Source organism: Haliotis asinina, chromosome 10 (assembly GCF_037392515.1).
Source record: "Haliotis asinina isolate JCU_RB_2024 chromosome 10, JCU_Hal_asi_v2, whole genome shotgun sequence".
NCBI classification, from domain to species: domain Eukaryota; kingdom Metazoa; phylum Mollusca; class Gastropoda; order Lepetellida; family Haliotidae; genus Haliotis; species Haliotis asinina.
In genome coordinates this window covers 15,304,214-15,448,392 of record NC_090289.1, presented here as the reverse complement: position 1 = coordinate 15,448,392, position 144,179 = coordinate 15,304,214, and the positions used below count along the sequence as shown (strand labels likewise).

General features: G+C 40.1%; 2 protein-coding genes across 2 annotated transcripts in view; one reads left to right on the top strand and one right to left on the bottom strand.

The window, feature by feature from the left end:
* Positions 1-904, bottom strand: part of LOC137298818 (N-acetylglutamate synthase, mitochondrial-like) — a 25,551-nt gene extending 24,647 nt beyond the window's left edge. The window contains exon 1 of the mRNA XM_067831089.1: positions 843-904. Coding sequence (XP_067687190.1) covers positions 843-899 — 57 coding nt within the window. The 5' untranslated portion in view covers positions 900-904. The remainder of the gene's footprint in view (positions 1-842) is intronic.
* Positions 905-29,694: 28,790 nt separating this feature from the next.
* Positions 29,695-112,283, top strand: LOC137298024 (neurobeachin-like protein 1). The gene is made up of 58 exons (XM_067830058.1): positions 29,695-29,869; positions 35,451-35,542; positions 45,712-45,873; positions 46,852-46,933; positions 48,219-48,343; positions 50,651-50,724; positions 51,764-51,846; positions 52,175-52,354; positions 53,136-53,250; positions 53,737-53,843; positions 70,578-70,661; positions 70,834-70,932; positions 71,436-71,679; positions 72,704-72,807; positions 73,481-73,582; positions 80,274-80,410; positions 80,522-80,654; positions 81,070-81,189; positions 82,215-82,509; positions 83,011-83,093; positions 83,265-83,354; positions 83,651-83,816; positions 84,373-84,506; positions 85,024-85,180; positions 85,451-85,553; positions 86,149-86,302; positions 86,953-87,111; positions 87,923-88,082; positions 88,649-88,737; positions 89,392-90,117; positions 90,608-90,740; positions 91,365-91,471; positions 92,948-93,079; positions 93,677-93,797; positions 94,283-94,467; positions 94,680-94,829; positions 95,714-95,871; positions 96,143-96,267; positions 96,472-96,598; positions 97,219-97,367; positions 97,637-97,767; positions 98,159-98,269; positions 98,805-98,900; positions 99,025-99,149; positions 100,107-100,247; positions 101,709-101,839; positions 102,049-102,158; positions 103,045-103,162; positions 103,675-103,772; positions 104,168-104,281; positions 104,813-104,902; positions 105,387-105,496; positions 105,665-105,837; positions 106,465-106,559; positions 108,618-108,734; positions 109,461-109,619; positions 110,052-110,200; positions 110,836-112,283. Exons 1-58 carry the CDS (start codon positions 29,810-29,812, stop codon positions 110,975-110,977), a joined length of 8,016 nt encoding a protein of 2,671 aa, XP_067686159.1. The 5' UTR covers positions 29,695-29,809; the 3' UTR covers positions 110,978-112,283.
* The last annotated feature ends 31,896 nt before the right edge of the window (positions 112,284-144,179 follow it).

Below are 144,179 nucleotides of genomic sequence, written 5' to 3'. Positions count from 1 at the left end.
CGCACACCTGGATGTTAGTTTCTCTGCACTCCTCCCTCGTAACAAATAGTGACCTTTGTCAATACTGTAATGAGCCCTGAAGTGTGCGGGAGTCCTACTTGAGAAGGATAACTGTGCTTTACTGAATGTATTGAATGCTGTGAAAAGACAGAAGGCTATTCAAGGGCAGAAACTTCACATCAACGGAAGATGCAGTCTGCATCTCCTCCATTGCTCGTATCACCTACTGGTACAGAGGCAAGCAGTTATACCATGACAAATAATCCCTGCACCCCAATGACCATTGACTTGAACAGCCCAGTGAGATGAGTCAGAGCTGTTATATGACCTATGTGTCAACCAAACAGATATGGGCCAGTCTCTTCCTGCTTTGTCCTTGGTAGACAAAGACGCATTGTCCTTAGCTTATTAACCTCCTATACTTCCTGCACATAGTACATTTAATCTTGACCAATAAATGATGTAGACAATATGCAACAGGTATGCCCATCTAAATCGTAGACAAAAGGATCTAAAAGTGGCTAGAAGGTAAGAGTGGAAAAAAAACGTGGTTCGTTAATGTGTGGATTGCGTATTTAATGTGTATTTATCTATTTTCAAAACATGTTGTTAAAAATGTATCAAACAATTGATAATTCTCAGTATGAAATAGATCTTTGCCTCTTTTGTCATTGAAATAATGATGCATTATGATGGGAAATTCTATACAATTAAGCAGGACATGGTTGACATTCTTTCATCACAAGGGATGCAAGATGGACGATTATATGTATGAGTTATGTAGTGATAATCAAGTGACGATCAAGTGATAATCAAGAAAATGTATAAAGTCACTAACTTACCTGTTTGTGTAACATCAGTTTGTACTCCAAGTCAATCCACTTAGCTCGGAATGACATTACGCCAGAACAGATCGACTGTTATGAATGTCAGAATATTACGTAGCGCAATTAATATTCTGTCTCAGTAGAAAATGATACAGCATAGAGTTCAGGTCATCCTCTACTGGTTTCAAAATTGCTTAGTTGACAATGCTTAAATTTGGACCAGAGAATCGCATATGGTTGTGAAATCTTAAAATAGAAAGTAATCTGTTACCTTTATGGGTCACCGACCACTGAACCCTCTCTTTGTGCGGTATATTTCGACATGTTTATGAGTGAATTGTACTTACATCGTACATATTTTTTAAAACGCCATCCTTTCTCGCCGTTCTCATTGCATCAAAAGTGGTTGGCTTTCTATCTGTACAGGATGAAAGCCTGTATTGTACCCGTTGTTTAAAGCTCGAGTAAGTATAACATAGCCTGGTCTATACAAACTGACAAATGTTTTAAAACATTCGTATTTGACATATTCAGAAGCATTGCTGGATATTAAGAAAATTGTGCAGGGATGTACAGACGTCACAATGTGTGATGTTTAGAACAAATAAACAAGAAGTGATATTCAGCTTTTATATATGGCTGTTTACATGTATTGCATGTTTACATACTCTCTCCTATCCTCTCCGATATGCCTGCCGCTTTCTATTCATAGCTTATGAAACCTCGATCTAAGCTGAACAAGAACGCCTGTGTTTATAACAGCCGACTGTGAAGATGCAAGAATCAACACAGAACAAAGGTTCAAATAACGAGTATCTAAATGTTTTGTGCCCTGTACCATAGCAATTTTATATCCCTATAAAATGATGGGAAAATGATGAACTCAGTCTAACATTAGTCTTTCGAGCTTCATGCACGAACATTGTACATATCTGTGGCATGCTCGATTTTACTCACTTACCAGAAGGTGCCTCAGGAGGTTTTTTTTCAGATTGAATAGATATATTCTTTGTGTGAAAGGTATGAGTTTTAATTTTAAACTGTCATAGCCAGTTTATATTGAAATCATATTGTGAGGCATGTTAGAATACACAAGTATTACTTTCCTTCAGTAAGTGTCACATTTATGCTCAATGACAAAATATTTTCTAACAATTTCGTTTTCTCAGCATTTCAGAATATTATAGTACTGTTGTATAGGGGCGGAAATAGCCCAAAATGGCGTCATCAGCACCTGTGGGACCTCACTAGCACAGAAGGCGATGACCTTGGAGAACACTTTATTGGTGACTGGCTGACACCTCCGTGGGAAACGGATTCGGGGCGACTCAGGCTGACCAGTAGTTTAATGACCGCGTACCCTGTGGGAAACGCATCTGGTGTGATTCACGCTGACTGAGGGGCTAATGACTGCGTACCCCATGGGATATGGCATGACATCATACCATCGCACCATAACATTACTCCATGTTTGTGGACCAATGGTTGTAGAGCAACTGTCCCCCTTTAAACTGAATGCATTAGAACAAAGTTGCAGAGGGGGTGGGGGTGGGGCTGGGTGTTAGATCAACCAACAAGTAACCATAAGGGTTCTGAGTAGTCCTTTGAAATTGGTCCATGAAATATGTATAACTTTCTGGATACATCTTTCTCGCCAAAGTCATGATGTGTTGTTGATCAATAGGGTCATTGAACAGAAGCAGATAATGACAGTTCATGCGTTGTGTGGGATCCTTACTGTAATAAAAGTTTTATTTCAAGGCAATCACTGAGAGATTACGATGAAGACTTCCTTCCGTAAACAAATCTGTAATGTGTGGGTCTTTGTTGGCCGTTGACATTAAATCGTCGAGGATAACCACATTCACCACAAGGGGTCCCAAAATCGCACCCTTTTCCAGGTTGGAAGGAATGCCTTGAGGAAATTCAAAGTAGGGATAAACATGGGTTTGAAAGATGGTGAAGAAGGGCTGCCATCAGTTGTAGAGCCGTACATATAATACTTCCAGGATAAGGTTTAATGTTCATTCTTTCTAGGAGCTGTTTCACTAGGTCGGTTATCCCACAGGAGTTCGGCCCTGAGACAATCATGGTAAATTGGTGTAAGAGTCTAAATTCTGCTGAAGCACCCACATGTTGTTGCCCCGGCTGCTGCAGCTGCTGCTTGAGATCTTTTCCTGAATGTTTTGTTCGAACATGACAGGACAAGTCATGAGCCAAAACATATTGTTTGGAGCATACAAAGCAGGCAGGCATGTTCACACGTCGACAGTCCTACTACAAATGACACATTTAGCCTAAAATCTGTTTTCATTTCCTTTGTTGACACTGATTCCATGGTGTTTTCCATATGGACGACACTTTCTCACTTCAACGTGGCTTTAGCCTGTTGAACGACTTGTTGGGTGGGAGATGTGAGAGCAAACGTGTCTGCAGATGGGGGTGGGTCCATCTTGACTCCTTGTTTCTCGTAATAGATAACACAATCATCCACGTTAGTAAAGAGATTGGGATAGCCTTTGGCCTGTAAATAGTAATATTTTGTCCATTTCTTAGGGTCATCCACATAGGGTCTCCAGTATCTCCTGTTCATTTTTCTTCACTGAAATGTCACTGTCACTAGCACTCTGTTTTATATGCACAGTCCAAGCCTGAAAAGAATTCAGTCGTTCTTGGAACCGTATTTGAGGCCTGAGAGGGATACTGTCCAACATCACAGGGATATCCTGCCTTGTCTGTCTCTAGTCCCAGCAATGTCATGGCATCTGCTTCTGTGCATTCCTCCAGTGCTTTACAGAAGAGGGTGTAAGCTTTGGGTCCTCGCCGGTGTCTAATAACATCTTGATGCAATCAAAGGAGTTTTTTTCAATAATCTCATGAAGATGTACGGAGTGCAAACTGCACGAGGTTGGCGACCACCGCTTGTAAACGCTGTATAGCTTCGCTAGACCTGAGTAATTCTTCCTCAGAATATCATGGTGAATGGCTTCCGTCTTCAAGATACAACGGGGAGAGAGACCTGGATGTCGTCGATGTATTCAGGGATGAAAGTGATGCATGATAAAAAAAATGAAGGGGTTTTATAGTTAAAACTGAAAGCGAATGAAACCAGTTGAACTATCTGCATTCCATGAGATCTCTCAGTTCCTACGGATCTGATCTATAAAACACACATGACCGGAGGGGCAGCTCAGCCGTAAAATGAGTTCACCAACAAAGTGTTCTCCAAGGTCATTGTCTTCCATGTCAAATGAGGTCACATGGGTGTCGATGACGTCATTTATTGGCTATTCCCACCCCTATACAACATCATACACATCTACATTGTTTGCTTGACTATATTAATTGTTTAATATGGACTGAATCCAATCGAGACTTGATGTGCATTTTCGTCAGGCAGAACAGTTTAAGTAATAGAAACGTTCAGGAGATCATGATGAAACAGCAGAAAGGACTGGACAATAATTTCAACAGAATCAATAATAACAACAACAAAAACAGGGTAACTATGTACCAAGATGTATATTCTTCGTATGTAAGCGTTCCAAGGAGGATTGTGAAACCCGTTCCAAATCATACTCACACAGCAATATTACACAGACATCTAAAACGTCAACACAAATCTCTGGTCATTTCATGAAATGACTGAAATTTGGCTCGGGAAGTACACCATCTAACTGAAATGGTTCGTCGACTTACGTGCAGAAAACATGGTGATAATGTAGCTGTGTCAATTCCTATGGTTGATCGTGGTAGAGGAGATCCGCGCAATATATTGGGCGTGATGACGGACAGAAACGAGAATGACTGTGTATGGGCTATGGATAATGATTGTTATCTGATTACATGTATATGAAATGAAACATGTAATATGTATAATTTATTTTGTTTTGTCATATATGTAGTGTCACCAGGGAACAACCATTTCAGTCAGAGAGTGTAACTCCCAAGGCCAAATGTCAGCCATGCCATGGTATGCCGAAACAGCCATCTCACGAACTGACTGAGTTTCAGTCATTTTACGAAATGATTGATTACACAGTCTCACTGTAACACATAAAACCACCAGAACAAATTATTCTACCCTACTCTTCACACATGGGTTTGGGGGTCGTTTTGGTAAAACCTTTATCTCTCTTGTAATTTACATTTCTCGTAAACATTTTCATTATCGATTTTGATTATTCCGAAGTTTTTCTTAGTCAAGTTTCCTGCTTCACACAGTCAATTCATTTAATTAACTTTTACTTCATTTGTGTCAATTTTCTACATATAGTTCTTACATTGACCTTTTTATATTTTATTGGTCATATTTTCTGCTTAATTCGTATGACAAGTTCCATCGTTTAACATTTACGTTCCCTCAAATATTACATCTAAAATCAAAATAATGATGACTTTTAATGATGTCATCCCGCCGTGAGTGGGTGGTCTACAATAACGTGCAGATGTTAAATATTTTAAGGTATCCAGATTTTTATAGTATGCGTACAGACAGTTTTATCACGTCAAATCCATTCAGAGATAGGCGACATGGATCGTGCACGTGAACGAGACCTTGCAGTTTATCGAACTTCATTCCCTGACTTTTACTGACTTTTTAGAAATGGAATATGGTCTGTCAGGGTGTCGACAATGTCGCGTTGTCGCATTGTCGCGTTGTCGCCCTCTCATAAACAAGCCAAATGAAGCAAAAATTAACCAAACCGCGACAATGCGACAACGCGACATTTCGCCCATTTGTCGCATTGTCGCGATGTCACGATGTCGCGTGTCGCGTGTCGCGTTTTGAATAACATTTTCTCTATTCCTCTAAAGTGCGGCACGCGACATAGGGACAATTTTCAAGGTCAAAATATGTCGCGTTGTCGCGTTGTCGCCCTATCCAAGATGTGTAAAGAAAAACTAAACATTTACTAGTGAGTGGGTGAGTTAATATTTATCATCACATCGGCAATATTGCAGCCATATCGTGACGGGAACAAGTAATAATGAGAAGTGATTATAGAATGAATGAATACAAGAAACTAAAACCCTGCCGACGAAGAACAGTAAAACTACTAGTATATATATTATCACAGATATCCATTTAAGACTGGTAATTAAATCTAAAACTGTTTAACTATAGAGAACAATATAATATAAAATTCGACTATAGACTGCCAACAACTGAAGGTAGATCACCATACTAGGGACCATGGGGACTTACAGTACCTTTGCTACCTGCATGAACCCTAGTTGGATTTACATCATAACCTCAGCCGTTAGCAATTTAGACACAACTAGCCAAAAATTAAAAATACACGTACGATACGATTAAGAACAGTGGAAAGTTTAAATTTACTGTGAATGTATCAGGACTTACGTACCCTCTCAGGCGGACAATGATTTTACAGTACTTTAATCCCCCTCGAGGATACAGCCACTAACAATCTGAGTTCCTAATTCAAACTTCTGATAATACAATATTCATCTATTTACAAATCCGCTATCAAATCTAATTCCTTCTAAAATGAAATAATTGAATGACGACTATTTTCGTTAAAAAGATCTTTCAAAGTTCGTGAGTTAAAATATTTATCCCTTGTGATGAACATGCTGTAACTGTGATTCTTTCATCACAAGGGATATAAAACGGAGGATTTTCACCTTTCAATAAATATCCATGAGTATATCTTGTATGGCCAGTGCGACATTGCTGTATAATGACCTCTTCAAATCTGGACTGACAACCGAAGTAAGTATAACCGACATAGGGTTTTATTTCATGTAATTTATTTATACATACTTTGGTGACCCACTTCTTCTGCATCAGATCACATATATCTAATTGTAGGTTTATAATCTGAGTTTGGAATAAGAAGTGTAGTCACAGATTTGTTGAGAGCTGCCTTGGCAGCAAGATCAGCCATTGTGTTCCCAGAAATGCCAGCGTGGCTTAGTAACCAACAAAAGATGATGTCGCATTGGCCAGTAGCTAGATCATTGTAGAGTTCAAAAATTTCAATTAAAAGTGGATGTTTGCAAGAAAGATTTTTAATAGCCTGAAGACAAAAAAGAGAATCTGACATATTGTTTACATTTAGGGTGCCTTTGAATATATTTAAGAGCCGTTAATACGGCGTTTGCTTCTGCAGTAAATATAGAGCTGTTATCTGGTATTCTAGTAGTCATTGTCTCAGATCCAGTGACAGTGGCACAGGCCACAGCGCCTCCGCCCTTGGACCCATCTGTAAATAGGGTTTTGTAATTGCTAGTTTTAGTTTTTAATTGATTATATTCTTGTCTATACTGTAATTCATTCATTTCTGATTTTTTTAAATGTAGCTAAAGTTAGGTCAACTTGTGGGGGAGAAGGGGGAGAAGAAAGAAGACGGAGGGAGCTATACTTTCCAGCCTAATGCCGGCAGCAAAAACAACTGGTTTAATTCTGTGCCCGAGAGGAGGAATAAGAGACGATTGTTTTGTGTATAAATCCTCATAAAGGGGATTGAACAGACAGTTATAGGCAGGGTTAGATTCATTAGAGTATAATTTAGTAATATATTGTAAAGACAATTTTATACGGCGTTGTGTAAGAGAGGGTTCATCAGCCTCAACGTAGAGACTGTCAATAGGTGAGGTTCTGAAAGACCCAAGACAAAGTCTTAAACCTTGGTGGTGGATAGAATCAAGAATTTTAAGGTTGCTTTTACAGGCTCCACCATAGACGATGGAGCCATAATCAAGTTTAGATCGCACCAATGATCTATGTAAGTGAAGGAGGGTAGCGTGATCCCCACCCCACTTTGTATTTGAAACAACTTTTAACAAATTTTAAGTGATGTAATGTGTGGTAAGAAGGTTAAATGAGAGTCGAAACTTAAACCCAAGAACTTGGCCTCCTTTACAACTTTGATTTAAAGATAATTCTGGGTCCTTATGAGGCTTATATTTTCTACTAAAATGGATACAATTCGTTTTCGATTTAGAAAATTTAAAGCCGTTTTCAAGACACCATTTATTTATTTTGTTTAAACATAGCTGCAGTTGTCGTTCAATAGTATGCATATTTTTACCACGACAGGAAATATTGAAATCATCCACAATTAATGATCCGTCAATTGAATCGTTTAAAACCTTAGATAAACTATTGATCTTGATGCTAAACAGTGTGGCAGACAAAATACTGCCTTGAGGGACCACCTGATCCTGATTGTAATGATCAGACAGGGTAGAACCCACTCGGACTTGAAATTGCCTGTCCTTTAAAAACTGTGTTATGAAAAGAGGTAAACGATCTTAAACCGAAGTAAATCATTTAAAATGCAATGCTTCCAGGTGGTATCGTAGGCTTTCTAGAGATCAAAGAAAATCGATACTGCATGTTGTTTATTTACTACAGCATTTTTAATAAAGGATTCTAATCGCACCAGATGATCAATGGTACTACGATTTTTCCTGAAACCTCATTGAATATTTGTTATAAGATTATTGGTTTCAAGATACCATGTTAATCTATTGTTTACCATTCGCTCTATGGTTTTACAGACACAACTCGTTAAAGAGAATGGTCTGTGGTTAGACGGATCAGTGTGATCCCAGCCAGGTTTCGGTATAGGGACTACACTGGCATTACATCACAAAGGTGGGAAACTCCCTGTAGTCCATATCACATCAAATATATTTAGTAGCGATTCCAAACACGATTCGGGCAAATGCTTCAGGAACTGATAGTGGATATCATCAGTTCCTGTTGCTGTATCATGAGTTTGCTCAAGGGCAGCTTGGAGCTCATGTAACGAAAATAATTCGTTATAATCTTCACCATCGTCCGAGGTAAAACTTAATCTCTTCTTCTCCTGTTGCCTCTGGTATTTTTGAAACTCAGGGAGGTAACTGAATGAGGATGAATGTTTTGCGAGAGTTTCACCAAGTTTATTTGCAGTGTCAGTTTTATTAGTTAAGACAATTTCACCATCCTTTAGATGGTGAACCTTTGATTTAGAACATTTGCCCTTTATTCTTTGAATCATTTTTCCATACCTGTAAGACAGGCGTGCGTGAAACATAATTTCTCCAAGACTGACGCTTATTTTGTTTAAAAGCGCGTCTAGCTTTGGCATTGGAACTTTTAACTCTGTCTAGATTATGTACGGTAGGGTGTCGGCGAAAATACTTTTCTGCATTTTTCCTACACTTTCTGGCCTGTTTACATTCATTATTGAACCATGGCTTACGAATATGTGGAACTACAGAGGACCGGGGTATAGTTTGATCAGCAATATCATTCAATAAATCAGAAAACAATTATATTGGATCGTCGCTGTTCGCAAAAACATCATGTTTTAAAAGATCAGTACATAATGTTTTATATAATGACCAATCAGCCTTGGCAAAAATTCCTTCTAGATAAAGGTGGATCATCACCAGGGTCGATTGTTATGTGAATGACAGGAAAATGGTCACTCCCACATAGATCATCATGGACCTGTCATTCAAATTCATTATATAAGTTGGAATCGGTTAGTGATAAATCCAGGGAAGAATATGATCCCGTAGCTGGATGTAGGTAAGTGGCAGAGTCGTCACTGAAAATACACAAATTGTTATCTGAAATGAATTCCTCAAGTATTTTTCCTTTAGTATTTGTGTGAGGACTACCCCAAAGCGGGTTGTTTTCGTTATGATCGCCCATGATGAGACAAGGCTTCGTAAGTTGATCATACAGATTTTGAAGATCCGATTGTTGAATATTAGAAAAAGGAGGTAAATACAAGCTGCACAATGTCAATGCAATGTGCAGGGTCAGAAGAACAGCAACAGCTTGAAGATCCTTAGTTAGAGTAACAGGGCTATGGATGACACTCTGATGTACCAAAATAGAAGCACCTCCAATAGCCTTGTCACCTGGAGGGGCAAAAGAGTGATAATTACTTTCCCGCCTTAAGTTAAAGTTATCGGTGTTTTTTAGATATGTCTCTTGTAGACACAATGCCGACGGTTTAAGGTCGTGTATGAGTAATTGTATTTCACTTAAGTTATTCTTCAGTCCTCTGCAATTCCACTGAATTAGATTTGTCAAGTGATTCATGGTGGCTTAATTGGAGTCAAGCCACGTGAGTGTGAGGAGGGATTAGTCCTCCGTGTGTCCTGTGAGGACAGAGTAACCACCATATCTAGAGGTGCAAATGTATTCTGTGTTAAAACGTTATGAGAAGAAGGGACAGTAGATTGTTTAATCTCTTTCCTTTCTTCTGTTTTGAACTTTCACTGACTGGTTTAGAAACAGACGTTTCAGATTGTTGTTCATGGTGATTTTCTGTTTGAGAAGCAGACGTAGAATGTGTGACTTGCGGAGTCCTCTAAAGGGATGAAGCTGAAGGAATGGGTTTATTGGATGTTACCCATGTCAAGTCAGTCTGACATGAAACGGAGGAAGTTGCTACAGAGCGAGTGACTGCAGCCGAGTAGTTCAGGTTTGGCGAAATTTGATTTGATGGAGTCAAGATTGTTTAGGCATTTGATTTCATTATCTGACATTCCCGCTGTATGACAGGGCCTTGATGAAGCCGAATGGGGACCATTACAGTTTGCACACTTATATTCTCGCTCACAGTCGGAACCCTCATGTCCATCACCACAGCGATGGCATACTTATTGGTTTCGACATGATTGCGACCCATGCCCGAAATGTTGACAGTTATAACAACGGAGAGGATTGGGGACATACACGTCCACTCCGATGTTAAAATAACCGGCTTTGATAGACTTTGGAAGAGATGAACGGTCAGAAGTCAGGAAATAGGTGTTTGTTTTCCCGATCATTCCTTCTTTCTTGATCGTAAAACGTTTCCCTGAAGATATACCTTGATCTGCCAACTCTGAAGCAATTTCCTCCCCTGACATATGAGCGAGACAGCGTGCTCTGTCACGGATGATGCCACGACAAGAATTAAGGGTCCTATGCACAGATACAACAACCTCTATATTTGCAAATGTCTTAATTGATAAATGATTTAGAGATTGCTGTCTCCGTGCACACTCGACAAGGAGCGAGCCACTGATAAGACGAGTAACATCCATTTTTAACTTCTCCACAAATTCCTGAGATGGCCTTTGGAATTGCAAAGGGGGTTTAATTGGAAGGAAGTCTGAAGACTCAATAACAACAAAGCCCATGAATCACTGTTAGAACACACATTTCCAGTAGAGAGATCTAAATCCTCCAAGCGTTTTTTTTTTTCGTTTCTAGATGAACCAGAAGGTGTAAATGCCATGATGAAAGGAACAATATTCAGCACCCCTGCTCCCCACCCACCACGGAGTGTCAACAAGAACAGTGTCAAATAGCACCGGATATCCAAGATGCCAACACCAGGGATACAGGGATGTTATACTCCAGAGAAAACAACACAAACAACTGCATTTGCCTACCAATTTCATGACCGACTGGTTTGGCCCAAGCCAAGAAATTAGAGACATGCATTATTCGGAGGTCATCATCCCCAGATTGGCCCATGAGCCACCGCCTTCTGGCATAGGACTCTAGGCAGACACATACAATTTATTTTCAAACACAAACATTCAGTCTCAAAAATGTACAAACATGTACAATACCTGCATCAAAGTGTTGTCCATGCACAGGGCATGGCGTGACCAGCCGATTGATAGAATCCGTCTAGGTGAAGTCAGGGCCGAAGTGGTGTGTTGAGCAATAGGAACACTGATCCTGCTCCCATACCCTCAACCACCAGGATCCCCTCCTCCACCGACACAGGGCCGCAACCCACGGCGAACAGGTTAGTGAACCAAATATCCCACGGGTCCACGACGGGGGTGAGCGGCTCTTGGCGTTACTCAGCACCCACCACCCACCACGATTCGATTCGATTCTTTATTCAGTAAAGACTTGGGCCACATGCCCCTCGTCATCATTGTACAAACTATATGATACTATATGGTTATCCATTGGAATATGCATAATGATTTACATGTATAGATGGAGGCTGGACAAAACATTTGAGTACTTACATGCATAATTTTATGTATTTACACAAACTTGCAATACTATCTTTAGATGGGTCTGTTAATAATTCCAAAAATTTCAACATACTTGGCTTCTTCCAAAATATGGTTGAATCAGCTGTTTTCGATATACTGAAGAGGTGGCCGTTCATGAGTGCCTAAACATTTACTAAAACGCGACTCGCGACAGTGCGACATATGGAACGTATGTTGTTGCCCTTTTCGATTACCGGTGCGCATGCCGAGAAAGTCAGTTATATTACGCATGTGCAAGAATAGTATACTCTGTTTCACACTTCCGTGGCCTTTTTGCTACCACCATTTTGGTTTGAAAATTATTTTATGTATAAATGCATTTAGCCAATCAAGTGTGTTTCAGCAGCAGGACAATTATTTGCGCAAATATTTATTGTTATCACGACACGCGGTGGCCCTGCCATTCAAGGCGGGGAAATTTGCTGTGCAGAGCTATGTCTCTTATTGACACCAGATAAATATGATAATAAATTCTAATCCCAGCACCATACACGTTAATCACTGAGGACATTTCGCCGATATCAAGCTGACAGGCTGACATCAGCCGAAACATCAGGTGACATCCTCGAATCGGTCACTATGTTCGATAGTGTGGCTCCTGACACAGTTTCATGGAGCAGTCCTGTCCAACGCTGATGAACTTGTTCTAGATCTGCCTCTGTTCAGCCAGCAGTGGATGGATACCAGGCAGAATGAGATATCACTTAACCATCCGACACCTCAAAGACAGTTTAGGTCGGCTTTGAACGTGATATTGGGAGGGAAAACGCCATACAAATGGACTCTTATCATTGTGATATACCATCCGAAACAAGAAACGCATAGACGAGAAATCTGTTGCGAAAATTTCAAACATGCATAACTCGTCCACAAATAGGCTTTAATGGACGATTACATGAGTAATGAGTGTATGAATTTAGAAGGAGGTAATGTCTATAAAACAAATATTATACTTCTAGATAGCGAAGACGTTGAGCGCGATGGTGATAGAGCTTCCGTGCCCCATATTTACACGTGAAATAAAAACTTTGAAGCATGCATTCACTATGTACTTCTGTTCTGTGTGAGATGAAGAAGATACACACAGACGAAGAAATTATAAATTGAATTTGTACTTCAGTAAGATGTGAGATACACAAGATAATCACAGACCTGGGACACGTACATTGACTATGTACGTCTGTAAGATGTCAGATATACAAGTCACAGAAAAAAAAACATGATTCAGTATGTACTTCTGTTTGGTGTAAGGTGTAGGAGATGCAAACGGACTGGGGAAGTATAAATTGACTCTGTACTTCTGTAAGGTGTAAAATGTGTAAGACATAGAGATTTACGTGAATGTGAATGATTTGCCTGAAACACTATGCTATGTTGATAAGAGACGTTGTTCGCGATTCACCAAGTGCCTTACAAAACATGTTCACATAATAAATCCGAGATCTACACTCATGCCGTGGTTCCTGAGTATTGTGCGCAAATGAAAACCTGAATGTGTTCGTAAACGCTTGTCTTTCACCACAAAAACGAATCAACGGAAGCTGTCTAAACCTACAATCACCGGGCTGAAGAAATGATCCAGTTTAGACAACGTGCCGGATTGTAGAGCTGGTGATAAAGGTTCAAGCCACAGACGGGAATGAGATTTTATGCTGGTGTTGACACCTTGCCTGATTGGACAGGTGCCGGTTTTGACAGCTTCCACTGTAAACTGAAAGTGCAGTAAACGTCTTCCTCGTAGTGCACGTGCAATATGTCCACTCATGAGTAGAGAGACTGACTATAAATGGCCAAACCAAATTCATCAGTTCATTGCGAAAATTACGACATAAACGAAGATAAAATATGCTAATGTTACTGATCGAATTATCACCATTGATAGTTGTAAGCAGAGCAGCTCCTTATCTTGATGATGACATGCATGCAGTGATAGATGTGGTTTGGGTGTTCCAGTGGTGTAGTGGTGGATGTAGTTGTGTCGTAATTAGTGGTGTCTGTGTTGCGTCCCATGTGGTGTTGGTGGCTGTGGTGTCCATATGTAGTGGTGCATGTGGTCGTGGTGCCCCATGTATTGATGGATGTTGTGGTGTCCCATGTAATGCCGGTAGTGGTGCGCCATATATTGGTGAATGTAATGTTGGTGTTGCATGTACGTCCTATGTCCGATGTTGAGATGATTTCTCACTTATAACAAAAAGTATACCAGACATAGTGAAATTAATTTTGCTAATCCACATAATTTTATCTTGCCAATTGAGTCTTAGAATTTTATTCAACTTAGGATAAAAGTTGTTTAACAAATGATCATAGATTCAAATCGTTATTACTGGTTTGTATTGCAAGGGGGTAAGTGCAGCAGTTAGAACAGCGAAAGAAGAGCACGTGCGGTACGTGATGAGCGTTAACTTATACTTCTTCTCGGCGTTATATTTAATTTGTATACCCCCTTGTAATACAAATGTAGCAGGGTGGTGGATATAACTCTTGAGTTGTAATGTTACCACATAAATACCATCCTCTCATAATCCCCCACAGTTTCATCATATTCATAAATTATATATATATATATATATATATATATATATATATATATATATATATATATATTGTCACTGGCATCATTTCGTGCTATTTCTTCAACCATGAGTTTCACCAATTGACCAATTTCAAAATTATTTGGCTTAAATGATGCATTCCGCATGAACTCTTACGGGGCGGCGGGGGGTTCTCTTTTTTCAGCCTTCCTCCCAACTTTGACACTACAATAAATTTCATCACTCATCTAGAACTGTGCTTGTTGTGACCAGCAGCCCAGTGGCTGGACATTAAACACTACACCCGGCTACAAAATGGCGCATAACTTGGGGTTGCTGGTCCAGTCAACAACATCACTTTCACAGTGAGAAGAGGCAGTTCATCATTCATCTCAAATCATTCTTTAAGAGTTCATGCAGTTTCAAGAATAATTCCCAAACATTCCTGGATGGACTTTAATTCATTCGGACCAATTGTGTGACGTGTTTGGTTCTTTGGTTGGTTCTTTCACAGCTTGTGACTTCAACATTTTTGCGTGTATCATTCAGGACTTGAACTGTTTTGACAGAACCTGAAATCAGACACTTGTGATACGATGCAAACATTTATATATCTTCAAGATTGCAATATCACAATTGCAGCATTATCATGTGATATCTATATAATATATTCACATTCTTTGGGAATTTCTTATCACTGAGTTTATAGATTATTGACTTTTGCACAAATTCTATCTCTACAACACTTCTATGTCTACCATGTTTATCTAAATCATATCATATATATATTCTTATTCATCTCAACCTCATTACCATTATCAAAGTTGTTCCAGTATTATAATTTAAGAGTTCATTTCTATTAAGATTTCTCCACTGTTTACTATAAACTGTAGCTGATAATTATTTGACTTTGATCCAAAATATATTTTTCAAATTACCCTACAGTTAACTTAAATAGTTCAATTTCAAAATCAAAAGTATTGTTTGCTTTTTTGTAATTCTATACCTGTGTTGGCACCCTTCCTACCTAATCAGTATCAAACTCTACACTTAGTACTTCCCTTCTCCCAATTGTTTCTAACGTCTGTCCTTCAGAGTGGAAGTTTTTCTTTGTAGCAAACTACTAACATTTACCATGTCTTGTCTTGTTCTTCATTTCATCATACATCATCTCCCATTGTAGTCTTCATCCACATGCCATGTACTGTTCTTCAAACTTCCATACACTGTCTATGGTTGTCTGGTCACCAGTGCTTCTGTTGTGATATTACTCTTCTGGGTTAGTTGCTAATTCCCCTAGATGGTTTACAACTCATATCAGTTTCTCCATCTTGTATCCTAGTTGTTGTAGGAGCCTGCACATTCTTTCCTTGTAGTTAGGAGTTTTTGCACTCAGATATCACCTTTCATACAATCAACCCTTTGTTGTTGAGACCCAACTCAACAGTTAGTCTTGTTGCATTCTTGGAGGTCGCCATATATGTTTCACATTATGGCTCATTTGGACACTAACTTTCAGTCACAGGGAGACGAGTTGTGGATTTAATCCATCAACTGAATCCCATTGTGCGCACAAGCATACTATCCCGTCTAGCAGATGATGTTATTCCACATCAGCCACACACTACCTTTACAGCTGATGTGGCATCTTGGGATTTGTTGCCTCGGCCTCATATACCTCCACCTTCAACCCCAGACGATAGCCCAATGTTTGTTCGTCAACCACATGTTCCATAATCTCTGCTAGCACACACCCCACCGGTCCCCCTTTGTTATCTACATGGGCTTCCCAGTTGGGTACTCCACCACAAGACCCTAGTCCTAGGTTAGACTTGCCTAATTCTCTGCCCAGGCCCTATTGGTCCCTATTTAGTTACAACCCACTAGTGGGTATAAGTACCCCACAACAACCATGTGTCATAACACATCCATCTAGGGCACCCTATGAGGCTTGGCCTAACAGACATGTACCCATGCCTTTGCCACATCCCGGGTACAGTTCCACTGTCCAGCCTAGTCAGCTTAGGGCAACTCCGCGTTCAACCATGCCCATGTCAATACTTCATGCACCCAGTCCTCGTTTGTCAACATTTTCTGGGGATGGGGTAAAGGCGTGACGTGAGAATGCTTACTGTGACACCGCAATATTCAATGCTATGCGGAGAGCAGCCAAAGGCTCTGCTGCAGATCTTCTTAGTGGCTTCTCGATTGAAGCAACCCTTGATTCTGCACTGGAGCAGTTGGACATTGTTTTTGGCAATGTGAGACACTTATGGGGCGTTTTTTGTACCGCTCGCCAGGAAATAAATGAGTCTGTTGCAGATTGGAGTTGTAGACTTCGTGACTTAATATCAAAGATCGAAGCCTCCCACCAAATGCTACCATGAACTTACTTCGAAGTCGTTTCTGGATGGGGTTATCCGAGGATGCTTGGAAGCAAGCAACTCGTCATCACTTTGACACTGGTCTAGAGTACAGTCAACTGCAGCTTGCTGTAACGTCGGGTAGAGCAGGAACTATTGACCCCCAAGGAGGCACATGTGTATCCTATTACCACTCCTGTACCATGTAGTCAGGAGATGGAGGAAAAAAGTGAGAAATTTCACTCTCTTGAGCTAAAGTCTGCTTAAGCCTCCTCTTTTAAACCACCCACCAGTCGTCAAGGCCACGCTCAGCCAAAAAGTGCTCAGACAAATAAACTCATATTAAAGCAGGTTGGTGATAAACCCCTACCACAAAAGTCATCAGTTTTCTGTTTGGATTGTGGAAAGCCAGGACTTAAAAGAGGCCACCACCATTGTCCTGCTTGTCCAAACATTGGGCAAGTAAAGGTCGAGGGTCATGCTTGTAAAGTTTTGATAATATATCTATTTCTGAAAACTTTTACAGAGCTTACCTCCCTCACTTGCCACTTCACCAAATCACTTTCTAGCATCTGACTTCCTTTGACACCTGTCAGATGCTACCTGTCTTTTGATTGGCCTTTTGGTCCTCTTGTCTAACTTCCTTCCTCACCTGCCCTCCTCATGCGTTCTGCACGAATTCTTACAGGAGGGAGGTTCTCTCTTTTCAGGTGAGGAAGATTTCAGTATTCTTATCTCTGTATACTTTGTTCTGCAAGCAAACATTATTTAGTAACCATGACTGAGCACATGGTCTTCAACCGACAGTCTGGAAGTCCTAGAAGCAGGATGACTGCAAGGCAGGGGGCAGAAGACCGGGCAGGCAAGTTTTTCCAACTTTACTTCAAGAAAACATACTTCCTTACAATAATGTCTCATAACTGTATAGTGCACACTCATGTCCTTAAAGTATCCAACCACGTAGACAGATTAAAAATGATACCATTTTCAGCACAGAAACGGAGAGGCAGTGTGGCCTAGTTGTTTAAATGTTGGCTCGACACGCTGAGTACCAACGTTCGATTCCCCACTTAGGTACTATCGTCCGCTGCAAACACATTCGAATGTATCACCCTTAAATTGTTGTATCCCCCTTAAATGTATTACACCTGTGATAAGGGTTGGCTTCATCGCTTTTGGTTAATTGTATCTGAACATAGTGAAAGACACATAGGACATTCCAACATCTGATGCCCACCGTTGGAATACTGCTAAAATTATAAAACCACACTTAATCGCTGTTATTAAACCAATCTACATAGCTTACGCATGACTCTTTTTCTTTCAGACGGAGGAACCCTGGCACATTCTGGATTTGGTAGTGTCCCTCCACTCCCTTCTACACGGACTTCAGTACACTGATTCTTCGGGAGACCGGGAGAGATCGGGGGAGATGGGGTGAGGTCTTGTCTGATTGTGGCTCCATAGTACGTCCGCTCTCCGCGTAGGCCCCCGCTGAGTGTACATGGAGTAGGTTCGGTGCTAGGGCATGATTGTGCAGTCAGGATGGTCGTTACAGCAACCAAGCTAGTTTAGGATTGGCACACTCTGTGGCCCCAGTCTTTCTCAGCATTCCCAGTAGGCCCAATGCTGACTGCACTTGACTGGTAGATTTAGGTGGTAATGTAGATGGTCCTATATGGGTACGATGTGTGAAGCCGATATTTGTTTTTTCCGGTGTGATATAGCTGGAATATTGCTAAAAGCGATGTGAAAACGACACTCACGCAGTCAAAATCTGTTTGGGAAGCATAAATTATGTAAAGTGTTCTTTGCCTTTTTCAGTAGAACTGTCGCTTACCCAAGCAACTGTTTCTTCCAAACAATCTTTTGAAGAAAACATAAAATGCGATGCATCCTTGTTTACCATGACGTCTACTGCAAAGTTACAACTTGAGTTTCAGGTCTGACCATTTTTCACGTGTAGACATATCTTGCATTTATATACACAGCAAGTACCAGTGATGTAAAATATATTCACTTTACTATTGGGAGCGTGGATGCAATCATCCTGGGGGCAGGATGGACCCTGAAGTCCCCCAGAGGCAGGACGACTGCCAAGAAGACATTCCATGGACAGAAGTGGATCAAGGACTCTCCTGGAACAGGAGTATTGCCACAGATGTGGATATTTACTGTTCGTACATTCTGTGACAATGTATCATGCGTGTCCACTACTGTATACCCTCCAGTAGAATAGGTAGTGTCTTTTTCTGAAACAAAGTTTTTTTATCTCTGGTTTTACGTGTCGGGCTACAGTTACCTTTGACCTTTTTCAAATCTGAAATCTGAACAAGGTGAAAACTTTAGATACACACATTATGCGGCAACAATGTTGGTGTTTATGTTCGAGAATTTGGCATTGTTCCAATGATGACAATAGAAAACGTAATCCGCACAGCTGGTCCAATTGTACTTGTTGTAATCGAGTTTTCGGACCCGCAAACCGGGACTTAGTTTATCCAGTTTTCGGACCCGCGGTGGGCACCTGTGCTTTTACTTAATTGCATGTGATTTTGTTCAAAAGCCGGCATAGCAACAAGGTCGTCAAGCTCAGCGAGTGCGTATAAGCTCCGCTCACTGGTGTTTCATCTCTACCAACCATGTCATTGCAGACACCCAACGATGTTGCGAGTTTCCAGTAGTAGTTCACCGTTGGATGCGCATTTTTCTTGCAAGCACCGGTTTTAAATTATTTTTTCGTTCTTGCAAACAACCAATCGCTATGCTCACATTTCTTTGTATTAAGAGGTGCTGAGGTGTTATATTTGCTGTATTTTTTTAATTTTTAAATTTCAGTAAGAATGCCTTACACTGGTCACATTTTGCTATATTCTGTTATTCGCAGTTTTGGTCAATTTAAATAATCTAAATATACCGTACTACTTGCATCAAATGAATTATAAATGTAAACTAGTGTACATATATATCTTTGTCATTCAGTAATTTGCAATATTACGCTGAAATGGTGTTTATTCGTATTTATTCGTCGAAGCGGTAAGAATGCACTAAACTGCGGACTGGACACGTGCCGGTTCGGTCAATGTATTCTATTTATTAGAATTGTTTCAAGGGTTCAGGTTTAGGATTTAGGTTTAGGTTTAAGGTTTAGGTTTAGGGTAAGGGACCTAATCCAATATAGTAGCTAGGTAGATTTGTTTTCCTTATGCATTTTAATACTTTGTTCACTTTGTGGAATCTCAACGAGTATGCCAAGTAGTCATATATATTATAATCATGTTTTGTGAAGTTTCAAGATATCAATCCCATCTAACATGTTTGGGACACTATGGGATGCCGAATGCACCTGAGAGGTGTTCCAGTATATGATCATGACATTGCCCTCAATCAAGAATCAAACACCTCAACGTCACATTCAACGTCTGTGGACCTCATTACAGTTGAAAAACGACACACCATGTGTTGACATTGTTCTCGGTGTTTGGTGCGTATGTGACTCGCTGAGGAATGTATACCAGAATCTTTAAGATGACCGCACTTGTCATACAACAACACTTATCAGAACCTGAAAATGAGTCAGTTTATTTGTCTTGCATACCGCTATAAATAAACTACGGTTTTTCGTTCCTTTTGCGTTTACATTTGCCTTTTTATTATTCTCTGAGTGTCAATATATCCGGTAGTTTCAATTGAGCCTTAGACCTATTCCTTTGGTGTGGTTATTTCACTATGAAAAAATGAGGGTGTTGCGATACTTCTTTCCATGTGCATGTAAATATGGGGCACGGAGGCTCTCCTGTCACCTTCGTGCTCAACGCCTTCGCTATCTAGAAGTATAATATTTGTTTTATAGACATTGCCTTCTTCTAAGCTCATGCACTCATTACTCATGTAAAATATCATGCACTAAAGTCTATTTATTGACTAGTTATACATGTTTGAAAATTTTCGCAACAGATTTCTCGCCTATGCGTGTCTTTCTTGGGATAGTATATCACAGTGATAACAGTCCATTTGTATTACGTTTTCCCTCCCAATATCACGTTCAAAGCTGACCTAAACTGTCTTTGAGGTGTCGGATGGTTAAGTGATATCTCTTTCTACCTGGTATCCGTCCACTGCTAGCTGAACAGGGGCAGATCTCGAAAAAATTCATCAGCGTCGTGCTGTACCATGAAACTGTGTCAGGAGCCACACTATAGAACATAGTGACCCATTCGAGGATGTCACCTGATGTTTCTGAATGTCAACAATATTTCAGTTTCCCACAACCTGTCAGCTCGATATCAACGAAATGTCTCTAGTCTGTGTCTGTGTATGGTACTGGGATCCGAACTTACGATCATAGTTATCTGGTGTGTAAGAGACAGTAATCTACACAGCAATTTGCCCCGCCTTGAATGGCCACCAGGTGCCGTGATTACAATTACTGGTTTCGCAAATAATTGTCTGATGATGATGAAATACAGTCTATTAAAAGAAATATACTGATAGATGATCATAGATTGTAATATTCGGGTAAAATAATGCTGGTAGAATTTTTCAATGTGAAAGACATATACAGACGCTAATGTATTTCTAAGGAAGTAGAACATGGTTATTCAATGATGATTAGAAAAGCGTATATGTTAAGATATGTATTACAATTGATATGAATATTGCATTTCTCATATTGATACATGTTCTTATTTCTCGTGACATGACTGCAATATTGTCACCGTGTCTTCAAACTCACCCACTCAAATATTCTTATTAAATATATACTGCTCAAAGGAAGACACACATGGCATAGAGTTTCAGGTCTGGTCTCTTTAGGATGAAACATCAGTTACTTTTTTTTAATGTATTGGTAACCAATACCTCCATGACCCCCTTCTGAGTTTTAATCTTTTGGTGTAGATAACGATCGGTGACACTCAAATGAAACTGATTTTTAGGAATAAATGTCACACGTGTTGGACACGTGTACTTTGTGTATGGTGGATACTAAAACCCCTCTGACCACGTTAGCGACAGTTTTACACCATGCAGTTGCGGTGTAAAGACATGCCTAAGCTGATAGACTCAAGAGAATAATGCGATTGGACATTTCAAGGCTGATGACCCACAATCAGCACTGGCACGTCGCCTGCACGTATCCTGGAACACAATAGGAATATCATGGCATTGATTTCAACACCATGGGAACCAGACGGTTTCTGATAACACGTGCAGATGGGAGATAACGCGTGTAAACATGACGTCAAGAACGTTGTTATCTGATCAGGAAGTCATCAGATTTGGTGAGGTGACGTTATGATGTGTGAGGCAATTTCATACAGTGCTAGGACAGATCTTGTTCACATTCGGCGGAATCTCACAACTCTGCGTTATTCTGCTGAATTCTGATTCTCATCAACAAGGTCACGCGTCATTCTGTTCATAAACAGACAAAATATCATTTTCAACCGACCCGTGAAGGTGAAGGTCCCGGGGTAGAATAGGCCTTCAGCAACCCATGCTTGCCTTAAAAGGTGACTGTGCTTGTCGTAAGAGGCGACTAACGGGATCGGGTGGTCAGGCTCACTGACTTGGTTGACACATGTCATCGGTTCCCAATTGCGCAGATCGATGCTCATGTGGTTGATCACTGGATTATTTACAGACCACCGTCATATAGCTGGAATATTGCTGAGTGTGGCGTAAAACTAAATTCACTCACTCGCTCACATTTTCAACATGATAATGCTCGACCACATAATGCAAGGTTGACTACTGTGTTCCTGGTTCAGGTTTTTCCGGTTACATTCCCAGATGTGTCATTCAGAATCTGACTCTGTCCATAGTTAGAAGGTGTCTGGGTGTATCGACTCTAATGGTAGTCACGATAGTTACTGATTTCGTCTGACATTGACCTTCATTTACAGTGTGATTTACGGTTTAAATTGTCTACACTGTTTGCTGTAATCATGCAGTAACCTTTGCTTTATCGACAAGTCATATGATGCTCATTTTTCACATAAAGCATTGACAACTATCTGTGATATGCGATTCGTTTTCTGTACACAGTGTAGTCCTATCACATGTTTATGATTAAAAAGATTATAAGAAAACAAAATAACAATAGATAACCGACCCATTTTATTCATAGAGATTGAATGGTTACACCTTCATGATTATAGTTCATCGTGTATACTGTAATCTTGAGTCATCAATGTCATAAAATGTAGAGTTTTACCAAGGTCACGGATGAATTATCTTCTTTGTACATCAGGACTTGTAACAGCACTTCGCGAAGGATGAAGGGTAACAACCGAAGTACCTTTTTCCATTCAGTCAAAGAAAGTGCAAAGCCTTTGATAGTAGGTTTATCGAGTAACAACAGATGAATGTCCAGGATCGTTCTGTTCAGAATGTTGCATAGACTGATTGTTGTGGAAGAGGATAACTTGATCTCATGGTCAGGACACCACATAACACTGGTGTTGATATCAATGGAAAATAGGCCCATTGCCACACCAAAGAGGTGTTTCTTCTTCACTCTGACACTTCTTTTGAACATATGTAACAAAGTGAACTATCACATGTTATCTTCTCTGTGGGAAGCTCAACACCAGCTTCCATGAGTTGAACACACTCCTCAGCAGCAGCAGTACTGTGATATTCACAGTCTGTCATTTTCAGCTGTCCACGGTAGACTGACCTGAGATGCATCCTATTTATTTTTACGTACGCCTCTTCTTAGTTATTTTCATTACACATTATCTATTACGGACTAAGACAATAATTACATAACAAAATTTGGATACAGAATGATTATTTTTGGGGTGAATCGACGAATTGACCATCAAATCATTTTCCATTTAAAGATGAATAACAAGTCATTTCTCTATCACAAAATTATTTAATTAATTACATTGATTACATATATATCATCACTGATACAGCGAGTTTAGTTTGACGCCGCACTCAGCAATATTCCACCTATATGGCGGCAGTCTGTAAATAACGGAGTCTGGACCAGACAACCTACTGATCAACAGCACGAGCATCGATCTGAGCAGTTGGCAACCGATGACATGTGACCCCTTTGTCGCCTCTTACAAGCATAGTCGTGTTATTCTTTCAGAATTTTCACGATAGTTGAATACATTCACGTGCCATACGACCCTTGCTTACAAATTATTTATTTTAAAACGACAACGTTAATTTTGAATTGTTTGAGGCACGGGTATAACATTTTTGTAGCCGTCGCTAGATTTTGCAGACAAGAAAACACAGATTTACAGTTATCTCCCTTCAAACGATTTGCATTCGCAAAACATCGGTAATTTCCGAACATCATACACCACGTCGAAGTACGGGTTGAGTTCGGCATTCCCAGAGGGGTACATTGAACATGTTATTCGCTTGTTAGCTGGGTACTTAGAAAATAACAGAAGAGTGACCAGCAAGTCATACAGCGACGATTTCATTTGTATAGCAGTACAATTATAGGTGCCTGATATGATGTTAGTTCAAGTGGATCAGAATGATTGTCCTCCTTGACCAAACAACAGTAACACGAAGGCTAGTGCGCACTAAGTAAACGTTCCGCAGGTAATTTGTGAATGTGGTGTCTGCAATCAGGAGAAACCCGACTTCCCGCTGAGTGAAGGAATGCTGTCGACCACCTGCAAGTCGCTGGAGAGTTACTCCAACCGTCTGGTGTCGATTCCATGCCCTGTCAGTCGCACACTGGCTGGTCCCAAAAATGTTTACAACAAGCAGTGGTAAGTGTCCGCAAAGTCTCCATCGACATGGATCGCATTTAAAAAATAGTGTATGTAGGTGTTTCCGTCTTCATTAGCAGATGTTGTTCTTTAAGATAATGATGTGCAGTCACGATACATCCAAACACTGGATTTCAAACAACTTGTGCACAAGGTGACCACTCACGACTGCATAAGCCATAGTGTACGTGGTTAATTCAGTCTTTGTGTGTTTCGTTTTTGTTGTCAACTAAACAGATCCACAGAAAACTTTGAGTAGTATACATGTCGAAACATGGCCCAACATGTATCGATTTCCTGTACGCAGGGACAGCGTCGGTCGTCTCTACCTCGTTTTAACTGATGGGCCAATTTAAGATAAGATGCAATTTTCTGCCCAAGCGCATCCCTTCATCCTATTTCTATTTTCAGAAGCTTCACCTTCAGCACTCATTCCGTTAGCGGATTTAAGACTGAATTGAGAGAGTGACTGGCAGTTTCAATTACACAGGGTATTAAAGCTAACGAGATCCGTCACTCGCAATCATGAAACAGTGACTTGACTGAGTATATGGCCATGACACTGCAAGGGAATTATAGTCACATGTGACGAGCATGACTTCATGCGCGGAGTGACGCTCAGTACGTACGAGCTTCACAACTTCAGAATGGGATATGTGTCCTGTATTTAAAGACGCTTCATTCGATTCTGATCCTGATGATTTTACCACAATGGTCTGCTTTGACATGTCACGTCATGTCATGTAATCGTTTCACTTTTCGTTATTTTGATTTGCTGCTACTATGATAAAATATGTGTTGTCGGCGGTGCTTTCTCTTTACATTCAAATGCAATCGTGCTGCATTTTGTGTGAATGACATCATGCACCTTCTATATTGTGGCCGTTTGAGTTAAAGAGGCGGCGCGGTAGCCTGATCTAAAACGTTCGTTCGTCGCGCTGAAAAACCGGGTTTGACTCCCCTTATGGGTACAATGTGTGAAGCCCACTTCTGGTGTCCCTTGGCCTGCTGCCGTTGGAATAATGCCAATAGTGGCGTAAAACTATACTCACTCACTATATAAATACAAGAGAGTGAGTGAGTGAATTTAGTTTTACGCCGCTTTTAGCAATATTCCAGCAATATCACGGCGGGGGACACCAGAAAATGGGCTTCACACACTGTACCCATGTGGGGAATCGAACCCAGGTCTGCGGCGTGGCGAGCGAACGCTTTAACCACTAGGCTACCCCACCGCCCCCCTATATAAACACAAAGAGTAGACGACTAAACAAATAGTCACGACTGCTGACCCTTATCAGTCAAAGTAATTATGCTCTAACAGGTAGGGGATAATCGAAAATACTAAAAGATTTCAAAATAAATACGAGGAGATATCGAGTAATAGATTTATTACTTACTTACATTCTTATACATACTTATGTGATTTACTGGGTGAAGCATGACAAACAACAGAACATGTTGTCGGTGTGTTGTTTGGGTGCGAATAACCAATAAATATGACGGATATGTGCAGTCAAATAAAGAACATGTGAAATTGCCTGATCGATATTTAGTCGCGCACAAACTTTAATGGTCAAACATTCGTGTATGATTCTCGTGCCCCCCGGCAACACAACGGAATATCGATAAAAGCAGCATTGCATGGCCATTGTATGGTGGTGAGTTATACGTCCATGCTTGGCAGTACCATTATCGTCTTGAGAGACAAAACGTGGACCTGCATGGTGCACGAACAGTACACCTATTGCCGTCAGTAGATTCTCTCGATAACAGTCCAGCGATCCTTCCACAGACAATTGCTTTTTGGCAACCCTATTTCGCCCCATATCTTTACAGACGCATGATCCCTTACTGAGAATTTAAGGCCGCATGACGTTCTCTAAGACGTCACGACATACCCACAGCGTCTCTCAAGTCCAGGGTGATTCCGCAGGTTTCTCGGTCATAGGTGCCAGGCACGACCGTGTCCACTTGATAACGGTGGCTCAGCTATGTTTTTGATGTCACGGATTGGGAGAACGGATTTACTCAAAGAAACCGTTCTGGTGCACTCTTAAGTTCTATCTTTGACAGTCATATTTCAAATGTAATCTTTCTTCTTATGGCCGATTATATATGATTTTATGATAAGACTTTTTAAGAGAGTATATTAAGGCGACAAAACCAGTTCCCTAATGAGGAATCTCTGCCAAGAATTGAATCTATTTACGATTCCAACTATATTTACCAACATTTGGTAAAGCCATGTATATTCCTCACGAGACAGGTCACGTGTTAGGTTTAGTGACATTGGTCAAGTCTATTTCCTCATGTTTGTAGTTGTCGACGTAATGGGAGTGAGTTAGTTTTATGCCGCTTTAGCAATGTTCCAGCAGGGGACACAAGAAACGGGCTTCACGCATTGTACCCATGCTCGGGATTCGAACCCCTGTCTTCGGCGGGACGAGCGAACGCTTTCTCCACTTGACTACCTCACTACGACTTAATAGAATCCTCTGTTCAGGCTTATGGGGTTTTCTGACACGATGTGTGGATTGTTACTCATGACTTTACTCATTGGTTTCTCCATATATATCTTGCTGCCATGTTACGGGCCTATTTTCCATAAATATTTGGGTAGACCTTATCGTGAGTTACATGTGTACTTTATTATGTGCGTCAGTTTATCTGCATGTCTTCCTTCATCAAATCTTATATGTATGGAAGATAAAAACACTGTTTTCTGACCGAATCGCACTTTTATCTGATCAGACGGTTGTAATGTGAATTCACAGGAACATATACAAAGAAATATTGAGCAGATTGTTTTAGCTTCCATGAAAACAAACCTAACTTCGCCACACTTACTTCGATGTATGTGCAATGTACTTCGTACCTGTATGTATAAATAGATGTGCAACATTACTCTGCTCGAGCGCTCTGGCACGTTAACCCGTTAGAGCGTAATGAATGCAGGGGCGTATATACAGCTGTTCGAGAAAAGGGGGACAGTTCAGTTCCACCGTTTTCACGAGCGTTTCGGTGATCATTTAATACACTTCCAGGACTAAAGGGAAGTGCACCCCCCTGCACACCCGCCCCACCCCCGGGCCTCTGATCCGCTAATGGTTTCAGTAGTTTCCCTTGCAGTCAGAGAAGTGCTATGAACATATATGAAATTTGCAGTTTATCTACTAATCGGACAGTCGACCGCACATGACCAGTATGTCACGGGGTGGGACACACCAGAAATGGGCGTAACACATTAAAAAGCATGTGGGGAATCGAACCTGAGTCTTCGGCGTGACGAGCGGCGGACCCTTTAACCATTAGACCACCCCACCCGCGGAAATAGCATGGCGAATTTCATATCGGTATGTAAGTATGAAAGTATTGGAATGAAAGTAACAGTATTAAGAGCTCTTTGACATCTTGTTTTTTGGGGGGAGGTTTTTTTTTTGAACGAATACCTAATACCATAACAGTTAGTAGTTACGGTACATCAAGTTATAAAGTTTGGTCCATTTTCAACTTTATTTTGTTCCTGAGATGCGTTGTACAAGTCTTGCATAATACCCCCTGCTGTTTTGTTCTGTTTTGTTTATTGTTTATTGTATAAAGAAACATACTCACTGAAATAATACATGGGAAAGTCGTGTCGATGTCATATGCCTTTGCAAAAACAGAATTTTGAAGTTATTTAGACTGTTGAATAATCGTTACCAAAGACAGTATTTTGTAATATTTGACTCTGGTCGTCTTGGCACGCTATAAGGTATAAATTTGATTTATGTACGTTTGAAACTAAATTAACAGACATGGGTTAATTGACAAACATTTCATATTAACAAAAAAAGAAACATAATATCTTATCATCGGCATGCTACAGTTTATTTAACACATTCGCAATATCCAGAAATCAGATTCATTCTAGCAGAGTCATTTGACTTAGAATGCATGTCAGCGCTAACATCACTTGGAGTGATCTTATTTTAGACGCAAACTTACTTCCGTATACCTTACTTTGAAGGTCGGATACTACTTCTTTAACAACTGTATTTATATGGTAATGCGTTATACAGGATTCTGTTGGATGTGTGACTTCGACACATGAAGTGGGTACTTGTTAGATTTTAAGCACAAACAAGAACAGTCACCAACAGCTATTAATTGAAATATCGGACCAAAGCACAATGTCAACATTTTCTCACTTATTTGTACAGTACTGAAAATCAGACGAGGATTTGGGGGTAATTATTGTGTTACAAATTCATGATGATAAAATGCATCTTTGTAGTTCTTTTTTATTATTTTTTTTAAAAACCCGTCCACTGACAATTAACATAAGAAATAAGGAACAAAAAGCACAATAATAATACAACAATATTTCTCTTTAATGATGATTTTTTTCCTAGCTTTAGAAGTGACCTCAAGGTTAGGATTTTAGTTATATGTTATTGTGTATTTTTGTTTTGATAAGTGATCCTACGGAACTGAATAGACACATGCGTAAACAACTGATTAATAGCAGATGCTGAATATTGCATGATGATGCTAATTCGCCGGTTAGAAGTCAGATACCAGATATTCTTATTACATGTAAACATAACGTGAGTAATATTGATAATGCTGTCAATATGTATAGCGCTACATCCAGCTTCTACGTGGGTGCATAGAGTGCTACAGGTATGATTCTCCGTTTCACACCTTCAAAATATACTTATATGCATGAGCATATGATGAATGTTTGACGATTATGAAACTGTGTTGTAACAAAAGAGTAAAATATGCAAGTCGTGAGCCTAACCCGCTTGGTTTTAAACTTTAATATTTCTACAGATTGTCACGCGGCAGTCACTTCTCATATTTATTCAACAGTGTTTGAAAATCTTCATTCTGTGTGTCGGTTATGTTCTGAAATGAACATGTAATTAATGTCAAAGTTCATCTTTTACTCATGTTTAACAAAACCAGTTACAGTCGTCTGGTGTTATTTTTGTGTGCACAATGTTTAAGCAATCGAACCAATTTCAAGATATGTATGCATAGAAAATATGTTTAAGCTTCCAGCATAACACAAATATACACCGACAGAAATGCTTGACAAATACAGAAGAGTAAAATTGGCGACAACCATTCGATGCATAGCTATTGTTAAAATGTATGCCGTTAGTTGTCTGACTAGTTGTATATTATTGTCAATTGTCAAAATGGCCGATGAGGTGCGAGTTCACGTTTCGGGCACTAAGTAATCTGCCAGTCCAACTTTCCATGATCAACGGGATCAGCCTCGTAGGGTGATCACCGACATGGACGAGTTAAATGCGAAAGAAAATTTGTTTCAATTATGGATGATATACACTGCAAAGGTAAGACAACCAGCCATCGGCTCTCTAGATGGGAGGATCTGATTTCTTAGCGGTATGCAAATATTGGCCCAGCCCAGCTGGGTGGTCAAGCTAATCTCCGTCTGCTTAAAATTCTTTCGCGGTTTGACAGTCTTTTAAGACGATGAATTTTCCCCAGAATGAAGACATTGAACGACTGTTACACTTTCAAGAATGTTTCTATTCGTTAACTTGGAGAATATCTGAAGGATTATTGAGGATAGCATTTGGTAAGGAAGTCTGGGGAAATATTTCTATCATCTATGACATCATAAGCAAAATATTCTACCAAAAGTTCTACATAGTCGAGATTATTGTTATTTATTTCAGAGTCAGGACTTTTATTGATAGTTGTTTGTGTTTCATTTTTGTTTACTGATAGCTGAGGGGTATACTGATTTCATCACTCGGTTATTGAAGTAAACAAGAAGTTGATTAATCTTTTCAAAGATATTTCCAGGACTGCATAATTGTACTTATGACTTGAATAAATTAGTGTCTGTTGCAGGTACTGTTATGTTTCCTGAGTGCAAAACAGTAATAATCTTGGCAGTTTCTCTATTAATGTCATCAGAAAATGAAGGAAAACCAATTCAGTTCTATGTCAAAATGAGTATGACATTTTGATGTAGGTACTAACACTCATGTAACACATGTGAAGCTAAAAAGAGAACATTATGTCATACAAACTAATATCTGTTTTACATGTTTGATTATGTTAATACTTATTATTGTTTATATTTGTATTCATTTGTAAATAGTAACTAAAATAATAATATATAGTGTGATCATTATAAACACAACAATCAAAATGGACATCAATTTGATATGATGATATACTGATATGGTCATTGAGTTTGAAACGTTTGCCTTCTATGGCATTCAGAGTCATGAGACAAATCACAACTAATTAAATTACTGACTAGTAACATTAATCTTGTTTCAATTACTGACAAGTGTCTGACATCCATGACTCTGTTATGTCGTGTAGTCATTACAGAAACAGGTGCATGGTTGACCATACTCATAACATAAACACTTTTCCACTACAGTTAAACTCTTTTAGATTACTGACTCCTTGTAATCATCACACAAACAGTTGTATGGTATAAAGTAAACACTTAATCACTCTGAGATGTCTTAAATAAACAACTCTGAGACACTTGTATGTTTATGATGTTTAGGATTAGAACTACTGCAAAAACTTCTAATAAGTTTCTTTTAATCTTACTGTTTTCTAAAAGTTTGGCCATGCGGACTGAAGTCTGGGGCCATTTTGACTTTCTGTAGGCCTTTTGTCTTTTCCAATTTTGGCCCATTTGTCCTTTGGCCCTTTTGACCTGTACCCCTCATACTCATAGGTTGTGTTGTAAATCATTAAATGAAATACGAAAATGAAGCCAACTGTTCGGGTACCATTAATTAAATACATTCCAAGTTTCATTAAATGTGAGTGACTCGGTCACCCTTGGGTATAGCTGCATTATCCATACCCACTTGACCGTTCATCATTACATGTGAGCTTTTCTGTATCACATCGCTGTTTTGACTGTGAGCATGGTGAGAAGTGTCATCCAGTATGTCCTGTAGGATTTACTGTGAACTTCTATATCTCAGATTTCTAATATTCACGGAATAGTCTTGACCAGTAGAGGATGTAGTGAATGTTTGAGATGGTTACGCTATGCACACAAGTGCCTACCTTAGAGTTGTCACTCACTCGCATGATTTTCAAACCGTGGAAGGGAAAGTCAGCATGTGGACTCGTGGAAGATATAGTATCAAAGTTGCTCTCACTCCCTCTATACCAAATTATTTACTTGTTTGATAAAAATAGTATTACACATAAGCAAGTTTAATATTTTGTTTATTACTTGGTTTATTTTTGTTGTTTCAAATTCTCAAATTCAGACACCTTTTTTTGTATCCTCAATTTAAACTTTCTGATGCTAATACTTGGCCAGATCGTAGTACACATTTAAGAATAGAATGGGTAAGATAGCCTTTCTAGTTATTTATTTTAGTCTGCATCCGTGGCAACTGTAGGATCAAGCAGAATTTCTTGACTCCTCTCTTCTCTCGGCTTACATAATGTGAGTTTAACTGATATTGGCCTGAGCTTTCAAAATGAACATGACATCACTGAGTGTAGGAAATTGAGTCATCGCCTCTGGACTTTCTTATCATGCTCACTTAAAATTCTTGTAGAGTGAGAAACAATGGATTTGAAAAATATACTGGTAATTCTACATGTTCTCTATTGTAGGCGTCACTTTTTAGAAGTCATGCTCAATAACTTGTCGTGGATAGAAGGATCATGATTATGTGATGTGGTGGTATATTGGATACAAATTTCATATAAATCTGAAAGTGATCATAGATAAATCCATCATTTATGTGGTCCGAATATGGCATTTTCATAATATGTTACAGGTGTTAGGTTTGATCGTTATCTTTTGTTTAATGATTAAACAGGTGCTATACCATTTTATCAAGTGAAATTACAAAGATTGATCTGTCTAAACTTAAAATACACCAGGGAATGTTTAGAAAATATTTAAAACATTTAGAAATTGACTGAAACAATTGTCGTGTTTATGGAGGTTGAAATCTAAAAACACAATGCAAAAATTTGCATTAATTCAAAACAGGCTAGACAGTGATGCAACTTAAATGACACCATTTGATTCAGAATGCATCACAAGCCCAGCCCAGTCTATTATCAGCTTACAATTTTACATGGAATTCTTTTCTGGTAGCAGGCATGGCTAAATACTTTGTCAGTGTATGGCAAGCTCAGACCTATTTCATTTCTTGTTTTATGGATCTGCCTGTCGTAGTTTTTCAAGACCAATGGAACAAAATCATTGATTTTCTCCTCACAAAAAAAAAGAAATCCTAATGTATTTTTTGGCCAAAAGAAATCTGTTTTAGATTTTTTTTGCCCCATTATAAACTTCATAAATTGTTTGAAGTAAAATACTTTGAGTATTTAGAAGGAATATTACTATATTTGATAATTTTATTTTTGTATTTTTCTCTTTTACCTTTAGGTTGTCCTGGGACAAAATCCGTAAAACAAGAAAATAAGTTGGTCTTACCTAACTTAACCTCACTGATCATTGATTTGTTTGCCATTCAAATGCTTGGTATCACTTTCCATTTACTCTTGATAAGTAAACAGTTGACTGATACTAAACCCTAGCTAGTTACCAGTAACAGGGTGACTTCACCAAAAATGTCCACATTTAAATGTTCCTATTTACCCACGGAGGACTGTAACGCCTTATCTAGTCTGTTAACAGACCCCATGATAGCATGTAAGCAATAACTGGCATGTAGTACTGGAATGTAAGCATTTCAATTACATGGTCAAGATAGCTTAGCCTTGATCACAAATGACCTGACCTAGTGTCACCATATGAATGATATTAGGCCTTGTCCTCAAATACTTGTGTTGACGGGGTTTCAAAAATCTCATCACCCGATGCCCGAGACAAGTCAGTTTTCATTTCTGGGCAAACAAATAATGGTATCTTACTTGTCCATGGACTACTAGATAATTTCCACTTATGGTTTCAATCTGCAAGTAAATATGAATTTCATTTCAGTTTTCATATCTGCTCAAAATGTAGCTGTTACATTTTGCAATGATAAAAATTTAGAGCTATCATTCTTTGAAATTGATCACTCTTCTATAAATAGTCCAGTAAACATTAACATCAAACATCGTGTCAGTAATCATTGATCAAGGCAAGTGGAAAATTAGTGAGGACAAGTTATTTTCTTTAAGTCCCTTGCCCTATGACAAGTGGCTTTTAAAAAAACTTTTGAACCTCTGATTGATGTTACTGTATCCATTTTGAGCTACTAATTAACATCAATTCTGAATAGTAAACATTAATTAAGTATTCAATACAAAGCAAGACATACCTACTGACGAGCACACACAGTTACAAAGTTGTGTCAGATAGCAGTGTGTTGGTCTTGTCTGTAAGTATCCTTCATCCCTTGTGCATTCTGCTTTTGATCTTGAGCCACTAGTTTGTGGTTGAGTCAATCTTGGATAACCGAAAGTATTTAAGTAGGTCCCGGCAACCTCAAGACAACAATGCTTGACTATATACAGGGATCAATTTAGTGCTTTGTTACTTGCATTCTTGCACCCCAATAATGAAAAATGCCACCCAGTTATTAGTCTAACTTGTACCAAGTGTAAGTCAGTTTTTGAGTGGGTAAACTTTTAAATGAAACATTAAGTATTTCAAAAGCATATTTCTCTCATTACATATTGCAATGAAAGCAGTGCACTGGGAATTTGTCTGGTGCAACTCGGTATTTATCTCAGGTTGCACCTAATGCAAGTAGGGATTGATTTTGGCCGTGATATAGCAATTTTCTTGCATCAGTTGCTGCAAAATCACACTCAGATTTATCTGCAGCAAAATATCACAACCTGCTCACCTGTATGATTAGAATTAATAAAGTGTTAAAATCTTTTTTAGTGAAGGAGGCTTTGTTGTTACTTTGTTCTGTCAAAGATATTCCTGGTGTTTTCTACCAATTTTTAATCTTCCAAACATAGCTTCCGGTATGGAACTTCAAACATTGTTACACCGTGCCGTACAAACAAGCTGCGCTGCAAGCAGTACGGTAAATTCAGAACCTCACAGTACTGTGTTGTTAATGCACTACGTGACGTTGTACAGAGTTCGCGTTTCAGAAGTTGTGTTCTGCAACATCATGTCTCCCAAAAAGCGTCTGCAAACAAAACCATTTCATTCGATATTAAAATCTGTAAATTTTTAAAGGCTACAAATGAAAACGAAGAAACAACAGAAATCGTTGACCTTGATGACAATCAGAAAACAGACACCAATAGTGATGCTAGTAGATCTACAGAGTTTTAATTCATTGCAATTTATGATTGGTTGATGTAGTTGATTATGACAATGTCCTATTTGTCATTTATTCCTTTTCTTCTTAGCGATCATGTTAAATCTAATAAGATTTGAAAAAATCTTTTGTTTGTGGTCCCATGTCAGATTTTATCATGTTTATCTCATATCTTTTTTCAGCCAGGTTTATCCCCGATAGGTTAACATCTCTTGAGTCGAGCCCTGCGTATGTGTTTGGGGACCATTCATATAGTAGTAAGCATGGTAAGATGGTGCGTTGATGATTTTAAAGGAGGTCATTTGTTTTGTTGTGGGGAGGTACGTGGGGTTGTCATTCACATTGTGCATGCTTCTCCATAGAAGTCATTACTAGCCCCCTGGCCATACGTTATGACGGTCCCTCAGTCCATCATCCATGCTACCTGAGTCTTGAGAATATTTGTTTTGGGCTTACTAGACAAATTTTTTCCTGTTGGTCAGTCACTGTTTTTAGTTTATTACATGTCAGGGTTGTATTCTAACCCTGTATGTTTCTTATTGTTTGGGAAGATGTTTCAGGGCAAGTGACGAATGAGAAGTTGTTACCCATGATAGTGTTATATCTTCATGTTCAGCCAGATTCAATGTCGTACAGACACCTTATAACTGATGCTTTTATATTTCAGAATGATATCAAGAATCTTCGAGAGTTCATCAGCTTCTTCCTGGAGACCTACAAGGACCTTGTGGATGTGGAGTTTGACCACCTCAGTGAAGGGTCAGTAAAAATGATTCATATCAGTGTTGATGCTGGGCAGCAGACATGGGGACAGTTGTGTTGGCGACAGTTATATTTTAGTAAAATGCAGTCTAATAGAGACATTCTTTGTCTGGTTTACCAACAGTACAGTTACTGATCTTTATAAGTCTCGAAAGGCCACCCACTGGATATGGATTATTTACTGGAACGGTAGTGTACGCATATCTGTTGTGACTTGGTTAATTCATTTGACATATTAAGGGTTTGTTCAAATGACAGTCGGCCATTTTCAATGCTTGGATGATTTTAGAATATTTCTGTCCTCAATGTCTTCTTACTGGTTAGACATACAACCTGGATGGACTTACCTAGAACGGTGACCCAGTCCTAACCAACTGGACATGTGACCCAGAGACCTACTTATCTTTTAGTCATGTGACATAATGGCTTACTTACCAACTAGACATGTGACCCAGAGGCCTACTTTCCTAATTAGACATGTGACACAGATGCCTACTTACCTATTAGACATACGACACAGATGCCTACATACCTGTTACTTCAGATGTGTGACACAGATACCTACATACGCTTTACTGAATTGATGGCGACTTAATGTTTCATTTGGAATCTCGTGCTACGTGTTCAGTTTCAGTTGAAATTTAGTTGCCATCACTTCAGCAAAATGTTACTGATTTTTAAAACTAGAGGTTTATCTTCTAATTTGACCTACTGACCTATTAGACATGTGACCCTAAGCCCAAATGACCTATTACACGTGACCCCCTGTCCTACTGAACTATTCGACGTGTGATTCTAAAGCCTACCTAAAGCATGTCTCTGATATCAACAATTCAACACTGGATGTCATCGAACATGTTGATGATGAATGATGAAAACACAGAAGCACTGTTCGTAGGATCACCTACAAGACTAAAGATATGTGGCACTAAGCAGCTTCACATTGGTCTATCTACAGTGGCTATTACATCTTCACTCAAGAACTTAGGTGTTCATATTGACTGCAATCTTTCTATGGAAACTCAAGTTCCACAATTATGGAAATGCTGCTACTTCCATTTGAGATCCATTCGCCATCTGTTGACACAAGATGCTACAGCATGTCTCATGAGAACTTTGGTCCTCTCTCGACTAGACTACTGTAACAGTTTATTGTTTGGAGTTTCAAATGAATTGATCAATAAGTTGCAAAAGATTCAGAATGTTGCTGCCCGTATTATAACAAGAAGCAAGCCATCTTGTCACATATCACCCATTCTACAATCTCGCCATTGGCTTCATATTCCTGAGTGCATCAAATTCAAAACACTGATTCTCACTTATCAGGCAATTCACAACATGGGACCTCTCCATCTTCAAGACCTCATGACACTGTACACTCCTTCTAGAACTCTCCGCTTATTATTATTATTACTCACCTATTAGACATGTGACCCTATGGCCTTCTGTCCTATCAGTATCAGACAAGTGACCTTATGGCTTTCTGACCTATTAGGCATTGTGTTGTTTTCGTCAAAGTGTGCCTAAAAGGGTAAATATTTCAAGTTATATGCTCACTGCACATACGTAATACTTCATGATACATCCCTTAACAATCCTGACTTTCAGTAACTGGGTGTATTAGAGACATAAGTTTTGCCAGGTTCTGTGAATGGCACAGTGCAGCTTGTCAATACAACCAGTGCTGCCAGTTTCATTACTCAAGGAGATGTTCAGCTTGAGCCAGAAATTTTCAGTAATGTTTGTGAATTCCAACCCTTTCCACAAACTCTTTCACTATTTAAGCTTTGTCGTCATCATACGGGAAGTGTCTTGCCAGTAAACATCAGCCACCTAAATAGCAGATTTTCAGACCAGCAAAGGAGTGCCTCATTGAAAACCAGGAGAATCCACTTGATTTCTCAAAGTGTAGCCTTCTTAAACACTGCTGTACATGATAGCTACAAGGGGTCTTAAAATACCATGAACAGGAATCCTTTCTCAGCTCTGGTGCAGATTTATCATATTGATTTGTGGAAATAGGGATAAGATTATTCAATATTGTGCACACTGTTAGTCATTGTGATTCGGCCGAAGTGACTTGGAAAACATGGCTAAAGTATTTTTGTCTAGTTACTGTCATGCAGGCATCTGGAGAAGATCACAGAGACTTGATACAATCACATTATCTCTTTATCGTGTTGACAGTAATTCAGGCTGTAAATGAATCAACTTGCATATTGTTTGCTTGTGACACGCTTACGAAATGCCTGTCCTGCATGATAAATGATATGTGACGAAATACTTAAATATGAACCCTTGTTATCCTGATTACATTCACTGATAAAGTATTACTACCAAGTATACGGTCACCTTTGAACCTTTGCATGTGATATATGTTGATGAGGTTTGCTTGGGATGAATATTGTTATTGTGTTTTCAACATGATCAACCTGTCTAATGTAGAGCTATGTTACCTGCAGATTTTGCTGCATTAAAATCAGGTTATTGTAAATTCTTTTAGCCTGGGTACATGTATGGGGGCCGCCATTCTATACCATGAGCCCTTTGTTTCTGGGAATTCGGAAATAGCATTCGGAATTCTTTCCAACAGATTGAAACTGGATCTGAACACACACCGAGTGGTTTCAAAGGTTTAAACTTAATATGATTTGTGTGTTAATAATTATGACATTGAAATTCTGTCCATGTTCATTGTCTAGCAATAGGCATAACCTTCAGCATGTTCAGTTCAATGCAGAAAAAAATGGAAAGATCAAATTTCAAAAGTCTGCTTGTCCCTAATGCATGCTAAATATGACATACACTGGTTTTATCTGCCTGAAATCTGCTACAGCAGACAATGGGAATATAACAAAAACCACAGCTGTCAGTTTGTAATGTATGATTGGATACATTGTTATGATTACACAATGATGATTGTGATGATTACACAATGATATATTCTTATTTCTCTTTGAATTTCTTTCTCAAAAACATGATAAATACTGTCCTCTGCAGTAATCATGGTGAGTAGACAGAGCTCCAGATAGGCGAATTTGCGAATTTTATTCAATAAAAATCACATTTACTCAATTAATTACAAATCTGGGAGTAAAAAAGACCTAAGAACCCAGTAGGTTTATAATACCTTGCATACTTTACTCAGTTGACTAAATTGGCTTGCATATGATTTGTTGAGGCGCCCAAACTCTACAACAGCATTAGCTAAGTGATGCCTATATACATATACTATTGTATAGCCACAGCCGCTGTCTAGGGTTTACCCTAATAGTCACATGACCTCCATGTTCAGGATTTAGAAATGGCTGCCAACTGTTTGGCAGTATGACAATTACTAAAAACATTTAGCCTGTTGAAATGTATTTATTTTGATATATTTAGTCAATTACCCAATAAGGAGTAAAAGTACTTAATTCTTTTAACTAGTGGGAGCAAAATGCTAGTTACTCCTCAAAAAATGCAATTACTCATACATAAACAGACATGGGAGTAAATACCCAATTGCTAATTGAAAAATTACCTGGAGCTCTGGAGAAGGGCTGTAGTGATGCATCGAACAATTTATGGAATGCAATTGCTGTTTTTGTATTGTTGTATTGTGTGGATGCTGACTAGCAGTGTCATTGAACTTATGTTTTTACTGTTTACTTGATGTTGGTTTCAAGTTCATTGTCAGTTATCAAAAGAGACTAGAACTATTTCAACTTGTCTCCATTTCACATAAGTGACACATTGTGTCGCAACAGACTTTCACTGTCACACTACTTGCTGTCCCCTCAGGAGTCACCCTGACCCGTGAAGGTCTCGGGATAGAATAGGCCTTCAGCAACCCATGCTTGCCCTAAAAGGCGACTATGCTTGACGTAAGAGGCGACTAACAGGATCGGGTGGTCAGGCTCACTGACTTGGTTGACACATGTCATCGGTTCCTAATTGCACAGATTGATGTTCATTTTGTTGGTCACTGGATTGTCTGGTCCAGACTTGATTATTTACAGACCGCCGCCATATAGCTGGAATATTGCTGAATGCGGTTTAAAACTAAACTAAACTCACTCACTCACTCACTCACTCACTCACTCACTCACTCACTCTAATGGTAAAATGACCATTAACTTAGGTCAGTGAGGTCAGAAGTGGTCAGTATGAACCACTGATTAACTAATCAGATTCTACTATTTGTAGTTTTTCAAACAGAGGAAGTCATGCCAGATGTACAAACTAAATGCTCACTCACCACTGGTCACAAACAAATCTTGCTAAAATGCTGATGCTGGTTTCTAATAAGCACTATCTCATGTGACCTTTTCTCTCATGGCATAAGGGTCAGTGGGGCAGTCTAGTGGTTAAAGCATTCACTTATCACACTGAAGACCCGGGTTCTATTCCCCACATGCGTACAATGTGTAAAGCCCATTTCTGGTGTCCCCTGCCATGATGTTGCTTTAATATTGCCAAAAGTAGTTTAAAATTAACCTGACTGGCTCACTTACTCATTCCAAGGACAAAAACAGCAGTGGCTTTCAGACAGTTGACAGACATCTGTGATCTTCTTCTGAAAATATAGCTGATGCTAGAGACATGCTATGATTTGATGGAAATACTGTTGAAAGTGACCTTGAATTCACAATTCACTTACTCATTTAGACAAATGTCTTCTTGATGTTTTCAACATTTAACACATATGTTAAAAAATGCATGCATACCTAAATAAAAGATTTTCAAGTAATTATCAGACTACAACAGCTGCATTTAAACAGTTATTTCCAAAATAACCTGTTTATGACAATGTGAAGAAAAACAAATATCTTAAAGGAAAATAGTTCCTTTGATAGAACACTTGTATTTGATCACTATGCAGACCTTGAGGTGGAAGTCAGATCAATGGAAAAGAAATGCCTTTTTCCAAACACAGACAAGCTGGCGTGTTGGTGCATATCATCTTCTCCTCAAACATATCATATGACAGTTAGTGTTGATCAGCACCAATACTCTCCCTGGATGTTTTGGTAATGTGTGTGCAGAATTGCGTAAGAAACAACCAGATTCAATCCATTGCGACACACCTCTCTGCTCTCTAGCTGGTGTTGGGTGAGCTCAGTGTGCAGCGGTAATTGATGAATTATGTTTCTGCCAAGGGAAAAAAAGTGTGATTTGTAGCCATCCATGAGCGAAGAGTCCTCAGATTATAAAAATCCTGTCTTTCTCTTGGGCTCAAAGGATGTAATTTCTGAAATGTTCTCAACCCATGTTCGACTTCGGAACTGTTATTTGTCTGGACATTTGTATGTTGCCTGGAGTCAGGCTGTTTGTTAGGCCTGGAAGGATCTCTTGATACCAGTAGATTTCCTGTAACAGACATAATGGAGAATCTTTGACATGAGTCATGAAAAAACAGTTTACGACTATGAACTCTGAACATGCTAAAACCATTCTTCACAAGTGCATAGTTTTGTATAATTTCTTTATGTAAAGTATTCCAAAATATGACATATTTCAAGATCTTTGTGTATATTGTAAAGTCTTTTTATAAAATCGATTCGAAAAATAGAACAGAACTGGTGTAAAAAAAGTGTTGATGCATTTGCATCTTTACGCAAAGTATTCCAAAATAAGACATATTTCAATATCTTTGTGTATATTGTGAGGTCTTTTTATTAACTCCATTTGAAAGAAAAAGACCAGAACCCGTGTAAAAAAGTGTTGATGTGGTTGCATATGGTCCAAGCTTCAACTGAAGATGATTGTTACAATACCTTGTAAAAGGTTGGGGACATTTTCCAAGATATGAATTTAATCAGTCTAAATGAAGGATGCATGGTTTCTTGAGGTTGTCAAATATCATCTTTCTAATACAATTCTGCTTTATTTCTTCACCATTTGGGTTAGGAAATTCCTATCTCTACAAATGAAAACACGCACACATGGACGCACGCCTGCACACACACACAGAATACAGATGATCCTTATATTTATGCAATAAATTATACAGGAATACATATCGCGATACATATTACAATACATTTGGACCTGGAATGTTTGTAAAAATAGACATACAGGCCGATGCCAAAAGTATTCGCTGCTTGATGTCATTGCCATAGATTTGCATGTAAATTTGAAGTAGCATAAATAATTTTCTTGGCTTTGATATTTGTAAGATCCAAGTCAGATTTTGCACATTTGTGAGGAATCATCTTATCTACAATCATATTATTTATGTTTAATTTTCTGCTTGCTTGTTTATCGAATGGCAACAAGTTAATCAACGTCTGTACAGTGCCATGAACTCCTTTATAATGGTGACCTATGGGATTGTGGAGGGGTCAGGATCATTGTGGAACCATATGTAATCTGATGAATGTGATGTCATTAGTTAAAATAATGGTAGCAGAATTGAACTGAAATTGTGTGTGCAAAGCAGAGTTCGCTTCATGAAAATTATTATGCTACAGTGAAATAACATGTAAGTCTACAGAAATGTTTTTAAATGACGAATGCTTTTGGCATGCATCTGAAATACTAGTTTGTCCAATAGTCCTTGAACCACAACTCTCTTTCTCTCTCTCTCTCTCTCTCTTTCTCTCTCTCTCTCTCTCATATGGCTGATTCACTTTCATACTTTGTTACTTTGAAGTGTTTCCACTTTGGAAAGTTCAAGACTTGGCTGCTTCTGAGTTCATGAAAATGCATTTTGGGCAGAGTGGCAGAGATGTGGAATTTTTCGTGAATCCTTCGCTGGTACTGTCTGGTGACTGTGTTGAGGTTCTGTTTCCTGACATTGTTATTAGAGAAGATCATTCAGCAGTGGGTCAGTTTTTCATTCAGTTTTCACAGCAGCTTATGATTTTCAGTTCATAGGGAACATGGCACCACTTTCATAAACACATGAAAGTTACAGCACAAGATATATTTGGAAAGAGTGTCAACCCAGGGTCTTCTGTATCATCGCCGTGATTCATTTGTGATATGTTCCCTTGTCTGCACCCCTAGGCTACCCAACAGCTGAGGCCTTAGCGACATGATAAAGGAAATGGTTGGCAATTTGTCCTTACACAGCGTCATTGGGACAGGTTTCATGACTTTCAATCACTGAATAGCATATCCTCCTTCAAAGGAATATCCTACTTAGATAATGACTGCATGTCTCTTTTGATCTTACACAGCTCTTTGGTCTTGAAGTGTTATCTTGCTGCCAAATGCAGTCTAGGAATCGTGCTGCCATGTCAGAAGCACTCTTTCAGTGGGTGCTCACATCCATGATTGTGTTGAGCCAGGGACAGGAAGTCGGCCTTCACCTTAAGCCCTGTTGGTTATCTAAATTCTGTGAGAGAAGACTACAATTTATCACATTTTTGAGACATCATGAGACCTACTTTGTACATTCAGTGACTTTTGCAAGTCATTGATGTGCAAGTAGGGGTGACACGTTAGACCTCTGTATTAGCAGAACTGTGGAATTAGTAGAGCTGCAGTATTCTACTATCATTTCAGTATACAATAATGTAATAAAAAAATTCAGCATTTTTTTGTTTTCATCAGTTTATCAACCTTTTTTAAGCTCCTGTGAAATGTCTAGAACTTGAACTGTTTTGTCAATTTCTGTGCATTTTTTTTATTTGCCTTTTGTAAATATTCTGCATTATGATCATGTCTCATATACAATGGAAATGGAAAGAACAGAAGGCCTTGTTTCGCAATATGTACCATACCATGGTAAGACTGTACCGTTTCACCCCTAGTGCTATGCATGGTCCACAAAAGTTTGATTGAAAAATGTTGGACAAGGTTTAATAACCCTGGGACCATAGTCATGACAGTAGGAATGTCATGTTTCGTTGGTAATTTCCATTTCCTCTCTGCCCATTAGAGAGTGTCTGAAGCATATTTGGCTGAAAATATTTTTCATTTCTTTAATAGGTTTTATATTTCTGTAGGATTAAGAAACGTGAAGCCTTGACACAGATCAAGTTATGTGAAAGTTTACCAGAAAGACTCCCAAGATCACATGTTCATGCAAGAGATATCACACTGAAGTAATGAAAATTGTGTCAACTAAGGTTCATTTCTAGGTGTGAGTAGTTTTAAACTGATCATTGTTCCTGCAAATTAATGATTTGGTGTAAGTAAATGCAATGGAAGCTTTTCTTTGAATTTCAGTGCCCTGTTCCTCAAAGTGATTTTAGCACTAAGCTGATCGGAACTCCCATACTTTATCACAGACATACAACAGTTGTTACTAGCGCTATGATTGCTTTGAGGAACAGGACCCAAGCCTCAAAAGGAAACAATAAATATACTTATCTCAACTATCTGACAAACTCCACTCTGGATTTGTTGACTGTGGGTTTGTTTGATGTGTGTTGTGGTGTTTGCTATGTTTGTTTAAAAAATATTTATCAAAACAAATTGTCTGCATATATTAGTGAGATTTCCATGTGTACCATATAATATTAATAATCATTGTTCAAAAAGTATACATTCTTTTACAGTTAAAGCCCTGTAACAAAAATAGAAGAACCCCACCCCACCCCCAAACAGAAATTTCCTTCCAGAAATTATGTCTCAGCTGAGAAAATCTCCAGACAAATTGCAGACAAATCGCAGTGACTCCCCAAACTATAAATTTGTGTTTATTTGATATATACCGGTGATTGACATATTCATACAAAACACTAACCAGTGATGTTTTTGAGAAAACAATTGAAGCTGATTTTCCAATACATGCAAGCTCTTTTGACAGATTGTGCCAGCTTCCTGTTGTGGCTTTGATACTTTCCCAGTTGTCTAGCAAATATCTATTAGACTGCCATGTTTCATTGGATACCTGTTTATGTATTGACTTAATGCAACTGTGGACAAGGCAAGAGCATAATCAATGTTTGTGTAGTGATGAACAACCTTGAACAGCTTGAAACAGCTTGCTGGGGTTCCACCATTTATTTCAGTTGACGACGTGTTCTAAATATGTCCAGTACTTGTCTTCAGTCTCAGGGAGTGTTAGAATTGACAGAATGAAATACAGCCAATTGATTTTGATGTGTGAATTGATTCAGATAATTGATGGTGGAGATGATAGTTTTGTTACGGAACAGCTGTAATCATGGTAACCATGGTGACTTATTAATGAAAATAATTGCATTATGCATGTACCAAATGTAATCTTATGTTGTTCCAATGCAAAATTACTGCTTGATCATTAATAGAGGAACTTTAGCCTTGAGAATAATTATGTACATCTGATTGTAAGACTTATTCAAGAGGCAGCAGTGATGAGCAGCATTTGTTCCAGGCATTGACCAATCCTGCATAATTGCTGAAAAGTGACTTTGCTAGTTATGATTTTTGTTTTTACCTTTTGACTAGAAAGCAGGGTGAGAGACACATGACAATAAACACATTTATACATTTGTCCCTACTCATTTAATGAACTTGGTGAAGACCCAAGTTCTCATGGATGTTTTGCAAGCCGAAAATCGCTTAGAGTAAGCAGATGAATTGCATATTCTGGGCTTGCAGCAGCTCTAAGCGTTTATCGCTCTTCCAAAAATCGTGGAGCGATTAAGGTTTCCTTGTCTGGTGCTAATAAAGAATGTGTTAGAGAGTCTTGATGACGAGTGATGAATTTATGATTGTTGATGACTACATTGAACCCGTGGAACAAACTGGGGATGCTGGGAAGTGAGCTGTTTTTGCCAGTTTGTTCAGCCGCTGAATTCAGATTTTCCTAAGCCCCTATATTGGTTTGACAACGAAGCAGCCTCATCCATCGATTGCAAGCGGCTGAAAGTTAGCACTCTGTTGTGAGGAGAATCGCTGTACATCGCTGTCAGACGTTTGGTTGTTTGCAATGCACCCCATGTCTACCCAGTATCCTGTACATATTGAAGGGTCATGATGAAATATAATTATATGAAGGTTTGTTCCTTATAATAGTTCCAAATAGTTCCTTATACAATGTGCTTATGGAGTCCTGTCAAGTATTTGTCCTGTGTGTTACCTAGTAATGTGTAGTATGCTCTTAAGTGTTTCACAATGCTTTTGGGTGGTTAGATAGCCAAGTGGTTTGCTCATTTTGTTGAATTTTACTGTGTAAAACCAAACTCACTCACTCACTCATAATGTTTCATTGTCTACTTGTTACATTGCCACATGATCGATTTCAGATTTTCAGAAGAAGGTCCACACCTGACCCGACTTCCAGATGGAATTCTGGAAATCCTGGGCAACTACCTGTCGAAATGTAGTGAGCAGTTCCTGGGGGGCTTCAACTCAGAAGCCCTTGCCTTTGCAGAGAGCATCTTAAAATGCTTGATTGTCATGTGCAGGTAGGTGCATAAGTAGAGGTTGAAATGCTTGATTGTTCCATGTGTAAAGGTAAATAACGGGGCTTGAAATGCTTGATTGTAATGTGCAGGTAGGTGCAAAGATAGAGGTTTAAAATGATTGATTATCACATGTGTGTAGGTGAATAGTGGGATTTAATATGCTTGATTGTAAATAATGGGCCATGAAATGCTTAATTGTCTTGTGTGTGCAGGTAAATAATGGGCCATGTAATACTTCATTATTCGTGTGAGTAGGTAAATAATACACCTTGAAATGCTTGATTATCTTACGTGTGTAGGTGAGTAATTAGGTCATGAAATGCTTGATTGTCTTGTGTGGTAGGTGAATAATGTGGCCTTGAAATGCTTGATTGTCATATGTTTGTTGGTGAATAATGTGGCCTTGAAATGCTTGATTGTCATATGTTTGTTGGTGAATAATGTGGCCTTGAAATGCTTGATTGTCATATGTGTGTTGGTGAATAATGTGGCCTTGAAATGCTTGATTGTCATATGTTTGTTGGTGAATAATGTGGCCTTGAAATGCTTGATTGTCATATGTGTGTTGGTGAATAATGTGGCCTTGAAATGCTTGATTGTCATATGTTTGTTGGTGAATAATGTGGCCTTGAAATGCTTGATTGTCTCGTGTAGGTAGGTGAATAATGGGCCTAGAAAAATGCTTGATTGTCATATGTGTGTAGGTGAATAATGTGGCCTTGAAATGCTTGATTGTCATATGTTTGGAGGTGAATAATGTGGCCTTGAAATGCTTGATTGTCTCGTGTAGGTAGGTGAATAATGGGCCTAGAAAAATGCTTAATTGTCATGTGTGTGTAGGTGAATAAATGTGGCCTTGAAATGCTTGATTATCACATGCAGGTGGATTTGGGAGGTTAACACTAGGGGTTTGAAATGCATGAATGTCATGTGGAGCTAGGATTAATGAAAAGTAAGAATGTGTTTTTCCTATTTCAGAAACTATGACAATGTGCCGCTTGTAGCTTCCTGTGAATTTGTCAGTCACACAGTTGTCATATCAACTTCTGTTGTTGATCAGGTAATTGGTTTTGTTTTTCTTTAACATATTTTCTTTAACATATATTCCGGAATCTTATTCAACATTCCAAAATTCCTTCATTGTAATTTAAGAATTTAATTAAATGTGTGTGAGTATGAGCTTTCATAATGTGATGGACAAACAATATAATGTTGGAACTGCACACCTGGCTGTCCCTTTCTTTGCAATCCTCCCTCGTAACAAATAGTGAACCATGTCAATACTTTTATGACAGTTGTTCAACAAGTTTTTTAATTGTGGGGCTCACAGGGAATGGGAAGGAAGGAGCCATGGGCCACTTTGCACATTAGAATGAAAAATGGCCCATTAAAATTTTGAAGTTTACTATTGTTACAAGGGCAGTGGCCCATTCTGAATTCAGAAAATGGCTAATAATCTTGAATAATCCCTTTGTCAAAGTTCTTTTTCTCAATCCGTGGGCTTCAATACTCTGCAAAGACCTCACAGCGTTGGTGTGATGTTTTGATTATGATCAGTGTTTCATTGAGTATTTTATACTTATTAGTTTTCGAGTTAGATTTAGAGTCAAGGGGACTGTAGTAAATTGCTGTGAAATGTCAGTTCCTGACTGTTACTGTTAATCAGGGCAAAGCTGTTGAAAGTTTCCAATTGATAAGAATTATTCATGATTGGCATTTCCTGAATGCGCCCCTTGGAATGAGGAAGCCGTGTCCATAGTAACGTCACTTTAAAGTTACAGTCTTGTTGGAAATGTGTGATAGTCACAATTTGCATATGTGCTTATAAGCATCATGTGCCTGCAACTGCCCTGTTCTAGTTGTATAAACCTGGGAAGATCTGGGTTAGAATTGATCTTCAGTAACCCATTCTTTTTGTAAGAAGTAACTAACGGGATCAGGTGGTCAGGCTCGCTCACTTAGTTGACACATGTCATCTTGTCCCAGCTGCATAGACAGATGCTTATGCTGTTGATCACCTGATTGTCTGGTCCAGACTCAGTTATTTTACAGACCACTGCCATATAGCTGGAATATTGCTGAGTTCGGTGTAAAACTAAACTTGCTCATTTACATGAAATTTGAACATGGCAGCTGGACAGCTGATGCCTCAGCAATTCAACTTTCTCTAATCTAGCGCTTAAAATTGTTTGAAGTTGATGTCTTCCTCTCAAATCTGTTAAGTTTTCTTGAATGTTTTCAGCTATAATTAACTGAAGTCCTATATTTTTGGATTTAAGTCTCATGTATTTGCCTGAATCAGTCACCACATTGTTAAAATGACAGCCAAATCTTCCATGATTCAGATATGTCGGGACAGTGATAATCCTGCCAAATCAAATGACTGTCTCTTCTCCTTCGTGAAGCATACCCTTCATCTGTTTGAATGCCTCTACGACCCATACTTCATCTGGAGGAAGAAATTAAAATGGTAGGTAAGACTGGTAGCGCAAAGTACTTAGTTCAGCAGAAGGGCAAATTAGCTGCATATACACACTGAGTCAAAAAAGAAACTTCACATTCTTTCTTCAGGGCACTATAAAAGAACAAGAGATGATAAGATGGTTAAGTTGTTATAATTGCATTGCTGAGATCTGTGCGATGTACTCGATACACTGACAGTGCCACAATCGGTTCCATTAGGCTACACCGCCGTTCCAAAACATGGCAATACAGAATGTCAAGTCACAAGAATAAAAATTTGAATGGAGATTGGCCACCTGCAGCTGATTTTGAATGGTCTGTGAGGACAGTCAACCTCTAAACATCTCGTGTAGCTGGCAGAAATCTGTCACGTAGGTGACCGTAGGACGATTTGACGGTCTTCAGTGCGTGACGTCACATGTGGACGACCTGACCTTGGGTGATCAGAAGTGGTGCCAGTTTGTTGTAGACGACCTCTCAAGTCATACACAGTACGACGGCTGCATCCCATTGCTCTTACAATGTAAATAACCTGTCTTCCCGCTTGCAACATGCTAACGACACATTCGTGTTGCACATTTGACAGTCGTGGCATTTAAAGTACCATTAGAACTGTATTTTAAAAGTGTTTTTTCAATTCTTGAGGCCAATGCAAACACGTGCAAATGAAGAAAACTTTGATGCAAATATCTAGTGATCGACTGCACGTGCAAAACCTGATTTGGCACTAACGTCATTTCTGTGATGAATAGATGGGTTTGAGTAGGTTTTGCTAACTTTTTTCTAGTCGAAAGATAGGGGTCTCATTTTTGATACATAGATGTATCATCAGAGAAAAAGTATATGTTATTTTTTAAAAATTACAATTTGTGAAGTTTCCTTTTTGACTCAGTATAGTTTCTTGCAATATGTGGCACTCTGATTAAGCCAGTATATCAATCTCAAAATCATCTGCTCTCATTTTCATATGCTGAAGTTGATGTTAAGATTTAACGTGTGCTTTCCGACATGATGCATGTTTCACACATGGGTCAATAATCTGATACCTGTCAATTTTTTGGACTACCGGAGGAGAACTGATACAAGATGTTTCCATTTACTAAGCAGAGTTGCATCCCTTGGAGTGCCAGGATTTGACAGACGTGGCCATGTGCTTGCTATGATCTTTTGATCTGTCAATTTCTGCTGGTATTGGCTTATAACCTTGGGATACAGTGCATCATGATACTGAAATTTTAGTCACAATGATATATTGCGAAAGTATTGTGCATTTGAGCACGATAGGATACAAATCCTGATGTTAGGGTGGCAATGTGATATTTATCACAATACTAAAATCTTTAATTCTTACACCAACTGTAACACCTTAAGATCAAAACAAAATGATTTTTCCACCAGTGTTGTTCAGTGCTCATTCAGAAACCAGATAATGAAGTTTATACATCAACTTTGTGAATATTGATGTCTGACACAGTTCTTGATGAAGGAATTTCCAAGAAAACTTTTTTCTCAACAGATATCACAATTTGGAAATGTTCAAAGATAAACATCAATGTATCATGGTCTGTTTGAAGTATCGTCCCAGGATACATGACAATGTAAAGCTTTATGTTGATTCACTCTATGGACAGTCCATGGATCGATGCATAGATGCATATCGATGAATCATCACACCACTACTGTCAATCACATGCTAATGCTTGTTCATGACAAGTTCATTTGGTCCCCCATGTTTCAGAAAAATTCACTGTTAGTTTTGTGTTGATAATTGAATGTCACCGATGGAGAGAGAAAGCAGTTTCACCAAGAGTTACAGTGGCAGAAAGTGAGGACTGTTAAAAACAAGCAAATTATTAAGTCAAACAAATTCACATTTGAAAATGTCAAAACCACCAAGGTATCTAGTCATTGTCATTGCATGCATTATTATGGTCAGTGCATGAAATAACCCCCAAACCCAACCAGACATCAGGACTGGTAACTTGCAAAATGTTACCAGACCCAATGGATTGAACCAGACAATTTGCTGAATAGGTGTTGCTGTTTTAGTGATAAATTATGCCAGTGTTGTGCTTTGAGCTTGCGATACAATTGTTCAGTGTATTGTCAAGTCTAAATGTAACACCCACTTTGAAACATAGATTTTAAGGTGTGATAAGTTTACTCAGATCAATGGAAGAAATTATGTAAAATTTCTACCAGACTAATGGTCTGGCCAGCTACACATTTAGACTATCTGTCAGAAATCTAGCCCATCTCGGATGGTCGGACAGGCCTTATTTAACACACTGTCATAGCATGCAATCTGTTCCAGCTGGAAGATTGACAACACCAGATTAAAATTCCGCCCTGCCTTATTGCATAATGAAGTCGTTCCTTTCTTTCATGGTAAGTGTATCTTTACTCTTTCACTACCTAGATTAGTAGCATTTATATGAACTGACTGTTGGACATCATTTTCTTATATATTTTCATGGTGAACACTTTGGGAGTATTGCGACCAATCAGGATTTGCCAGTTTGTAATTAGGCTAACCTGTATCCTCTGTGGCCCTAGTTGATTGCATGGTTTAAGTGGTGTTGTATGTTCATTACTCGTTATTCAGTGTTACATTGTGTGGTCCTGGGCTCACTTGCACAAAGCGATCATAGTGCTACAATGATTGTAACTCCTTTTCTCCAGCATAGGCTTGAGATAGGCATAGCACTGAGATCACTTTGTGCAAGTGAGGCCAGGTCAGGGTGATAAATAAAACTGATATACCTGTAATGTAATATGGGAAACTGGAATAAACTAGTAGGTTCTATCTGACTGATTGTTAGGTTCAAATCTGCTTGGTTTTGTTTGTACAATCATCTTGAATTACCCCCCCCCACCCTCCCAGTCGATCTATGCATATCTTTATCAGCAATTTCACGGATGGGGGTGTTTTGTTAGAGTTCTTATTTGTTCATAAATGAAAGATAGTAGGATGTCCTAGTGTTTAATCATTTGCTCATCATGCCGAAGACCTTGGTTTGATTCCCGACATGGGTATTATGTATGAAGCTCCTGGTGTACACTGCTGTGATAGTGCTGGAATATTGGAAACCTATAATTCATTCAGCATAAAACTAAACTCACTTGCTCACTCATAAATGATATTGATAGATTGCTGTCAGTAGAATTGAATCATATGCAGAAACAGTAAGTGTTTAATCAGCAGCACTTGTTCCAAATGGTAAAGAACATCTTCGGTCATGGAACTTTCTTATTCTCACATCAGGGGTTTGTTTTGTCGTATTTTATTGGAAGGTCGAAGGTCAAGAGATCTCGAAGTTTGTGATTACACTGTCTGAAAGTTATATGTATTTATGAGAGAGATTGTTGATTAGTAACTGTGACACAATGAGTACCAGTTTCCTAATGTATAAACACTCTCTTTCAGATTGTTTCCAGAAGGATAAATTGTCTACTGATATCCAACTACGTCTTTTACACATATTTGGTGCCATAATGTCCGGGGCTCCGGTAATAACTGATGATCATATCATTTGTATTAATTTTTAATTTGTTTGAGGAGAAATGTTTACGAATTTGTGAAATGATGGTTGTAGTAATCATCATCATCATGAATGTCTTCATCATCATGAATGTCTTCATCATCATCATCATCATCATCATCATCATCATCATCATCATCATCATCATCATTTTTGAGTGGATACATTTGGTTATTTAATCAGAAGCATTCTTCACACTTTAAAGAGTAAAATCACATTGATATCCATATTCTTTTATACACAACTGTCAGTAATCATCAAACCTGTTAGACATGAAAGAGTTATAACTTTTGCAGCATAATGCACTCAAAGCCATCACCCCGGCAACCCTAGATGTTCTCCTGAAGATTCTGTCCACCAATCAGAAAGAAGGTCCAACGAATGAACAGCGCCAGGAGAGGCTGTGTCTGAAGGACCTGGTGTTGAAGAATATTGTGAGGATGGTCCACACCATCCACTGCTGCAGCCCTGACCAGGTCAGTGAACTGGACAACAGGCTTCTTTAATGTTGTCTAGCAACCCTTGCTGGTAATGGAGGCAACCATATGGATCACCTAGTCAGACTTACTTACTCGGCCAAGTGCATGTTGTAGCATCAGACTTAGTTGATGGCCTGTTGTGTCATCCCCCTTGATAGTGCATGTTGCTTGTTATACCTCTGAGATAAAGTGATTCAGGTAGCATATGTGTGTAAGTATATATGATCAATGTGGGGCATACTGGTTGAACTACCTAAGGTACGAGGCTAGTGATCCAGTGAGCTTGAGGTGACAGGATTGAGTCCATCTGTGACCGGGTGTAAGAACTTTGGAGACTGTTTCAGTGTTGTCACAACACAGTACATAACCCTGTGCACTTAAAAGAACCCACAAACTTGTTGGTATATGACCAGATGGTGGCCACATGACTACGTGCAAACACCAAGGGATTGGTACAGCATGCAGTAAACTTAAACAAAGTACTGTGACTAAGTGTCCCAGTCCACCCAGCTGTAAATGGGTACCTTGTAAGGTTGAAAAGCCACAATAATTCGATGCTTCTAGTGGCTGCAAGAGTTGTATGTTCCCCAGGGAGTTGAGGTTGATAATAAGATGTGCCATTGATATTGACATCCACTGATCGAGGGAAGAATACAAGCGCCTTTAGCATGTACTAGTTGCAGGGATATGTGTGCTATATAACTATCCTATGATAAAAATAAATGGAAATCATTATGTTTTACTTATGACATGAGACTATTGATTGTGATTTGTACAGCGCCAAGTGGAAGTGATTGAGGTGATGCAGGGCTACATGCAGGTGCTCCTTGCTCTACAGAAGGATGTCATTGATGCCCCAGAGACAGAACACAACATGCAGCTCACCATGATTAGTAAGCCTTGTATTATCTGGGGAATGTCTCTTCCACAGAGAGCATACTGTTATACAGAGACCATGCCATTATTTGAGATCTGATAATTCATACACCTTTCTATGAAGTGGTTTTTAAGTGGTTACTTTGCCAAATGCCTGAAACAGCTAAGTATTTGTGGAAACAAATTAGAAGACCCGGATAGTATAGTGATTGAGTTTAGTTTTACTCCACATTTAGCAATATTCCAGCAAAGTGACTGTGGATAAAACCAGAAATAGGTTTCACACATTGTACTCCAGTGGGGAATCAAACCTGGGTCTTAACCACAAGGCTACACCATAAATACGAATATGGGTAATGAGATTTCACAGACAAAACATTCATTTATTACCTGAAAAGCATAACCTTATCATAGGAGAAAAAATTACTTGGAACTTTTTGTTGTCTTAAATTTTCATGATGATGTGATTATTTAGATTGATCAGTTGACTGTTCATGTTTCAGACACTATCAATGAGATGATGGTGTGCAATGACAGAGCAGCTCTACAGGTGCTCATGGTATCAGGAGGGACATTTAATGCCTTCATCTCTCTCCTACAACAAACCTCAGTAAGTGAAATGGCAAGATCACTTACTCATTAGACCTGTAAACGTCTAGGGTAGAATAGGCCTTCAGCAACCCATACTTGTCAGAAAAGGTGACTATGCTTGTCGTAAGAGGTGACCAACAGGATCAGGTGGTCAGACTCGCTGACTTGGTTGACACGTCATTGGTTCCCAATTACACAGATCGATGCTTGTGATGTTCATCACTGGATAGTCTTGTCCAGACTCGATTATTTACAGATAGCTGCCATATACGAGGGTTGGCTGAAAAGTTCTCACCCTGAGTGGATTTTCCCCACCAGGTAGAGACAGGTGTTTGCCACCAATGAGGACAATCATTTAGTGAATCATAGACACAAGAACTACAAACGTACTAATAGTTTTATCTCAACTACAGCTCTTTTGGTAAACCTACCCTCTGAAATCATCAGAAATGGACAAAACTGAATACAGGGCAGTCATCAAGTACTTGCAAAAGAAAGGGATGTCCCCAACACAGATACATGCTGACATGGTCTCCACTCTAGGGGATGATGCTCCTTCATTTTCCACAGTAACGAAGTGGGCTGCAGAATTTAAGCATGGCAGACAAAGCCTTAATGATCACCCACGCTCAGGAAGGCCTTCAACAGCAACCACTCCAGAAAACATCACGCGAGTGCTCGATATGTTGATGGATGATCGACGATTGACTACTCGACATATTGCTAGTGTAGTGGGCATCTCTCATGAGAGGGTTGAGCCTATTATCACCAACGAATTAGGAATGACGAAAGTTTCTGCAAAATGGGTGCCAAAGCTCTTGACAGCAGAACAGAAACGTGTCAGGTTCCAGACGTCCCTTGACAATTTGCGTCGTTTTGAAGCAGATCGAGATGATTTTGTGGCACGATTCGTAACCATGGATGAGACCTGGATACATCACTTTCAACCAGAAACAAAACTACAGTCAAAACAGTGGAAGCATCCTGATTCACCAGCTCCGAAGAAAGCCAAGTCTGTTCCTTCAGCTGGAAAGGTGATGGCATCAGTCTTTTGGGATTCCAGGGGTATTCTGCTCATTGATTATCTTGAAAAAGGTCAAACTATCAACGGCAGATACTATGCTGATCTACTGAACCAGTTGCGAGAAGCAATCAAAGCCAAACGACGAGGGATGATCGCTAAAGGTGTCCTCTTCCACCAAGACAATGCGCCTGTTCACAAATCGGTGGTGGCCATATCAACAATCCGCGATTGTGGCTTTGAACTCATTGACCATCCTCCTTATTCACCTGATTTGGCTCCTTCTGACTTCCACCTGTTCCCAAAAATGAAAAAGGAACTCGCCGGTCGCCATTTTGCAAGTAATGATGACGTCATTACCGCTGTGACTGATTTTTTTAGGGTAGCTGAAGATGATTTCTTCCTGACCGGGATTCGGGCTTTGCAGCATCGCTGGCAAAAGTGTGTGAATTGGAAGGAGTAGTATAGGGAATGATAGTCCGAAAACACTTTTCAAAAACCCCTCTAAAAAGCCTCATTTACTAAATGAGGCTTTGGTGGGGCCATTAGCTCTTGCTACTATTGCCCCTACTACAAAGCCACGCCATCACGTTTACCGTGACTTGGCAGGCGGTAACACTGTGCCGTACGGTACGATCAATAATTCTTCTCTTACAAATCCCCTACCCGGCCCATCCCTCAAGTAGTATAAGTTAGGTTCGTCGGCTTTTATATCCACTTTATCTATGTTGTAAGTTTTGACCGACCATATAGGATCGGTGGCTCGCTTACGGCTATCGCCCTCGTGTTCCCCCGGCTGGTATAGATACCTAACTAAGGCCCTATCTGGTATCTGTTTCTCCTTCCCACGCAATGGAGCAGACGACTCTGCTAACACTGATTTTAGTTTGATAGCGTCTGCCGGTTTCTTACCAGTGAGCCGGGTTACTTCATGGTTGATTGCCGACACCACCTCGGGTAACCTCGCTACCCATTCAGTCGATCGTTTTCCAGTGGTTGTCATTTCCCTAGCATATTGATGGCCGAACAAGCGCTCAGCCAAAGTCCTATTAAATCTCTCAACTATAGCTTGGCTGCGATGGGCTCCGGCCGTGCCACGTCTGACCTTTGTATCGTGTTTGGCTAGCAGTTGTGAAACGGCACCCATGAACTCCCGTCCTGGATCAACTTGCAGCTCTGTTGGCCACGTCAGCGGGCTGCGTTTGTATATGCGTTCTAATCCTTTGGCTACTTTGGCCGAATCTTTCGTGGTCAAGGGTTCGGCTTCCTTGTAACGACTGGCTACGTCCACTACGGTTAAGGCATACTTGTACCTCTTATCATGAGGTAGGAACAGTAGGTCTGCCTGGTGAATGCTATTAGGTATGTTAATTCCGAAACTCCTTCTAGGTACGTAGCGTGGCGCCGGTAAATAGATCTGCCACAGGGCTTGTTTTTCAAGCCACGCTTTGGCTTTCTCTGGTGATACTCGCGCCATTTTAGCTAGCTTATCTACTGCGCTAGCTCCTTTCCAATATCCACGCGGGCTGTAATAAATAGCCTCAAATTTTTTCATGTCCATACGCGTATGTGTTTATACCATCAATAGCTATCCAACGTTTCGTGTCCATAGGCGATAGGGACGTCTTGTTTATAGTCAGTCCGTATATCTTATGTCCATCACTTCTAAGCGTGTTCATCTTATGCCTAAAGGTACGGGTCTTGAACAGAGCCTCCTTGAATCTGGCGTGTTTGATGTGTTGTTTCACCACATACTTCTTAACCCCCTTAGCCTTCCGGATCTCACTATTGTCGGCTTTCAATATGGAGTACATCTTAGGTCTCAAACCTATGTACTCAGCTATTGGCGTGCCAGCACACTCGTCCTTCATCTTACCTAGGACCTTTTTATTTACCGTGCTGTGCATGGTATGGGTCTTAGGATAGTCGCTGGTGTCGTATAAATCGATGTGTTTTTTCATATCCTCGTATACATCCTCGGTTCGAATCTCCATCAGCAGGGAATCCGTGTCAGTGTACAGCACTTCGCACCTGTCGCCGTACTGTTTCTTGAGCTCGTTGTAGTAAAAGTCGTACATCAGGTGTTTGGATAAATCGAGGATGCTCATCCCAACGTAAACAGGTCGGTTGAATTTTATGTGGCTTTTCTTCATGTGTATGGCAACTAGGTCGTCTGTGAATATTTTATTACGGTTGAATGCCGGACTGGCTATCAATTTCCTGAGCTTGTCTTCCTCACTAGATCTAACCAGTTTCACGGTTACGCGTTTCCTAAGGTTTTCCATAGTCTTACCAAACACCGAGTTGTTCATGAGCTTGTAGAGATTTTTCTCAAAATCACTGGTGGCTTTTTTTCGTAGGTCTGTGTTCATTCTGATGTAGGGCTCCATCCATGGGCTCTGGTTAAACATGAGCACCCTGTGTATTTTGGCCAGCCTCATACCCAACGACAGGTACAGCTGTAGGTTGCGATAGTGAACGATGTACTTGGTCTTATTCATTAAGTTAGGCACGAGTTTTTCAACGTCCGCCACACGACCACCTGACAAGTTATGTTGGTACTCAGACATCCAGTCTGTGTTAACCTTCATACGTTCGGGTGCAAGGGGATAGCTGTTGTGCGATGTGTGTAATTCCTTGGGATACTCTAAGTCAACTTCGAGGATATACCCTTTGTTCGAATCTGGTGCAATGCTCATAATATCAATGTTTGGTACCCATTCGAATCCTCCTGTAGGTAGATACTGGCTCATGGCCCAGCCGTACAGGTTATTTGCGTCGAGGTAGAGAATGTGATTGGTTGGTTTGTTAGGATCGTAACCTTTCACGTATTGATTATTTGCTTTCGCGTATCGTTTGGATACCATGGAAATCCCACCTCGCAAGCCTTTCTCAATGAATAGGTGCATGTCGTAATCTGTGAGCAATTCTAAATTAACTCCTGTCTTTTTAAGCAAGGCGTCCCACGACAGACCTGGGCTGGTGTAATACCATGCGGGGTCGAGTTTATACTGCTTTAAACAGGTCCGCCTGAACGTTTCAAACACGTCGGCTAACAGCAGTACATCTGTCCTCAAGTACAGATCGTGATAATCGCCAAGGTTCTTACAACCCAGTTTATTCCATACGTTAATCGCGTGCGAGTAATCGTCTCGTGAGACTGACGCCTCATTCAGCTTGCTATAAAAGCAGTCGATAGGAGGTAGTCTGGTCTCTGTGAACTTAGCCCAGCTATCCATGTACTCATATGGGTATACGCCCTTCCTCATGAGCAGGTGTCTAGTCTCGGCGTCTGTGTATCGATCGGTGATAGGGAAGGTATTGTTGGCCTTGACCAGACTGTCGAGTGACGACAGGAGGAATTGAAACGAGTCAATGAACCTAAGTCCGTTTAAGCTGAAGGAGATGTATCTCTCCATGTTGTTTGGGATGCACGATATATTACCATCGATTTTCGCGATGGCCTGCATGATCAAGTGAGAGTCGTATCCTCTCAAGTTGTGAAAGACAACGGGGATGTTTATTGTCTTAGGGTTGATTTTAAGCTTGAGGTTGCACGCGTTGTGAGCGGCACCTCTATACTTACCAGTTATGTGGCAGTGATCTCTCACCGAATCACCGTTAAGTGGCGAGTCGCACACGTGACAGTTAGTGCTACTGGCGTGAGCTAGCTTGTCGGCTCTGGTCATACGCATTGGAGCGATTTTATACAATGCATTCCTAATAATTTTTTCTTCCTCCTGCAAGCACTTTAGAAACCTTTCAGCCGCGTCAGGACCCCTATACACTACCAGAGCTTTCGTTTCCCCGTCACAACGGACGATAATGTATCCAAACGCTCTTGTGTTTTGTGTGTGAAACTCCCACTAGTGGATGATTCCCCTACAACTAAGGCTTCGAAGTCGGCGTATATAATATAAGGCACAGACATTTGATTCTTGTGATTGTCGAATTTTAGGATATTTTCACCTTCCTTAGGCATGTCGACTCGTATGGCCGTCTGCCCAACACCTTGGCAATCCTCCAGGTGGGATTCTAATAAATCGGCCCGACTGAAACAGTGTAGGCATCGTACACAAAAGTGTTTTTCCCCAACGTGTTTCGACTGGTCGTGCAACAACCGGCTGAGATGTTTTATCCACGTGTAGTGATACGTTTCACCTTTTTGAATCATGAATAAATTAATAACTTGACAATCCTTCACCGGGCTGACCCTGTGTATTATTGTTGTATTACCTTCGTGTCCAAAGACATTTATAGCCAGATTATTCTGTTTTTCTACTTTAGTGATCTGGGATATTGGGGTGGGTTCATCTATACCATCCCAGTTGAGCCCATCGTCCTGTGGATAATTAGAAGGCCTGTTCGGATTAGTGGCAGCTGGAAATAAGGCTGACCTGATAGATAACCTCAAGCAATCGTTTCCTCTATTCTTAACGTTTACTATGGCTTGTTTGTTCTTATAGTAGGGAGGCAAGGCTAGGTATGACCCACCTCTGAACGGCACGTATTTAGCTATATCTAGATAGACATTATCGATTTTATCTACAACCCACCCGGACCCCATGTGTGTGTAGCGTTCTAGGTATTCTCGTATCTGCTGAAAACTATTATTGATTGATGTGTCAATGGTCTCTGCATGTGTGACGACCTCTTGTTTACCTCGGAAGTAAGGTTGAACATACTCAGTGGTACTCCCAACCTGCTTATCGAGTGACATTTTCACTGTGATCTGAAACTTGATACTTCCTAGATTATTTAGTTCCTGGTTGACCTTATCAGCTATCAGAGGCTTAATATCTGTAATGTCTATGTTTCTATCAATGTGCATGCGCCAACCTCTCAAATAATTGCCTACGGCGTGCTCAGTGCGCACAAACTGTAGGTCAATAGCTCTATTCTGTCGTAATAATTCTACAAGCTGTGGTTTTCTCATACGAGAATACCCGCCTAAACCCAAATCGTGTGCCTCGGCTTTCAGTTGTTTTACAGTTGGACGTGCTACTGGGGCATGTGATAACAATGTGGTTAACCCGGCTTTCCCCAGTTTTGAATAACCCGTGTATCCAAGCTGTTTCGCTTGAGCTTTTAACTGTTTTACCGTAGGAGGGACTTCTAAACCTAGTAATCTCAACAATGCTGGCTTCCGCATTCTAGAATACCCGATAACACCTCTCTGTTTTGCGACCCTCTTGAGCTCGCGCACAGTAGTCATTGTGTTTACACCTAAGAGAACTAATGTCTAATTGGTTCACAGTAAGGGGAGGTAACTCCTCCACTCTTGATAAAAAATATTTTATTTCTTGTAATCACTTATTAACCAAACTCGGTTTGTTGGCCACAATTCTCGTAAGTCTTCCAACAGCTTGTGTGAATCTATGTAGGCATCGATCAGTGTTTGGTTATTTGATAACAATTCGATTAACCCGGCTCTCCCCAGGTTTGAATAACGCCGGCATCCAAGCTGTTTTGCTATAGCTTTTAATTGTTTTACCGTAAGATAGGCTTCCATATTCAAGACATGTTTACACCTAAGAGAACCAATCTCTAATTGGAGTCTATCTTGAGCAGTCGCCTACGTTCTTTTATGTAGCCTTTTTTATTCTCGTATATGAGTTGATGTCTGACTACGTTCGCTCCGTGAGCTTTACATAAACAGTAGTGCCCTTTAACCCCGATACCACACACAGAACACGTGTAGTTAGGACTTCCCATATGGAAACAACAGAACCCCTGATTCCTGCATTTCCTACCACAGGCCTCGGTCTTCCCCATAAGTATATATTCGCATCGGTATGGAGCGGGTCTCATGTTTACTTATATAGGTATTTTAGTTTAATTGCTTAGCAACCAACGCAGTAGCTGCTATACCAAACACTATGAAGCCCAGTTCACGATTCATTTGTCCCTTGGATGGTGTGTAGTACTGAGCGAGTGTGGGTTTATTGAGCGGTTCCAATTGTTTACCAGTTAGTAGATAGTATTCTTTCATTCCTTCATCGACATCGTAGAATGTTTTAATGGCATGGTTTTCACGCTTGAGTTGTTCGTTAATAAAATCGATCCTCTGGAGGCGTTTTTTAACGTACTCGGCCTGTGCTCTTTGTAATTTCTCAGTAGCGAGATCGTGTCGCTTCCTTTCTTCCTGTATTTCAGCCGCGTGATCATCTCGTAGTTTCGAGAAGAGGAAATTACTCCCGGAAAATGCCAGGGCATTCACTAACGCCCCACCGACCATCATAGCTATCGTGGCCATCCCTATATTTATTTCATTATATTATCAGGTATGATCCCTTGTTTTACTAGGATGTCTTTTGTGGCCATCGCCATACCAAGGTTCATTATGAGCATACCCATATCCTGCAGGTTGAAATCTAGCTTGATAGTTGGTTGTTTAAGCACCATTTTAGTCAACCGAGCGTACCCTACAGCTAGACTGGCTACCACTGTGGCGTGGTATGCGTCGTTGACGAACGTTTTCCCCTCAGACATTATGTATATGATATAAAATATTTTAAATTATAACATGATATGCGGGTCTACCATGGGGGATACCCCCACACCCCCACTGTTCTCACTGTTGGGTTGTGGCTCACTGTGGGAGGTGTATAACCATGTTATAACCACGGCAGCAGTTACGCCTACAGCCAACAACAGTCGGGTTGGGTTAGTCACTTTATGTTGGTTACACCACCGTTTTTTACCGGCAGCTACTCTCTTAGGATTCTTCTGTCTGGTTACTGTTGGAGGTACCTCCACTGAAGGGGTCACTGTTGGGGGTGGGGTCTCCTCCATCACTGTTGGGGGTACCTCCACTGGGGTTTCCTGTGCAGCATCCATCTATACTATTATTATTATTCTTTCTCTCAAATTGGCAATGTTTTGCCGTGATAATCGCCGCCGTCACTGGAGCCAACAACATACCATATTTGTGGTACAGCCCGCAGCTGATAGAGCTCACGGCGTGTTCGATAAAAGGGTCTTTCTCGAGGTCTTCCCACAGGTAAAGTCGGCGCTCTGGTGGAATGGGAAGGAATTGTGATACAATACCGGTGTATATCTGGGTCATAGCCGATCCTATTGTTTTTGTCATTTCTGCTCCGAGCCGGGACTCGTATCTAGCGTACAGCTTATCGATTTCTTCGGCTGACATTTTGTGAATTTTATCCGGGGTGTAGTCTCCAAAGTAATGTTTGGCTTTGCCGCCAACAGCCAACGCCACCAGTTTCTCTCGCTTGTCATCAGTGGGGCCTGCGGGTGACAATTGTTCGAGTAATTCATCACACTCCATCTTATAATATAACAAGTAAGATTTAGTTTTAACTATATAATACCCGATGCAGACAAAACACAGAGAAATGAAAGTTAAGTTGCACACGACAAATACTTCAAATATCATAGCTATGCTTAGCATTTGCTTAGCTTTGCTTAGCTTTGCTTAGCTTTTACTTAGCTTTGCTTAGCAAACTATATATGCTACTGGTTGGTCTGTCTTTAGTACGAGCTTAGCGTGTTTAGTTTCAGCGAGCTGTTTCTTTACCCGTTCCCGTTCTAATTTACTCATCACATCGTTCTCTCTCAAACACTCCTCGAACGAATCCCTATCCTTGCAGTGAAATAAGGCCACCCATCGCGTCTGCTCCCTGAGGTCTTTCAACACCGAGTTGAACTTCTGCGTTAGCACCCAGACGCTGTGATTTGCATGCCGGCCGGAGAAGGCCAGGTACGATAGCATGTCTCTCTTTTTTGTTATCTCGCGATTAGCGCTGCAGTCGTCCAGTATAAACAGCGTCGGTTCCCCTTTAAATTTCTCGTGAAGAGCTTTCAACCAGTCCTGCAGGCGTGTTCCAGGGTCGATTTTGTGTACGTCCGGGTCCGTCATCACCCAAGGTCGCGCGTACGTTTTATTCATACCCAGAGTAGGGCACATGATAACGATGTTATCGAACACATCCTTGTAGTAACCCTCCAACATATCCAACACGAAAACGGTCTTCCCACAGCCAGTCTGCCCGCATATGATAGCGCAGTGTGGGTCAGTGGGGAGGTGGGGTAGTTTATTGTTGGGGGGGTGTGGGGGGGTACCCCCCATCAGTAGATGGCTTGCACGAATCTCCCATTGTCTATATTAAGTTGCGCGTCCATAATAACGTACAGATATAATTTCAACTTACCAGCGGTTTGAGCCTTCTTATTAATCTGGATGGTTATCCCTTCGCTGCCGTTATCTATACGGCGCCCGCTACCGTGCAGTTTATCATCATCCGTGGATCGCATGTCCAACCATAGGGCATACTTGGTGGTCAGGTATTCACCGATCTGCACGGAGCCGAGGTCCAGGTCCTTTGTTATGTAATCCCCCACTGGTAGCTTTTTTATCTCATCCCACTGCTGGTGTGGCCTCATACCATGACTGAACAGCTGGTTGGGCACGCCCTCGATGGTAACTTCCACCTTTTCAATCTCGGGGTTGAAAAACTTTTCGCTGTCCCTCCGGAATGGATCATAATCCTCCACGGGGACGACCAGGATACCTTTCATCGATCGCGCCGGCACGTTCAGGTTGATATTCCACACAGTGTCGCTCTTATCTCGCACAACTGATCTATGCCTCAGTACGCGATCGTACAGGATAGCCATCTTCCCAGAGTACTGGCTTCGAACCTGCCTGGCCAGCTCCGGGCTAGTGACCATGTCGAACTCCAGAGAGATGTTGTCTATGGCATAACTGGCCTCATCACCGTTCGGCGTACGCACTACTTTGCTATAGTCGTTAAACGTGAGCTCGTATTCGAGCCTATCACCCAGCGCGGCCTGGTAAAACGGCGCGTGTCCCGTGAGCAACTCGAAATCGAGCGGCACGCAGAATCGATTCCCATATGCTAGAGCGATGGCCTTTTCACCGTCCGATAGCTTGTCTTGCTGGTCTGTCGTGAAGACGTATCCTATGCGCGCCCGGGTTGATTTGCTGATACCCTGGTACACATCATTGACTCGTTCTCTCTCGCTTTTCCAGAGATCCTTGTAGCAGTGAAACACGTCGCTGTCGTCGATGCTCAGTACCTCGTTACCGCTGATCTTGACGGTCGTTTTCTTGATGATAGCTCGACCCACGTTACGCACTAGCTCGCGTTTATCGTTGTCGGAGGTCAACGTGATATTGAACGCCAGTCGAACAGTGCCTGGTACAATGAGGTCATTCTCACCAAGGTTTGGAAATCTAACCAGCAGAGTTTGGTTCTGGTCTATCTTGCTGGGATTGTTGGTGATGGTCACCGACTGTCGCACGGCTCTGGCACCTAATGGCTCTCTCAATTTTCTGAAAGGATCTAATTTTCTACCGTACATTGTTATATAAATGAAATATATTTTTAATACTAATGGATGAAGACATACCTATGGATGATATGCGGGGCGATAGTGCCCAGGCATTCGATGATGAGCAGGAGACCTCATTTACTAGTTTGCCATTGAGCCAACAACTTTTAGAAACAATGGTAAATGATTATTACGAAAGTTTAAAAAGCGATAAAAACTACGTTGAACCCCAGGGTCGATACCATAAGGATTTTTTTATTGATACAAAGGGTGTTCTACGTCTTAAGTCTGCCCCAAAGGTTGACCTCTTTAACAAGATCACTAAAAAACCACTGGCCTTGTCAACTCTAGCCAGCCGCAATGGTGGTGCTGAATTTATCCGTGAACATCTAAACATGCGTGATTACGGTGGTGCAATACCTAAGACCGTTAAAGAAGATCTGCAAGCTACCAGATCCCACCTCACCACTATAGATGAAATGACGCCAGAGCGTGCTACAGAAGCCTCGGACAGCATAGAAAAACTGTTGAGCACCTACTGGGACAAACCGTTACCGGGATTTGACTTTCCGGTAAGGGAACTGCGCGGCTTAGATGAAGCCGTGAAACGCGTGCGTGGAGAACTCGTGAACAACATGGGGAAACTGAACGAAATCGACGAGCACATCGCTAGGGAAAAAACCAAACTCACCGAAACTGACGACGATGATATGAAGCGTCGCATCAATGAACGAATACGTGATTTAGAAGACGAGAAACGTACACGATTGGAAGCCGCTTCCTCGAATCGTGAACATCTTCGATCCCAGATCAGTCGTATTCGGGAAACAATCGATAGAATACTGAATGAGGATACAACTTTAGCCAACAAGATTCGGATATTATTCCGGGAGCAAGGGGTCACCATCGCCAGCATTCTGACTGCATTGGGTTTCATCATATCAACCTTGGTGGTGTCACTGGTGGGGGGTGCCCCTGTTGGGTCTACAGGAGGTGGCGGAACTCCAAGTGGTGGTGGTGGTGTTAAAGACTGGATCAAAAAACTCGGGGAAGGCCTAGCTAAACTGGCTGGTAAAGCCGCCGAAGCCCTTCCCGGCATACTGGGTAGCATCGTCTCGTGGTTGTTGAGCGCTCTGTCTAAAACTGCTATGTGGCTCAGTCAAAACCTGTGGGCAGCCATCGTCGCCGTGGCGGGTCTGGTGTACGTAGCGGCTAAGAAATCTTTAACCAAATAAGTCCCAAAGTTACCCCACCAACCACTAAGGCTGTTTTATTATCAATATGCTGCTGATAGGTGGTGGAAACCCCCACACCCCCAGGGGGTACCTCCACATGAATTTTAGGCTCCGGAGGTGGCGCCACTATACCCTTTTCACGTGGTTGGGTGCGTGGGATATGTGGGGTGTTAATATCGGGGTTGATACCCAACTTTTGGTCCGCCGTGGCTATGACTATTTTGTTGTTATAACCCACCACTTTTTTTACTCTCAGTTGCATATCACTCGGAGACATATACAGCCCCACACCGAACACGTAGTTAACTTTCGATCTGGCGTATTCTAACACGTTTTGGTAGCGTTCGATGGCCCGCGGGAGATCAACTGGAGAATTAATAGCATCCTCAACGTTGGCAACGAATTGTTTCTGAGCGTCGTAAGCAGTTCCCTTACCGATGATGTTGGAACGCGTTTGCGACTGCGCACCCAACAGCGACCACACATACGTTCGAATTGAGTCGTTCAAGCGTATTATACCAGCACGAGTGAATCCTTTCGATGTGTCCAGCATGAACATTTTCCACCCGTCTGCGGTTGACTGCTCCACTTTCTGGACTGTGAAAGCAACACCACCTTTAAAGTTCATACGATCATCCCTCCATTCATTACTCGACAAAGCAAAGTCCGGGCGTAGTTTACCTTGTTTCAGTACAAGATCACTGAGTTCTTTCACTGATCGCACGCCATCAGAAGGAATACCCAACCCGTGGTTCGGCCCCGGCAAACGCCAATCCGTCTTCGGGTTTATTTCGAATTCATTACAAATACGTTCATAGGCCCGTCTATCGTATGGGTTGTTTGTTGCGTCCCACGCTTTGTCCTGTGGGAGGGGGGCACTGATCTCTTTAAGGATACGTCTGACCTGGTAGTACACGTGGAATTTGAACACAGACTGACTCAGCGGTCCACGCCGAGTGTCGGTCAATGCCACACCACACCCCGTTGTAGCGCACCACACAGCAAAGTTGAATTGATTCTGCCAGAACTGCATAGGGTTGTTGAACCACGCGTGGACTGCCTCAATGTTAGTCACCATAAGCTTATACTTATCGAACACATCTAAAAGCTGGGCATTGAAATACAACTCAGGAGCAACCACGATCTTCATGGGGGAGAAATCTACATCCAGTTTAGGGTAAAACACACCAGGGGAATACATTTTAAAACTATTATATAATAAATATATATGTAATATGTACATAACACTTCCTGGAATAACGAGCGGTGAGGCCGTTCAGCTGACGCACGCGATCGATAACACGTCAGGTCAACTCGAAGTCGCACTCTGCGATATCACCTACCTACCACAATGGACTAACATTAATATCAGCAACAATAAGCTGTTCGTCAGTGGAACTCGTAGTCAAATAACTGACGGCTACTACAGCGTGTGCTCTCTAAACGACGAGGTCTTCAAACCCCTGGGAGCCGAACTCAAAATGAACGACTCAAACGGTACAGTGGTGTTAATCAACAACGGAAGAACCTCCTTGAGGCTCGGCCGACCATTAGCGAGGATACTCGGTATGTCTCCTGACGAGATAAAACCAACAACAACCGTCACAGGCACGAAGTTACCCGACCTAGTACCGTACCGAGAGCTGTACATTCATCTCGATCAGGTGAGCACAACGTATAACATTCAAGGAGGCCACCCTTCCACTATACTGAGAGCAGTGCCGGTGAAAACTGAGAAATTCAACGACGGTAGAACCGAGTCGTTTTCACCACGGCAGTATAAGAGATTAACCCAGGGCAACATACCTGAGCTGACAATATCGGTGTTAGATATAAATCATAATCCTGTAAATATAGGATACCTCAGCTTAACACTTCATGTAACATGACCAGCGCACAAGGACCCGGAGTGAAAAAATGTGTTAATATCGGGATCTCCGACCTCGGAGACACACGCGGTTTCGACGCTCCCGGAGTAGATGGTAAAACGTACGCCTTGCAACTGAAAAACAACATTTACAAACGCGTTGAAGTCTCCTCCGGTGGAGCCCTAAGCGATGTAGTAGATACCACAGGAGCAACAGTCAACACTAAGTACGCCCTCGTCAACACCGGTGATGACAACTGGAGAATATACCCATCGTTCGGGGGTAAACTGTTCGACTTAGACGATGTTGAGAGAACTACCATCAAAAAGAACCGGCCATATAACCTCGTCTTCACTGAAGATAACAAGTGGGTGTTTTTACCCGATTACAAAACCTGGTTTCTCAATATTAAACTCTTCTCCCCCTACGTGTTCACTGATAACAAAGACCACTACCTAAACAAAATCGTGAACGATGGATTCCTGCTCGTGGCTTACGTCCCAACTCAGAGACGTAGCGTAGTCGTCAGCCCAATCAACAATTCACCATTCCACATGCTATCGAGTAAAACGGGTATACAAAACGTGTCATTACAGTTGGTGTCTGAATTCGAAGGCGTGGACAAAGTACTAGATGGTATACCATCAAATACAACACTGGTCATCAGAGTCTACCTAGGGGAATCATCGGGGGATAACGTCGAGATCGTGAAGGGAGTCAAACTAGGGTGGGAGAAACGACACAAGGATCAAGTTTGCGCCGTTTACGTGCGGGTGGGTGTCGGCTCCAACACCAGTCTGCAGGGTGTCAACGTGATCGTGGAAAACAAGATATCACTAACCAAGATCTTCCTACCTAACAACATACACTTTATTAGTATGACTTTAATCCCTGAATTATTAACAGAAAACCAGTTGGAAATTATATAATAATATTATAATAATGACTAGTCATCATCCCAACACTACACTTAACGACCTGGGAGATACAGAGGGATTCGATCAGCCTGGTGAGGAAGATGAATTATACATCCTGCACTTCAAAGACAACATGTATAAACGGGTGTCGTTATCAGATTTTAAAGAGCCCAAATGGTTGCTCAACTTAACAATCGCCTCACCTTATATCATATTTAACGAAGATGGTATTACTTTCTCTGAGATTAAGAACAACGGTACCTGGTTCTCAAATTTCATTCCGCATGGTTTATCAAATCCAGTATATAGGTGGGGCGGGAAAAAAAATATGTTACGGGTAAGAGGTAAATTAACAATTGGCAGTGGTGGTGGGGGGGATGTTATTATAAGCTCCAGATTCTACACACTCATCATAGAAGTCTCCTTTACGAGATTTGACGAGGAAAACTCCTTGAGAGGACACCAAATTTTACCCGGGTTGGTAATACACTGGTATGCCGAACACTTAGACCAAGATTGTCGTATTATTATACAAAATAATGTTTCACCCTCTCATCTAACCTATAATCTAACCTACTCAATAAGCCTGCAAGGGGTTTTTATTACAACAGACTATTTATCTATGAGAATTACACCTATTACCTTGAATGATAAGCTATCCCTTGTTGGCTTCAAATTCATTGATAGACTATTAACTGAAACTCAATTAAAATATTTTTCATAATATATATTATAAGATGGGTCTGTACCCAGTTGTAGAGGAAGTAGCGAAGACGTTGGAAACCGTAGATGGGTTCCGCTTGAGGCAGCTATGTGATGTGAAACGTCAACTAGAACAAGACCGTGACACGCGGAAAGCACTATGTAAAAAATATAATAGAGCTTTCAATATCGTGGATGGGGTTGACACTACCCTTATGGCAACCAGCATGGGACTAGGGGCGGCAGGTGTTGGGTTGTTAACCACCATCGTGGCTGCACCTATAGTGCTAGGTATTGAAATAACGGCTGGGGTGGCAGGGTTGGTAGGGTTGGCGCTTAAGTTAGTATCACGCAGACTTAATCGTAAGGCATTGAAACACGACGAGATTAGGGTTCTAGCCGAAGCAAAGCTGAACACAGTGAGTGAGCGAATTTCCACGGCACTCTCTGACAGTAAGATCTCAGAAGAGGAGTTTAGTTCAATCCTCTCTGAACTCAAAAAATATAACGGAATGAAACAAGATATTCGATCCAAGTCTCGTAAGTCTGCTATCAGCGAGGACGAGAAAAAAAAGTACATAGCACAGGGAATACAAAAAGCCCAGCAAGCCTTTATTATGAACACCAAAGAGATTGTAGGCGGTTCACATTAAACTGTTTTATTGATATAAACATAACATAACCGTAAGCGAGCCACCGATCCTATATGGTCAGTCAAAACTTACAACAAATTATTGATCGTACCGTACGGCACAGTGTTACCGCCTGCCAAGTCACGGTAAACGTGATGGCGTGGCTTTGTAGTAGGGGCAATAATATCAAGAGCTAAGGGTCCCACCAAAGCCTCATTTACTAAATGAGGCTTTTTAGAGGGGGGTTTTGAAAAGTGTTTTCGGACTATCATTCCCTATACTACTGAAGGGGACTATGTAGAAAAATAAATTACAAACGTGGACTTTGTAACTTTTTTTCACAGTGAGGCTTAGAACTTTTCAGCCAACCCTCGTAGCTGGAATATTGCCAAGTGTGGCGTAAAAGTGAACTCGCTCACTCAACCAGGGAATGGTTGCTTGTTGTGAAGCCTGACTGGATGACGATCTGGGCCATTCTAAAAAGGAATGAGAGAACTATTGTCAGTTTCCCTCAAAAGCAGACCAATAAATTGCTATGTAACTCGAAAAATAATAAGCATGGCTTACTCAATGAAACATTGATCTTAATCAAAACATCATTCCAACTTTGTGAGGTTTTTGCAGAATTTTCGTCCTGATGATAAAAAGGTTGTTTAACAAACTATCATTAAAAATATTGACACAGTTCACTATTTGTTACTAGGGAGGAGTGCAGAGAAAGGCACAGACAGGTGTTCGAGAAGCACGTGCACAAGTACTGAGAAAGTTAAATGTTTATTAACCTCTGCTGTGCTGTCTCCATGCTTCCTCGCACACCTGGCTGTCCCTTTCTCTGCCTGCCCGACTGCCCGGGAAGGGATATCTTCAACACAGACTTCTTATGTTCATCTGCCCGACAGTCAGGTCAAAATGAAGACATGTATATTATGAAGGTGGTTTGTGCATGGGCAGGGTTCTGAAGTTTTACATCTAACCAGCCCTGTGGTCTAGCTGAAGTGTCTGGGAGTTTTATACCCTTAGTATGGCCTATTAAACAAGAACGTTCTGTTGTATTTTCCAGCTGACAGGTGCCCAGGCCCAACAGCTGGCCATGTCTGTCATTAGAGTGATGCAGGCCATCCTCTCAGGATCTTCCAATGCCAAGGTGAGTGATTGGTATGCTGCATGGATAGAAACTACAACAGATATCTACTACCTGGCCTCTACTGCTATGACTTTATGACTCAAAGAAATCATTTCCATCACATGTCTGTCTATGATAAAACTGGACCTCTGTAATGCCTTAAGTTTTGGCAAATTGACATTATGTCTTTCAGCTCATGTTTAAAACCAAAGTTGGTTACATAAAGTTTGTGGAAGTGTTGAAGAGTCTCGGACAGCCATCCGTGGAACTATTGAAGTCTGTTTTGAACCTGGTAAGTGATCAGTATTATATTTAACAAACGGTTCAGCTGTATCCAACTGAATCTGATCAAGATGACTGAGAATTAATCTGAACCATGTAGTTCGTGGAAATCTTTGTGGAAATCTTGTTTACTCTACTTGATGTTTTACTTTCTTTTCAGTCCTAAAACATCTGATGTCATGTTTTCACTAACAATCATGCAAATTCAGTTATATTGTTCTGTTTAACTGATTATTGATCAAGTTTTCAAGATTAGTGTTTTGATGGCATCACTGTATTTCTTGGTAGGCACCTCATGCTCAATACTAAACTAATGTGTGATGTTCCCAAATGAAGACATTTCACCAAATTATTATTCTTGAAATGTACATGTTAACTGTATGATGTCCTGTCATTTTCTTTGCCTCATTACCATTTGTATTTTGTTAGTATATTAATATAATAATTGTCTATAAATAATGTAACAGACATGCGATAATTTACAAAATGACAACATTTTCATTTGTTTGTCAGGTTGTTGAAGGAGAGTTCAGTGAGAAAGAAAAGCAAATCGTCCATAACACTCAGGCAGCTCTGATGCTCCTCCAATGGCTGCCTGACATTCAGTCACATGACCTGCAGGTGTGGGTGTCAGAACGGCTCAAGCTTCTGTGTGGTGCAGGACAACGGAATCGTATGAACTGTTGCAATGAGAGCATGATCAGCACCATCTTGATGGTGTTAGACAGGGAGAGGCAGATCGACCATAAAGCTGTGGGTAAGTTAACGTTACTGTCAAGCACAACTGTAACTTGGGTTGTGGTGCCCTTGATCAGGACAAACATATTTATGCTGCCCATCAAAAGTTTCGACTCGCCTAAAACACTCACTACATGTATTATGTTATGCACATATATATATGGTTACATTGAAGATGACTTTCTCCACTAACTTGGGAGAACAATCTGCAAACCTTATGCGGATGAATTGCAGGAGGTTCGTGCATGAAATTGTTGAAAAGCATGTGCAGATGTCGTGCGTTTGAACAGCTGCATTAAAATGTAAAGCTTTGTTAAGAAGTCTCCAATTTTCATTGTTTCATCATTTATTGAACAGTATCTTTTTCAACTTTACCAAGTAGTTTTACAGTGCATCAGTTCATGTGTAAACAGTACCTTTAGACAGTATGGTATGTTTTGCAAAATCTAGTTGAGATCTGTTGATTGAAGTAAGTGACTATACATTTCCACTAGTGAGCCCAAGCTTTTGATGGGTGGTATTGATAAGTGTCTATGGCTGAGTTAGTACAGTCCACAGCATTCACTTGATGAAGGGGTGAGAAGCATCCCTGAAACCTTTTTATTGCCAAGAAGTTCTTTTCTACTAATACTGTCGTATCTTAGCATTCTTCCAACTTTAGCATGAGTTAGACTTGGTTTTCAGCAAAACATGGATGTTACAAGAGGTGTTTTTACAGGATTGGGTGGTCAGGCTTGCTTACATGGTTGACACATCTTATCCCATGTGCAACAGATGTATGCTCAGGATGTTAATCACTCTATTATTTACAGATCACAATCGTATAGCTGAAATGCTGCATTATAAAAGCTTCTAAATGCCAACCAAAGTCCTAATCGTACAGTTATGCTGACATTATTCCCAGGAATCCGTTCACTGAGAAATACTCACTCTGTTGATTATTGCCCCAATCAGTGTCATGGTGTGCATGCTTAGTTTTCCAATTGATTCACTACATTCAAACATCTAGAACTCCACCATCTTTCACTCCTTCCTGTCAACAGGTCACTTGATTGGGTTGCTGGAGTCTCTGGGCACACACTCGGTGACGGCATCTGAACTGAAGCAGTTAACTGGGCATCTCAGGCTGGATGAAGAGGAGAAGCAGGTCAGACTTATACTGTGTGTCATTGCTGGTTGTCATGTAATGTTAGGAAAGAAAATTCAAACCAGTGTTTCTGACATTACAGAGAGGCTATGATCTGCTTCACTTTGGGCATTCCTTTGAGACAATGCTGACACCATGATGTTAATGAGTTCACATTAGTTTTTGTCTCATTTAATTATGTAGTCACTCTTTGTGTTGGGAATTGTTATTATTGATGATTGGTTCGTTACATCACAACTGATCGATCATCAAAAATAATTGGTTAGTGTTATTTATGATATTGACTGGTTATTGTTATATACCATAAACAGAAAGCCAAGTAACTCTTTGTTTGTTTTTTATTTTTCAGATTGCACTTTTAATGGGTGACAAGTATGTTAGGAAAATATATTTCTTGGGATCTTGGGATATGAATTCAGTCATGACTTGGAGCAAGCTTGTAGCGCTCAAGACATGTGACAAACAAAACCAGCTTTGTGAAAAATATCATTAATGCAAAAAGTGTTCCAGAATTGTTTGTGTTTATTTATGAGAAAACATGATCGATTGCTTGGTCGTTAAGTCATTGCGACCAAGCTTTGATTGTATCAATTAGTCGGACCACCACTGGTCACTCTTTGACTGAAACAAGCTGAATCTTATTTGTGACCATGTCTGAAATGACCTGTTCCAGAGGCCGTACTGTACGAGATTCATGCGTGCTGTGTCCACCATGGCAAGGAGGGAGGGGAGGGAAGGAGCCCTGCACTTCTTCGACATACAGGAGCCTGCTGATGTGAGTTGAACATCTGACTGCTTCATTCACTAGAAAACAAAGGGTCTTTAACTGTGAAACCTTAACACAAACCTTTCCACTTTTCTTAAGGAAAAGCTAGAACTCAGATGGTACCATCAAACTTGCAGACATGACATTTATGCAGTTGTTTGACATGATGGCATCATCTAAATTTTTAACTTACCTTACCATAGGTCTTATGCATATTACCTCTAGCTTCGCTAAACGAGATCAGACAGTCGTTGATTCGCCATCCCCTCGATGGCTACCTCATGTAATCTACGAATGTAGTCACGGAAGTGACGTGATCTCTCCACTCGCGCGAGAGCGCAGAATCCAAAATTCACTTTTACCTTTAGCGTTCGTGCGAACGGACGTGTTGGTTTGCAGTTTTTTTTTCCTACTGTGTGTAGTTTCAATAAAGTTGCTACTCCTTGGTAGGTATGGTTTGTATCCCCTCATTATGTATCAAAGTCAAGTCATACAAGCATTTAATGTGCTTACCTTGCTACCTCGTGTTGTTCTTTTCTCACTCAGGCTTGGCTTGGCCATGTCGGAGGTGAGAACGACATGGCGTCCATGAGGGTAGTTCATCTTGTTGGTGGTTTGCCCGTCATGTTTCTGCCCATGCTTGGTCATTTTCACTTGTGTTTTCGGTATTTAGCATACTTTTTTCTGCCATGAATTTCAGCGTAGCGAAGGCAGCCATTGTGGTTGTTATTTTTCGCTGCCCCGCACTTACGGGTGTGCCTATTTTTTACGTAGGGGTGCAACTACTTTCTACATTTTTATGTAGGGGGTTTTCCTCCTAGTATTGTATTAACATGTCGTCAAGTCGTGGTTTCTTGTCTGTTACAGTTCTGTGTATGACTCGACACTATTGTACTGTCTGCAAGGGGCAGAAATCAGCCAAGGACCCACATCCCTGGTGTCCGGATTGTGCGTCCGCTGTTTGTTCCATCGATAGTCGGTGCCTACACTGTCAAGCGTTATCTCTCACCGATTTCAAGACCTTTTTGGCGGTTCGGAGGAAACGTTTTACGCAACGTAAGAGAAGAATGTCGTCGCCAGCGTCTTCCTTGGGATCCTTACCTGACGACCAAGATCTACCACCGCCTTCAATACCACTATCAACGCCGAGTGTGGAGCGCTCATCTATTACGCCGGCGCGCTCCTCTCCAGAGCCTACGCGTTCGGACGCCTTTGTAGATTTATCTCACCCGGATGCCTTATCCCATCCTGAAGTTCAGAGGCTTCTGCGATCTCTCTTGACGCCGGGCGCTGCTGTACTCCCTACCTCGGTATCTACACCTTTACCAACGACAGCGCCTAGACTTACGCCAGCGCCGTTGCCTGTACCAGCGCCTCTGCCTGTCCCGGCGCCACTGCCTGTCCCGGCGCCTTTGTTTACATCAGCACCGGTGTTTTCGTCAGCGCTTATCCCGACGCCAGCGCCTATTCCGACGCCAGCGCCTGTACCAACGCCAGCGCCAATATTGTTGCCGGACCCTGCTCCTATAACTACGTCTTATCGGATCCCCAGAGTGTCTCATACGCTGACTAAAGAAGAAATGTTACAGCGCCAGCTGGATGAAGAGCGCGCTCGTCGTTTAGAGGCTGAGCGCTCCCGGCGCAGATCTCGTTCTAGGTCCCCGAAGGGTCGGCGCTCTCGTTCTCCACACCGTAGCAGGCGCCGGCGCTCCCGGTCGGTTTCCCGCTCTCCAAGGCGCTCCTTAGAGGAAGACTCACGTACCAGAAGTAGACGTAGAGTGCGATCTCGGTCAAGATCACCACGACGTCTCTCTAGATCCCAGCGTTCGCGATCGCCGGAACCACTGCGGACTTCCGGCAAAGAATTTAACACTAAGAACTCTGCTTCCAACTCGAGTCAGCGACGAGAATCAACCTCTATTTCCTGGGAGGAACACGAGGAACAGTTCTTTTGCCCAGACTATGAGGAGGAACCTGGCAATGTTGGTGATAGTGATGGCACCTATCTTCCCTTAACTGCTGTCTTTGAGTGGATTGCCGACAGATTACCGGACTGTCCTTCCCCTTCTTCGGATTCAAACAACCCGGCGTCGATTCACTTGACTCCTGAGTTACTTATTCCACCACACCCTATGGTGGCGGATGCGATTACTTTGTTAGACTTGGACTTTGCGAAGTTATCCTGAAATCCGACCATCAAAGCGTCGAAGTCTAAGAAATCAGATTATAAAGTGCACAGTCTGGATTTTGCCGACAACGGGGCGGCGCTAGACGATTCAATTAAGAGGTTGTCAAGTTCAACTCCGTCATCTTACAGAGTTCAGGATTCAAAGTTAGCAGCTGTTGATACTGAACTGAAACGTATGCTTAAACCTATCTCGGCGCTTGCGTCAGCCACCTCCGCTGCAGCCTTGGATTTGTCAGAGGATAATGCCTCGAGGGTGGATCATTTAACTACCATTTTTGCTTGGCAAGGCAGAGTACTCCATGACCTACTTGGACACTTACGTGCGGCGCTAGCCATGACTACTACTATGCGCCGATCTGGATTTTTAGATGCTTGTTCTTGGCAAGAGGAATTTAAACGTCAACTTCTTCGTGCACCATTTACGTCTAAGTTCCTCTTTGATGAAAAGATACCGTCGGTGTATAAACAACATGCCGAACTTACTAACACGGAAGTGGCGCTGTCAACTTTCGAGGCCTTGGGCTCTGCATTTCGTGGCCGAGCCAGGGGTAATGCCAAGAAAAGATATGTACCCAGGAGAGAGTCGATCCGTTCCTCGTTTGGGAGGGGACGAGGTCGTACCAAAGACTCAGATGTCCAGCGCAAGCCTCAAGAACGTGGCAGGGATGCCCCAGCTACGTCCGGTCGAGGTAGGGGCAAGCGTCCCTACTCCGGCCGCTGAAGCCATGGACTACTACGACTGGGACCTCCCACCCCCAGTCGTACCAGTTCATCCGACCCCTGTAGGTGGGAGACTAGGGATCTTCTGGGCCAACTGGACATTCCTGGAAGACCCGTTTGTTTGCAAGATCCTGAGAGCCGGCTACAAGCTACCACTAGCCAGAGCTCCGCCGTTGACTACCACTCCCCTGTCACGAGGGTACTCAATAGATCAACAGGTACTTATCCTAGAAAACATCAACATTTTATTAACAAAACATGCTATAGAGATAGTGTCAGAACCCCATCTCTCCCCGGGGTTCTATTCACCCATCTTCCTGATACCCAAGAAAGGTTCCACCAAAATGCGGATGATTCACAACATGGCGACTTTCAACAACCTGTATTTAGCCGAGCCCCCGCATTTCCGAATGACATCACTGGATCAGATCCGAGCCAAATTGTCACCCGGAGCTTGGATGGCCAGCCTAGATTTACAGGATGCTTACCTGCACGTTCCTGTATTCCCACGCCACAGGAAGTTCCTGCGTTTCATATTCAACGGAGTACACTACCAGTGGCGAGTGCTGCCGTTTGGAATTTCTACGGCCCCGTGGCTTTTCACTCGGGTCACACTGCCTGTCACCCGGTTTCTGCACCTCCGGGGGATAGACTTCGATCCTTACATCGACGATTGTTTTCTAAATCACTGCAATCCTCAGTTGCTACGCAAACAACTGGACTTCTCCACACGCCTACTTCAACAGTTGGGATGGATTATCAATTTCGAGAAGTCGCAACTGAAACCAACGCAGGAGTTAACGTTCATTGGGGGGTTGTTCCTGACTCGGCTCAATCTAGTCAGGGTCCCTCCCGATCGATGGCAGAAGATTCTCGCCTTTACGGATCGAGCTCTGTCCCTACCTCTCACCCTCAGAGAATGGCAGTCTCTGTTGGGCTTGTTGACGTCGGCGCAGGACCTCACCCTCAGAGGACGGCTTATGCTGCGCCCACTACAGAGGTTCCTATTACCATTCATTCGAGAGAACGACCTCCAGTCGTCATTTCTTCTACCCCCGCACCTGCATCAGTACTTCAGGTGGTGGACGGTAGAGTGGAACGTCTGCGCCGGTGTTTGTTTGACAAACTTCAACCACGACCACGAATTGTTTGTAGACGCATCCCTCTTGGGATGGGGTGCTCATTTGAACGGCCAGACAACCTCAGGGCTGTGGTCAGACGCCGAAAAGGAGTGGCATATCAACAGCCTGGAGATGCAAGCAGTCATCCTAGCGGTTCGCCACTGGCTACCGGTCCTAACAGACTCCAGACTCCTGGTAGCGTCCGACAATTCCACGGTCGTGTGGGTGATTCACAATCAGGGTACAACCAGGTCCAAACAACTTCTGGACCAGATGTTCCTGTTAGCGGATCTGGTAGACAGCAACGGCATCGTGATCGCGGCTCGTCACATTCCCGGCTGCAAAAACATTCTGGCAGACGCCCTGTCGCGCCCTGGCAAACCATCCCCGACGGAGTGGATGCTTCATCCGGACGCATTTCGCCAGATTTGCTGGCAACTCGGGAGACCACTGGTAGATCTTTTTGCCACCAGTTTCAATCACCAGTTACCAACGTACGTATCTCCCGTGCCGGATCCACAGGCGTGGGCAGTCGACGCGATGTCTCTATCATGGGAAGGACTGGACGCATATGCGTTCCCTCCTCCAATTCTTCTCTCGGATGTAATCGCCAAGATCAGACTGACGCAGAACCTCCGACTGCTTTTGGTCGCACCTTGGTGGCCAGCCAGATCGTGGTTTCCCGATCTTCGACGGCTCGCCAACGGAGACCCTTACAAACTTCCAGAGTGGTTGCATCTGCTTCGACATCCACACAGTCGACAGCTGCATCCGGATCCACGGCGATTCCATCTTCACGCATGGGTCATCTGCAGAGAGCATTAAAGGCTAAGGGCTACTCTGCGCACGTGGCGAACGTTATAGCTCGCGCGCATAGAGTTTCTACCCGTTCTTTATATGACGACAAATGGCGCTCTTTTGAGAATTTTTGCGCACGAAGATCTCAAGATCCCATGGCAGCATCTCCTCAGTTTGTGGCACAGTTCCTTCTCTACCTACGGAACTCTAGACATCTCAAAGGCAGTACCTTAGGCACCTATTTGTCAGCTTTGAATTCTGTCCTTGCTATCAAGTCAGATTCACAGATCTCCAAGATACCGGAACTTATTGCGCTTCTCAAAGCTTTCAAGCTGGAAGACCAGAAGACCAAGTTTTGTCCTCCAGCTTGGGATCTTAATGTTGTCCTTCAACATCTCAGAGGGCCGCCGTACGAGCCATTAGAAGAAGCCTCCTTTGAACATCTTTCCAAGAAGACGGTTTTCTTACTATCATTGGCAACAGCGGCTAGAGTCAGCGAGATCCATGCTCTTGACGTTACTCAGATCCGATTTGAACAGTCAAGACACGGACGTGCTCATTTGGGTTTGCTTTGGGATTTTGTGGCTAAGAACCAGCTTCCCGGGCAGCCTAACAGGTTATTCTCCATCCCTCCTTTGTCTACGATCTTGGGTCATCATGACTTGGAGGAGGAGCTGCTATGTCCAGTCAGGGCTCTCAGATGCTATATTAAAAGGTCAGCCTCTAGGAGACGATCCCGCAAAAGGTTATTCATTCCCTTTGCCGTGTCCTGCAAAGGTGAAGTAAACAGAAATACTATTGCCCTCTGGCTCAGATCGACTATCCTGGCGGCCTATGACGACAAGCACCTGCCTCATCCGGTAGCAAGTAACCCGCACGAGATCAGGGCCTTGGCGTCTACGATGGCCCTCCATCGGAACTGCACAGTACCGCAGATCATGGAGGGCTGTTTCTGGAGGTCATCAACTGTCTTCGCATCCCACTACTTGAGGGACTTGGCAGTTGAAGACGTGGAGGGATTACAGTCATTTGGTCCATTGGTGGTTGCTCAGCAACTTACCCGACCATCCGCCCATTAGGTAACTACACTTCTACTTACCTTTGGTCTTAAGATTAACCTCACCCCCAGGGTGCGTCGGTTTTTCTTTGGAGTTCTATTGGGTTGCTCTTTGTCCTGTTCCAGGTATTATCCTGAGACCGTTGACATTGGCTTTCCCGAGTTCTCCTGATGCATGTGCACTGTTTGCTGAGGGATGGTCCTCTGGAGTCCACACCACCATCCATCTGTCGAAGCCATATGCATAAGACCTATGGTAAGGTAAGTTAAAAATTTGTTAAAATCTAAATATTTTAGATATTTAAATACTTACCTTACCATAGGGCGGTGACTCCCTCCCAACGCTGGATGCTCCTCCCCACTTTGGACTCTTCGGACCTTCCGGTTGACGGTAAAAGTGAATTTTGGATTCTGCGCTCTCGCGCGAGTGGAGAGATCACGTCACTTCCGTGACTACATTCGTAGATTACATGAGGTAGCCATCGAGGGGATGGCGAATCAACGACTGTCTGATCTCGTTTAGCGAAGCTAGAGGTAATATGCATAAGACCTATGGTAAGGTAAGTATTTAAATATCTAAAATATTTAGATTTTAACAACATTCAGACATGACACTTATGCAAATGTTTTGACATGATAGCACAATCCGATGTGCAGACATGACATTTATTCAGGTATTTGATATGACAGCACCGTCTAACATTCAGACATGAGTCTTGTGGAAATCTTTTGACATGACGACACCATCCGATGAGCAGACACAACATTTATACAGTTTGTGACATTGATGTCATACCTAACTTTGATGTTTGCCAGGGTATCTCGCTTCCGGGAATACGGAAATGGCCCGGTTCAGGATATGCTGTCCATGCATGGCTGTGTCTGGATGTGGAGTGTGACGTCACTCATCACAACCTCCCAGACAGACACATCTACCGCAGACAACTCTACAAGTAAGTATAATTGGAATATTACATGCTGACAGTCAGAATACTGAGAACCCAATATTATTCACTGCCTCTGCCAGCCAGCATCCTAACATCTGTATCTGTTCCTCCTTATAGTTTCCCAAGCACTGGAGGTAACGGGTTTGAGGCATTCTTCACCCCGGACGGTCTTCTGGTGGTTGCAGTATACAATAAGAAGGAGTACAGCAGTGTTCTCGTCCCAGAATGTCCTCTCAGAGATGGACAGTGGGTAGGTCAAACTTGAAGTAGAAATTCTGCTCATAACCATCTTCACATTTCTTCAACTTGAGGACTCGTGTCAGGTTACAATTGCTGTTGATAACAGATGAGCAAGGCTTAGTGAACAGCTCTGTCTGGATCTAAAGAAATTGTACTCTGATAGGTCTGTGGTTTGAAATCCTCTTGTCTTCATTGCCACAATACACAGAAAAACCCTATTCCTCATTTGGTCATAACTAATTAATGATAACCTTACCAGTCTACACTTTCTCCAAAGTGTTCACTTAGGTTTTCTTCCTAAACTAAATGCATATGCCACCTGCTATGACTGACCATCTTTCAGAAAGCCATGGTTCATAACCATGCTGTTTCAGTCACTCTGAGATGTTGTACAAGATGGTTCATTCTAACTGATCTCCTTCCAGCATTGTGTGGACATAGTGCACACCAGCTCAAGGCGGCCTTTCACCCAAAGTCAGCTTACAGTGTATATAGATGGCAAACAGAAGCTCAACACACAACTCAAGTTCCCCAGCCTCTCAGAGGTAAGTAAAGGCATATATGTTAATCCACCTTTCATTGTCTCGGGTAGATGGATCTAATAAAGCATTTGGAAATCAGTATGAAGAAAGTACTGAATGAATGCCAGAAGATACACCCTTGTGTCTTTTCAATATAGTCTTTGAAAGAAGATTTGATACCAGTAAATGTAATTTGAACTCAAATGCAATAGCTTGATGTTTCAAATTTTGAATAGGCAGTAGGGAAGCCTTGTGGTTGAAGCACTTGCTTGTCATGCCAAAGATTTGATTCCTCATATGGTTACAGTGTTTGACGCCCATTTCAGGTATCCACTGATGTGATATTGCTAGAGTAATGCTAAAACCAGTGACTAACTAAACTCGGTCCCTCACTTGCTGAAATTTTGAAAAGTGTACAGTGATCAACATTTGAAACAAGTGAATTGAAACATACAGTAATTTTATTTCCTTTTTAGCACTGCATCACTTGTTCTTAATAATTTATATTGTTAGTGGTGTTCTTAATAATTTATATTGTTAGTGATGTTCTTAATAATTTATATTGGTAGTGATGTTCTTAATAATTTATATTAGTAGTGATGTTCTTAATAATTTATATTGGTAGTGATGTTCTTAATAATTTATATTAGTAGTGATGTGGTTAAGCCAAATACTCTTACAAGGTTGTAAGACTTCAACAAAATTAAAGAAACATTACTTGGCACCAGTATTTCCACGAAGTATTCAAATCACAGTTTCCCAGTAACAACACCTCACTACAATGGGACAAAATAAAGTCATCTATAAAGATGATGTAAGTGGTTATAAGTAAATATTTCTTTTGTGGTAGTCACTTCTTTATCAAAACCATTATGTTACTTAGATTTGCTACCTCTTTCAGACTATTGAAAATCCAAGATTCTGATATGTCATGGCAGAAAAATCCTTATCCTTAGTGATGTCTACAGTAATAGCAGTATAAGATTCAGAACTGTATTACAAGGCAGATAGCCCACTGATTGTACACCAGGAATGATTTCTGTCCTCAGTCTTTCACCCACTCTCGCATCGGATCCCCGGGATTGCGAAGCACCATGGACATCCTCATGGACATGTCTCAGACAGATGGACACTCCGGAGATCACAAGAAACAGTCAACACTCAAGTCTCTCTTCCAAAGTGCCACACGGTCCAGTACACATCAGCCTGGCATTGACAGCATTCCTGGGGGCAAACAGGATGAAGTGCTTGGACCTCCCATCTCCATCCACGGACAGATTGGATCTATCTGTGTGTTCCATGATGCACTGCAACCAGGACAAGTCCGTACTTTGTATTCTCAAGGTAAAAAGCACTGATGTTTTTCAGATGGCAGTGTTTCTTCTGGCTCATTTTGCTGTAATCATTAATCATTGGATACCTGTTGCGTTGAATTTGGTTTCGTTTATAAAGTCCAGGAAGATGATCATCACTGGGTAAAGGTATTTTTTGCTGCAACATCTGAAAACACTTTTTGACTGAGGTTTGTGCACTACAGTATTTTACAGATGTTTAACTATAAGTTTCTGTTGTATTGAATGAATGGGTTTAGTTTTAGGCTGCACTCATCAATATTCCATCTATTTGGCAGCAATCTGTAAATAATCTAGTCTGGACCAGACAATCCACTGATCCACAGCTTGAGCATCGATATGTGCAGTTTTGGAACCGATGACATGTATCAACCAAGTCATCAAGTCTGACCACCCGATCCCGTTAGCTGCCTCTTATAACACGTATTGTCGCCTTGAATGGCAACCTTGGGTTGCTGAAGACCTATTATACCCTGGTCTGTTTCTGTTATAGGACCAAACCATATGAATATCTTCAGTGAAGATCCAGAAGTTTCAGACCTCCTGACAAAACTTGTGGTTCACTATAATGGGAAGGTAAGTCCTTCAAGGATGTAGATTTTTAGTCAGATACTGTAATGTCCTACAAAGCTTAGTCAATTGTTGTAATGATTTTACTGTCAAGTACATATGGTGAACAAATTTATTGATGCACATTAAAAAACTATGAATAATGTTTCATGATTCTGTGATGTCATTACATTGTAGGCATGCAAAGAAAATGTGTGTGTGGATCTGTCACCGTATCAGAATCATGGCCATTTTACAGGACAGAGATGTGTCACGTGGGATATTAAGGTAACTGTTCTTTAGTGATAATCACCTTTTGTGTAAACTGACAGAATTCATGTGAATTCATGTTTAAAAGATGGATGTGGCCTTTCAGTGATCAGCAATGATCTGTCATCAGTAAGAGTATTTCTCAGCCTTTCTCCATCTCACAATTAGATGTTTACATCATTCTCTTGAGATGATGCCAACAAAGCTTTAAGTTTAAGTCAGTAGCTCATGTTGTGCCACAAAACTGTGTATCAGTTGACCTCAATGGTTCCTGAGAATAAATTCAAAGTGGCACATTGTTTTTCTGTATGCAGGATGTGATCAACTGTATAGGAGGCATCCAGGTCCTGTTCCCACTGCTGGAGCAGGTGGATAAGTCATCTCCAGCAAGGCAGGACAGTACAGACACCCTGTCTCCAGACAGCTCCGTCTCCGAGGAAACAGATGACTGGGTCATTGTGCCCAGTAGCTCCTATGCTGGTAATGTTTTGTATATGGGTTTATGTTGTGAGGATGCTATGTTTTCAACTTCGATGGAAATACTTTGTCTGGATGTCAAACTGTCACAACTGTATTTTGTTCGTGTCATCTGTCTAAGACAAATGTCAGATGTGGTTGAAGTTATGAAGACTTGATGCAGGTTTCTTGAATACAATCTTGAATAAACTTTATGGATAACAATGTCTTTAACTTGTTTGAGTGGAATTTTAGAAGTTGTTCAATATCGAACAAACATTGCTGGTAACAACATCTTTATTTCTTAACTGCAATATTTCAATACAGATTCTTGTACCATTGTAAGACAGGAAGTTGTTACCCATAAAGTTTGTTCAGTATTGTATGCGCCAACTTCTAAAATGCCTCTCAAACAGGTAATCTGAATATAAACTGACAATGTGTCAGTTTGATGTCGTGGAGAAATGAAGTTTTCCCCCCGCCCAATACAAGTACCTCGGGTATTGTAATGCTACATAATCCTAAATTGTGTATCACATTAGTAGAGTTAAATGCCAGTTTTTGGCCACTCTGCTCTCAGACACGAAGCTGGAGCAGAACCAGGTAGCTGCCTTCTTGAACCTGCTGCGGAACATGCTCCAGACGAAGATGATGAACCAGGACACCTTCATCAGAACCCATGGAGCCGCCACTGTGGGAGCTCTGCTGCAGAAGGTAAGCTGGCAGCAGTAGGACTCTTATTTTTAACATAAGATACATGGTAACAGTCAGAGCTATGTTGTAACAACTAAACGTGTTTCCTGTTATGAAAGTGTGGATTGTGTTGTTATGTCCATGGCTGTGTTATGATTGTGTGGGCTGTGATGATTGTCAGGGTTGTGTATGTGTAATGATTGTCAGGCTTGTTTTATGGCAGCCTTGGTTGTGTTTTAATAGTAGGAGTTGTGTCATGATAGTTTGGGCTGTGATATAATGGTTTGGGTTTTGTTGTGCCGATCAGGGGTGTGTTATGGTGTCGTAGTTGTGTTATGATGGTTGGAGCTGTGGAATAGTAATTTGGGTTGTGTTATGATAGTTGGGCTGTGATGTAATTCCTTGGGTTGTGTTATGATGGTCAGGGTTGTGTTATGATGGCTAGGGCTTTGATAAGGCTTTGGTTGTGTTATGATGGCTGGGGCTGTGATAATGGCTTGGTTGTCATGATAGTCAGGCATTGATTGTGTTTCCCCAGGTGGACCAGAAACTGGTGGATGTGAATGTCCTGATGGCTGTCCAGCTCCTGGTGGAGTCGTGCGCCTCATTCAACAAGACCCTGCTGCAGCACCTCTACCAATTTGTACTGTTCGACTTCCGTGTGTGGAGCAAGAGTGACTTCCCAGTCAGGATAGGTGAGGAGGCTGATAGGTTGGGGGAGGGTGGTGGTGTTTGGGAGTGGGAGTAATGGTATAAACTATCAGATCCGAGAAGTCAGTCAGATGTAACTTTAATGAGAGTGTGTAGCAGTATATATGAAAATATGGTACATATGTTCCTCCAGGCCCTGACAGATCAGTTTTAAGGCAAGGAGATATAGGGTTTGTTTGATACTCAAGAGTGTTTATGTTATTATGCCTTTTGTTAATGTCAACATTCCATGAAATCTGGAATATGTTTCCCAGGTCACATTCAGTACCTGTCCACCATCATCAAAGATGACCGCAAGTACTTCAGGAAGAAGTATGGAGTGCAGTATATCCTGGACACCATCAGAACATACTACAGGTGAGATACGCAATATCACACAGGCAGTGTCTCACAGGTAGTATGGCTATAGACTGACAGTGTCACACAGGTAATATGGCTATAGACTGACAGTGTCACACAGGCAATATGACTATAGACTGACAGTGTCTCAGAGGCAATATGACTATAGACTGACAGTGTCACACCCAGGCAACATCACACAGGCAGTGTCTCACAGGCAACATCACACAACCAATGTCACACAGGCAGTGTCACAATAGACAAACAGTGTCACATATGCAATATCACACAGGCAATATCACAATAGACTGACAGTCTCACACAGACAATGTTACACAGGCAGTATCACACAGGCAATGTTTCAGAGGCAATATCACACGGACAGTGTCGGACATGCAGTATCACTTGCTTTGACTTTTACAGGCAAGAGTCTTTATTAATAATCTGGGTTTCTTCAAAACTCTCAGATCTAGGCTGTCCATCCAAAGTGGTCAGAATGAATTCACTGTTGATTGACATCTTCAGCAGTTATTTTTTGTGAATGACACAAGCCAAAGTGTCTCAGTTGATCCACCTGAGTCAACCATACTACATGTGTTAATCCCCCTTCCAGCTCCAGTCTGACCAGTGGTCTGTCTGAGGAAGACAGCAAGACCATCAGAGTATCCCTCTTTAACCTCATCAAGTTCTACATCATCAAGGACATCACCGTGGAGGAGTTGGCGCAGATGATCAGTTTCCTTACTGTGGTCAAAGAGGAAAACCTGGTGTGTTCATTGTCCTTGTGCCTGTTGTGGCTGATCGCTAAAGTTGCTTGTTTGGTAGTCTTCTGAAATATTATAGCATTCCATTAATTCTCCTTAGTTTTATCACAAGGGCGTTGTTTTTTACCCAGCAATCCTATCCACTGATGCATTATAGGACAGTTGTACAGCTGTGTGACTGATATTGTGCTTTCGATTGAGAACCAGGACCCCATTTCATGAATCTGTTGTAGCGCTACCATTGTCACAAGTCTATGCTACAGAGAGCTTTGTGAAACAGGACCCTGGTTGTGAACGACAGTAAATGTCACTATGTGAATAAGAATATTTAAGGAGAAGCACCAAAATGTCGTTTTCTTCATATTACAAAAGTCAACATCCATAAATGTCTGCCTCTTCTCAATGACATCAAGGACAGGAATATTCAGGTTTCAGTGTAAAGAGTTCTGATATCCTTATGTCAGTTTATTAATTGAATCTATGGCACTTTCTATTTGATACTGAATGTAAATAATTTTTGTAATGACTATTTATGTTTAATAGTCATAGTGTTGGTGAAATGTATGTCTTCACAATTAACAGAGGCTGTCAGATCTCTTGTCTGACCTGAATGCAGATGTACTCATTGACCATCAAGTTCCTGTTTCCTTCAGATCTGTGAGTGTCTGGACGTGTTTCTGTCCCTGCTTGAGAGTCGGAAGAAACATGACCAGCTCTACCTGCTGCTGTTTGAGCCTGAGATGGCTGAGATGCTATACGTCCTGCTAACTTACAAAAACTACTCTGTCATATACTACGAGAAAATTGTCAAGGTATGCTTTCCATTATCCCTAAAATGCCATTGTATGACATTTGAGCAGAACAAGAGTTCTCTTGCATGTTTTCAGTACATTTGATGTACAAGCTGGACCTTATTAACTATTGTGCGAGACTGAACCTTTCAGTGTCATGCCATGCCAGTTGTTATTGCATCCAGCAGTTACAGATTTCTACAGGCCCTTTTGGCCTTCAGTAAATTATCTGTCTTTTTTAATAACTGGACTCTTTCCCTTATTTTTCCCCCTTTATAACGTTCGGAATCATCCATGATCCATCATGTTACAATAAATTTTTTTCACTTCCTGGTATTTCCGCACTTTGCACATAGGAATGTCAACAGCAGTCTTTAACAAATAAATATGTCTTTGTGCCATAAGGTTCGCTAATTGATTTTGTAGCAACTTTGTTGTCTGTTTTGTATTTATTGGTTTGACAAAATGGGCCTGCAGGTTTCATTCCAGGCCTGTAGATTTTTTAAAACCTGCAGGCGGCAGCAGGCCCTGATGGCTGCTGGCAAATTAAAGTATTGCAAACACTGGTGTGATGCTGTGTTGAATATTTTTGTTCCCTTCATTGTTGTATAAGTATTCTGAATTTGTTCTAAGCAACATGAAAGAATGTGTGGATCCCAGTTCAGATTTTGCTCCTACATGATCAGATGTCACTATTAATCCTAGTAATAGACAAATTATGCCTATTTTGGACAGATTTATCTTTTAACATTAAGATATCAAACTGATACACTTCACTGCTTGTAACCTTAAGAACTTCTTCGTGTATCACAGAAATATATTTTCTCTGTAGGTTTTGCACATCCTTCTAAAGTCAGACCGAGTATATGAGAAATCCAAACAGCGGCTTCGTCTGTCTGACTGCGGCCATCTTGGATTGATATCTCTCATGCAAGGCTATGATCTCTCTGTTCCAATGATCAGGAGATTTGTGGAGCAGGTGTCATTTGTCGGTAAGTGGGTTGTTCTTGATGGTCTTGCAGTGCTGGATATAACAGGCTGCTTGTCAGTCTTCTTTTTGAGAAGATATGAACCACATTTAGTTTCTGGAGCAGAGTTAGGTTGCCAAATATCATCATATAGCAAGGGTCAGTTTTTCACCGTGTGTGACCCAGGCTAGACTAGATGATTCACAGGAAAATGACATATGGATATCCTGGAACTGGTCTAAAGCAGCTGAAGCTAGTCTCAGCTGACATCATTGGGTGGTTAGGTTCGCTGACTTGTGTTGTCTATGTCATTGTTTCCCAGTTTCATTGATTGATGTCAGTGTCAGTCATATTGTCACTAACAAATTGACAAAGAAGGTGGTCTAACACAATGTGCTCACACACCTTATGAATAAGAGATTGATAAATCAGGATAGAAGCTTCAAGCAGATGTGGTAGCTAAACACAAAGAAAATATTGTTATGTGTTCCTGATTATCTGTCAGTGACACTGTGATGAACTGATCATACAGATATGACGTTTCTTTTTGCCAGTTAGCACTTAATCACTCTCCTGGTGTGACATTTCAGAAACAAGCCAGACTTACAATGCTATCCTGTCCATCCTGACCCTCATCCACAACAGTGGGCTGGACATCAGACTGGAGGCCAGTAGGCAGGTCAGTAGTGGTCACTTCCAGCACCTTGCTTGATTAGAGTGGACAAAATGTAGACAGTTATAGATGACTGAATGAGCATAGTATTTCCCATCATGTTTGGGCATCATTATTTTAAACTGCTTTAACATTTTAGGAATTTATTTCCCAGCCATTTAATATTCTAAATGGCTATTAAATCAAATGGTGATTAAATCTAAACTGCATGTGGAGTTAGACTGCATTGTTGGTTTACTTAGAACCATTCAAACCGTGCTGCCAGTTAGAAACAGGAAGACTTCATGTGAAGATGGTTTTTGTTTTGAGAAATTGAGAAATTACCCCATAATATGATGAACTTCAGCTGCCTGGGGTGTATTCAAACTCTACTACCTGTTGGAAACTTGAAAAGCTTCATGTTAACCATTACATACATATATCATTCAAGTATTCGATAAAGATAAGAAGTTAACATCCATAATATTTTGTCTTTTACTTGAGAAGCAACTTCTATATGCTTCTCAAGAACCACAAATCTTTCAACAACACTGTGATAGTATGCATTAAGAAGTGCAAGTCCTTATTGAATGACATATTTGAAGTGAATAAAATGAAAATTAACTTTACATTTCAGTGTTGATACACAAGACTGAATTCTTGATTTTTTTGTCATTCCAGCTTCTATCAATTCTTGTGTCAAAGCCTGGGGCAGCTAAGGGATTTGCTAAACAACTGTGTTGGCAAGACACGATTGCTAGACTACTGATACAGGAACCACTTACAGGCAACAGTGGGAGTGCTTCACAGATGGTCAACCCTGTTCTCCAGGTATCGGAGGTCAGGGAGGAGGCGCTAGGGGGTGCTGCAAACAGCAACTTCATGAATGGCGACTTAACCCAAAGACGTCGTTCTGGTCAGATTAAAGAGAGTGCCCTTCGACCAGATGCTTTGGACATTTCTAACAACAGTGCATATTCTGAGCAAGGAAGTACTCGGACCCCAATGACTCCTTTGTTTATCCAATCACAGCGTTTTGATGATTTGAATATGTCCGAAGAAGAAAGGTCAAGGTCAATGAGCCGGAGCTCTAGTACAAGTGTCGAAGATTTAAGTGCTATTGGACAACGTGCAGCAGATTGCAAAGATTCTTTGTCTCAAAGTCAAAGCAGCATGTCTCTTAGTGAAAGTATATCGGACCTCGCAATGGAGGCAGGAAATGATTCTCGGAGAGCATCTGTTGCTCAGGCAGAGAATTTTCAGCGTGCCCTGGATAATCTTGGTATACAGAAGATGTTTGTGCGGGATACAGTGGAGCAGACTGAGGAACTGTGCCAGAACGTGCTCATCATCCTGCTTACTGTCATGTGGAAGGGGATGGATGGATCAGACAAAAATGTCTGGAGGGTGAGCATGGCTTCCTAGTCTTCATTGAAGTGAAGATAGGCTGCAGTGCATACGATGCCTATGTATATGCTTAAAGTATAGTCTGTTGCAAGTCAAAGGCAAGGCAAGCATGTTATGGTGTGAGATCAACCCATCATTTGTCTATTTTTAGACATCATTTAGCATTAACACTTTAACAAAACTGCATTCAACATTGTTTGCGAAAAACTGCTATTGATGAGGCACTATCGGAACCAATTGTTTTATTTGTTGGTCAGTAGATATGACATTCCAGAGTCATAGGCCACAGTCAAAAAGAGAACAATAGGAATGTATTTGGCTGACATGCCCATTTGTATGAAGGAATACGACTTTACATAATTCATTCAAGTAAAACTAAAAGCAAACCTTTAAAAGTAACCTTACTTCAAATGTATTCATGTTGAGTCACATATAGAAATGTTAGCTATCCCAGTATTAGTCTAATCCTAATCACATTGTCTGTTTCTAGGATCGGGGTGAAGTATTTGCCTGTATAGACCACATCTGTGATACTCACGTTCTAGTCCGTCCAAAACATGAGCTGAAGAGGCGTCTACTTGAGATGATGCTACACTCATGTACCTCTGACATCAAAGATACGGGTAGGGTAACATTATGTGTTATATCATGTACCTGTGACATCAAAGATACGGGTAGGGTAACATTATGTGTTATATCATGTACCTGTGACATCAAAGATACGGGTAGGGTAACATTATGTGTTATATCATGTACCTCTGACATCAATGATACAGGTAGAGCAATATTATGTGTAATATCATGTACCTCAAGGATATGGGCTCGATGTTTCAAAGCAAGGATATGGCCAGGATATTACACGCAATGTTACCCAATGATACTCTGAAATAAAGGATAAGGCCAGGGAAATATATTGTGTTATCTCCCATATATTTCTGAAATCAAGGACATTGCTAGGGTTTCACAGTGTTTTTCCCATGTAGGTCTGACATCAAGGATACAGCTAGGGAATGATACTGTGTTATCTTATTTATCAATATGATGGGAATCTAGTAAACGCAGAGATTATGTGGACTGAATTTAGTAGCTCATGTTCTCCATCACCACAGCAATAATATTGTTTCATCATGCCCAACAGTTTCCTATCATTAAGAGAGGAACAATTCTTGAATAGTAAATCCTTTATAATGTTGCATGTTATCTATTTCTGTTGTGTGTAAGAGCTGTTAATACTTTGTATTATCCAGGTCAACCGATAGCCGTCCACACAGAAAATGCCATTGAGTTGGTGAGGATTGTGCGCAATTTTGTGACTGATGACAGCTGTGATAATGAGGTTAAATACAGTGAAAGGGTGAGTTGTTTAGATGGGTACAGATTATGCAACTGTATACATTCCAGCTGATGTACAAACTTGGAAGTATAATTAATTGTGGTTTGTTGACATTCATCACTTTGACTGCAGACTAGAACTTGTTCATATGTAATGTGTTGTGTGTTTAATGATATTAATATGTCCAGTCTCCAAATGTTAACAGTATGTGGTGTTTGTAGCTGTTTGAAGAGGTATGTCTGAATATATTGCTGACCGTATACTGTTAATGTATTGTTGACAATATGCTTTGAGTCCAGAGTTGACAATTTGCTGTTGTCTAGCATTGACACTATAAGCTGTATGCTTCTCTCAATGGTAATACTTTTAGTTACAGAGTGTTTTGAGAGGGTGTACAGGACTGTAAAACTCTTGTAAATTCAGTATTTCCTGAGGTGCAACCGAAGGATGTACAGAAATTTACAAGGGTCATACAGTCCTGTGCACCCCTTCAAAGCACTGAGTGATGACGAATCTATTACTTTTCAGATCTTATAATTTAACTTATCTTTACACGACAACATTTAACAGTCAGCAGAATGAGATGCAAAATGTTTTTCCATGGTATTTCTGAACAGTCATAAAGGGAGACAACTTGGGATGACCAAGTTGGCTTGATCAAATTTGAGGTTTTGTTAAGCAACAAGTGAAATACAACAATATTTTAGTTTTTTTATATATACTCTTTAAAAAACGTAGGGGAACCTGAGCTTTGAAGTCTGGTAGAAAGAAGATCAATAAGCCCACTACTCACTATTTGATATGTAAACAAAATGCCGTCTGCCTCTCGACTTTCTTCTAAAAATCAATGAAAGATATTCTCATAAGCTTAAAACTGCTATAAAAATGGTAAATAATGTTGACAGCAAACAATTCATTGTATAAAATAGTTTAGATAAGCAGTGAAAGTCTGTAAAATAAATGTGCACTTAGTGAACTAGAAAGCAGCTAATGTTATGATGTCGTACGATTGGTAGTTATAAAGAATCTCAGTGGAAAGATTAGCCATGACCACCGTGGCAGCAGTTAATGTTTCTTCTAGTTGTCACCCTCCTGGGAGGGGTGACACAGAAACTTTTTGAAGCATCATTGACCAGTGAAATGAAAGTATTTCACATGAAGTTAAGATAATATGGTATATGGTCCTATGATGATACCATGTTGTGTATGGAGAATGTGATGTCTCTCCTGCATATCCTGGGTGTATGGAAGGTGGAAACAGGCCAGTGTATCAAATTGTGACAATATTCCGTGTGTTTCAGCTACTGGAGGATGTGATGTGCCTCCTGGACACCCTGGGTGTATGGGAGGTGGAAACAGGCCAGTGTATCAAATTGTGACAACATTCCGTGTGTTTCAGCTACTGGAGGATGTGATGTGCCTCCTGGACACCCTGGGTGTATGGGAGGTGGAAACAGGCCAGTGTATCAAATTGTGACAACATTCCGTGTGTTTCAGCTACTGGAGGATGTGATGTGCCTCCTGGACACCCTGGGTGTATGGGAGGTGGAAACGGGCCTAGGCTGGAAGGAGATGGTTCATCTGGGACTCAGCATACTTCTAGCTTTTGCCAAGCATCCAAACCTGGATGTGAGTAGGCCATACATAAGACTACACTTACCACACAACCATTGTCAACCCTTATTTTTCAGTTGAGAAATTTCAGTTGATTTTCCACTCAGGACACAGTAACCCAGGTATCTAAGTCACTGCAGTTAGCTGTGAACAGTTTCTTCCCTCAAGCACCTACGAGAGACCTGTGATTGTATTATTGATTCCCAGATTTGCCTTACCAGGTTTATCAGCATGTGCAAGTTTCGCCACACAGTCTGTAATCTGCATTGCTTAGGCATTTTCATTTTCTTTAGTGGTTCTTACATGAAGTAAACAATTCAAGATTGCCTTGGAATGGTAATTGTGATTTGAAATAGTAAAAGTCCCCCTGGAATCAATTCAGTTGTCAGCAAGAATTTTGGGACACATGGAGTACCAAGAGAGTAGTTTCGTCAAGGTAGATGATACTATGGTTTGTTCTGTATTCAAGATTCAAGTCATAAATAGATGTATTTTGATTGGAAAACGTTGTTGGGAGTGAAGTTATGTTTATTCTTTTCACCTTCAGGGCAAAGTTGAAGTCTTTAGCATGTATATATGCAGCTTCATGACATGTATCTCTTCCCGCTGCAGATGTGTGCAGTGGCCACAGCTAGACTCCATGCACTGGTGCAAACCAAACTCATCAGCAGCTCTGCTGAGGCCTCTTACATCATTGGCACTTTGAACTCTATCATCATTGGAGCTGTGGATGGTAGGGTTTTTCTTTCTTTATTTCCACGTTTTGTTTTTCTTCCACAGACAGTGATATTTGTTGATGAATGGAAGCTTACAAAACTTGGAAAGAAACATCTATGTATTGTTATCACGTACTTATGCCATTTGGCACACAAAAATGAGAACACTCATCTGAAGTTACCTGATGTTTATTGAATGGTAGTCATAAAGCAGTATCTCAAGCTTTGTTGATAAACAATGTCTAAATCTGAGGTCTTGCAGAGGTATTGCAGACCTTTCTTATGAAGTACCTTGGTCTTGAAAACAATCCAGTCTAGACCATGAAGCAGTATCACAAACTTCGGGGCATAAGCAGACCCAAACTATTACTGGATTCCTTAAAGATAACTTAAATAATGTTTTCACACGAGTCTGACAAAATATGAAATCTTTTCACCATGAAATGGGTATCTGTCTCCTGTATCTTGGCCTCTGCATCACATTCATGTTTCCTGTGTTTAGAGAACACAGACAACTACTCATTCCTGGTGCCGGTCCTGAAGGCTCTGGTGGACAAGGCCCACACCCTCCTCAACATAGAAGTGAACCTCCCCAACTTGCCGCAGACCACCATGAGTCCCACCTTCTTTGATGACTTCCGTTCCTATTGCCACACCGAGGAGTGGAAGACATTCGTCACAAACTATGTGAGTTGTAGTGGACAGCACATCATCCTTCATAACAAGACGAATGTTTAGTGGTTTAATGGATGCAACTACATTACATCTTACAAAAATTTCACAGGGAAAATTGTTGTGTAAATGTGCCTTGAATTTTAACCTGTAACCAATAGGATGCTGGTTAGACTTAGCTTGACATACAGGTGTGACACAACCAAAAGACTTAGTTTTGGTTTCAGATATATCCACAAAGACATCATTTTGTTGAGTCCAGCTTCAGCGAGTCTCACACTGCTACAAATGGCTTCTGGCGAGAATGCCATGAAAACATGATGCTTAACATGCACAAGAGGAACAGAGACATCGGTGACAGCAAGCTTAAGTTCCAGGTATTAGTGGTCTCTACAGCAGTGCATCCTCTCTGACGATACCTACATGAAATACCTACACTAAAGCTTGTAAATAACCACAGATGATGTTGATTGCAGAGTGACCATCTACATTTGGTACCAGTGTTCTGTTATTCTACTGCTTGACAAGTATTAGCCATGACCTGAGAAATGACCAAAATTTGCATATGTGGGAACGCCTTCTAGAACATTCCATATGAAACAAGAGGGAAACAGGTTGTCGTCTAAATATTGAAAAGTCCAATTTCCTCGTGCAAATCGTGATGGTGTTTTGCTGCACTAAATCTCTCTGCGATACACGTGTTAAACAGTAGCCATATTGACTTCACGCCACCGTCTGCATGTATGGCACATGCTCACCAATCTACCTGTAGCAACCAAATGTATTCGTCCCGATTACTCGCCCCGTCTGCTTGTCACAAACACGTTCACTGCACTGGCTCATCTAATACTTGTCAAGCAGTAGTGGAAGCCATACATCACATCTGATTCTCATGATGACAATACTTATATCTAATACTGTCACCAACATGTTTTTTTCGGTTTTGGTCTCAAGAAACATTTCATAACCCATAATATAACTTCTTGTTGTTTTATGGAGATAATCACTTAGACTGATATACATTGCTATATTTCTTCTCCTTGTAATAGTGGTTGTGATTGTGCATGGGGGTGCATGGGACAAGCATGAGTACTAAGGACCTGTATCTCCTGAAAACTTCCGAGGACAAACAGGAACATTAATTGTATAAATGTCTATTTTACCAGCTCAATGCAATACAGTTGAAGACAGTGTGAAACATCTTCAACTTTGTCGTTTGCAACCTTTTGTTTGGTGTAAGATGTGGTGGTTTGCCTTTTAGGCACAAGTGTTGGACCCTTTCAAAACTAAGTCTTCCCAGGAATTCCGCCGATATCAAAATGTCTCAACACAGCTGAGAAATCAGCATCTTTCTACGCTGCGAAAATGGCGGGCTAACAAGAGATTCTTCACTGGGGAACGGGGAAGTTGGCATCTGAGGTATGTTGTCTGACATCAAACAAACCCATCAGTTATGTAAATACTGTTACAGCACATTGTTGTCTCCATCTGTCAGTAAATACACTTATACCATATTGTCATCACCATCTGTCAGTATATGCACTTGTACCATCTTGTCATCACCATTGTTTGTTAAGTTCAGTTACAACACATTGTTGTCTCCTTATGTCAGTAAATACACTTATACCATATTGCCATCACCATTGTTTGTTAAGTTCAGTTACAACACATTGTTGTCTCCATTTGTCAGGGATGAACTTGATATCCACTGGAAACTGTCAAATCAAGAGAATTTCATGCGGATGAAGGTGAAGGTCATTCAGAACTACAACTTTGATCCTCACACTGAGGCCAGCAGACAACGGGACAACTTGGGTGAGTATATGGCACATCTCCTATCTGTGTCATACATCTTGAACACTGTGCATAACTTGTGTTGTGTCTGGATGTCATACATGTTGAACACTGTACATTATAACTTGTGTTGTGTCTGGATGTCATACATTTTGAACACTGTACTCAACAATTGTCATACTGGTCTGTCTGAGTATTTATGAGTCATATCTGTATATCAATCAGGTGTATCTGACCTTGAGAATCCAGAGGTGAAGACCATCAAAGTTGCTAAAGAGGCTCTTGTGTCAAAGGAGAACATTGCAGATGATGCCCTTGGAGATGAAGACTGGAACGTTATCAGTGCATCAAGGTCTGACATACATATTCAGCATTCATGTCAAATGCATTTTTCTTGTTCACATGCCCTATTAAGCAAAGGGTTATTCATGCTCATGGGATCAGAAAGGAAAAAACATTTGAATTGAAAGTCGTCTTAGAGATTACATCAATGTGATGGTGAGCTGTGTTTGTCAGGAATTTTACAGTGTCTGTTTTTGATGTTGCAAGACAACACAACAAACTTGTCAGTACATGCCCCGAACATTTCTGTTTCAAATAACAACAAACCCTTGTGTTTGCTTAAAACATGTGTCAGTGTTGAAAGAAAATAATTACAATTTCTGACCCACCTAAAAATGTCATAGATGTTTGGAGTAAAAATGAAAGTGTAGCCCTCATATCAGCCACTCCATAACAAGTGTGCCTATTTGAAGGTCAGAGTCAGTGTTGTCTTGTTTAGTTTTGTAGCCACACATGTGTCAACCATGACAAATAATTTCAACCAAATTTCCCTGCCTGTTCCTAACATTAGCTAACAGTTAGTAAGTTCAGTTTACAATGAAAGGTACAAGGTACCGAAAACAACTTACATTTATTTATTTGTGAAGGACTGACATTTCCCAAAACATAACAACTATCTGCACTCCACAGCACTGCCAGTGAAGAGTATGTTGGTAAAGAGAAACTGGTCCTGTCTGAAGAATGTGACCTTGTCACCTTGGTTGAGGTCATCAAAGGTCGTCTGGAGGTCACAACAACTCATGTCTATTTCTTTGACTGCAGCTTTGCGAAGGAAGAAGGTGTGTAGGCATGGTAAACATCTAAAATATACACAAACGTTTTTGCTGATCCTCGGAAAACACAAGGCTATACTTTTGATTCCAATACTGTGATATTCATGATAATAAACTAGTTTCCAATACAGTATCACTTTGAGGATAGTAAATATGCTTAACTCATTTTAAATATTACGATTCAGTGTTTTTATCATCTGGTAATGTTGTATTTGAGCCCCAGAATGTATACTTGTCAGTCTCAGTGGGTATGGATGTAACCTATCTGTGTGCAGGAGGGGAAGACTTCAAGTGGGCTCTGTCTGAGTTAAGGGAGATACACTTCCGCAGATACAACCTTCGCCGCTCGGCTCTAGAGATGTTCCTCATTGACCAGACCAACTACTTCATCAATCTACCAAACAAAGTGAATATTTTAGTGTCTGCTAAGGTGTCCCTCATGTTAATCTGCTGTAGGGACTTTTGTTTCACTTAATTCATAGATGAGCTTTATGAAGTTTGCCGTTAATGGGAGAGACAAGGCATTTTGTAGAACTAAAATTGTTTCATAGATGGATGAGTAAAATGTGTGAAAACTATACGTGATATCTGCTTCTTTAGTATTCTGAAATATTGTTTGATGTGGTTTTAGATGCTGAGATATGAAGAAAGCTCATTGCTCAAGATAGTAGTTTCCAGTGAAGCACTGTTGACAGTATGCTAGCTTTCACTTTCTGTAGTCTTATACTCAGGAAGAAAGGCTTCAACACATATAGTCTCAACTTTGTCTCATTTTACCAATTATACCTTTACTACAGCAAGTAAGAAACAAGATCTACAGTCGTATCCTGAGCCTCCGTCCATCCAACCTGAGCTACTACGGTACTCGTTCACCAGCAGAACTCCTCAAGGCTTCAGGCCTGACACAGGTAAATCTACTCAGAGATGGTGTTAAGTTATCCTGCAACCTAAACTCCAAGCCCCTCTCTGTAAACATGCATCTTAAAGAGTGAGTGAGTTTAGTTTTACGCTGCACTCAGCAATATTCCAGCTACATGACTGTGGTCTGTAAATAATTGAGTCTGCACCAGACAATCCGGTGATCAACAGCATGAGCATTGATCTGCGCAATTGGGAACCAAAGACGTGTCAACCAAGTCAGCAAGACTGACCAACCGATCCCGCCTGTTGCCTCTTATGAGAAGCATAGGCACCTTTTATGGCGAGCGTGTTAATACCTGGGAACAAACAATTGATAATCTTTCAGTGAGCTCAACATGTAATTGATTAAAGAAAAATATGTGATTTATGTTTTGTCTGATTAGTGAAAACACAAAGTTTCACATTAGTTTATTAAGTTTAAATAATACAACTTAAGATAAAATGGATTGTAGCTTAGTTTGTTCTGTGGTGCCCCATGTTACTGTTGGTCTCATTGTTGAAAGCTGTGTCTTTGTTTTTCAGAAATGGGTTCAGAGAGAGATATCCAACTTTGAGTATCTAATGCAGCTGAATACAATTGCAGGTCGGACATACAACGACCTCAGTCAGTATCCCGTGGTAAGCATATGTTCGGTGATGTTCAGTGGGTATTTGCAAATTATTCTGCAGGTGTACTTTTTCTGTAGTCTTAAGATGGTCATCTTGATTGCGGGATGTAAAACGTTCTGTTTACAACTTTCAGTTCCCATGGATCCTACGTGACTACACCTCTCCCACCCTCGACCTTGAGAACCCCAAAGTGTATCGTGACCTGAGCAAACCAATGGGGGTCATTAACCCCAAGAATGAGCATGAAGTCAGAGAAAAGTGAGCTATTTGGAATACATCACTACAACATACAGTATTTTGTTGATTTCTGTGATTTTATGTCATGTCATAACTGAGATGTGTGAGTGTGAGTGCTTGAGTGTGATATTGTTGTGTTGTGTAACAGGATTTGCTTTTAGTGGATTTGATACCAAGGTTTACTTTGATTGTGTGGAGTTTTTTTTGTTCTCTGCACCACTGTTTCTATGCTCATATAAGGGTGGGTGATAATACCGGTTAATCAGTTCAACCAATATGATCAGTAATTTTTGTGATGTAGTCAAAACTACTGATAACATTTATATTTCCTTTATATTATTATACATTAATAGTTTTCAGAAGGTTTTTTTGCCATATTTTGGCTTTTGCATGACTTTAAAACAATGAATGAAGAAATAGTTTGGTATCAGCACACATTTTAGGGATAAACAAATCACAACAAACTTGTCAGTACACAATGCTGGAAGCTGTAGCAGACCATTTTTCTTGAGTTCCAGACTCTAGAGCGAAGTCTTCAATTTGGAAACATTTTCAAATGATATCTTGTACAATCACTTCTGACTTCTCGCAGTGGCCAGTGGCATTGTCTCAAAAAAAGGAAACAGTAATTTCGTAACCTTAACTCCTGTTACTCTTTCACAATGTGTTGCAATACATTTTGCAGTTTGCCAGCTCATACCACAATATACTGCAGTACCAAAATTTTGGCAATACCCAACGCAACACTGATGGGTTACATCATGATGTTAAACATCTGACATGCATCACTGGATTGGTTTCCTCTTGTGATTAAACATTGTTGAATCCAGCCTTAGACCCAACTCACTGAACATAAGCTTCATCATGATTACCACACCGGTGACTTGACTGTTCTGTTCCATGTCTAGACAGTATTTTCTGTGTATTTTAGCTGTATGTGTTGTTTATGTTAACTATATGCGCTGTATTTATTGACAGGTATGAAACGTTTGAGGACCCAACAGGTAACATAGAGAAGTTTCACTATGGGACCCACTATTCCAATGCTGCGAGCGTGATGCACTACATGGTGAGGATGGAGCCGTTCACCTCGCTGCACATACAGCTGCAGAGTGGCAAGTGAGTCTGTTGTAAAATTAATATGTGCATTTTAATGATGGTCTGATTACTTGGAATAATCGAAGATTGGTCAGAGTGACTAAACAAACTCGCAGTTGATCGTGTTTTTATACACACAAACACTTTTGGAACACTTGTTTGCATTAACAATATTTTTCACGAGGTTGGTTTGTCTGTGTCATTAAATTTACATTTCATAAGCACTACATGGTTGTTTAAAGTTATGACTGAATTTATCTTAAAGACTCCAGAAAATTTATGTTCCTAACAAACTAGTAATCCTTTAACGATGTGAAATTTGCAAATGCATTTTGTGAAATTAACAAACATGAAAATTAACCAATCATCAATTATGAGATTCCTAACAGTAGTATTTTCACTGCTTACAAATGTCCTTCAGTATTAGCCTCACATCCCAAACGGTTCATCATGGACTTATCATATTCGGTAGTATCTTTTTCTTTTTGTCCAACTGCATTACACCTTACTTGCACATTCTCAGGGATGTGAGGTCATGTTTGTGCTGTTGTCAGACCATCTCATCTTTTAAAGGTCATAAATATTCTACAGTCATCCCTCGCAATAATGCGCTTGGTGATACTGCAGATTCGGCTAAACCACGGGGCAATCGTGGCTCCCATAAAAAAAGTTGAACTGCGATCACACCCCTTCAACAACAAATCCGCAGTTCAACTCATCAACAAATTCGCTGTTGCGCTCTTATAAATTACATTAACTAGTGAAATTCAGTGCGGGTGGCAACTGACAGTGTTTATCGTATATATATCCATTGTTTCAGTTGCTTAAAACATGCCGGGTTTTCTCAATAATGATCATAACAACATCATAGTAGTAACTTATGAAAGACAAGACATGCTGAGTTAACGACAAATACTTACAATGTTTGCTGTGATGCAACACACTGCGCTCTAGCACGGTAAAACACAGTCATCCCAGAACGTATGGTGTCAGAAACCACATTTTATTTGATTAAATTCAGTCGCAATTTTATGTGTTAAAACTGTTGACAGAAACAACAGAAACGTTGTGAGGGAATGGTATTACCTCATTCCATATGCATACAACTTGAGCTTACCACATTCGCGAGGGTCCCTTTTTCGCGCCTACTGCGATAGCACCAATTTCACGTTATTCTTAGCAATCACGAACAGATTACAGTCTTGTAATCCATGGACTCCGAGACCTGCGTTATTTACTCATTGAAAGCATTTTCAACAATTAGATGGCCAACATTTTGTTTCTTCCCATTATTTCAGGTGTCATGGGGCTTTATTTCACAGCTGTTCAGCAGAATCTTTTTCTGGTCCTCATAACCCAGGTTATCTAAGTAACAATCACACAGATACATTTGATGATATTTCAGCATGTTTCTTCCAAAGCAATGTTTTGTACATCGGTTGCAACAAGAAACTTGCTACTTAAGTGATGTTTCTGTTGCAGATTTGATGTGGCAGATCGTCAGTTTCACTCTATCCCAGGCAGTTGGCAGTCACTGTATGAAAACCCCAACGATGTCAAAGAACTCATTCCAGAGTTCTTCTACCTGCCAGAGTTCCTTATGAACTCCGATGGTGAGTTGATTTATAGTGTTGTAGTGGAAACTGAGTAATTGATTAAAGCATTCCATGCCCTAATGATGCATACATCAACATCAGCACTTTCTATCGCTCAGTGTCTTATACTCACACCTCTTTTTGTTGATGAAGTTAATTGTCTGATATTGATCCAAACTTGATGCTTGGATCCTTGAAATTAAAATCATATCTTTTATGGCTCCCAGAGTTTGACTTGGGTCGCCTGCAACTGACAAAAGAGAGAGTTGGGGATGTGATTCTGCCGCCCTGGGCATCCACCCCAGAGGAGTTCATCAACCTACACAGGGAAGCTCTGGTACGTTCAGTGATTAGTAAAATGCCATTTGTTTTTTCATTACTAATCATTCATGGTTGAAAGAAATCAGTTCTTCCAAACTTTCAGTTTGGTGGGGTCGCCGAGTGGTTAAAATATTTGCTCCTCATGCTGAAGACCTGGGTTCAATAACCAACATAAAGTGTGTTAAGCCCTTTTCTGATGATGCATGCCGTAACATTGCTGGAATTTTGCTAAAAGTGGCGTAAAACTAAATTCACTCACTCACTCCAAACTTTCACCTGTCTTGTGCAGTAGAAGACAAGCAGTCATATCTAATTGTGGACAGTGTAACACAATGGCAATACAAATGACAAGATGATGTTAGTTCATATCAGGGTGCAACATTGTGCCATTGTTGTCTTGGCTTCATTCATATCATTGAACCCAAAATGTGCTTCCAGGTACCTGTTGCCTGTGGTTACCAATCAGTTATCTGTCATAGATCCCTGGCTTCCCTTCTTGCCTTGAGGTGGAGGCAGGAATGAGACTTGTGCCAGGATGAGATTTGTAATTCATGAATATCCTAATTTGTATTAAATATAAGTTATCCTCAATGTAGATATCTTGTGTGTACTATTACCGTGAATATCATAGGATCATAGTTTTTAGGACGTCATACGTATTTTGACAGTGTTTTTTGAGAATTTTTTTCCCAGTTATAACGAGGATGTTGCACCACACAGAGATTGAAAATTCTTGAAAGATAGCTTGTATTTTGGATCAAGTTTTCTTTTCAAGTCGTTAAGTCATTCATGTGATTAGAAAGATAACAAGTAATGTTTCTGGAAGCTCACAGACAAGAATATGTGTACAAATTCATACATGTTTGACTTTCCCAAATGGAGTCAAGGTTTCTTATTTCCAGGAGTCAGAGTTTGTGTCCAGGAACCTCCATCACTGGATCGACCTGATATTTGGCTACAAACAGAAAGGCCCAGCTGCTGTAGATGCCCTCAATGTCTTCTACTACTGCACCTACGAAGGTTAGTTCAAAGTGTACTGCTTGGGCAGCCTTGGTAGATTAGACTATGAGGCCAAATACTCTGATGCACTCCTAGTCACTAGTGGTGGTGTGTCTGGTCCTGTGCAAAAAGATCACAAATCAAATGAAGTTAAGCAACGTTTGGCACAGACAAGAAATTGTCATCCATAATATTTGCCTTTTGCAAGTTCATGCATGGGTGATGGTGTTTGGCAGCTTGACTCCTGAGAGTTTCTACGACTTAGTTCTGCACAAAGCACATGCGTTACATGTAGTCTCACCTTAGACAGGTGAGTTTGTTAAGATTTGCCTCTGTTCTCCCAGCTGAAAATGGGTACCTGGTGGGAAAAGGTGCTATATGATGTGACTATAACCTTCTAGTGCCTGACAGGCAATAATGTGGTGTGGTATTCACTGTTCGCGCTGTGAGCATACCTGGAGTAGCGCTTGGTGATATATAAATGGACACATTATTATCATAATTTATTCAAGTGTATGTTGTGTGTGCTGCAGGAGCTGTGGACCTAGATGCCATTGAGAATGAGAAGGAGAGGAAAGCCCTGGAAGGCATGATCAACAACTTCGGCCAGACACCAACACAGTTGCTCAAGGTCAGTCATTACTGAACTAGCTGTAGAGTTTGAGGTCGGATATTGTAGCTCTGTGTATTGACTATGAACGGATGATCCAGATAAGATTTTGTAGCTCTGTACACTGTCTGTGGTCAGGTGACAGGGATCAAATATCAGATATTAACTTCATATTTCAAAGGGTATGAAGGAATTTCCATTTTGTTCCTACAAGACCTAACTGAGTAGCCATAAATTACGAAACCTTTGATGTGTAATTTGGGAGGGGTAGGGGGGGAGTGGAATGTCATTCATATTGTACATGCTTCCCATACGAGTCATCATCACCCCCTTTACCATAAACCATGAGGGGGGCCTTGTGGCAACAAAGTCAATACTTTGATAGATTTGATTCCAAGAAACTGTTCCATTACCAGGAACCCCATCCAAGAAGACTGGCGCTTGATGATGCTGTTACCAGGGCAGCTAAAACTGGGAGACCACTCAGCATTTTCAATTTTCTGTCACAGCTGAAACCCTTCTTTGTCGAGGTGAGTCTGCAGGAAGTTCCCAACACTGAGTGTAGTGCAAGGGACAGTAGTCACAAATACAGATGTATTTGACTCAGTTGTCCAGAAAACTGCAGGGGGATTTGTAGTTAGCAGGATGTGGATCCATTGATGAAAACATTTGCAGCTGTTCACTTGTGGAGAAGAATGAAACACTAACGCCACATTATTTTGTTCCTAATATTATACACCTTTGTGTTCCAGACTGTGAATGGTAGAATACCTATACACATACATTTACAGGTGTACATTTTTATTGATGTTGATTTTGTTGAAGTGATAAGACTACCAACAATTTTCAAGTCAAGGTGCTAAAGAAATGATACCAAATCGTTTTAGAAACTTCACATCTGATAAGTTCATTTATTGAGACCTTTCTCTCAGTGTTCCACCTAATGTTGCTCCTTAGGAGGATTTGTCACGTATGGTATGTGAACAAAGAATGTGATCTAAGGAAGATAGGCTGTGTAACTCCCATGTGTTTAATGAATTCTGAATGGTTGTCTGTTGCAGGTATCCAATGACCAGGACCCAATGGTGTACGTGAACATCCCTCGCAGTCAGTTCCGATCCATCATTCAGCACGGCATGCCAGACAGCATGGTGAGACATGATCTCGGCACGATATGGCAGAGACATTGCCAATCTGACATTTGTATTAACTCACTCAGTTTGTCATCCAGTTCAGCAAGCACGCTGAGTGCAGGTCCTGCTTACAATATGGGAATGTCACACAATAGCTGGTTATATCACAAGATTTAATGTTGCTACTTATGTCAACCACTTGGGTATCTGGCTTACATTATATTTAGTGACAGATCACCATGATATATCTGTTAGTGTGTTTGTTTATTTTAAAACCACACTCAGCAATATTCCAACTGTATGGTGGATATGGTAATCGAGTCTGGACCAGACAATCCAGTGATTAAGATAATGAACACTGATCTGTGTAACTGCAAGAGAGAGTTACATGATAGTAATGAGATGGATTTCATGACTCAGTATATGGCTATGAATAGCAGTAAATCTTTTTGTTTATTTTACTTATCATCTCATTATTTGCTTTTTTTCTCCAATTTTACAGATTACAGTGACAGAAAATGGCATAATAGGCATCCATGGCTGGCTGCCATTTGACAAGTCTATCTCCAACTATTATACATTTGAAAAGGATCCGTCCATGTTCAATGCCAAGTGAGTGATAAAAAAAAAGATGAGATTTTGAACGAATGTGTGTCTTTCTCCATGATGAATTAGTAAATTGATGCCTTTGTTGGATTTTCTGAATATTCTTAAATAAATCCATAATTCTGTTCTGTGACTGCTCTTAGTGCCGTGTGACTTTTTGCCTCTCTCCAACAGAACCAAGAAGAGAGTTGGAGGTCCATTTGCTCCTGGTATACGAGTCGTCCCGAAGTTGTTTGCTGTGTCACATGATGCAAAGCTGTTGTTCAGTGTGGGATACTGGGACAACAGTCTACAGGTCTACCATCTCGGGAAAGCTAAGCGAATCAACCATATTGTCAGACACATCGGTAAGATCTGAGAACATGGTCATGCATCTATGATTGCCATGATATGAATTACAAATGTATGCAAACATTGTGTGATGTGAAACTGCTTCTGGAAGTCAGTCTGCTGGACTGTTCCTAGCAGCGTTAAAATCAATTCACTCACTCACTCACTTATTTCCTCTCTCTCCCTTCTCTCTCTCTCTCTCACACACACACACACACACACACACACTCACACTCTGTTGATTTCATGGTAATGACTGTGTCACCAATTGTTCAGATCGATGCTCATGTTGTTGGTCACTGGATTGTCTGGTCCAGACTCAATTATTTACAGACCGCCGCCATATAGCTGGAAGATTGCTGAGTGTGGCATAAAACTAAACTCACTCACTTCCTCTCAGAAAAAGGTGTTTGCTCAAAGCACTAACATTATTATACTTGTCATTGGCTCAGTGTGCCACAACCCAAGCTTTGTTAAGGACAAACTTTATGGATGAGCAACTTCTTTAATCGGGTGAAGCGATGCTTCGATACAGCACCATATATGCACCATCCTGTCTTATCTGCCTCATACTTGCTTGACAGTGATATAAGAAGCTGTATCAAAACGTTGCTGTGTTAATCCGTTCATGCTGCCTGTTTCAGATATTGTGACATGTTTGGCCCTTGACTACTGTGGGAATCATCTGATCACTGGTTCCAGAGACACAACCTGCATGATCTGGGAGATTCTACAGCAGGTAAGTCATTATATTGTCTACTGCAAGAGTCAGATCAGTGTCGTCCGATGGTTATTAAGCAGACAGTTTAGTGTGAAGGGGCTGTTTCACATTGTCCTTGTTGCTGCAAATGATTACCTCCGCACCAGGCTTATGGCAGATGTCAAGGTCACACAGTATGAACGGGACATTTGGAAAGCTAGTGTGAAAGGTAACTACGCTACTGTATGAACAATGATACACCAAAACTTGATATACATGTACATGTTCACTCAAAGCCAAAGTCAAAATATGTTTATTTGTATGAAACCACCGGCCCATATACAGTGCTTACAAAGAAAATTTACATTTAGGGGGATAGCAATTGTTTTCGTAACGTAATAGCATGATGAATATACAGTGATAATCTTTTAAAATGTAGACATTGCATGAGGAAACAAGTTTGTAAAATGCTGCATTACGAGGGTTGGTTGAAAAGTTCTAAGCCTCACTGTGAAAAAAAGTTACAAAGTCCACGTTTGTAATTTATTTTTCTACATAGTCCCCTTCCAAGTTCACACACTTTTGCCAGCGATGCTGCAAGGCCCGAATACCGGTCAGGAAGAAATCTTCTTCAGTTACCCTAAAAAAATCAGTCACAGCGGAAATGACGTCATCATTACTTGCAAAATGGCGACCGGCGAGTTCCTTTTTCATTTTTGGGAACAGGTGGAAGTCAGAAGGAGCCAAAACAGGTGAATAAGGAGGATGGTCAATGAGTTCAAAGCCACAATCGCGGATTGTTGACATGGCCACCACCGGTTTGTGAACAGGCGCATTGTCTTCGTGGAAGAGGACACCTTTAGCGATCATCCCTCGTCGTTTGGCTTTGATTGCTTCTCGCAACTGGTTCAGTAGATCAGCATAGTATCTGCCGTTGATAGTTTGACCTTTTTCAAGATAATCAATGAGCAGAATACCCCTGGAATCCCAAAAGACTGATGCCATCACCTTTCCAGCTGAAGGAACAGACTTGGCTTTCTTCGGAGCTGGTGAATCAGGATGCTTCCACTGTTTTGACTGTAGTTTTGTTTCCAGGTCTCATCCATGGTTACAAATCATGCCACAAAATCATCTCGATCTGCTTCAAAACGACATTCCTAATTCGTTGGCGATAATATGCTCAACCCTCTCATGAGAGATGCCCACTACACTAGCAATATGTCGAGTAGTCAATCGTCGATCATCCATCAACATATCGAGCACTCGCGTGATGTTTTCTGGAGTGGTTGCTGTTGAAGGCCTTCCTGAGCGTGGGTCATCATCAAGGCTTTACAAGTAACAGTCTCAGATTCTTTGTAGTCACAAGGGATAAGTATCTTTCTGGTTCTAATAGGGACTTAAACTCTCTGTAACAATCCCAACGAGAGCTTTCTTCTAACCTCGAGTGCCATTCTTGTTGAAACATACATATACAGCGATGTCTAAACTGGTTCAGGAAAACACAGACATTACCTATGGATTGGTTTAACCAAACAACACCAAAGCCTTTGGAACAAAGAAGGTTCCTGTGGGCCGCCCACGTTTGTCAGCCTTTATTCCACATCCTCAGCATAAGGTCCAGATCACATTAGTCAAAATCAGTACACATGGTTCTCATTTCATGAATCAGTTGTTGCAGTCAGCTACGACAGATTCAATGGAACCAACATGGCTGTGTTAAACGTTTCTGGGGAATATAGATGGTAAAGTAGTACCAAATCATATTCTAAAGAGTCCTGCCATGATAGGGCAGGTACATCACAAAAAATGCCTTCGTTTCATTAACAATGTTGTGGCAGGGTTGTTTTGTTGCTGTCACAGTCCTTCCAGTGAATTGGGGTGGCGGGGTTGCCAAGTGCTGAAGACCCATGTTCAATTCCCCACAAGGGTACAATGTGGGAAGCCCATTTCTGTTATCTCCTGCCGTGATATTGCTGGAATATTGCTATATGTAGCATGAAGCTAAACTCATTCACACTCTGCAGTGAATTGACTTTGCAGCCAGGTAGGTAAGTATGATCATACTGATTCAACGAATTCCATTGTTCCTTGTTACAGGGAGGGGTCAGCAGTAATGTGTACAACAAGCCTGTCCAGACACTGTATGGCCATGATGCTGAGGTGACCTCCGTCCACATCTCTGTGGAACTAGACTTGGCTCTCTCAGCCTCCAAGGTATGAGATAGTTCAACGAGAGTTTTTATCACCTATCGTCACTGGACTGATCTGTTAAACCAAGATCTTTTATGGATAAATCTTCCTTTCAATTCTTTGCCACACAACGTTTCGGGGTCATGTCAGACCCCGTCATGAGGTGAACTCTTTTGTTAAAGTTTAGATAATTAAGTTAGTTTACTGTGTGATGTTATAAATTTGTAGCCAGCCCTTTCGGTTAGGCGTTCCCAGGAACACACAGCATGAATATCATTATTTACACAACGGAGTGATACAGGAGGACATTGTTGACTCCACTGCTGTACAGTTTCACTAAACTCTCAGTTGCTATTTGCTGAAAGTCGATCAGCTCATTAACATTAAGTTTGTGGGCAAGGAAATTTCTGTTCAGGTTATCAAAGAATACAAGTCTTTCTGTGAAGAAATAAATAATCCATAAATGTTGATCATTGCTGGACAGATTACCAGCTCATTAACACATTGACTGCTTATCATGAGTATACACGTAGTATCAGTTCTGGCCAAATTTGCCACTATACCACTACATCAGTGGTGTTTAAGAACAAGTTGCACATGTTGGCAAAATAGGCAAAAGAAACAAACATCTCCAGGTGTTCTTCTTTGCCACCAGGAGGTGATTGCTTCTTGTGCTTGTTAAAGATCACTTCATTGTGGAGCATTCCTGAAATTCTTGGTTATGATATGATTATTGTTATGTGCATGCAGGATGGGTCTGTGATCATACACACTGTAAGGAAAGGCCATTACATGAGAACACTGCGCCCTCCATCTGACCCAGGGTCACACCTGTCCATCCCCCTCATGGTGGTGTCCGAGATCGGCCAGATCCTGTTGTACTGCCAAGAGTACACCTCCACATGTGAGGTAAGTCTCATATCAGTCTTATGGACTGTCAGAGTATAAATGGTTCGGGCTTTGTTGTAACTCAACAGGGGTGCAGTAAGGTGTTTTACAATGTAAAACTAGGGCACAGTGATCAAAGTTAAATGTGAAAGTCAGTCCTAATGTATAATATTAATGATTTAGAACATCGCTAGTTGCAAGTACCAGAGAAAGTGTATGGATGCTGGGCCTAGATTTTTAAAGTTTACTAGGTGCCAAGATAGTCATAAGTGCCATACTATAACACAAACTTAGGACCTTCTTAGCTCAAGAGAGCTTCAGAAATCAAGGCCCTGGTTCTTTGAGTATGGTTCCATGATAGAATGCATATTATTTTGGATATGTTTTTATCAAGATCCAAGTGTGAGTTATTTGGTGACAGGTTTTCATTTCTCCATCACATCTCTGTTACAGGAACACTACACCTTGCACCTGTACTCTGTGAACGGCAAGCACCTTTTCACTGAGGAAATGCGTTACCCACTTGGGCACATGGCTGTGGCTGGACAGTACCTGGTGGCTGGGGATTGCCAAGGACACCTTATGATCAAACAGCTGTTTGGGTGAGTAGTACCAGAGCTTGATGTTCACAGATTACATGGCTTGTTGAATAAGGTTATGATGGATTATGTTTTCCTAACAGTTGACAATACAATTTATTGTAATTTCCTGCAGATTATTTTTGAAGTAAATATACACAGCGGGCAAACCGAGAGCATAACTGGATTTCTCTAATAAGAGAGACTAACTAAGACTAAGACTAAGACTAACTGTTTGTCTTAGATGTCTGAGAAGCCACAACAACTTTTACAGAACATTACAGAAGTTGATTGCTTGTTCCTCTAAAGTGGACCCATGAAGATCTGGCTTAGAATAGATCTTCAGTGACCCATTTCAATGTCAGGCTCGCTGACTTGGTTGACACGTCATCGTATCCCAACTGTGTAGATTGATGCTCATGCTGTTGATCACTGAGTTGTTTCGCCCAGACACGAATATATACAGACCATCATCATATAGATGGAATATCGCTGAGTGCAGCATAAAATTAAACCTACTGACTCCATTACAGTGGTAACTGAGTTTGCCATGAAACAACTCAAAGAATAGAATGCAAATTACACCTCATTCAAAGCTGTGTTAATCCTTATTCAGTCACTCAGTCATTCTGTATACTAACAATGTCTTCCTAATGCAGCTTGAAGAACCTGACTACCCTTCAGCTGCTCGTCCCCATCCAGTGTCTGACTGTAACCAACGGCAACAGTCACATCCTTGCTGGACTTCGTGATGGTAAACTCATCATCGTCGGCACCAAAGGCAAGCCAGAAATCCGATAACAATGGCCTAAAGTTCATTAGACAAGTTTTAACAACAAACCAACTTGATTTTGAGAATGTCATCTTTATAACCCCAGACAGAAGAAGTGGGTGACAAGGCTGTAGTCAAGAACAGAACAGTTTCAGAAATTGTGCTTGTTTGCCAAAATGGCGTCACAGAAATGGCAATGAATCAGTAATAAACGTGTTGTAGAATCAAGCGATAAACCAGTTTTGTAATATGAAATGTTAACAATATGTTTCACAGGAATCAAGATTTTATGATGTCAGGTGTTAACAATATCTTTCAGAGCAGCCAGGTTTTGTGATGTCAGGTGTTAACAGTATCTTTGACAGGACCAGGTTTTGTGATGTAAGGTGTTAACAAAATCCTTGAAAACAACCAAGTTGTTTTGATGTCAGGTTTTAACAATATCTTGACAGCTACCAGAGTTTGCAATGTCAACTTTGAACAATATCTTTGACAAGCCCAAATTTTGCAAGGTCAGCCTTTAGCAATATCTTTGATGGCAACCAGGTCCTACTTGTATTTGATGTTTACAAAACTGTTTACAGCAGGTAGGCTTATGATGTCCAGTGTTTACCTTACATTTGACAGAAACTAGGTTAGAAGATGTATTTACTCCAAACATCAGCACAGTTCAGGGATGGCAGTTAATTGATCTGAACAACCTGGCTATAGTTTTGTTTCTGCAACACATAAAGAAACACAGCAATAGGACTAGATAATAGTCAGTCCCAGCAAACTTTGTGGTTGAAATTTATAGTGTTTCCTGATTAGCTACTACCTACTGATGCTGTAAGCGTCTGTTTCAACAGTAAGGATTTGTGATAAGAAAAGTTGACTGCAGTTTACAGAACGATTTTGTGATATACGTGGTCAACATGTGAAACATGTTGTGTTTGAACTTTAACTCCACTTGGTTTATGTCATGTTAATGCTTTTCTCAAAGCACAATTATTTATGTTAAATCATCAGTGCTGTTGTGTGCAAAGGAATAGTTGAAGGTCTTTTGTTTAATGCAGCATTTGAATGTGTTTTCATCTAAGTGTCCTTTTTACACTTCTCAGCATGTCAGAGGACATGATCAGATCTACAGCAACTCTCAGTTATGTGATTGTTTTGTCTAGAATGTTTGTAGATATATCTTCACAAAGATTCTGTAATGATTTGACAGATGAATTGAAAGAATATGGATTTCTCTGGAGTGATAAATATTGTTGTGGATGTGTTTCTGTTAATGCACTGAGGACTGACTAAACATAATTCAAAGGAGATAAGAAATATACTTGAAGAAGATACATGTGAAACTTGTTTAACCCCTGTTATTTAATATTAAGCATGAGATCATTTACTTTTGTGCATGGGAATTTTCATGCTTTTTGTCTTTACAAGTGTGGATTTATGAGTCTGCAAAGCAAGTTTATATTGACTGAACCAGGAGCATGATAGCATGAACTAATCATAGTTCAGTGAGGGAAATCGTAATTGTAATCAGACATAATCGTGGAAAAACTTCAAAAGATTTCATTTTGTTTTATTGTCATTGTAAGTGTAAATATTGCACATCAATATTGATATAGGTGATAGTCTACCATGTGGTTTCATGTATATGTTTGTGCACTATGTGCCTATCTCCTTGTGTGTAATTGCGTATGTCCATGAATGGTTCATCAGTGTCCATACTTCACTAACTTGACTGTCCATGTGTGAACAAAACTATGTCCATGAATGGTTCATCTGTGTCCATACATCACTAACTCGTCCATGTGTGTCCATGCTGTCTGACTGGTTATGTCCATGTGGTGATGTGATATTTCCTGTACCCTCCATTGTCAACTTCCATTGTCCTTCATAGTGCAAGATCAGAGTTGCTTTGCAAGGATAGTTCTTTGTCCAAAGGTTTTTCCACATAGTCTTGGTAAAGGTAACAACTGCTTTAGAGGCATTTTAGAAGTTGCTGACCTAAAGGAGAAGGAACAAGTTTAATGGATGACCAACTTGGATTATGCTTGAAAACGGTATAAGAATCCATACCGAAACGTCGCCACTGTGAAAATAAAGAAGTTGATCATCCATAAAACTTGTTCCTTCACCAAAGGTAACAACTGATGCTTTCTAACTCTCTCATTGCTGAGCAAGCTGGTTTTTATTGTCGTATCTGGATATCTGGATAGCTGACAGCACAATATGCTCAGTGGCTTTGTTGACATTTTGTATTGTTGACTGTACATATGTATATCAGTATGAGATACAATGCAATGGCACTGTTAATATTTAGTTTTTAAATCACAAGGTTGCTAACTTGATAACTGAAATTAGTAGCATGTAAAATCTTGCAACTCTGGTCTTGTACATTTTTATCCCTTTGCCAAATGATCAAACATTTTGTCCTTGTTGAGTTTTTCGAGGCAGATTAAGACAGAGGTCTTTGGAATTATGGACTTATACATGTAAAGCCTTCTGTGATTGCTTGTCAATAAACTGATCTATGGTAATAATCAGGAATAATAAGTTTTATAATCAGGGGAGGCTGTAACGTTTGTATTGTGCCTGTAACATATTTTATGTTTAAATTAATGTATTGACTTTAACTCCTTAATAGAGGAAAATCTTGCTTGAGTGAATATGTCTCTGTACATACAATACTTCATATATATTTGTTAGTTCTATAGACAATTAAAAATGTGCAAGAGTTCTGTGAATGTTTTTGCCAAGGAGTCATTTCAGAGAGAAATTAAATTATCAAAACTGTAGAGTGTATGTATATTCCCAAGTAAACCCTATATCAAAATAATATATTGTGTAGTGTTAGTTTTGTATATACTCTTCATACTGTGTGAATTTGTACTTGTTTCCAAAATGTACAAGAAAACTAACATGTTTCTATAATATAATCCACGTTGAGTCAGTGAAGTTGTTTTGTAACTTTTCTAAGTGACATTTTGTCTTCTGGGTATGTTTAAATGTGTGAATTCTTCAACAGAAAATGGCACACTTCATTGCAAACTTGGGAGAGGTGTCAGCTGAGGTCTGGTTTGGTTGATTATGATGCCATCCATTCAAGGTTTGAATCTGCTTTTGTTGCTAAGAAACCGAACTGATGTGTTTTGTACAAATACATTTATCACATTCATGCTTATGATAAACTGACAAATATTACAGACTTTTCATTTTTATCCCTGCTTACTCTGTATATTTTATTCAAAATACACATAAAGACTACGGTTACTCCAATTAAAATTAGTGACAAAGAGAGATCACTTTAAAATGTCTAAAGACCTAAAAAAAGTGTTTTCATTCTTTATAACAGTAAATTACAGTTCATTATATAGAACTCACAATTCTTTAGAAAATATTTACATTTGCAATTAGCCTTAAAAGATATATGACAAAAACCTTTCCTTCTCCATAAAAAAACCATCATCCAGAAAAAATTAGGAAGGCTCAGTTTGAAACAGCTGTATTTTGTCAAGTGATGGTCTTTGTTTCTTTTTATATCTATTTTTAAACACTGGTCAGATTGTTAGAACTGAGCACACAAACTCATTTACTGAAAAGCGTTACCTTTATTCACTGATTATTGAATGGCAGTATTCAACAGTGGGAGCTTGATTAGTGTGTTCAAATGGCTGATACCTACTTAATAATGTTAAAAATAAATGTGAATTATAGTGTAAGTTGTATATTTTTGAGTATATACATAACTTTTGCAAATGATCATTGTGACATACCTCAGTTCTTATACCAATACTCCATAAAGTTCAAAATACAGTATGAAATGTTTCACCTCACACACTAGGCACTATGTATAACATTGAAAAATAAGCAACCAAAAAGAACATTCCATAAAAATGTTTACTATGGCTGTTCAAGGAAACAAATATAATAAACTATTTTATAGTGCCTGTCTTGTGAAGGATTGGCTTTATGTGTATATGTCAGGGATAATCTACAACCTGTTAGAGTCTCCCTGGATATATGCACAACCTCTAGGAAACCATGACTTTAGATTGCCAAAACACTAACAGCAATATTACCTGTATGGAAAATATATCTATCTTGAAGAATCAATTATATTGTTGCTTCCTTACTGTATTATGGGAATTATCAATTATTTCAAATATGTCAAATTAATATTAATAATAACAAGAAATATGTTTGTGTGAAAGCACTACATCATTGATACTTAAACACCCTTTTTACGACATATCAGAGGGGAAGTTTCTCACATCAAACTGAAGCAAGTGCTAGCAAGACCTGTGGGATCAGGCCAGAATGTCTGGCATTAATCCTGCTGGTTAGGGATTAAATAACTGTCAAGAGCTGTATCTGTATGCTGTGTGTTTACTAAGAACCATCATGAACCATGTATACGTTGTTATTGTACTAGGAACCATGTCCTCTAAATATACACTCTGTCTCCTAAATGCATAATGTATAAACAGCATATATGTGCATATCAGTGCATTTCTGATTTTCAGACCTTAGATTCATTATTGATGGATAATAAGAAAAATCACTTGTTCAGTTGAATTTCAATTACACATGTTTTGCTTTTGTTTTTCTTTCAAATGTTTGTTCAATATTTCTATTTTTAGCTTTTGCTTTTGTATCATTCCATTAACTCAGTTCCAGTGTGTTTCAGTTCAGTCTCGGTTTGAATGTGACTGTTTAGATATTGTCAATATACAATGCATCTTCTACGCACTATATTTATCAGCTTAGTTTCAGATGTTTGGTGGTTGATGGATCATTTGTTCCCCGACACCATGAAGATATTGTACACTGAAATGCATGGTCAGTCACTAAACATACATTTGGGCCTTCTTTCTCCTTATTGAAGCAAAAATAATTCTGTGGTAATGTTCTGTTTAGATATTATTGCAGTGTAATATTTGGGAGATTGAAAGTCATTTGGAATACTTGCAAAATGTAAGGGCTAGTTTTTGCAGTGTTTCTGAACATTGATATCTCAGTTATTTTATTAGCATATTACATGTTACTTTAAGAATATTTCAATGACTTAGTGTGGAAATTAAGAATTGTGTCTGCTAAATACTTATGATTAAACAGCATAACTCTGAGAGAATGAGTTCCTAAGGAAATTTTAGGTTTGTGGATTTGATGATTTCCTAATGAAGTCTAATTTTTGCATGAATTCTTTTGGCAGTCATACTAACATTTAACATGAGTCTGTGTCAGGTTGATGTTTGTCTTATTAATCAACATATTTTGGCAAATGTTCATCTAATAACCTCAGAACATATTCAGGACCCATAGAGAAAGTCTCAGCTTGCAAGCTCAGTCAGGAAGGTGACAAATATTTGTTTTTCATATTAATTTTGATAAAGCATTTTATAGATGAAAACATTCATCCAATAACTTTATGTATTATATGTTCATCACAGGCAATACAAATATTGTGATTACTGCTTATAAATGGCAAGGTGTTAAAACTGCCTGTGAAGTATACTTGCCACTCTTTCATTCACATTTCTTTAAGGGCATTACAGCACTTCAGTTTTCATGGTTTGCCTCTTACAATGCATTATGCAAAACTCTATAGAATTTATTCTCTGAATTGGTACTGCGTATTTTCCATACCTTGACAATGCCTTAAAGTTATCTGCATTACCAAACTTTGTTTATGTTCGTCTTGGCCTTTTGAACAGTTATCATCAATGAGTAGAAATCAACTACAGTGAAAGCTATGAAAACCGGCAGCTGTCCAATCCAGCAACATTGGCGTAAATCTCGGTCCCGTTTATGGCTTGTACATTTATCATCAGCACTACAATTTGGCACATTGCTTAAAGGGGGTTATTTTTTAAGTCCCAGTGAGTGAAGTTTTAGACAGCTTCAACTGTAACTACCTTTCCCACAAGTGAGTGAGTAACATGACACACATTTCACGCTGGTCTCAGAAGAATCTGATGCGCATTATTTCATCAGTGTTAGTGAAATAAACAGAACAGGAAAGGATACAAATTTATTTAAACATTTTTGGTTATGGCAAATGTCAAATAAACTTAGAAATCTCACTGCATTTTATTTTATGTATGAATACTCACTTAAGTGCAATAGTAATTTATTAGATATGTACATATCTCTGGAAATTTTCATTGTTGTGTAAACGTCTCCCAGGTAAAAAGTGTATGAAACCTTATGACCCTTTTTGTAAGGTTAACAGTGTCAAGTGAAAAGGAAATTTGTCATTTCTGTTGTATCGTCTTTTCATATGTTTCTATCTTGTATTATGGAAAGTGCCAATGTTTTTTTTACATATTGTTGGTGTTAAATAGAGAATGAAATATAAGTAAAGAAGATTAGTTGAACTGATTTTATAGTTATTAAGTTAGCCATTCTGTAAAAAGATGCCAACAGGTGAAGTAATATGTCAAATAGGAAACTGAAGCATTACTCTCTTAAATTTTTCCAATCATTTACACAATTTACATTTTTATATACACTTTATGCAATGTTCAGTACAGCACACAACCATGAACCTGTGTGTATTTAGCAGTTACTCTAACAGAGGTGACACAGCATTCATTGTTTGTTTTTCCGGAATAGTGTCATGTGGTATATTCATGTAATTAGCTGTCTGTTGAATTTAGGTAATATTTTTGCATAATCCTTCATGTTGTTACCTTTTATATGCAACTTTGGTTCAACTGGAAAACAAGAACATGAACATTCTACAGCCAAGACCAAACATACTATATCACTACCAACGTGGTGGCTTGGTAGATGAGAGACTAAGAAACATGGATATGTAACGTGTTGATATCAAAGTCAAATACTTACCATGGTTCCGGTTCATCCACTCTCTGTTTCAGCTTTACTTTTGAGAGGCTCAATTTCGATGATTACCTGCTATCAAAGGTTTTCGATTTGAACATTCAACTTTAATGTAGTGGTTACAAGACATACAACCACAACTGTCTACTGTTGTTCATCTTAAGGAAATCCCCCACCCCATTCCATCTTTTGCACTGCAATTTCACGGTAAATTGTATTTGGTTACATGAAACAGCATTAGGGGGTCCCTAAGCACAAGCAGAAAGTGGTACCTTCAGTTATAATTCTAACAAATCATGTTCTTGCATATATATAGCAATATATTTCAGAGTATATTTGTGACGACCAATCTAAGCAGCTACATCATACCGCAATGTATCAAAGACACGTATGTGATATGACATTTGAACCGAGTGCCATTATTTTCGATCTGGTACACTATACCTTATAACAACCGTAAGTGTCGACGGTAAATATACATGTTCTAGTCTTTAAGCAATCCATTATACGTAGTCATCGATCTGTAACATGTAGGATTTCCATGAATAATTGCATTATCAGAAATTATGAACTGTTTGTCAATGGGAGGATTCCATAATAAAGTAATATCAAGGATTGGTTAAATTTGTCTGTTGTGAAAATTGTAACAGGGTTGCGGTACAAAATACCAGCATGTTTGTCTGGTTCTCAAAGCTGGATCGTCAAATGAAGTACCAGGAAAGAAAGTATAGAAAGTATAGTTTTGATTTGACCAAACATTACTGGGCTGAAGCAGTGCAAACTGAAGGTTCAGTAGAAACGCGACTGAAATTGTATAAAAGCATTCCCATCAAAGGTACTGAACAAGCACAAAACACATTCCATATTTAACACATGAAGAGAGAGCCCGTTGAATGATGCGCATTAGTGTCAAATTTCAACTGAAACGGCAATTAGGTAGCTGCACTTGTCGACACCATCACTGTAGGAAGTATACCACTACTTTGACCTTCAACATCAACGTCGAAGACGGAGTTGCTTATGAATAGTACTGCGTTTGCGTCATTTCACAATGATGGTCTTACTCCGTGCGAAGATACATCCAGAAATGTGAAGTGCTTCCATGTGGCTGCTATGGGATAACGTTTCGGCTCGCTCACATGGTTGAAACTAGCTATATATAGTCATTGTATAATCTGCGATAATCGATGCTCATGCTGATGTTTGGATTGTTTGATTGAGGCTCGATTATTTACAGACCGCCATGAAATAACTGGAATATTACTGAGTGCGGCTTCAGAAAGCATACAATAAACAAATGAACACCCCAAGCATATTTGGCATTGAAACACATTCCCTCATTTTTGATTTTTTGCGACTTATTACTGTGAATTGTCAAATTCGTTGACTTGATGCATGTAATATTGCCAGATGATTTCGACATAGAGTAAATCACCATCCAGTAACTATTTGTAGTTTGTTTGGTATTTTGCTGCTCTGAAACACAGGCGCACGTCTTCCTTTCAGTGTGTCTGCTGATAATCACGTATTCCTGAGTTTATATCCGATGTTATACTCTTACATTAACAGGGATGCGCTGTAGCTTTGCTAAACATAATAATTATCCAAAGTCACTTTATTGTAATCTTGAGAAGCTTTTGTTGAATGACAACTAGATTACCGTGTAGGTACATGCACGGTCAAGTCAGAATTTAATTCTGTATTTACCTTTAGCCGTGCAGCTGGTCAGTGTGTGTACATGCAAATAAATATACACTCTTAGTACATACAGGGTATTTGATTAGGTACAATATATAAACATGAGGAGGACATACACACGCATTTTAGAATATATTTACTTTTAACCGTGAAGCCTTGAATATGAATTTACCAACATTACAGAGTTGCTTAACAATTTGGAAACTCAAGAGCTGGAAAAGTTTGAAAACTGATGTATCTTTTCAGTACTGTGGCTTAATGTACAATTGTCTTAAATCTTTATAAACAGGACATTATCTTTGGAGCAGTACAGACATGCTCTGTTGTCCAAATCAGGTTAAATACACACTACTTACCTGATTTATGATCATAGTCAAAGGTTTAGCAGAAACACATCACTTACCGTGATTTACGATCGCAATAAAGTTCAGCAGAAACACGCCACTTACCTTGATGTAAGATCACATTCAGAAGTTTGGCAGAGACACACCACGTAGCGTGATTTAAGATCACAATGAAAAGGTCAGCAGAAACAAACCTCTTACCTTGATTTAAGATCACGATCAACGGTTTACCCTGATTTCAGATCACAATCAAAAGTTCAGCAGAAACATACCACTTCACCTGATTTGAGATCACAATCAAACGTTTAGTAGACTACAGATCTTTCATAATTCCCCAGTTTAGCTTGAAAAAAGCCCTGTTTGCTGAGACCAATGTGTCTGTATACTTTATGTCAGAGACGGGGTATTTTAGGTCTTGTTAATGAGCTTGTCCTACATACATAACTTGTTGATACAAATTGTTAAAAGTTTGCATTGGCGTTCGGCTGATATCTTTCAAATCATGAAAACAAAGAACGTGCTCAGGTAAATACAATGTACTGAGTATAGAATCCAAAATATTGAGAGCAAATAAAGCTAATGGGATAACTATCAATAGTGTGAGATCGGGCATTGTTGCCTTGGTATCTGCGGGGAGAGAAGCTACGATGCGGGTGTTTACAAGTGCCCAGAATTAAGATTGTCAATATTGTGGAGGTTATGAACTAAACTGTTTGATGTCTGATGATTTATTGGCTTTCACTGCGCTTGCCAGTTATCTTTGTTTTTATAAACATTTGTCCAATTTTATGTACACACAACGAAACCTTTTTGATATACATGAACAGTACTAGTCTCTTCTAAAAGCAGAGTTGATTGTACGATTGGGCATAAATGAACATGTTTCTATTAATAGCATGAACCGCGAAACCTTTACTGACAAAGGGCATACATCTATCCACTGGAACTTCCCATGGATATATGTTGCTTGGGGCATCTGCATGGATTTGGTTGGGAACCTTTGTGACAAAGAAACGTCTTAATGACGACATGGTTCGTTGCTAGATCCCGACTTCTTGACATCTATAACAATTGAGTTGAATTGAAGTTTATGTCACATCAGCGTTATTTTAGCCACGTAGAGACGAGGCCAAGTCTGCATGCATACACGTTTTAAGTACAAAGTCCAAGTGAGTTTCTTGAAAAGTAAGAACAAATAAATAACAATAAAAAATAACTCTGACAACTGAACTCTTAAGGGTCATGCGTGAAATAACTAAGAGGGTCCGCCATTTATGGCCATTTTGTGTAACCACCATCATTATACTTCCTCTATTTCATCTGTAGGTGGTTGACAGGGTTCCGTGAGGTGTAGCTGTTCCCTGCACAGCAAGTGTCAAACAAACCACAAACAGGTGTAAATGCTTCAAAGCCAAGCTGATTTGCAGTAGTCGCTGCCACAAAAAAATAAAATAAATGATGGTGAAATTGTGATCAACTTTTGTAGATTAAGTTAATTTAGTAAAATTTCATGAAATGACTGAGGTATATTATTGACATTGTTGTATGGAAATATATTCAGGAAATGGCTGATTTCACAATCTGACAGTAGCAGGTACATTTAAATGTACTACGCTGCCAATGACACATCACTCGGCACTTCGTGGTGGTACTTCTTTATCCCGGATAGCATTGAATCACGCATGGTGCACGGAAATTACCGATGTTTTGCGAAAGCAAATCGATGGAAGGCAGATAACTCTAAAAAACATTTCTTCTGCAAAATCTAGCGACGGCTAGGAAAGAATTTGCCTCGCATTCTAATAAATACATTTTGACAAAACGTTCAAATGTAGTCCCTGTGAATATTAAGAAGGGGAGTTACACCACGGCGACTTTACTAAGACAATACCTGCGTGAAAAACAGCAAGATGCTAGATTCGAATCTTATGTGTCCAACAGATTGTCTGAAAGGTACGATCCCATACACATCCTTCAAACAGTTCAAAATTATCATTCAGGTGTTCAGAAACATAAATACGTTGTTCACTGGTGCCTCGGGGCATATGGGTTGATGTACGCTCGACGTTTATTTATGCAAACAGTGAACAATTTGTAATATATGAAATAAAAATTTTGAATGTGTATCAGCAGCTTAAATGAGAGTGACACATAAACCGTTCAGCAGTTCGCTGTATGGACATCTGGTATATGCCTGCATCTTCTGCGGACTGTTTCATTGTGTGCCCTTAAATCAGGGGACTATGGTACAATTTTGGCCTACGATTCATTTGCTATTATTTTGCATGACTTACTTTTATTTAGAAATACCTAACAATGTACGTTTATGGTCTGATATGAATTGTATTCTGTAACTTGGAGCCCATGGAGCTGTTTGAAAATATAGTTTTATGATAATTCACTCGTGTGATGTGGCGCTGAATACACGTGTGTAGTCAAAGGCTGACATCTCCTGAAGGTCCTGTGCTGTTTATTGTCGATGGTAATAACCGTAAAGAAAAGGAATCTTAGATCAGTAATTGGACATATTTTGCAACTCCAAAGTTTAGAGTATTTTAATTCCTGTTAATATGTTTCAACTGATATTAACGATATTAGCTATTCTCGAAACGTACGTAGCCCTACAAACTTCTTAAGCCCATTCTTAACACATAGGAATTCTTAGACAACGAACAATTCGAGAATAAGGGCAAAGTTCGTGACAACTGTCGGTAGAAGACTTAGGTTGCTTGTCGGCTAATATCTTTGAAATCATGACAACGATGAACTCGCACAAGTACGATGTTACCAACGTAAACCTGCAAAGTATAAATAATGAAATACTTTCTGTTATGTTTACAAATACTTAAGTGTGAGACTGCATGAGAATCGTGATTTAAATTTTGCTTATCAGTTCGTGGCCAAATGGGCTGGGTTTCTCGGTATAAACACACGCACGCACGCACGCACACACACACACACACATAAAAAAAAAATGAGGTTCTTCGTTATGGGCGTAAACTTCATTTACTTGAAATCAATAGAATACCCAATGTTATTCGTGAGCTCATAGATTATTAGTTAGTGTTCATGTACCTATAAATGACCTGTTCAGTATTTCCCATGATGAGTTTGTTGTTGCTGAAGAACATCTTAAGGCGTTAAACCGTTTTGATTAGTTTTCTGGCTTTGGAATAATAAAGGGCAGCACAATGGAAATAAAGTTTCGTCTTTTTAAAGATTTAATACAGGTTGAACATTATGTTGAAATACCCCGCTCATACAGTAGTATCTTGAGTAAATTCCGTTGTGGCACTTTACAATTAGAGGTAGAACTGGGTGGATATTCTCGTCCGAAACCCCCTCTTCTTGAAAGGGCTTGTACTCACTGTAGTAGCAAGCTGTTGAGGACAAGTGAGTGAGTGAGAGTGAGTGAGTGAGTGAGTTAATATTTAACGTCACATCGGCAATATTGCAACCATATCGTGACGAGAACATACGAGACATAAAAAGGAATATATATGCATATTATGAAGAACCTGTCAACGAAGGACAGTAAAACAACTACTAGTAGAATATCACGGTTAGTATTTAAACTAGCGTGGAAACCTTAAAACTAATATCACTATTTGGACAGTACAACATAAAAACAGGCTATAGATCGCCAACAACAGGAGGTAGATCACCATACTAGGGACAATGGGGACTTACAGTACTTCTGCTACCTGCATGGTCCCTAGCTGGATTTACACCATCCCCTCAGCTGCTGGCGACTCTGTTGAGTACGAATTACATTTTCTGATTAACAGTGATTTTATTCAGATCTCAGATATACTCTTTATAAAGAAGGAACCAGTGTCCATATTACATTCACAGCTATGGCAACAGTATATAAAATAGTAACCCCTTGCCGCACTCATTCATACTATGTTTAGGCGCCAAATAATTTCCGTAGAGTAGTTTTAATCTACAATGTATGTTGATAACAAGGTCAGCATGTTTGATGGTTATTCTTTTTAGCTTAAGAAAACGAATGTGTGTGTGTGTGTGTGTGTGTGTGTGTGTGTGTGTGTGTGTGTGTGTGTGTGTGTGTGCATAAATGTGTTTTCCTGTAGACTCGTGCGCTTGTAGTGATTGCGTGCGTGCCTGTGTGTGTGAAGGTGCATGCGTTTGTGTTTGTGTGTATGTTTGAGCTTACGTATGTGTGGGTGTCATTTTATTACCAGTGTTTTTATACAATTGTGATATATCTTTGCCCAGAAGACCTCTTGGCCGGATGCTGCTTTAAAATTGCTGTAATAATCTAATGTCATATTTTAATGAATCCACCATGTGGGACATTAATAAACTATATTTCTTCTTCTTCTTCTTCTGTTTGGTTCAAGTGTCTCCCCGGCGGGACGCCTTCGGGGCGATAGCTGTTTGCTATATCACTGAAATCACATCTTCCAGCAAGACAACGCTTGGTTCCACACTGTCAGAACAACATTAATTGATCATGAACTGCACTCAGTCAGGAGTTAAGTCTAAGAGAACAAGATTCAAAGAAGACTGAATGACCTCCAACCAACAACTACGACTGTACTCGATGAGGCATTCCTCAGAGTATGGACCGAAGTGCATATGGCGTGAATCGCCTCTCGTGGTAAAAGTATTATGTCGAAATATTTATTGTCAATAATTTCATAAGAATGGAAAGTATATAAAACAAGTGTGCAAATAACTGTGATGGTAATAAATGAATAATTACACAACATAAATACTTTAAAAAGGGAATGTAACTCTCGTTCAAACTGGAAAATGGCAACTGGAGAGTCATCTAAAACAGTTCGGGATCTTTATGGGGTTTATATTTCCGACAGAAATGTATACATTTGTCTTTTATCCGTGAAAATTTAAATCCATTCTCAAGTGACCATTTATGAATTTTATTTAAACACATCTTCAACAACATCTTCAATGGTATGCATATTTTTACCACGACATGAAACGTTAAACTCATCCACAAACAACGTCCCATCTATTGAATCATTTAATACTTTCGAGAGACTATTGAGTTTTATGCTAAACAAAGTAACAGACAAAATGCTGCCTTGTGGAACCCTCTGATCCTGATTATAATGGTCAGGCAGGGATGATCCGACACGAACTTGAAATTGTCCTTCTGCTAAAAGTTTCACCCAACTTGTTTGCAGTGTCAGTTTCATCAGTTAAAACCTCGTGTCCATCTTTTAGATGATGAACACTAGAATTTCTATCTTTGCCCTTGATTCTCTGTATAATATTCCACACCTTCGTGATGGGTACGGGAATTAATCTTTGATACAAGGTTCTCCCAAGACTGGCGATTACTTTGTATTTGATTATTGGAAATTAAATCTTCTAGGAGTTCTCCTTTATTGTTGGTGTCGGTACTTCTCCACAAAGGATTGTGTCCATTAAGATCACCCATGATTAAACATGGTCGAGGAAATTGGTCAAAGAGAGAGTGAGTGAGTGAGTGAGTTTTAGTTTTACGCCACTTTTAGCAATATTCTTTCAATATCACGGCGGGGGACACCAGAAAATGGGCTTCACACATTGTGCCCACGTGGGGAATCGAACCCGGGTCTTCGGCGTGACACGCAAACGCTTCAACCACTAGGCTACCCCACCGCCCCAATTGGTCCAAGAGATCCTGAAGATCGGACTGTTGAAGAGCTGTAGAAGGAGAACGATACAAAGAACAAAGCGTAAAGGTGATGTGTAAAGTGAGACGGACAGCAAAACAGCCTGAAGATTTTGCTTTTAAGAGGAACTGGGCTGTGGATAGCATCCTGCCTCACGATAATAGAAGCACCACCAGTGACTATCACCTGGAGGTGAGAAGGAATGGAATGAATTGTACCGACGCATTTCAAAGTTATCAGTATTTTCCAGATGTGTCTCTTGTAAACTAAAAACCAATGGATTAAAATCTTGTGTTAATAATTCTAGATCATTTTAGATCATAATTATTGTAGAAAATTATTCCAAATTCCATTCTATTAAATTAATAGAGCTGTTCACGGCAGTTAACCCCGGAATCTTGAACGCGAGGAACGTCTACTCCCCAGTTCTGGCTGTGAAGCAGTGACCTCCATATCAAGAGGTCCAAACGGATTATGAACCGTCACTGATGTTGATGAGGTTGATGCTACCTCTAAATGCTGGAGAGCCTTTGCCCTTCGCAGACGTTTCTGTTGTTTATTGATTATAACTGGTTAACTTTTCCTGGATTGATTGTGTCTCTTGTTCAATCTGGGAGGCAGATGTTGACGGCCTTTGCTCATTTTGAGAGGACTCACTGAATTCATTTACTGTGATTTGCTTGTCCTTTACCCAAGATACATCTTTCTGGCAAGAAGTTGAAACTTTGGTTACTGGAGGATGAACAGAGGAAGAAACAGTGACTTAATATGTTCTATAGTCTGGCAGAAAATGTTTCAGGACGGTGTTTGGTAACTTTACTTTAAAACTATCAGTGCTATCCGTTTCCAATTTGGTACGAGGATTTATAATTCTTCTACCATTGAGGATTTAATTGTCATAATTTATCACTCGATAATAAGAAAGTTGTCTATAAGAGCTGTCATTATTGCATGTCAAGGGTGTTGAGCTACTTACCGGAACAGCGACCTTGTGCCAATAGGAGGGGAATTCCATAGATATATAGCTGCAAACGGGAAAGAATTTGCTCCAAATGCTTTTTTGTAACTTTTGTGGCCATGAGAATGGCCAGCTCTTGTGGAACCTAGAGCGAACTCACAGAGACAGGATGGGCAGTAAGAGCTGATGTAAGAACCATCACATTGATTTTCCAAATATGCTGCTTTACCAAGTTAGGCCTGATCGATATTCATACACAAAAGGTATCAGCTCATAATGATATAGGAATCATGAATATTAGTGCCAGTGTTTTGTGATCTGAAAAATGTTCAAGCTATACTCCATCACTCATGAACACTAAATATGTGAAAACCCGATATACCAAATGCAGTAAATGGCATGTGAATCATAGAGGTCAACGAAGGACAGTAAAACTAACTAGAATATCACAGATTAAAGCGTAAAACTAGTGATTAGACCTAAAACAATGTATCTATAGATTACAGTACAATATAAAACTGAGCTATAGGTTGCCAACAACCGAAGGTAGATCACCATACTAAGGACCATGGGGACTTACAGTACCTTTGCTACCTATCTAACCCTAGTTAGATTTACATCATCTCTTCAGCTGTTATCAATTTAGACACATCTAGCCACACAATAAAAGAACACTTATTCTACGATTAAAAACCTGGAAAACTTACGTACCCTCTCAGGAGGACAATTATTTTCCAGGACTTCTACCCCCTTTGAGGGTACAACCACTAACGATTTGAGTTACTATTTTAATCTTCCAGTTATAAAATATGTATTCCTACAAATCTAATTCCTTTAAAAATGAAATAATTAAACGAGGACTAATAGTGCTAAAAAGATCCTTCAAAGTTCGTGAATTAAAATACTGATCCCTTGTGATGGAATACTCAACAAGGGATACAAAACGGATGATCCTCACCTTTGAGCAAATGTTTATGTGCATATCTTGTGTGGCTAATACAACATCGTCGTAAAATAACCTCTTCAAATCTGGACTGACAGCCCATGTAGGTGTAACCAATGTACGGTTTTATTTCATGTAATTTATTTATACCTACTTGGGTGCCTCACGTCTTCTGCATCAGAGAACGGATGTAACTTCTAATGCTAGCTTTGTAATCAGAGTATGAAATAAGAAGTGGTGTGACAGACTTGTCGAGTGCTGTCTTAGAAGCAAGATCGGCCATTGTGTTCCCAGAAATGCCTACGTGGCTGGGTAACCAACAGAAGACGATGTCGTATTGGCCAGTAGCAAGATTATTATACAATTCAAAATTTCATTTAAAAGTGGATGTTTGCAAGAAATATTTTTAATAGCCTGAAGGCAAGAAAGAGAGTCTGAAAAGATTACATACTGTTTACGTTTAGGGTTTCGTTGAATATATTTAAGAGCCATTAATATGGCGTTAACTTCAGCTGTAAAAATCGAGATGTTATCCGGTAATCTAGACGAGATTGTTCTGGATCCAATGACAGTGGAACAAGCCACAGCGCCACCGTCCTTGGATCCATCTGTAAATAGGGATTTACAATTGCTATATTCATGTTTTAATTGACGATATTCTTGTTTATATTGTAATTCATTTGTTTCTGATTTTTTAAATGTAATTAATGTAAACTTGTGGCCTAACCAACTGCCAAGGAGGGGAAGAAAGAAGACGGGAAGGAGCTATATTTTCCAGCTCAATGCCGGAAACAGCAATAAATGGATTAATTCTCAGCCCAAGAGGCGGAACAAGAGAAGATTTTTTTGTTGCATAAGTCCTCATAAAGGGGATTGAACACACAGTTTTAGGCAGGGTTAGATTCATTAGAGTATAATTTAGTAATGTATTGTAAAGACAATTTTATACGACGTTGTGTAAGATATTGTTCAACAGTCTCAACGTAGAGACTGTCAATAGGTGAAGTTCTGAAAGATCCAAGACAAAGTCTTAAACCTTGGTGGTGGACAGGATCAAGAAGTTTAAGGTTGCTTTTACAGGCTCTACCATATACCATGGAGCAATAATCTAGCTCTGAACGGACCTATGATCTGTAGAGGTGAAAGAGGGTAGCTTGGTCTCCTCCCCATTTTGAGTTGGAAACAACTTTTATTAAATCCAGCGCCTTCAAGCATTTATTTTTCATATATATAATCTGCGGAAGAAAAGTTAAAAAGGAGTCGAAAATTACACCCACGAACTTGGCCTCCTTGGCCACTTTGATGCAAGTGCCATTTAGAAACAGTTCTGGGTCCTTCTGTGGCTTATATTTTCTACAGAAGTGTAGACAATTAGCTTTTGACTGAGAAAATTTAAACCCATTTTCGAGACACCATTTACATATTTTGTTTAAATATAACTGCAGTTGTCGTTCAATTGTGTGTATATTTTTACCACGACAATAAATAATAAAATCATCCACGAAAAGTGATCCATCTATTGAATCATCTAAAACCTTGGAAAAGCTGTTGATCTTAATACTGTACAGTGTGACAGACAAAATCCTGCCTTGTGCAACACCCTGATCCTGATTATAATGGTTGAACCCACTCGGACTTGAAATTGTCTATCGTGTAAAAAGTTTGATATAAATTGAGGAAAACGACCCCTTAATCCAGAATCATGTAAGTCTCTTAAAATACCATATTTCCACGTCGTATCGTATGCTTTTTCCAGATCGAAAAAGATCGACACTGTTTATTAATGATGGCATCTTTTAGCAAACGATTCTAAATGTACTAAATGATCAATGGTACTTCTGTTTTACGGAAAGCACGTTGAAAGTAAGCCTTGCTTTAGCATTTAAAATTTTGAATTTGTCTAAATTGTGGACCATAGGATGGCGACGGAAATAATGCTCCGCTCTCTTCCGTGCCTTCCTAGCCTGTTTGCATTCATCGTTAAACCATGGTTTTCGCACATGTGGAACTGCAGAGGACTTTGGGACACACTCGTCAGCAATATTATTTAGTTCATCTAAAAAACATTTTATGGCATCAGGAATATCATTAAAAAGTTCAGATTTTAGTTTGTCTGCACAGAGTGTTTCATATAAAGGCCAATTAGCTTTCTTAAAATTCCATCTTAATGATGGGGGAACATCAGATGGAATCACAGAGTTTAATATTGTTGGGAAATGGTCATGTCCACAGAGATAGTCGTGGACTGACCATTCAAATTCACTTAATAGGTTGGAATCAGTAATAGACAAATCAAGGGCTGAATATCTACCTGTACCAGAAAGGAAACACGTATTTGAGCCGTCATTATAAATGCATAAATCATTATTTGAAATAAATTTCTCTAGTAATTTACCTTTGGTGTTTGTATTAGTGCCACCCCATAACGGACTGTGGTCATTTAAATCGCCCTTGATTATACAGGGTTTAGGTAGTTGATCATAAAAATCTTGCACATCAGTTAGTCGGACAGCTGCTGAGGGCGGAATATACAAAAAGCATAAAGTAAAAGCAACTTGTAATGTAAGTCAAACTGCAACAACATGAAGATTTGTTTTAAGTGGAACTGAGCTTTGGATAATATTGTTCCTCACCAGGATTGATGATCCACCAGAAGTGACGGAGCTCAAAATTATCTGTCTGTTTCTGATACGTTTCTTGGATGCAGAACGCTGACGGTTTAAAATCTTGGTTTAATAACTGTAGATCATTTGAATTATTCCGGAGTCCTCTACAGTTCCACTGAATTATAGCAGAAGATATTATTTCTTTGGTGGATGTACAGGAGATCTACCCCTCACTTTCCTTGTGGGTGACAAGCTATGAGTCAGACCTTGGATATGGTCGGACACATCCACGGTCTCAAGTGATCAAAACTTATTATATAGTTGGACCTGGTCATTAGACCCCTTAGGAGGCCTGTTGCATTAATTTTTCATACCGATTTCATTGCTCCATCTGGATGTAGTGTTCACATTTGACTTCACATTTGAGTCTGATATAGATGCCTGTTTCGTAAAAGCAGATGAATCCTTCTCAGAGGATGCCTTAGCCTGAACAATGGTTTGCACGCTGGAAGTTTCTTTTGAAGCCTTCGCATGAATTTCAGCAGACAGCAATGTTGGAGCTGATATTCTAACCCATGTGTAATCCGTTTGACAACCGACTGAACTGCATGAAACGCGATTGGGTTTAGAATGACACACATATAAAATCCATGCACAGGACTTGGCATGACCAGCCGATTGGTTGAACCGGGCCCATTCAACCACCCGTCTAGGTGAAGTCAGGGTTGAAGTTGTGTATTAGGCAACAGGAACCCGATTGCAAGCTCCTATTGCCCTCAACCACCAGGATCCCTTCCTCCACCGACACAGGGCCACAACCCACGGCAAACGGGTTGGTGGACCAAATATCCCCCCGGGTCCACAACGGGGTGAACGGCTCAGATCACAGATCGAAAGGTAAGTTTAGCATGTAAGCATTAAAAAGTTAAGTTTAGCATATTGCAGGTTATAGTTCACCAACAACCGAAGGTAGATATCCATCCATGGGGCCATGGGGACTTACAATACCTTTGCCACGTGCATGGACCCTAGCAGGATTTACACCGTTCCTTCCAGAGGTTGGTGTTTTTAGCACAATTTAGCCTTACGTTAAAAGAACACATATTCTGCTATTAAAATCACGGACAATGAAAAATACTGCGAATGAAATGCATTGATTAATTGAAAAATACTGCGAAATGAAATGTATCGATTAATTCATTTTCTCTTATGAACTTGTACGTTATGAAAATGTAATAATTAAAAAGATCCTTCATCCTTTTTACAGTGAAATACCTGCCGCTTGTGATGAGTAAATCAGTACAGTCAATCAAATGTTTGCATTATTGATGACAGTGACGTTAAGCCACAAAAACAGTACTATTGCACGTAAATTGATCCCTCGGAGGTACCGTGACCTACCGTTTCCAAATATCTAGTCATGTAAGTCCCTTTGTTGCACATCGACTTGTTTAAGGGATTATTCTCTCAAGATGCTAATGTTACAGACATTTAATTTCATCCTGTTTATCTTGTTATAGAATCCATTGTTCGGAGTGAGAATGGTCATGGAGGTCACTTGAAGTGTTGTGGACGGCGCGGGGTTTTGGCGTCCCGGAGACTCCTTACACTTAACAAATCTCCAGATATAAGGTAAGTCCACCTGTACAGGTGTTGCCAATGAACAACTTGTACAGAAGGCTCCCAATATTTAGATGCGACAAAGAACAAAAGGCGTTGTGATTTTTTTCTATGTGTATGGTGTGGTTGAATCTGTTCATGCGAACCATTTCATATATCAATAAGCTGTTTTCAGTTTCAAAATCATTTCAGACAATGCATGAGGTCTCTTTATATCTATACACACGTTCATGTCTTTCATTAAATGTACTTTGTTAGATGCGATTCACTTGATATTCACGGAAAGCAATTCATTTTGACATGCATGCTACAAGAAAAAGTGAAGTAAGTTTGAAACACGTGCACTTCGTCTAGTCAGTCCTCTGTTGAGGCCAGTTATTCCCATATATAATACTACGGGTTCCCCCATTTCCTGTTTGATCAATACCGCAGGGTTTCACGCTGGTAACACCTATGAGCTGCAACGCACCCACTCACCCCGTCGTTTAAGTGGCATGTTGTTAAGAGCGACGTGGCGTCTTCCATTAGACTTACAATTGCTCAAAATGTATTTTGTAAAACACTCATTCGAACCCGCTTTTAACTGTCTTCATTGGGAATTACAAAGACCTTGTTTGGAAACAGAGTATTGGAGTCATTAAATACAATAGGGGTATTGGGGTAAGTTAGTATGAAATAGCATTATTTATAAAACGATTTTGCTCTTCCATTAGAATACATTCATATTTCAGTCACGTTGTGAACAGTCAATTGCAGTTTGAAATGAGACAAACGTGGCAAAGAACCTTAGGGTATTGGGAAAAAAAACATGAAGATTACCCAAACCCGAACCAGTACAGCATTTACCGTTATCAATGCAATCACTGGCACTTAATAGTTTTCAGATAATTTTCACACAGAACACACGACCAAAGACTTTGTGAAGGCATTCTGACAGTTATACACGTGTGTGCTTAAGCAATTCGATATCATCTTAAGAACATCCCTGTTGGAACGAATGGTACTAAATTATTTAGCTGTTCAAACAGTATGAGCGTCAGTGCGTGTGTGGTGACACTACAATCAAAGGTTGTGTTATATCTCTTTGTAACTGGATGGATGTTCACACATATTGTTGGTAAACCAGGCCCTCAACACCAACAATCATTTCAGGCTATATCGTGGAAAAAATGTCCCCAAACCGACAGACGGGGATGCGTATGCCAAACTGCTGCTCAGAAACGTCAAATGTTATTTCCTGCAGGATAGGTATACAATTTCCAAAGAACTACACTTTCTTTTTGATATCAGTATGGTATTCATGTACACTACTTTTATACTTTTATTCTGTTATGTGATGCAATATGGTCATCGATGTCACCACGTGGATGGAACCAGGATTGGCTCGATTCCAGGTATAAAGCACTTAAAATACCTAAATTTTCTAACAGATGTCTGTGGCAAAGGTTGTTTTTGTTTCGATTATATTCATCTCATTTCATTCGTTTTACAATATTGCACAGATTCCACAGCGTTTATTGACATAAACAGTAGGCTCATTTTTCTCTCATTAACGTGACAGATTATTGTAACAGTTCCTTTTGCAATTGGGTTTCACATTTTTGGATACTGTTGGTATGTTTTGATATGTACGCTTCAATAGATGTAATGTCCCTGAGAATTTTCACAAAATGTTAATGCCCAATACATTGCTTTGAACTCCTGTAAAATACATATATCCTTTAGCAGCTAGAAGAATGTGATTCAGAAAAGTAGGTACAGAATCCATATATAACAGTATCCCCTAAATCTGAAAAGTTTGCATCCGTTTATGTACAGTTTCGTGTTATTTCAAAACTCTTTCAGACATATACAGACAACAAAGACGTGCGTTATACTGTCAAGTTCAGACTTACAAAGACGTGCATTATACTGTCGAGTTCAGACTTACAAAGACGTGCATTATACTGTCGAGTTCAGACTTACAAAGACGTGCATTATACTGTCGAGTTCAGACTTACATACACGTGCATTATACTGTCGAGTTCAGACTTACAAAGACGTGCATTATACTCTCGAATTCAGACTTACAAAAGACGTGCATTATACTGCCGAGTTGAGATTTACAAAGACGTGCATTATACTGTCGAGTTCAGACTTACAAAGACGTGCATTATACTGTCGAGTTGAGATTTACAAAGACGTGCATTATACTGTCGAGTTCAGACTTACATACACGTGCATTATACTGTCGAGTTCAGACTTACAAAGACGTGCATTATACTCTCGAGTTCAGACTTACAAAGACGTGCATTATACTCTCGAGTTCAGACTTACAAAGACGTGCATTATACTGTCGAGTGCAGTCTTACAAAGACGTGCATTATACTGTCGAGTTCAGACTTGCAAAGACGTGCATTTTACTGTCGAGTTCAGACTTACATACACGTGCATTATACTGTCGAGTTGAGACTTACAAAAAGAGCATTATACTGTCGAGTTCAGATTTACAAAGACGTGCATTATACTGTCGAGATGAGATTTACAAAGACGTGCATTATACTGTCGAGTTAAGACTTACAAAGACGTGCATTATACTGTCGAGTTGAGATTTACAAAGACGTGCATTATACTGTCGAGATGAGATTTACAAAAACGTGCATTATACTGTCGAGTTCAGACTTACAAAGACGTGCATTATACTGTCGAGTTCAGACTTACAAAGACGTGCATTATACTCTCGAGTTCAGACTTAGAAAGACGTGCATTATACTCTCGAGTTCAGACTTACAAAGACGTGCATTATACTCTCGAGTTCAGACTTACAAAGACGTGCATTATACTCTCGAGTTCAGACTTACAAAGACGTGCATTATACTCTCGAGTTGAGATTTACAAAGACGTGCATTATACCCTCGAGTTGAGATTTACAAAGACGTGCATTATACTGTCGAGTTCAGTCTTACAAAGACGTGCATTATACTGTCGAGTTCAGACTTACAAAGACGTGCATTATACTGTCGAGTTGAGATTTACAAAGACGTGCATTATACTCTCGAGTTCAGACTTACAAAAAGAGCATTATACTCTCGAGTTCAGACTTACAAAAAGAGCAAACGTTGTTGTCCATCATGTTCATTCTTAGCGATGTTTTTTTTGTAAACCCACAATTGTAAATGAATCTATACTGAAAGTCCAGAAACTTTGTTTCGTTGGTACATTTTTTTGCAGTTTGTGAAAATTATATTCCCATTTAAAACAAGACTTAGGTTAGTGATAATGCGAAGATTTGGACAAAAATGGCATAATAGAACATTCGACAGCCTTTCAAAGGAGTGATCAAACTGCTAGAAGTGAAGTCAAATTAACATGATTATGTTTCATAATATTTATTGTAGTGAAGGTCCGGGGTAGAATAGGCCTTTAGCAACCCATGTTTGCCATAAAAGGCGACTATGCTTGTCGTAGGAGGCGACTAACGGGATCGGGTGGTCAGGCTCGCTGACTTGGTTGGCACATGACATCGGTTCCCAATTGCGCAGATCGATGTTCATACTATTGACCACTGGATTGGTCCAGACTCGATTATTTAAAGACCGCCTTTCTATAGCTGGAATATTGTTGAGAGCGACGTAAACGTAAACTCACTCTCTAACTCACTCGGAATGATATTAATAACTTATAAGAAGTCTAGGAATGAGCCTCTCACTTCATGACTCTTTTTAAATTCTTCGAAGGAGAGCAATTGGTTTCAGTTGTAAAGATTATTAATGAATACCTTTGAATAGCAATTTGTTATAAATATAGTAATAGAGTGAGTTAATATTTAACGTCACATTGGCAATATTTCACCCACATCGTGACAAAACAATTTATACAACAGAAAGTTAATGCATTTTGTCGACCTGTCGACGATGGACGATCACAGATATAAACATAAAACTATCATGTAAAACTAAAACATTTCAATTAAAGAAGACAATGCAATATAATTCACGGGCTATAGATCGGCCAACAACTGAAGGTGGATCACAATATTAAGATTTAGCCGAAATTTAAAATAACAAAGATACCGACTAAAAAGTATGGTAATGTAATCCCCTTCCAGGGTCCAGTCGCTAACAATATCAGTATTCTAGTGAGTGAGGTAATATTTAACGTCACATCGGCAATATTTCAGCCATATCATGATATGTTTGACATTGAAATGGAACATGTGTATATTATAAAAGATTTACTGTAAAATGACAGTAAAACTACTAGGATGTTACAATTACAATTAAAACTTATGTGGAAAGTTAAAACTAATAACACTATTTGGACAATACAATATAAAAACAGGCTGTAGATCGCCAACAACTGAAGGTCACCATACTAGGGTCCATGAGGACTTATAGTACCTTTGCCATCTGCAAGGACAGTAGCTGGATCTACTGGAATTTCTTCTGGGAATTACATACTCAGGAGGACAATAATTTTATTGTACTTTAACCACCCCTCCCTCACCACTCCTGAGGATACACAGCCACTAACATCTCAGTTACAAATGTAAGCTTCCAGTCTTAAAATATTCATCTATTTGCAAATCATTCAACAAATCAAATGATCCTTGTGGTGGAATATTTAACACAGTCAAGCAATACGACATCGGCGCATGGTGACCTCTTCAAATCTAAACTTACAAGCCAAGTCTGTGTAATCAATAAACGGTTGTATTTCACGCAGTTTATTAATGCCCACCTCGGTGTCCCACTTCTTGTGCTTCAGATCACGGATGTACGATCTAATGCTAGCTTTATATGAGATATGGGATAAGAAGTGATGTAAACAATTTGTTGAGTAGCAGTTCCAACATGGCTTGGTAACAGTTCAATAAATTCAATTAAAAATGGATTTTAATAATCATATTTTAAGGCTGTTAAATGGCATTAGCCTCTCATGTCAGAATATAGCGATTATCCGACATTCCAGAAGATATTGTTCTAGATCCAGTAACAGATGCACATGCCACTGCGCCACCATCCTTGGATCCATCTTTAAATAAGGATTTGTTTGTATTGGTAAGCCATTATTTTCTGACGTTGTCAGTATTAGATGAACTTATGGCCTCACTAATTGCCAAGGCGGATCAGAAAGAAAATGGGAAGATGGGAAGAACAATGCCAGCAGCAGAATGGAACGGTTTAATTCTCCTCCCAAGAGGTGGAACAGTTGATTTAGTGGAACGAATCTCATTAGTCCTTCTCTATACAGAAGTAACGCACTTCTCCCATCGTTTTCATCCAGCCACCATCATGGGTTAATTGGCAAACAGTAAAACGGATATCTTCCAAAATGACAGTATCTACGTGACGAGCAGTTTCCAAGCATTTTCGAACACATTTAAACTGGTGATGTCAGAGTTTAACTACTGGATGCGCGACCTTTCACCAACAAAAACTTGTCACTACACGATACTCAACTGGCACCACTGGCACACCTTACTTCAATATAACGCTTGGCTAAGAAATATCTTTCATAGTTCAATGCCGAAAATTACCACATGACCCACAGTCCTACGTGTCATTAGGCGCATGAAGTCTCAGCCACATAAGAAAACCAGAAATGGGCCAGGAGAAATCTTTGATAAGCGCCCCTCGTACCATGGGCGATGAAGCCATTATCCAAGTTGGAAGCTTGATCAGAAGATACAGGGAATCAATGAAGTGAACGATCACACAGGATCTGGACGAGTCACGGTGACGTCAGATAATGACAAAACTTTATGGATGAGCAACTTCTTTATTTGGGTGGAGCGACGTTTCGATACAGCTTCCTGTATCGTTGTCAAGCAAGTAAGTTTATATACGGTAAATAATCAACAAAAGCAACAGGAACTAACAGGGCAGCATAGTATCAACATGTGGAAGCCATAACAATAGACTGCATACAGAGGCCAATAGGGATGTGCAAGGCAGGAGAGTATGGACGTGTTTATACAAGTTCTGAGGGTGGTTGATAGGTAGTGTGGAAGTACAGGAGCAATGTGATGACAAGGGATTACATGTAGAGGCCAGTGACAATAAGTGGCATACTGAGGCCAGTGGGTGGTACAGGGCTTTCGAGTGGGACATGTTACAAGCATTTAACATTCGTTGATGAGTTTGTCATATGCTGTCGGCATGAAGTAACCTTGATCTCTTTTGATCCGGGATCGGTGTCGTTTGATGTGAATGGCCTCTGTTAATTAGAACTATAAACACGTCCATACTCTCCTGTCTTGTACATCCCTGTTGGGATATTAATTTTAGAATAAGTTGACTGATCTAAGATAAAGATGCCCAGTCCCCCGATGGCGGACCGGGGTTATTAACGGGACAGGCCGACGACGGTCTTTCCAAATGTAATGGTAGCCTGGTATTTTGACCCCCAACACCATTAGAAAAAAGGCCCTCAACCATCCTCGACCGAAATTTATTTGGCAAGGAAACTCAGAAACAATACAAAAAAGGTTATCAGGGCTGCTAAAAAAGAACATTGCAAAAGAAAATTCTGCTCAACCCTCAGACTAGATCAATCAAATTCAGGCCAACTGTGGAATAAATTTAAAGCCATACAGGGTAACTGCAAAAAAGTCATTCAACCTAACCTTCCGGACCTCCCCACAAAGAAAAAGCAACCGCAGTAGCACCCCACTTCTCGGAAACCAGCAGCTCTACCAATTACACCCCACAATTTCAACAAAACCTCACAAACCAACGTCCCTTCACCCCCGAACCACCTCACTCCCACCTACCCATATACAAAATTATAAACATGGTTTCAACATATTTTTATTTCTAAAATGAAATGTGGATTGGCGAACAAGCCATATGGCTTATATTAACGCCGCTCCAAAACACCTTTTACAGAACAGAAGTGAAATATGACGTCGTGAACATTCTTAATCAGTAAACATCAATAGAGCGTATAAATGTTGTCTCAGTTTGGTGTGTCTTACGAGCCATAATAGATGTGGATCATTATGGGAAAGTTTGAAGCGTTGTGATGAGAAGATATAGTTGTGAACAGATTCTAATATTTTTTGCTTTTCGAACGATGATAGTTCCTGCTTGCCATTCATAACGGTATCAAGATTGTAGCCCGTCGAATAAAAGTACGTAACAGGTCTTAATTGTAAATAATTAACACAAATGAAAAAGAAGTGCAGAGCAGTTTCATGCCCGTATCCACATGAACTGGAAGGACTGTTGATTAAATGTCGATTGAATATATCGTTCAGATCACTACATCCGAGTCTGAGACGTGAGTGGATGATTTGTGACATGCGAGATCCGTAGCTGAGGTCAAAGTAAATATTATTTTCTCTTTTTGGGAGTAGTTTCTTAAATTCCGATATACTGCATGTTTCTTTTGAGTTTGGCAAAGAGGTCCCAAGACTAATCGTGTCGGGTTGGAACGAATTGGCATAGGAATGAGTTCGACAGTAAATGCCTTGAATTTCAGAATTATTTCTTAGATCATACCGAGTGTTTCCAGAGACAGTTTGAGGGATTAATTCGCATAGATAGTCCGGTAAATGGTTAGTGTACATTTTAAAGAAAAACGTTAGTTTCTTATAATGCCTTCTCTCTTTCAGAGAGTGAAATTCAGTTTCGTTATAAATCTTATGGTGACTTGTACCACGCACAGCACCACAGATCGTTCTCAAGGCATCAAGATGTAAACTTTCTAATATCCGTGATTGTTCAGAAGTACAATTGCCCCAGATATGCGAGCAGTAGTCAAATATCGGTAGAATGTAAGATTTGTACATAGTATCTAATGTCTTTCGAGATAAACGATATTTAAAACTCCGCAGACAACTGATCATAGGACGAGTTTTACGGACAATATTTAATGTGATTATTCCATGAACCGTCGCTTTGGAGTGTTATTCCTAAATGTTTGTGGCTTTTGGCTTCTTTTATAATCGTTCAGTCCATAAGTAAATTTAATTTTATTGAGGGGTTTCTTTTACGAATAGATTCAGTTTATTAGGGTTAAAAGTAACTTGCCATTCCTGAGACCACCGGGAGATTTTATCTAGATCACTGTTAAGAGTAGAAGTTGAGGCGAACTCACTGATGCACTCAAACATAAAAACACAGCCTCAGCCCCGGATCCAGACAACATCACATACACTATAATAAACAAACTAACACCCAACATGCACAACCTTATTCTTACCCTGTTTAATAAAATCTGGACCCTAGGAACACAACCAACCTTTTGAAAAACCGCCAAGGTGGTGCCAATCCTGAAAACCAGGGAAACCCGCCAACTCCCCAGATTCCTTCAGACCCATCTCCCTCACTTCTCATTTATATAAAACCATGGAAACTATAGTTAGTAACAGACTTAAAAACCACATCCAAAACTATAACCTCATAGAGCAGGACCAGAGCGGCTTTACTCCAAATCGACAAACTTTAGACCACATTTTGTATTTGGAACATGATATCAGGATAGCACAAGCACAAAAACAATACATATTGGCCATCTTTAAAGATTTTAGTAAAGCATTCGACATGGTTTGGCCCCATAAAAAAACTCCAAAACAATGCCATACACGGAAATATTCTAAATTTCATTCACCATCTCCTTTAAAGATAGACATATAATAGTCAAATCTCACAACACCCTCTCGGACCCTTTTCCAATAGAAAATGGCACCCCCAGGGCAGCAGCCTCTCACCAACACTTTTCACATTTATGATTAACGGCATCTTCCCAGAAAAATTGCCTGAAATTACAACTGCTGAATTTGCTGACATGTCCTTTTAGATCTCATTACCCTCAATTAACCAAGCCAAAACTGGACCAAAAGGGAAAAAAATATAAATAAATAAAAAAAAAAAACACCGTTGGCATTCTATTAAAAAACATCATATGCAAAATTATACACCCAAACTTCACCTAAACAATATAAAAATCAATTTCGAAGAGGAAGCAAAATTCTTAGGTGTAACTTTCGACCAACACTTAACATGGACTCCCCATATTAATAACTTGGTCAAGAACTGTCAAAAAGATCTAAATTTAATTAAATGTATTCGTGGCACAAGTACCCGTGAAGGTCCCGGGGATAGAATAGGCCTTCAGCAACCCATGCTTGTCGTAAGAGGCGACTAACGGGATCGGGTGGTCAGGCTCGCTGACCTAGCTGACACATGTCATCGGTTCCTTACGCAGATCGATGCTCTTGTTGTTGGTCACTGGATTGTCTGGTCCAGTCTCGATTATTTACAGACCGCCGCCATATAGCTGAAATATTGCTGAGTGCAGCGTAAAACAAAACTCACTCACTCTCTCACTCACTCGTGGCACAACATGGGGAGCTGACAAACAAACATTATTAAACATATACCACTGCCTTATACAGTCGAAACTGGACTACGCCGGCCCGGTCCTGCACTCTCCCTTCCCCCGCAAACTCAAAACGCACAACTCCATTCAATATAGAGCCCTTAAATTAGCCCTAGGGGTCAGGACTAGCACCCCTCTAACCACGCTCCTCCTCACAGGTATCCCTTCAATCAGTGCACGAGTAAACCAAACTGCACAACACAACCCTATATATAAACAAATGAGAACAAAATACACAAAAACAAAACAATCCACGGGTAATAAATTCAAAAACAACAAAACTATTACACCGTTATACTCACATCTCACCAGTCTGCTACAAGCACAACAACTAGACACTGTACAGCACACACACCCCACCTACCATACATGACACACCACCACCTACTACAGACACCACAATAGAACACTTCCTACTTAATAACTCAAACTAACCTGAAACCCACACCAAAACAAACCTCAGTCAAACCCACTTTAACACACTCTACCCCAACCACACCCACATATACACGGAGGCATCCATCCCACCAAACAAACCCCCAGGAATAGGCATACATGTACAAAAAAAATCCCCCATTCACCACCAACCTACACTATACAAACCACACTAATATCAACACTGCAGAACTCACCGCCATACTAACAGCCCTGCATACTATCACTACCCTCCCAGTCTCCAACTTCTTAATTATCACCGACTCATTAGGAGCTATCAAACCACTACATAACAAACACTCCAAATCCCGACCCGACCTCATACACAAAATCACCCTCCAAATCCACACACTCTATGAACTAAACAAAAGCACCACACTCCTCTTGATTCCAGCACACACACACAGCATTGGTTACAATACAGCAGACATAGAAGCAAAACTAGCAACCACTGTAAATAACCAAGTTTTATCCTATCATGTCATACACCAAACCCTCACCATTTATTTTATCATATATCACTGTCATTGTCAGATCGTGAAGGCAGGGCACCTTTGAGACTTACATCCATTGACCACAAGCGCTGTTCTTAAACACCATTGGTTAGTGTTTCGCTTCGTCTCTTCGAGAACAAGCTCGGAATCGTTTAACGACATGGTACATGAGTCACCAAACGTCCTCAAACAGTTTGATGTGATAGACACTTCAGGGTTTGGATGCAGCGAAACACGGCATTTTACAGCAAAAGAAAGCATTCAACCTATACGTACCGTTGCCTTTCGTGGAGATTCTGTCATGGTATGGTGATGTTTATCTAGTAACTATATACCCGAGTAGGTGACAAGGCGAGGGGATTTGACGGGAAAGTATTGGATCTACTTCTTGTTCCTGTTTTCTGTAATTACCCCCTTGCTGTAAGATCTGTTAGGCCACATTAATCTCGAGCAGTGACAGTTTTCATTCAGAATAATGCAGTGACTCTTATTTGCTGGTTCGCCATGAGTCCATACCTGATTTCACTGGAGCATATTGTGTACTTCATCGGGCAATTAATTGATGCAAGCACGTGTGCCGACTGTTCAAAGCTTTCTTGAGTTGGAAACATCTTTGCACCAACAATAGCGACAGTTTCGTCCACAACGGATGTATCGACTGATGGAAGCTATGCGACATAGGATACAGGCAGTTGTCCTAGTACGTGGAGGACACACTAGATTTTGACTGTACAGCGTTCCCAGATTACAGATCAACGTTTTCGCCTCATCACATACACGACACTTCGCCTGATCATCCATACTTGTAACAGGTATCGTTCTGAGCTAAAACATATGATTTGTGCACTATACCATATCCATTATGAGGACGTTGAAAGGGATTGTTCGTTTTGTGTTCCCTTGATGGTAAAACAATATGAAGCTTTACCACCACTGATGTTAGTCAATGCACCAATAATGTTAGTAGAAACATACAGTTTTGTAAGGTTACCAGTACAACTGAACCTTTTCCAGATGTATGTATGTTTTGCCCCGTAAGTATGACTTGGGCCCGTTGTGTTGTTTGCAACTATATTATAATTTTGCATTACCTCTTTTGTCATGTAGATATGAATTCATTTGTGTATAACGAAGACTGGCATATATTCCGAAGGAACTGTGTGTGGGTGCCGTAGTGTGTCGATGGTAATAACGGTAAGGAAAGAGAATCTTTCTTCTGTAATTGGATACATCTTAAACTCCCATGTTTGGAGTATTTTAATCCTGTTAATATGTTTAACTGTACACAATCATGATAACTGACTAGAGAAGACTTGCACTGCTTTTCGGATCATACCTTTGAAATCATGACAACTCGCATAGGTATAATCTTACCAATGTAAATCTACAAATTATAAAAACCGAAATGACGGTCAATATACCTGATAAAATCATTGTAATGTGTTGAGATCGGAGACGAGAGAAGACACGACGTGGGTGTTGACAAGTGTAAATATTGTGTAGATTGTGAACTAGGCTGGATGGCATGAACAAGAGAAGTGATATTCTTCAGGCTTTCACTGTAATCTCGATCTTTTATTTTTGAAATACTTGTCCATTTTTATCTACCCGCGAGAAAAATTTTAACCCATTTTCAAATTCATGAATAATCCCTTCCAAAAGTAGAGTCGAGTGCACAGTTCCGCATCCTGAGCATGTGTGTATCTAGACTAACAAATAGTGTTGACACCGGGTCAGTTCGTTCTGTCCCTAGGGCTCCACCTGGCACAAAATAACATGCAAAAGTAACTCAACTGTTCATCTGATCAAGCACAACAACATATTTCTAGACCACTAAAGTGTGTAGAACACCTAATCTACGGGTATTTTCAGATCCTAACAAATGTAGGAAGTTATCCTCGGCCATCCAAACGAAATGTACATATCAGGCATACATTTCGTCTGTTGAGTGGAAACCAACTTTTCCAGAGTGGCGAGAGTGCACAGTCTGTTTTTGCGTTTCTTAAACTGTTAACTATGTCAGGACGAAACTTTCATTCACGTCAAATATACGTATAACACCGTGGAGTTTGTATTTGTAAAGTTAGGAAAGTAATATGTTCATGTGTTCCATGATTTGAACAATATGTGGATTTTGTCTACTGAGCCAAAAAAGAAACTTCACAACATGTAATTTTCAAAAATAATGAACAATTTTTCTCTGATGATACATCTATGTATGCAAAATAGGATCCCTATATTTCGACTCTAGAAAAACGTTAGCAAAACCCTTTCAAACACATCCA

What these genes read in the sequence shown, in the direction of transcription:
- LOC137298024 (XM_067830058.1), top strand. Translation starts at nt 29,810, where the DNA reads ATGGACGAGTTAAATGCGAAAGAAAATTTGTTTCAATTATGGATGATA. An exon ending in CAGACAACGGGACAACTTGG is followed by an intron (nt 96,268 to 96,471) that starts GTGAGTATATGG and finishes TATATCAATCAG; the next exon opens with GTGTATCTGACCTTGAGAAT. An exon ending in ATACAGCTGCAGAGTGGCAA is followed by an intron (nt 100,248 to 101,708) that starts GTGAGTCTGTTG and finishes TTTCTGTTGCAG; the next exon opens with ATTTGATGTGGCAGATCGTC.